This window comes from Mustela erminea, chromosome 13 (assembly GCF_009829155.1).
Source record: "Mustela erminea isolate mMusErm1 chromosome 13, mMusErm1.Pri, whole genome shotgun sequence".
Lineage (NCBI taxonomy): Eukaryota > Metazoa > Chordata > Mammalia > Carnivora > Mustelidae > Mustela > Mustela erminea.
In genome coordinates, this window is record NC_045626.1 from 75,325,027 (window position 1) to 75,465,744 (window position 140,718).

A 140,718-nucleotide genomic window follows, 5' to 3' on the forward strand; every position below is an offset into this window, starting at 1 on the left:
AAGGAGGTAACTACATATGTAGCTGACACATTGTCAGTGCCTAATTGTGGCCCATCTGGGGAGAGATGGTCCCTGGCTTTGGGGCAGGCCTGGACCACCTGAGCCACACCATGGAGGCCTCCCTGTCCCCCCTAAACCTCGAAGCCCCGCCCCTGTGGTCTGGGGAGCAAACCCCCGCCCTGCTGAGCTCTCTGTCGTTTGGCCTAAAATTAGCTCGCAAATTCCTTGGCTGCCTGGCCAGGGCTTCCAACCGACAATTCAAACCAGATGTTCCCAGCTGTTGGGGCCCATTCCCCCCACCCCCGCCAGCGCCCGCGTGTGTCCCTGCTCAGGGAGGTCTGACTTAACCCCCCCGCGAGAAGGCCCCACTCCTGCTCCCAGGAGCCCCGGCTGCGTGAGGTGGGTAGGAGTGTGGAGGGGAGTCTCGGGCCTGCATGCATACCCTTCCAAGGATGGGGGCACCCCTTACAGATTGGCCTAATGGTGGGTGGGGTAGGGGGGTGGGGCTAATTGCTCTGCCCCTTTCCATCTAGTAGCCTTATGGAGCGCCTGGGGTATGCCAGGCTTCTGTGTTCGCTGCTGTCCAGATGGTGTGATTCTCATTCTCCATCCTGTCACTTGGTTGCTGTTATTATTATTATTATTATTATTATTATTATTAGCATCTTTATTTAGTGCCAGGTGCCGAGGCTCACTGATTTCTATTAATAATCCCAGGGATGTGGGCTTTTTAAAAAAATTACTATAACTCCCATTTTACAGATGAGGAAACTGAGGCCCAGAGGAGTTGAGTAATCTACCCCAGGTTGCCCAGCTTCAAAGCCACAGAACCCAGAGGTCCCTGAAGGGCAGGTGGTCTTGGGTGTACCTCCTTGCTGTCACCCTCCGTGTGGCCCTTTCCCACATGGATGTTGGGGAAGGACCCTCTCGGTGAGGATGTCCCTGGGCCTGGCTGCAGAAGATGGACTTATGGCAGCTGCCAGGAGGGGGTGGCCCAGCAGGAGCCCTCACCAGCCAAGTTTCTGGCCCCAGTGGAGTCAGAAGCTGGTGGTCAGGGTGGAAGGAGCCACAGGGAGGGCTGGGGATCAGGGTGGCTTTCGTGGGGACCTCATATGGACCCCTTCTCCTTCCCAGAGATGAGACCTAGAACCACCTTTTAGAGTCCTTGAGTGTGGAGGAGAAGGGTTTGATGCAAGGAGAGAAGTGGTAGAGGGTTTTGTAGACATAGGAACCCATGGTTGGCCATCTGCATCTACGGTAAAATCCCAATCCCTTGCCGACACCCGCAGAGGCCCTGCGTGATCTGGCCCTGGTGCCCTCTGACCTCATTTCCTCCCACTGTCTCCTCACATTCTGTTCTGGCCACACCAGACACTTACACTTTCCCACTCTTTGAAAATGCCAGGTACCCCCTACCTCAGGACATTTGCACTCATTCTTCCTGCCACCTGTAATGACCTTCCTCTGATCATCTCTGGGTCAGTCTCTCTCACCCTCAGGGTTTTGCTGGAACATCACCCTCTCTCTGACTCTTCTCCTGGCCAGACCATATAAACATTACTAAGTTACCACTTTAATTGTCTTCCTTGTCCCACTAGAATGTCAGCTCCGTGAGGACAGGGATTTTTATCTGCATTGTTTTCTGCTGTAGCCCTAGGGCTTGGGAAGCATCTGGCATGTAGTATGTGCTCAGTATATATTGAGAGAGAGAGACAGAGAAAAAGAGAGAGAGAAGGAAGGGAAGTAGGGAGGAAAAAAAGGGAGAGAAGGAAGATGGGACAGAAGGTCCTAGTGTACAGTAAGGGGGGCAAAAAGAAAGCAGGAGAAATGTGGGTGATGAACTGATGTCTTTAGACCCCCTGAAGTTCAGCCCCAAGCCTCCCCAAGCCTCCCCACTTCTCCCTCTCAGCCAGCATCCTTCTGCTCAAAGTCGGGCAGGGGCCCCATTTCCAAAAGTGCTGCAAAGGAATTCAGAAGCATCTTCTTGATTCCTTCCTGTGATGTCATAGCAGGTGGGGCAGGGGCGGCGGGGACTCCTGGGGAGAGATCTGCTGGAGGGCACCCAGTGGGCAGTAGGTGGAAGAGGAGACAGCTGGTGGCCCGTGTTTACATTCCTGCCCTCAGATCTGGCTTCTTTGCGGGGACTAATGAGCCACGTAGGGAAATGTAAATGTTTACAAGGCAAACTGCAGCTGGCCGGCCACTGGCCATTTTGGCCCCAGGAAGCCAGAGATCCCACAGGCTCCCCCTGCACCCCTCAAAAAAATAGAGGGATGCAGAGGTCTTTTTTCTTTTTTTTTTTTTTTTTAAAGAAAACTTCTAATTGAGTCATAACCTACGTAAACCGCACGCAGCTGAAGCATGCACCTTGATTTTTCCATACGCACACACCCGCGTAACCACAACCTGGGTCTAGATATTGTACATTTCCAGCCCAGGAGGTCCCTTTGTGCCCCTCCCCAGCCAACAGCCCCCCAAGGATAACTGCTCCTCCGACTTCTGTTCTCATAGCTGAGTTTTGTGTTTGTTCCAGAAGGTCATGTAAATGGCATCACCCAGAGCGCGTTCTTTTGGGTCCAGGTCTTCTGCTTGCTGTGTTTACGGGACTTCTCTAAGCTGAGGTCTCCTGCCTCTTCCCTGCCTTGCAGAGAAGTGCTCCCCTGTATGGACATCCTACAATCTATGCATCCGTTTTTCTCTTGGTGGACGTTAGGGTTCTTCCAGATATTTTGCTCTTAGGGATCAAAGCAATTAAGGACATTTTTGTCTTTGTGTGGATGTGTGTTTTTATTTCTCTTGGGTAAATACCTACAAAAGAGATGGCTGGACCATCTGGAAAGTAGACAGCTAACTTCGTAGAAATTGCCAGATTGCTTTCCAAAGAGACTGTGCTATTCTTCTCTCCTATCCATAGTGGGTGAGCATCTGGTTGTTTGCTGGGGGTGGGCAAACAAGGGGAAATGAGTGGAAAATTTACTCAGTATCACTGAATGACAGAGCTTGGAAGAGCTTCCCCTGACCCTTCCTGATTCAGGAAGGGAAACTGAGACTTGGTCACACAGTGTGTGGGGTGCAGAGCTGGGAGCTAATGCAGGTCCCTCCATTTCCAAGCTCTAACTACCCCCTGGTCTTATCAGGTCAGCACCCAGTCTTGTTTTCTTGGAAGAGGCCTCATGTCAAGCCCTTTCCCACCACAGGATATTTGCACTTGCTGTTCCCTTGGCCCAGGGAGCTCTTCCTCCTGCTCCTCGAGTGCCCAGTTTCTCTTTACCCTGCAGGCCTCAGTTTAGAAATTTCTTTGGAGACGCTGACCATAGTTACTAAAATAGATCCCCAGGCACCTGCCCCCACCTGCTTCTAAGCTACTCCATATCCTTTCTATGTCCTTGGTAGCATTCTGCAGTGCTGAGCTATCTTCCTGATTTGCCAGTTGACCTCGGTCTCATCTATATCCTCTGCTAGGGGTTCCCTGAGGAAGGGGCCTGGTCTCTCTCGTCCCCCATGCAGGAGCTGGTGCAGAGCAAAATAATGTCAGTGTCTCCCCTCCCTGGGCCTTAGTTTCCCCATCTGTAAAACCATTTAGCCAGTGGATGGCATTTTTTGAGCACCTGCTGTGTCCAGGCACTGGGACTGGGGATAAGAGGCCCTGGTTCTGGATTTCAGAAGCTGACTGAATAGAGTCCTATGCCGATAGGGCCATGACGGCCCAGTGAGCTCAGTGCTCCAAGTGGGGAGCCTAGTGGTGCAGGAGCACTGAGTGGTGCAGGAGCAGGGAGGAGGTTGCTGATCTCCCTTTCCAGAGGATGGGGTCAGGGAGGGCTTCCTGGAGGTGGTGACGATTGAGCTACAAGATACACAGGGGTGTGGTCAGGCAAGGAGGCATGCAGGACAATGCATCATGGTTCTCTGTGCTTGGTACAGGTCCTGGCATGTGTAGGTGCTCAGTAAATAGCTGGGGAGTGAGTGAACCTCTCTAGGTTATGGGTGGGGAAACTGAGGCCCAGAGAGATTTCACGGCACACCTAGAGCTCTGGCCTGCCCAAATGATTCTGCCTCCTTGGAGCATCCCACTGGAGGCCACGCCATGGGTGTCCCTCTAAAGGCCCCGACTTTGCTGTGAAGGGGCCACAGCTTAGACCTCTCCAGCCACATGAAAGGCTTCAGATATTTTTGCCAGGAGGGCAGGCCCCAGTGGCCTGAGGGCGGGGTAATTAGAGGTGGCTCTGAACCCAGCAGAGGCTGGAGCTGGGGGCTGTGGTGGGCCAGGCCACCCCAGGCTCCACTGGGGAGGACCTTGGCAGAGATTCGAGGTGTGGGGGGTTTCCCTCCCCTTCTCTGCCTCCTCAGCCACGGCTGTTCAGCTGGGCGGGAGCAAGCTTTTAATTGCACAGCGGGCACAGGGTGGGGTCTCTGAGTTGCCTTGAGGCTGGATTATAGGTTGCAAACGAGTGGCCTGGCCTGTTTGGTGCCACAGGCCTGCCCGCGCCCCTTGGAGCCGTGGTGGTGTGGGGCACAGGGACCATGCCTGGGCCCCACAGCAGGTCCCAGGACTGGAGAGTGTAGAATGTGAGACCCTCGGAGAGACGGAGAGAGTGACAAGAACAAACTCTCAGAGCGTATGGTTGTCAAACCTGGGAATGCAAGTGGGGAGGTCAGAGTGGTCGAGCACATATCAATAAGCATTTATTGAGTACCTGCTGTATGCCAGGCACTGTCCTAGATGCTGGCATTATGGCCATGCACAAAACAGACCCCGCGGACCTGGCTCACCTACTCTATTTAAAAAATATATATATTTTTATTAAAATATAGTGTATTATTTGCCCCAGGGGTACAGGTCTGTGAATCATCAGGCTTTTTAAAAAAATTATTTTTATTAACATATAATGTATTATTATGGCTCATCTACTCTTAATCGATAATAACCTTCAGGAGCTGTTCTGAAGGTGCTGGGTACCATCTACCTCAGGGCCTTTGTATGTGCTATTCTCCCTGCTGGGAATCCTCTTGCACCCTTGACTTGCTAGATACCACCTCCTCCTCATCTTCATAAGCAGCTCTGCTGTTACCTCCTTATAGAGGATCCCATGAGTTCTGGAACCAGACTAACCCCCTACAGCACCAGAACTGCCCCATCCCAAACTCTTAGCGCAATGTGCAGTTAGATATTCTCTGTTTGTTTACTTGTTTACTGCAGGTCTCCTTTGACTCTGTAAGCTCTGTGCCTGTGTTTGCTTGTCACTGTCTCCCAGAGCCTGATCCTGGCTGGAGATAAAGCAAATGTCAAGAGAAATTTCTAGAACGGAGGAAGGGCAGAATGTTAGAACATAGGAACCTCAATGTTGGCAGGCTGGTGGCAGACATGGAGTCCAACCCCACGTTTAGCTGCATCCCAGAGAGGGGCAGGGATTTGCCCGGACCCCCACAGTTGACGCATGAGCTAGGGCTGGAGCACAGGGGTCTTTTTTTCTCCCAGGGACCGACATTCTTGCTGTGTTCACACTGAGGGTTGGGACATTTGGCTTCAGGAGAGCACGTGTGTCTCTGTGTGCGTGTGCATGTGTACTGACGCGTCTGATAGGTCTGAGAGCACAGGGGCCTTCCTGTGGGGAATGGGCCCCTTGGTGGTGGGAGGGTCCCTGGCCTGGCAGTTTCATTTCCAGGTAAGACATAGGGGCTGGTGAAGAAGAAAGGGGTCTAGGTCCCCACTTGCGTTGGGTCCCGATGAGGTCACGCTGCTGGGAACCTCAGTCTACACATCTGTCCAATGGGCTTTCCCACCTTTCCCCAAGCATTCATGGAGGGGAGGAAAACTGCGCGATGACTCCACCTGTGCAGGAAGCAAGTAATAACACTCAATCTCAGTGTGGAGACCGAGTGTGACCCTCCCCCAGAAATGGCCCCATCCCCATCCTTGGAACCTGTGGATAGGAATGTGTCACCCGGCATGGCCAAAGGGCTTTGCGGATGGGATTAAGTTAAGGAGAGTAGATGGGGAGCTCATCCTGGGCTACTTGGGTGGGCTAAATGTCATCCCAAGGGTTCTTGAAATTGGAAGAGAGGTTGGAAGAGAGCCAGAGAGACAGTAGCCTGAGGACTCACCCCCCCTCCAGAGGAAGAGCCTAGAAGCTGAGGACTGTAGGCGGCTTCTAGATTCCCTCCACCTCGAAGACTCCAGGATGCATGGCGCTCTGCCAATACTGTGCTTTCAGGTGAGCGAGACCCTCTTCTGATTTCCGACGGCCAGAACCGTAGGATAGTGAATGTGTGTTGATCTAAGGCATTGAGTTTGGTCATTTGTTACAGCAACTGTAGGAGACTCATACATTTGGCATGCAGGCAATTTCCTGCCCTCCCGCTCCTCTGACTTTTCCCAGCAGCCTTGTAAGCAAGAGACTCTCTATCCTCGGTTTACAGATGATGACAAAACAGAGCCTCTGTGGGAGGCAGGACTCGGTGGAGGCAGGATTTGGGCCCAGGTCTGTGTGCCTGCTACCAAAAGAGGAGCACAGAACAGGACCCTGACTCAGGCTGGGGCATCTGGGCTGTCCCAACTGGGGGCAGGCCCTGCCTGGGAGGGTTGCGTCCCCTGACTCTTGATTTCTTGGGGTCAGAGTCCCTGTGCCCCTCAGACTTAGCAGAGGGACTCCTCCCCTGGTGCCCTGGATATCCCCTGGCCACCTGGAAAGTGGGTACAGTGGGGGCAACATGCGGTCATGTGTGGGGGCGGCATCTCACACCTGGGGGTGCATGTGTCAGTGTGCGTCCCCTGGTGGGCAGTCATCTGTTTCCTTGAGGATGCAGGGTTTGGGGGTGATCCCGAGAAAAAATAGGAACTCCGGTTTTATTTTCCAAACAAACAGCTGTTGTCCCCCTTTCTGGAGGAGTAGGGCTTGCTGGGACCTCTGGAAGGAATGACAGTAATCTGGAGTCTTGGTTCCTGAAGGGTGGGCCAAAGCTGTGGATTCAGGCACTCTCCCTGCCCCTACTGCGGCTGTGGCTCCCTACTGCCTCATGGGGGAGTGATGTTCTGACGCCTTAGCCTGGCTCTCGCTGCCTTCAGCCCTACCTGCTCTCCCTTCTTGGCCACCTCGTGCTCCAACCCCAGGTAATCACAGTACGGCCTTCTGGTCTCCTGTCCAGACTCTGCTGGCTCACAGCCACATCCTCCGGGATAACTTTCTTGCCTCTTCCTCTCAGGGGACCTCTGCCTGCTCTGGGGTTCCCCAAGCTCTTGACCTGATGCCTCTCCTGCTATCGACCCTTTTCTGTTTTGTAAGAGAGTAATAATGTCTCTGCGTGAGAGCTCCTCGGGGGCTGGCATGTGTCTGATTTACCTCTGAAACCCCACTGGCGTGGTGCCTGGCACGCTATAGATGTTCATGGAGCATGTGCTGAGCGAACGAATGAAGGGGTGCGTGAATGAATGAATGCAAAGATCCGCTGACCCTCCGGAGTGCTCAGGTCAGCCAGAGGTCCCTGTGCCCGCGGCTACTACTGGCTTGCCTTCGTTTCCTGCTTGAGCCCCTGTACTACACCCTGCCTCACTGTGCCCACCTGTGAAATGGGGCCCCTGGCTCCTGCTGTGGCTTCTCCATCTGGGGTGGCTTCAGGCCACGGATGTGAGAGTGTCAGAGCCAGAGGGAGCCCAGACAGCTTCCTGCCCACCCTGGCAAATAAGTAAACTGAGGCCCGGATAAGGGAAGGGCCGGACCAGGGCCTGACAGTGGGTGGCTGGGCTCTGCTCCCTGCCCAGGCCCGTACCCTCCAGCTGGACGCTTGCTCTCACCCTGCACCCCAGCCTCTGGAAAACCTGAGTCACAGCTGGAACCAGGGCAGGGGGATTTTCCTGCTCACCCACAGGGGCCCCTGAACCTCCCTGACCTTGGCCCCCTCAGAAGGGAGGCAGGCCCCCAGCTTGCTGTTCTGGAGGGGCTGTGCTGCAGGACAGCCCTGTCTGTCCTGTCTGTCAGTCTGTCTGCCTGGGCCAGAGCTGGGGACCCTGGGTCGGGGAGGAAGTGCCCCATCTGGAGTTCCCCAGCAGTGGAGGGGCGCCGGCGGGAGTGGGAGCTGGGAGCAGGGAGCAGGGGGGGGATCGTGTGTGGCCGAGCTCAGCCCCGCCCCTCCCCTGTCCCCACCCCAAACCCTCTTAATGGAATCAAGCTGGCCCCGCAGCAGCCCCGGGACGGGAGGCGGGAGGAGGGAAGCGGGAGGCGGGGGCAGGAGGGGGGCGGCGGCGCCAGCCGGAGCAGCGGCAGCTGGCACTCTCTGTCGCTCCACCTGGTGGGAGCACCCAGGCCTGAGCGCGGAAGGACGGACTGGTGAGTCCCGGCTGCCCCTCTTCCCCGGGAGCCTGGGGGCGCTGGGGGTTTGGGGACTGGGAGCCGGTGCCCTCACTTTGCCGGCTTCTCTAAGTTCCAGTGCCTTCTGAGCGTGTGCTGGAGGCTGTGTGTGCATGCTTGGGCTCTGTGCTCAGGGTTTTGGTGGTGGAATGTGTCCGGTGTGTGGGGCAGCGCGCCCGTGTGTGTGTGTGTGTGTGTGTGTGTGTGTGTGTGTGTGTTCCCACGTGCATGGGGGCATGCGTGCAGTTGTGGCCTAAAGGGAGCAGCTGTGTTCTCGAAAAGTGGATACCAGGGTGGCTGTCCCAGGGTCAGCAGGAGGGTCGTGTGGCCCACGTTGTCCGCTGTCTGTGGTCTGTGGGGGCCCCAGTGTGTGTCAGGGGACTATGTCTGTGCTCTAGTAGCCAGAGAATCAGTCCGTTGTGGGTCTGCTGTGCCTCCTCTGTGTGTCTGTGCTGGTGGGCTCTGCGGACTTTCTGAGGTGTCTGGGCTTTGTGTGTCCCTGTTGCTGTGTGAGTGTGAGTATGAGTGTGAGTGTGTGTGTGTGTTGTGAGACAGGTTAGTGTGTCTGTGTTGTGTGTCTGTATATTGTGTGTCCCTGTTGCTGCTGCTTTGTGTGGGTGTATATTTTGAGCCTCAGGACTCCCCATCCCTCTCTAGGCCTCCCTTCCAGGGGCCTGAGTCCCTGTCCTTGGCTGCCCTGGGGCGGGGTGGGGGGTGGGTGGGGGAGGTGGGTAACGCTTCAGCCAGACCCTCCTCCCCTAAAAGCCACTAATTGAAGCCAGGTTTTCGTGGGCTGCCCCTCCCCCGCTGGCCCCCAGTCTCCGGGTGGGGGTGGGGCAGAGGCTCTGGCTCTTCAGCCTCAGGTTCCTAGGCCCTGGGGGTGGATTTGCATCATTGGCATATTTCCTGACCTCTGGGGGGGGGCTCATCATCTCCAAAACCCCAAACCCTGAGTGAGATGGGCTCTAGAGGGAGGTCCGGTTCCACCGTCATGTGGGGCCTAAGAGTTGATACCCCCTCCCATCCTGCACTGCTGTTTCCTGTCCTAACAACAGTTAAGGGAGGTGGCCCTTAGACCCATTGCACAGATGTGGAAGCTGAGGCTCACAGATGACATGCTGACCCCAGGACTCATAGCTCCAACCCACTCTCCTCTGGTTGTTAGACCCTGGACCGCCCATTCCCGGTCTCAGACCTGATTTTCCTCTTGGCTAAAATGAGAGGGTTGGCCTGACCCCAGCTCCCAGTGGCCTGTGAGTTTCTGGGCCCTGGAAAACATTAGGTCTCGGGAGGAGAGGCCAACTGTCTCCCAGAAGGAGGTGGAGACAGCTGATGGGCTCACTCATCACTTCGGGGCTGCCTGGGCCACTGTGCCCACTGTACAGAGGGGAAACTGAGGCCAAATAGGGCAGGGGCTCATCATGAAGGGCCACACAGCCATTGCCTTTGAGGTCTGGCCAGCACCCCACGCTCTGCCTACACCTTTCCCAGGAGCCGGGTTGAGGGGTGTGGGGGACTGAGAGTCCGGGTCTTGGCCTCTAAGAGCCAGTAATACCTTTGTGTGGCCTCTTTCCTGAGCCTCTGTCCTTCACCCCAAGGGTCCAGGGAGAAGGGGGCCCTTCTCTGTGTCCAGCTCATTGTCATGTGTGTGTGCGTGTGTGTCTGTGCGTTTATATGTCTGTGTGTGTGTCTATGTATGTCTCTGTGTGTATGTGTGTATATCTGTGTGTGTGTCTGTGTGTTTCTGTGAGTCTGTGTATATCTGTGTCTGTGTATGTCTCTATGTGTGTGTATGTGTGTATATATGTGTGTCTGTGTGTTTCTGTGAGTCTGTGTGTATCTGTGTCTGTGTATGTCTCTATGTGTGTGTCTGTGTGTTTCTGTGAGTCTGTGTGTGTTTGTGTCTGTGTGTGTGTCTGTGTATGTTTCTGTGTGTATGTGTGTATATCTTTGTGTGTGTCTGTGTCTCTGAGTTTCTGTGTGAGTCTATGTGTGTCTCTCTGTGTGTGTATCTGTGTGTCTGTCTGTGTGTCTGTGCACACACACAAACACACACATGCACCCTGCATTCTGGGGTGGCTGGAGCTGAGCCTTCACTCAGCAGGTGTAAAGGTTGTCACCGCCCGGGGCGGGGGGCGATGGGCCAGTCTATAGATAGAGTGAAGGTAACTGTCTGCCCACCTGGTGGGAAGATGGGGCTGGCGCTGGGCTCTGCTGGAGTCGAAAAGGGGCTGCTCTCGAGCTTGACCTTTCCTGCGGAGCACAGCTTCCCTGTGCCAGATGCTTTCTGCCTGTCATCTACCCCAGCCCGTGTGGCTCTGTGATCACTTCCCCACCGACCCCCCGATTTATGGGCAGGGGCAACAAGGCCCAGAGGGAGCTGGACCCAGGGGGAGCCCCCCAAGTCCGCCCATAGCTGTCATCGGTGGGGAGGAGCCTCGGCCCCCGCCACTGAAGATCTCTCTCAAGCTTGACTTGCAGGAGGCAGGGAGGTGACCCGTGGATCAAGACCCCAAAGGTCAAAGCCATCTGCAGGGACCTTTGCTAACACATTCAGTGTGGGGTGTGAGGAGGGACCCTTCCAACTGATGCATGGCGTCATCCAGGGGTTGCCAGCTCACTTGGGGGTCGCCCCAGGGCACATGACAGCACGTGTGGGGGTGTGTGTCTGTCTGTCTGTGTGCGGGTCTGTGTGTGTATGTGTGTAGGATGTATATGTGTGAATGTGGGTGTGTGCACATGTAGAAGGGGAGTGTGTGTGTCATAGGTGTGTGTGTATGCTCTGAGTGTGTGGATGTGTGTGTGGTGTGTATGTCTGTGCATGTGTATGAGTATGTTTGTGTGAGGTGTGTGTGTCCATAGGTATGTACATGTGTGTGATGCCGGTATGTGGACGCTCAGACTCACCCAGAGGAAGGTTCAAATCCCAGCTCTGACAGGCACCATCTGTGTGTCCTTGGACAAGTCACTGTCTGTCTGGGCACCCCCAGCTTCTCAACAGCACTGAACCCCAGGGTTGAGCTCTAGGGCTTCTCTAGGGCTGAGCCCCGGCAAAGAGGGTGGGGGCATCCCCCCACCACCGTCAGAGCCCAGGATTGTCAGCTCATTTAAAACAAACCTCTGAGTAGTTTTGCCTCTTTTTATGTCCTGGAATTACCTTTGGGTTTTCTTGGTCATCTGAGCCAGTGTATCCAAATTGACGTCAGTACAATTAATTTCCATTAGTGCTACTTAACTGGGGGGCCTCAGGTCAGTTGGAAGAAGCCACTCAGTGTCCTGACATCATAACTACCTCACTCCCCAAGTCCCCATGGTGACCTGTGTGGCCGGGACTGCCAGCAGGTTTAGGGAGCAGGCCTTGAGGACTGGGCCCCTGAAGGGACACATAGCGCAGGTGTCAGGAACCCGCCCTCCCCATCTAGCCCAGGACCTGGCTCTACTTCTGGCCCCTGTTCCCCCATCTCAGAGAGACTGTCAGACAGGGGATCCCCAGGCTTTTTTGTCTTGATGCTTCGAACCCCACCCAGGTCAGAAGGGGGTTCTCAGGGACAGACAGACCACCAGGGGGCACAGAGAAGGGCTGCTGGGCTTGTCTGAGGGCCCAGCCCCCCTCGGGCTGGTGGGGAGAGCCCGTGTTTTAGGAGCCAGCTTCCTCCGCAAACCTGGACCATGCGGAATGTATTAGTCAGCCGGGCTGTCTAGGCCAGATGGGGTCTGGGGGTTCATGGCGGGAGCAGCCTTCCAGCAGGGGGGAGGGGGGAGGGCGGGGTTCATCTGGTTCCCATTTAGTGGTGGACTCAGCTCCAGCTTCATCTCAGGCACGAGGGTCCCTCCACCCCCTCCCAGGCCTCCAGGCCCTGCTTTGTGCCTTGACGTAAGGGTTAGCCACGCTCCTGACATCCAAGCCCTCTGCTGAGCTCATGGAGTTTGGAAGCTTCAAAATGCACGAGTCTCCTGGAGAAGGGTACTGGGACCACAGAAGGGCCAGGGGCTGGTGGGGAGGGTCCCCCGAAGAGAAGGGGTCGGCTGCCTCCATTGCTCCATTTCTTACTTACTCCCAGCCCGACTGACAATTTCACCCTCCGTGCCTAGCCCCAAACCCCTGCTCTTGCCTGACAGTGACTTCCCTCCTCTGAGCCTCAGTTTCCATACCTGGAACCTGGGGATAATAATAGTACCTCCCCCCTTTGGGTGGTTCCCAGGATTCAGTGTAATTCTACTTAAGAAACTCAAAATAGTATTTGGCACTTGGTAAGCCATGAAAGGGTAAATTATTATTAATTCAGCCAAGGTGCATTTATGGAGCACTTAACGGTTTGCCAGATAGGGTCTGGAAACCCTGAGGGTGCCGAGGTAAATAAGAGTCAGTCCCCACCCTCCAGGACCTTAGGGCGAAGTGGGGTGCCTCACTGGGATGGTCTCAGGATGAAGTGGAGGGGCAGACAAGGACCCCATGTAGAGCAAACGGGGTCCAGGGAAGCAGCCCCGGCTAGGATCTGCTCTGTGTCCCCAGACGCCCAGAGTTCTACCCCGCACTCTCTCCTGCCTCGCTGCCCACAGGTCTCCGACAGGATGGTGTCGGCGGCAGTGCCCAGGCTGGTGGTCTCTCTGTTGCTGCTCCTCAGGGCGCTGCCCATGGTGGCCTACTCTGCAACCCTGCAGGCCGCCTATCTGGAGGACACAGGGGGCAGCGGGGAGGCCGAGGGCTCGTCGGCCTCGTCCCCGAGCCTCCCACCGCCCCGGACGCCGGCCCTCAGCCCCACGTCGCTGGGGCCCCCGCCCACGCCCCTGGAAGGCCCCAAGCCCCCCACCAACTTCCTGGACGGCATCGTGGACTTCTTCCGCCAGTATGTGATGCTCATCGCCGTGGTGGGCTCCCTGGTGTTCCTGCTCATGTTCATTGTCTGCGCCGCGCTCATCACCCGCCAGAAGCACAAGGCTTCGGCCTACTACCCCTCGTCTTTTCCCAAGAAGAAGTATGTGGACCAGAGTGACCGGGCCGGCGGCCCGCGGGCCTTCAGTGAGGTCCCCGACCGGGCTCCCGATGGCCGGCCCGAGGAGGCTCTGGATTCATCCCAGCAGCTCCAGGCTGACATCCTCGCTGCCACCCAGAACCTCAAGTCCCCCGCCAGAGCGGCGCTGGGGGGCGGAGACGGAGCCCGGATGGAGAGCGAGTCCGAGGGAGAGGAGAGCGGAGGCCGGGAGGCGGACCAGGAGGCCCAGGGACGTGGGAGCCCCGCAGCAGAGGAGAAACCAAAACCGGAGGGGCAGGAGGAGCCAAGCCCCGTGGTAGAGGAAGGAGTGTGGGAGGCTGGCCAAGGCCAAGGCCAAGGTGAGCCCGGAGAGGCTCCTTTGTTAGCGCAGGATGCCAGGGGTGCCGCTGATCGCCCTGAGAGCCCCTGTGCTTGCAGTGTTGTCCCCAGGGTCTAACAGGCCTCTGGGGCTGCCGGCCCTGACTATTGGACCCCTTGTGGTCACCTCTGTGGGTGTGGAAAGGCCCTTGTCCCTTACGGCTCCCTGACACCCCCTCCTTGGCTACCCCTGACAGCAGGCAGAGATGCTGGTCTCTGGTGTACCCCAAGAATCTCCCCAGGCTCCAGGACCGTTTGCTCCTGTGGCCCCAAAGGGCTGCATTCCAAACAGCGCCTCTGGGGAGGGGGAATGGGAAGGATCCCCATTATATCTGTGATGCTGCATCCCACACAATTGGCCCCATCACTCAGGCAAACATAGGCCGCAAGTCCCCTGTGACGGCGCCAACATTGTCGCTTTTCCATGGAGGTAGGGAAGACACGTCAGAGTAACTAGGAGTTTGGGACAAGGGTGAATGGGACCTGCTGAGGCCCCTAGGGTTGGGAGCAGTGACAGTGACCGCATTAATGGGCCTGGGGAGGCAGGAAGTTTCCAAGGGGCCTGTGCACACATCACGACAGGTCCCTAAGTGAGCCTGTCCAGGGCTGGGTTCCCCGAGCTACTCAGTGGAAAAAGGATTTGGGGGGCCAGTGAGTTGAGGAGACACTGCCTCTCTGCTCCCTGTACCCCCTCTTAGAGCACCCCAGGGCTCTGCAAATACTTCAGTAAACGCCCCTGTGGAATCTGGTTTTAACCACAGAGCACTTTTTTTTTTTTTTTTTACAGTTACAGAGTAAAGTCTCGCAGAGCACATTCTGGAAATTACTGCCCCAAATGTTCCTGAAGGTGCCCCCCAGTTTGCGGTCGCTCTGGAGTTAGGGGCGTGGGTCCGGGGGCTCAGACCCGCCCAAGCTCTGCCAAGCATCTCTGTCTGGGGACGAATTTCTCATCCCGTTACTGCTACGGGCATGGGATGAATGAATTGAACCTTTTCTGTCAGGCCTCCAAGGCTGCCCAGAAGCTAGGGGGCTGTGTGTGAGGGGGCCCCACTCTAGGGGGAGTGAGAGAGGGTAGGGAAGGGTTCCTAACGCCCAGCTTAGAGCAGGGGAGCCCTGGCCCCCAACCCTTTGCTCACGTGTGTTGTCTGGCAGCCTGTGCTCACAGCATTTTTAAACCTTTGACAAGGGAGCCTGCGCTCCGTCCTGATTTGGGGAGGCTCTGGGGGTGTTCCTCTTCCTCATCCCTCCATCTGGCACACCCCTGCCAACCTCTGCACAACTTTTTAGGTGCTGAGATGTAGCAAACCAGCACAATAAACCTTTATTCTGGCCTGAGTGTTGCTGGTTTTCTGAGGGAGGAATGAGTCTGCTCGTGGGGGTGGGGGCGGGGTATTTCTTCTGGGCTGTTCCATGGCGTGGGGTAGCTTTCTGGGGGAGACGCATTAGGCAGGCCCAAGAAGCTGAATGAGATGATTCGTGAAAGGAGGGCAGAACGGGATCCCCCCTGGGAATGTGGCAGGAGCTCTTGCCCCCAAGGCTGAGTCCAGCCCTGGGCTTGCGGCCATGCAGACCCGGCCTCCAAGAGCAGTTCTGTGATGCACCGTGGCTACAGGAGATCTACCCGCCTCCTTCTCCGGGGAACACGAGCCCAGTCTCCCGGTTCAGTCTCCCATCCTCTGGCAGAGTGGCAGAGGACTAGAACAGGGCTCACAGGCAATGCCACGCTCCTGGCACCCTTGGCCTGGGGTGGGAGGCGGCCTTGGCCTGTGTCTCCTCGCTCACCAGGCTCCTCCTTGCCTTTGAAGGCAAGTTCCTGAGGCCATGGCCCCCCGCCCCCTTCCCTGGAGTTGCCAGCTGGAATCCAGATGTGGCTGGGCTGGGAGCATGGGCTGGATCCCCCGGAGTGAGGGGGGCAGGGAGGCCACCCCCCAATCCCTCTCCTCCGCTGACCCCACATCCCTTCAGAGGGGGCCGGGGTTGAGTTTCATAACACACAATGGCCTCTGTCTCTCGCAGCGGGGAAGGGCCCTCCTTTTCTCAGCCCAGACCGGCTCCCGCCCAAGAATGTAGGGAAAATCCAATGTAAATCCCTGAATGCTGTGTGGCTCTGACCAAATCACTCAACCTCTCTGTGTGTGACCGCTCCTGCAGGGTCCTAGGTGATTGGAGGTGGCTGGGGTATGCAATGACCTTCTGCATAGCAGGTAAAACTCAGGTAAGACAGAAGCAGATGTTAGAGATTCCTGGGGAGCAGGCAGGGATGACTTTGCAATCAGCGGCTTCCAGGTCAGTGGCTCCCCAGTAATTGTCAACAGGGTCCGCCGGAGGACATGAAGTATGAGGCCTTAGTTACGGCCCGTGTCCCGTGGGACTGATGGGGGCGGGGACTCAGGAGGTAGTTCAAGCTCTGAACCGGCATCAACCTCTCCCTCACCTCTGAGCTTTAACAATTACTATTCCCTCTGCCTAGGACACCCTTCCACCCCACTCCTTGTCCAGCTAACTCCCCCTCTCCTTTACCTTCCAGCCTAGAAGTCCCCTGCTCTCCCCGACAGCACCCACCCAGACTCCCCTGCGCTCAACACTACTCCTAACTGCTCACAGCTCATGAACATCTGTGACGTCCCGGGCCCTGCTCTGAGCCCTGAATGTCATTTACTTGTTGAGACTCCCAACCGGGGAGAGGGACCCGCTGTTGTTCTCATGTCACAGAGGGGGCGTCCGTTGCCTAGGTCCCAGAGCCAGGATCCCAGCCCCACCGTCTGATTCTGGAGTGAGTCCTCCACGGCTTGGACAGCTGCTTGGATGAATGAATGAAGCCTTTGCGCAGGAGAGACCAAGGCCTCACTCCTGCTTACAGGCCCTCCAGGGTGCTCCCACATTTTTGACAGAGTTACCAGAGGGGCCTTCTGTGGGCACACATCTGGCGGGGCACCAGCGGAGGGCGAGCCTGGGGGGAGGTGGGCTGAGGGCCTGTATAGGCTGGGGCTGGGCAAGGGGGAGACCTGAACTGGAGGGTGGGTGTGGGGGGCTCCACTGTTCCCAGGGATCCGGGAATCTGCCAGGTCTGAACAGGCCCCCACTGTCCCAGGGCTTGTAAAACCACACAGCTGCCCTCAGCCTGGGGGTCTGTTCCCGGGCCAGGCCTGCTGCTTCTCTCCCTAGAAAACGAAGGGGAGGGGGAACAAAATCACCTAAAGACACAGCCTCTAGCTCAGCGTGGAAATGGGGCCTTCTGGGGAAGTGTGCTGGGGGTCTGTGGGGTGCTGGAGGGACTTCTTCCATGTGCTGTCACTTTCTCTGATCAGCCCGAGGGGCTGGGCATTCGCTGGCTGGGGGTGATGTCTAAGGCAGGAGCAGGAGGGGCAGAACTCAGGTCTCAGGGCACATCGTCTTGAACCCTCTTGGGGTGATTTATGTAGTTTGGGCCTGGGGTGCAGGGACTGAGGAGGGGGAGACTGCCAGTGTCCATGCCAGCTCTACCCCTTTTTAGCTGTGCGGCCTTGGGTGAATGGCCTCACCTCTCTGGGCTTTCATTTCCTTGAGCATAAAGAGATGATCCTACTCTACCTGGCAGGGGTCTCAGCCAGCAGGCTGGGGTTGTCCGAGAGCTTTGTAATGTCGTAACTCCCGGGCACCACCCAGACCATTTATTTATTTATTTGTTTTATTTATTCCTTCCTTCCTTATTCATTGATTCATTCAGGGCTTGAACTCATGCCCCCAAGTTCAAGAGTCATGGCCTCTACCGACAGAATTAGCAAGGCACCCCCCTCACCCAGACCGATGACATCAGAGTGTCCGAGGGTATGGCAGGGCAACTGTCATGGCCTGGGGGGCTGTCCACCACTGTCCCCCCAACACGGGGCCAGGTCCTGGCACGCAGTAGGTGCCCTGCGAGTGCGCATGTGTGCATGCGTCTGCGGCTGAGGGAAGCCCTCTGTGCCAGTGCACCCGTGTCCCCTCTTAACCCTCCCCACACTCCCTACAGAGACATGAGCAATCTCATGATCCCCTACTTTGCAGATGAGGAAACAGGGTGCAGAGGCTTGGCCCATGTCACACAGATGGGCATAACTGGGATTTGAACCCCAGGCCTGGCCAGCTCCTTAAGTGGGGCTTTTCGCCCTGAGCCTCCTGCTTCATGTTAAGAACCTGTTTGTGGGTGCAAAGGCTGAGCCTTGATACTGGTGTTGGGTGTCTGTTGCATTTCATCACAGGGCCCACCCTCCCCCTCGGGGTGTTGGCCGTGACTGCCCAGTGCTGGGGGGCCCTCCTGTCTCTGTGCTCATGCATAGAGCCTCGGGCCCCCCGAGTCTGTCCCAGCTGGTATTAATCAGCAACACAGGTTCCAAAGTGCCCAAAGAGCAGCTGCCAGGGTCAGAGACTCTGGTTCCCAGCCTCAGACTCTAGTGAGCACCTACTGTGTGCCAGGTACTGAGAACAAATCATTGGCTGTAAATGAGAGGAGGAGATGAATCAAAGAATCATCTAGATGCAGTCACGGTGATTGGTAACAGGAAGGGCTGCCATATATAAATGCACTCTGGTGCGCGTCTGGCGCTTTCCTGACGCCAGATTTTCCGCTCTATGGAGGCATAATTGACACGCAGTAACTGCACGTATTTAAAATGTGCAACTTGATAATTTGGATAGATGAGTAAATTCATGAAGCCATCGTCAGTCAAGATAACAGACATATCCATCTCCTCTGACCATCTCCTCCTACCTCTTTGCAATCTCTGTGGGCTGTTCCCCCCCAACCTCCGTCCCTAGACCACTATTGATCTGCCCTCTGTCCTTATGACTCATTTTTATTTTCTGAAATTCTATAAATGGAATCATATAGGGACGCCTGGGTGGTCAATGGGTTCTAGGGTCCTGGGTTTGAGTCCCGTATTGGGCTCCCTGCTAGGCAGGGAGCATGCTTCTCGCTCTGCCCCTCTCCCTGCTTGTGCTCTCTCTTAGACAAATAAGTGAATAAAAATATTTTTTAAAAAAATGGAACCACACAGCGTACTCCTTTTGTCTGGCTTTTTGCACACAGCACTGTTCTGAGATTTATTCATGTTATTGTGTATATTAATATTTCACTGCTTTTTACTGTGGAGTAGAGTTCCCTTGAATGGACATACCATAATTTGTTTATTCTTTCACCTGCTGATGGACGTTTTCATGGTTTTCCAGGTTGTGGCTGTTACAAATAAAACTGCTGGGAGCTACCAATGTCCATTTATTTTATCCTTCCAACCTTTTTAATGAGAAGGTTGTTATTTCTCTCCATTTTACAGATTAAACCAACAGACTCAGAGAGGTCAAGTAACTTGTCTAAGGTCACACAGCCAGGAGTGGGAGCACTGAACCTCGAAGTGGGAATATTTGAGATCACTTATTGTAGGGAACTTCTGAAGCTCAGAGGGTCTCAGAAATCCTGATCTAGACCAGCCTCCTGCATTTCATCTTAGACATCCGAGGACCAGACAGGGACTGGGACCCATTCAGAGCTGACCAGGAATCCAGGTCTCTGGTGGGCAGTCTTGTGCTGTGTCTAGCTCTTCTCTGTTTAGCTCTGGCTCTGCGTCTGGTGTTGGGGAAGAAGCAGGCTGATGTGGAGTGGGACAGGGATTTGTCCTTTTTTCAAGTGGTTTTAATTTCAGGATTCCTCCGGCTGCTCAGAAATAGCAGGAAGGATTTGGCATTGGCTCCAAGGCCCAGGGGTCCTCTGCAGCTGCTCTCCCCTCCCCAAACGGGTCCCGGGTTTACAGTGGCAGCTGCAAAGTATAAAATAGTGCTGCTCGTAAATCTGCTCTTGCCAGGGTCCCTGGTGTCAGAGGCTCTGCAGTGCCCAGCATGGGCATCCTGCCACTGGACGGGGCCCCACAGGGACACCCCGGGTGTGCCCTGGAAGGCTGGAGGGTCCAGGTCTGTGGGTGGCCACCTGCGACCTCTGCCTTAGGGTTTGGAGAACCGGACTCACTTAGGGGGTTTGGAGGGGGGAAAGGGACTGAGATGTGCAGGGGAGGAAGATTGGGGACAGCACGGGAGGGGGGAGAGATAGTGAGACACAGAGACAAGGAACCAGGAGACCCAGTTAGGCTCCTCCTAGCTGCATGACTTTGAGCAAGTCACTTTGAACTATAGGCTCTTCACATATAAAGTCCAGGGACCACAGCCCCTGCCCTGTTTCCACCCCCTCCCCCAGCTCCCCCCGACCCCATGCTGTGAATGTACTTTATGATGTGCAGGACGGCAGGGCGGGGTGGTGGTTAGGGGTACAGGCTTCACACGGCCTGGGTTGAAATCTCAACGCAGCCACCACCCGGCTGTGTGACCTTGGGCGAGTCACTTCACCTCTCTGGGCTTGAGTTTCCTCATCTGTGAAATGGGAATAATGGCTCCTAGGTCAAAGAGGCGATGGAAGTTGAGTTCATTCAATTCCAGTGCTTAGAACAGGCCTCCCAATGGTGCTCAATAAATGGAAGCTGCTGTTAGCTATAAACTGTGAAGTGTTATGTCCGGAGAAAAAGGGCAAAGGTCTGGTTTCAAGTGTCTCGCTGTTCTGAGTCACCTCTTCTTTCCAGATCTAAGTATAGTAGCTTCAGAATCAAAAGATCAGTGATGGGGCGCCTGCGTGGCTCAGTAAGTTAGGCCTCTGCCTTCGGCTCGGGTCATGGTCTCAGGATGCTGGGATCGAGTCCCACATCGGGCTCTCTGCTCAGCGGGGAGCCTGCTCCCCCCCCCCACGCCTGCCTCTCTGCCTACTTGTGATCTCTGTATGTCAAATAAATAAATAAAATCTTTTTTTAAAAAATTAGTTATTTCTTGGGGTGGGAGTAGGGCAGAGGGTCCTGGAAATGTTGGTAAAAGCAGAACAAGGCCAGCAGCCAGGGAAGTCCCGTGAACCCCAAGGAGGGCGTGAAGGATGAGGCTCGAGAGAAGAGACAGGCTCATGCTGTCCTTTGGGCAGAGATCACCCCCCCCCCAAGCCCATGTGCCCCTCTGCAGGGATTTGGCGCCTGATGGGGGCCAGGAGGTCACGGGGCAGCTGTTCCCTGCCTCCCTTCTGAGGTGTGGTGACCCCAGTGAGAGCTTAGACATTGTCTGGCTGAGTGTGGCTGGATACGTGGTTGGCAACGTGGTTCGGGGAGCTCAGGGACTTGGGCCCATCATGGGCAGGCACCAGGGCTATTTGTGGGGAGCAGGAAAGACTGGGGGTGGAGGTACCCAGCTGGATTAGTTTCCAGGTACCTGGACTATCTCCCCTCCCCTCTCTGTTGGGTTCCCATTTATAAAACAAGCAAAATACTTCTCAGCATTGACTCTGGGCAGAAGACTGCTTCAGGCGCAGGGGGGAGGACATAAGATGTCTGCATTCCAAGAGACCCAGAGTCAAATCCGAGTTCCAATTCCACTTCCAGGATGTGTGACCTTGGGCAGCTTCTGCCCTACCCCATCCCTCTCCTTTCGGAGCCTCAGCGCCTCACCTGTGAGAGCACAGGTCCTGTCCTGTTGTGAGACTCAGACAAGAAAATGCTCCTCGAGCTCAGGGCCTGGGGCCCAGGATAGAAAAATGTTTTCATTTCTGTTGACTCTTCTAAGGATCTCTGTCGTTCCTAATGCTGGCAAGCAGTGAGGAGGCTGCTACAGGCCATTCTGATCTCTGAAATTCTACGGCTTCTCTGCCCAGCACTGCGGGTCAGTGCCCAGAACAGAGCTGGGTACCCGGTAGGTACTCAATGATTGCTGAGCAAGGAGTGCTGAGTTTCCTTCCATTTGTCCTTGATTGAGGAGCAGAGAGGAAGGGTGACATTGGGAGGCAGGACATCTCTGCACCTGCCCTAGGGAGGGTTGAAATGAGGCTCTCTGAAAAACCTCCTTGGCCCCCAAACTCCTACCTCTGTCCTTGGTCGCTGTTTCAATCCCACTCTCAGGCCCAGTGTCCATCACATCTTGAGTATCCACTGTGTTCCCGGCACAGCACTAAGCGCTTTCTATACACTGGGTCCTCACAAAGTTGGGTGAGGCACAGATATCCGCCTTCTACAGAGGAAGAGTGGAAGCTCAGAGAGGTAAAGCAACTTGCCCAAGGTCACACAGCCAGAAAGGACCTGAGCTGGCTTTTGAACCTCCTGAGGCTTTTGGACCCCCAGGGCCAGTGCTCTAACCACTGCCTGCAATCCTGTTCCTGAGTGAGTGAGTGAATGAGTGAATGAATGAGTTCAGGCATGCAGGACAACAGTGTGGGAGCAGAGGCCTAAGGCCAAGGTGCCCACACTTGCACGTGGCCCTGTAGCTCAGCTAGGAGAGCAGGTGTTATCACAGTGGCAACCATGGTCTGGCTGCCGAAAGGAGGAAAAAGGGGTCTGACAACAGCCCCGGGCTCGCCCCCGACCCTCAGGGCTCATCAGGGCCATGCGCACACTTGCCTTGGGCTGGCAGAACATGCGTTGGAGCCCCAGGCAGCAGGACCTCGCAGGCGCTTTTGTTCCTACAGTCCTGAGAGCTCCAGGTCACACGGTGAGTGAAGAAGCAGACAGATGCCTCTTGGGACCCTGGGGCCCTTGGTCCTGCCCAGGATGCTGCATGTGTGGGGATTCCGAAGAGTCCACCGGGTCTGGAGGTCAAGCCCACAGCCCTGAGGCTCTCCAGAGACGTGGACTTGAAGATGGGAGGCCCTGGGGAGGTAGAAGCTCTGGGTCGTCCAGCTCTACTCCTTCCCTGTCTTTGCTGCCTGGGACAAGTCGGTTGCCCTCCCTGGTCCTCAGCTGTGTCTCTGGCAAAGGGAAAAAGGAGGTTTGCTTTGGATTTCAGCCAGCTGGTGAGCTCCAAACTCTGCGATCCTGTGGGAGGTATTATTGTCAGCACCTAGGGGAAAGCCTGCAGGAGGCCATTTTCCCCGAAGTACAAACAGCCACTCAGTTCTTGGAGGGGAAGGTCTTGGGAGATTTTTTTCTTCTTCCCCACCCTCCGCTTTAATGCTTCCCAGGGAGCTCAATGTACCCCTCTCTCCCCATTGTAAGAGTTCCCTGAAGGAATTTGTGGGGCACCTTTGGTTGTCTCCAGCATCTGAGACGCCTCCCTATTGGGAAGTCCTTTCTTCTGTCACACCTAAGTTGAACAGGGTGGGCCCGCGGGCCACTTTCCTCGCCACCTTGCCTACAGCAGAGCTCTGGCTGGAAGGACCGGGCGAGTTATTGGGGGAAACAGAAACACTGTGAATTTTTCATGATCTCTTATAAAATAAGAACATCTTATCTTTGTCCAGATTTGATCTTCGCATGATCTGGGTTTCAGCAGACTGGAGGGAAGATGAACAGCCCTCTTGGAGGGTCCGGTGGCCATGTCAACCAACGTTGTACGTGTCCTTGCCCTTCGCCCTGGAAGTGCTCTTGTGAAGCCGGCCTATGCTCGGACCCCATGGCAGCGTTGTTAGTAAGTGACAAAAGGGAGTCCGTGTAAGTGCCCATGGGGGAGTAGTGGTAGGGGGCGCTCCTGCCAAGTGAGAGGATATTCAGGGAGAATTTGCTTGTAGGGGGGCAAGGGCCTGGAACATGGAGATATCAATCCTGACAGAGTCAATATTTCCCAACTGGCTTTTCACGTAAATTATTTCATTTGAAAAATCGCTATGGAGTCGCTTTGATTAGCCTCATTCAGCCGATGAGGAAACCATTCCTGCTCGGCGAATTGTTGGTGGAGGTGAGCTGGGTCCAAGGTCACACTTGTGCTTTGTGGTCTACATGAAGAGGGCGAGCTCTGAGCTCCAGGGAGCAGCCCTGGTGAGATACACTTGCACAAGCAGGTCACTCTTTTGAGGTGTGAGCCCAGATTTCCTCTCACGGGCTCTGGGTGTCCCCAGGATGGAGCCACTTTGGGGTTCCTCTGGGTAGATGTGGGGGCCACAGCAGGCGGTCATAGGTCACAGAGCTGGGTGGCCCTGTGTTCTTACACATTTCTGAGGGGATCCTGCACGTGTCTGTCTTTGCAGATGAGTGGGGCTGTCCTGCCAGTTGGGCCTTCCAGTGGGATCGCTGGGTGGGAGGTACACGCCTCGCCTTTCACAGGTGCTGCCATATGCCTTGTCCAAAATGCGACACCGGTTTCCATTCCTATCTTGGTCTAGGAGAGCCCCCGCTTCCCTTCATCCTTGACAACATCACTGGTGTTGTGTTTTCCCTACCCGATGGGTGAGAAGTGGCATTCCATTGTTGGGTTAAGTACGGCTGTCTGATTGCTGGTGAGAAAGGAGCTCTCCTTACAGAGTGCTTCTAATTACCTGTTTCTATCCTTAGTCCCCACTTGTACTGATGTGTATCCACTGATTTTCAACTCTTTTCAGCCACAGAATCCTTTGTTCTAATAAACTCTTACCAAAGATCTTAACCAAAGTTGAATAAAAGAAAGAGCTGCATTTTGGAAGGGGGAATGGGTTAACTAGAGGGCACATGTTTGCCTCCCTGTGCCCCCTGTGCTCAGTGGAGCATAGTTTGTAAACAGTAGGTACAGTCCTACCACTTAAGCTATAAATGGGGAAACCGAGACCTAAAGTTACCCAGAAAAGTAGTGGCTGAGGCAGGTCTCCAGTCCAGGTTCCCTGGCTGTCATCAGTATTGACTGGTGGAGGTAGAGGTGGAGGGGATAGTGGCAGAGGTGGTCAGGATGGTAAAGGCAGGGGTGGTGATGGTGGCAGAGGTGGTGGTGATTGTAGAGGAAGAGATGGACGTGGAGGTGATAGTAGAGGTAGAGATGGTGGTAGAGGAAGTAGGGGTGGTGATGGAGGAGGTGATGGTTGAGGAGGTAAGGTGGTGATGATGGTGGAGGTGATGGAGGAGGTGATGGTGATAGAGGTGGTAATGATGGTGGAGGTGATGGTTGAGGAGGTGATGGTTGCAGAGGTGATGGTGGTGATGGTGGTGGAGGTGATGACAGAGGAGGTGACAGTGGAGGTGATGACAGTGGAGGGGATGATGGAGGTGACAGTGGAGGTGATGTTGCTGGAGGTGATGGTTGAGGAGGTGATGGTGGTGGTGATGATGGAGGAGGTGATGGTTGAGGAGGTGATGATGGAGGAGGTGATGGTGGAGGTGATGATGGTAGAGGTGATGGTGGAGGAGGTGATGACTGTGGAGGTGATGACAGTGGAGGTGACACTGGAAGTGATGATGGTGGATGTGATGGAGGTGGTGGTGATAAAGGTGTTAATGATGGTGGAGATGATGGTTGAGGAAGTGATGGTGGTGGAGGTAATGGTGGAGGTGATGGTTGAGAAGGTGATGGGGATGACGGTGGTGGAGGTGATGACAGTGGAGGAGGTGATGATGGAGGTGACAGTGGAGGTGATGTTGGTGGAGGTGATGATTGAGGAGGTGATGACAGTGGAGGTGACACTGGAAGTGATGATGGTGGAGGTGATGGTTGAGGAGGTGATGGTGGTGGTGATGACAGTGGAGATAATCGTGGTGGTAATGACAGTGGAGGTAATGAAGGTAGAGGTGATGACGGTGGAGGTGATGGTTGAGGAGGTGATGATTGAGGAGGTAATCATGGAGGTGATGCCAGTGGAGGTGATGGTGGTGGACATCCTTGCCTGGAGCCCGATCTTAATGGTAGTTCTTCCAAAGTTTTCCAGTGGGCAAAGCGTTTGCTTTTCATTTTCTGGTAAATATCCTTTTTCAAGTTAAGGAAAATTCCTTTTTATTCTTAGATTGCCAAGATTTTGTGTCGCAAACGGGTATTGAAGTTTATTAAATGCTTCCCGGTATCTGCTAAGATGAGACAAGTCCTTTTTCTCACTGTGGGGACCTGGAAGCAGGCACCCCTTAGGCATCTGAATGGGGCTGGGCTTGTCTCCGGCAGGGAGCCTTCCTCCACCCTGCTCACTTTCCTGGTCTCTCCTTTCTTCCTCCCTGAAATGCAGACAATTTTCAAGGCCTGAGGAGGGTGAGGCATCAGAATAGAAATGATCTCCCTGTGCTGGGTCAGCGCTTTCTGCCTGCCTGACTTCTGCTGCTGTTTCCTGTACTAATCCCTAGGGGCGGGGGGAACAACCCCCGCCCCAGCTTGTTCCAGACATAGCCCGAGACATTTTGAGGTTGCCTTAAAATGTTGGTGGCGGACAGACGGGGGATCTTGAAGCCTTGCATTCCTCTCCAGGATGCCAGAAGAGGGGTGGGGGGAGGCGGGGCGAGTATGTGGTGGGGGAGGAATTTTTCTTGGGGGGGTTAATTCGGGGTGTGGGGAGAAGGGCCGGTTGCTAGGCGAAATCGGCAGAGATGAATCATGTTCTGGCCTGAGTTGGTTATTGGCTAAAATGAGAAGTTGTCCAAGTTTGTGGAATCTTTTTGTTTGAGCTGGAAGGGAATAGGGAGTCATTGGGTCCAATCTCTTCCTTTTGCAAAAAAAAAAAACCCTGCGAATACAGAACAGGAGAAAGATTTGCCCAGGGAATGAGAATGGATCTCTTTTCCCTCCTATGTTTCTCAGGACCTGTGGCCAGAACTGGCCTAGGGGCGCACCTCTCATATTGTACACATTTAGTGTTCTAAGCTTTGGAGCTTGAATGGTGAATCCTGAGATATACCATCCCTGAGCAAGGTGAATCCAGAGTGCCATGCATGGTGGAGAAAGCGAGCAGGGTGATGAGCTAGTGAGTAGACATGGATGGGTTTCTACCTGAGCCAGAGTGGATGGGAGGAGGTAGGACCCGAATGGAGGACTCAGCCTGGGGAAGCTCTGGGGAAGGGGAACCTGGGCAGAGGGGGCCAGCAAGTGCAAAGTTCCTGAGGTAGGAATGAGCTTGGTGGGTCTGAGGGATGGCAGGGAGGCCACTGGGGCTGGAATGGGGTGAGTGAGGCAAAATGTAGACAGGTGGGGTCTCAGGGGCCAGAGAGAGAGGTTCAGTGGGAAGCTGTTGCTTGGCATGAATCCTGGCTTCTCCTTGCTCTGTGGTGCCTGCTAAGGGCCTGTCCTGTGGATGAAGGAGCATTTAGTAAGCACTTACTGTGTGCCTGGTTCTCCTGAGCACTTTAATCATGTGACCTCATTTTGCCTTTTGACAGGCCCCGATGGGTTTCTAAATGAGAGGGGCCCACACTTGCCCGTGGCCATGCAGTGTAGGCGGCCCTGACCCAGGCCCTCTCCCTGAGGCCCTCAGCTCCATCAGCTTGGCCAGAAAGGGACTTGCCTGCACAAGCAGATCATCCTTTGGTTCAGCTCCATAGAAAAAAGAGTGGGAAAGGTCAAGAGGAGACGGATTGCAACGGCCGCCCAAGAAATCTTGCCAGGAAGCGGGGCTGTGGTGTCCCCAGCATTTGGGGTTAGAATAGACGAGTACCCACTCGAAGGGAGATGGTCCCAGGGGCCCCGCTGTTGTGGGAAAGTGAGCAGGGTTCTGAGGCTGCAGGGCAAGTGGGACAGTGTGAGAAGCTCCCACAAAGCTCCTTTGCCCCCAGATAGTAAACCCAACAGAGGCTTGGAATTCCACCATTAATGAGTTACTCGTTGGTGGTAAGCACTTGGCTCCTCTTCTTGTAACATGCACATCTCCTTTGGAAGACGAATGGGAAGATGAAGACTTGAGCCCAATATGGTGATAAATTCTAGAGATTGTAAGTGACAGGGGCTCAGACGCAGGCCAACTCTGAGGGGCTGCCCAATTTAGAGCTCCCCCTAGGATCGGCAGGCACTTTTGTTGTGGGTACGTGACTACCCATCTCCTCCCTCTGCCCAATCCTGCTTTTTTACCACCCTTCCACAGGTATTGATACCAGGAACACTCCTGAAAAAATACTTTTCTTGCTAAATTCCGTCTCAGAGTCAGCTTCCTGGGGAATCTGACCTGTAACAATGACAGTGATGATGATGATGGTGGTGATGATGGTGATGATAATGGCGGCTGTATCAGTCGGCCTGCAGTGCCATAACAAAATACCCCAGACCACAGGGCTTAAGCAATACAAATTTATTTTCTCATAGTTCTGGAGGCCGGAAAGCCTAAGATCAAGGTTTGGACAGGGCTCAGGTTCTGGTGAGAGCTTTTTTCTTGGCCTGTCGATGGCCATGTCGTCCTCACATGGTCTTTCCTCCGAAAGCATGTAAAGGGACCTTTCTTGTAAGGCCCCACCCATGCTTATGACCTCATCTAACTCTGATTACCCCCTAAAGACCCTATCTTCAGATAGCCATATTGCAGGTTAGGGTTCCGATGTCTGAATTTTGGGGGAACACAATCTAGTTCATAGCAGTGATGATGGGAACAGTGATGATGGTGATGACCAGGATGGTGATGGCACTGTTGCTGCTGCTGTAATTGGTAATGATGATGATGGGGATGACAATGATAATGGTGATGATGATGGTGGTGATGATGATGGTGGTAGTGATGGTAGGGATGGTGGTGATGGTGATGGTGATGGTGGTGATGAGGATGGGGATGGTGGTGGTGATGATGATAATGGTGGTCATGATGGTAGTGATGATGATGATAGTGGTCATGATGGGGATGGTGGTGGTGATGATGGGGTTGGTGATGATGGTGGTAGTGATGATGCTTGTGATGATGATGGGGTTGGTGGTAGTGCTGATCGTGGGGATGATAATGATGGTGGTGATGATGTTGGGGTTGGTGGTGATGGTGGGGATGGGGATGGTGGTGGTGATGATGCTGATGATGATAGGGATGATGGTAATGGTGATAATGGTGGTGATCATAGAGATGACAATGATAGAAATGATGATGGAGATCATGGCGATAATGAGGGGGATGGTGGTGATGATGAAGGGGATGATGGTGATGCTGATGATGTCGATGGTGGTTGTGAGGTTGATGGTAAAGGGGATGGCAGTTAACATTTACTGAGTGCTTACTACATGCCCAGCTCTGTGTTTTTTTTAACTTGACCTGTGACAATCCATTCAATCCTCTCAACAATTCTATGACTTAGGACCTAGTTTTCTGCTGATTTTTCAGGAAGGGAAATCAAGGCTCAGCAAGGTTCAGTACCTGCTTACATTCACATGCAGTGATCATGGCAGAGCTGGGATCAGAATCCAAGTCCCTAGGTCCCCATCCAGGGCTGCTCCCTAAGGCCCTGTGGTCCTGCTCAAAGGAGCCAGCGACACAGGGTTGCATATGGTGTGGAAGCATTTGGGCAGAGGGGGGATCCGGCCCAGTTTCCCCACTGGGGCTTCCTGTGACGCATTGGCCCAAGGCACTGGGAGCAGGGCAGGAGGCTCCTGCCACTTCTCTGGCACCAGAAGCTCTAGGACAGTAATGGTTGTCCTCACCCTGGGGGCCTCTTGGAGTTATTCTGGGAGCTGGGTTTCTCTGGGCCGGGAGCTAGAGTTTTCCAAAGATAGCTGGGTGGGGAGGGTGGTGGTAGTATCTGAGGCTGGGCTCTGGGGAGAGCCATGCCCTGTGGTCGTCCGAGCACAGTGGAGGGAGCTTGACCAACAAGCTGTGTGGGACAGAAGTCCTCTCTGTGTGTGTCCTGCACCAGGGCAGCCCGACGAGGGCTCTGCGGTATTTGGAAGGTCAGACTCTGAGGGCTGGTCTGGTGATGAAGACACCATAGGGTAGAAGCTTGGAGGTTCCGGTATCTTTTTTTTTTTTTTTTTTTTTGAGTTCTGGTATCTTAAAAAGAGTAACAGTAGAAGTAGCAGCAACAGAAGCAAGAGTAACAGCAGTTACCATTTAGAATGGTCACGATACCTGTGCTAGCAGTACTCAGGGCAGGGGAGGGAATGGAGTAGAGAAGCAGTGAGTGGAGCCCCGGCAGTCTGGATCTTATGGCCTTGGGTTCAGATCCTGTCTCTTTCACTTCCTAACTTCCTAGTCTTGGACACATCACTTTACCTTTTAGTTTCTTCATCTGCCAAATGGGATAATAATAGCATTTGAGGCTTCCTGGGAGGAGTTCATGAGCTCCTCTGTATCAACACCGAGAAAGTGGACCTGGTCTGCGTCAGGGCTGAGCTGTTGTGTGTGATCATAACCGACACCATGACAACAAGCTCTATGGACCTCGTGCTTTCTTGCATTGTCTCATTTAATTGTCATGTCGACCTGACTGTGTAGGTGCTGTTTTCATTCCCATTTTGCAGATGGAAAAGCTGAGGCTTGAGCAGCTCAAACTGCTCTAAGTTTCTTGTTCAGGGTCACACAGGGGCAGCCGGCATTTGAACCCACTCTTGTCGGACTCCAGTGCTCCCAGCTCAATCTGCTTTGCTCTGCTGGTGTCTCCCTGATAAAGAATGTACTCCAGTCCATCTTCTGGTTGGGGCTGGAGCTTGTCTGCAGGGACCCCGTCACTCTGTCAAGACTCAGTGGGTCTAGAAGTATTCTGTCCTACCCGTGATGATGGACACAGAGCCTGCACTCCTGCCTCAAGTTCATGGCAGTTTCCTCTCATTTGTTTGGCATTCATTCATGAGAGAAAGAGAGCGAGAGAGAGAGCACCAAGCAAGGGGAAGGAGGAGAGGGAGCAGACTCCCCACTGAGCAGGGAGCCCTATGCGGGGCTCGATTCTAGGACCCTAAGATCATGACCTGAGCCGAAGGCAGACGCTTAACCGACTGAGCCACCCAGGCACCCCTCATTTGTTTTGCTTTTAAAGAAGACTCCAGGATAGGGACACCTAGTTTTAACAGGACATGCTTAATGTGAGGTTCTAAAACTGTACATTCTGATGTGGTCCTAAGTGGCCCAAATCCAGGAATAACATCTAGGAGAGGTTAAATTAGAGACATGGTCATAGTTGTGGTGTGGTCCTTTGAAAGGGGTGGGAGGGGGTTAGAGGACCTCAGCAGAGGACCTCAGCTAACCTACTGCTTCCAAGCTGTGTCATCTGGGGCAAGTCATTTCATTTCATTCTAGGCCTGTTTCTCCACCCACCATCCACCTGTGTGTCCGTTCACCCACTAACCCACCCATCCACCACATATCCACCCACTAACCCACCCACCCATCCATCCATTTACCCACCTACTCACTCCCACAGTCTCCATCCATCCACCCAGCCACTGACCCACCCGTCCACCCATCCATCCACTCAGTAGGCATTTAGGGAGCTCCCAGTGAGTTAAGAACTATACCAGATGCTGGGTCCCCTAATTAAGACATTGCCATGAGGGTAATCTACACAAACATCAACAGAAAACTAAATTATGGACCTTCATAATGCTATGCAGCCGTTAAGAATCTGGCAGGTCAATAGGAATGGATAGGGAATGGCCTTCAGAAGTACAGTCAAGAGGAAAATAAACATGGCAGAAGTATATGGTATGTCACCACATGTGTAAAAAAGAAGAAAACGGTCTATTTGAACACACGTGTATCTGGATTTGCCCAGAGAATTTCTGGAAGGACACCTGAGAAACGAATATCAGAGACTGCCTCTGGGGAAGGAGGCAGGGGATTAGGGATGATGGCAAGGACATCAGCTCTCTTCCATTTCGTGTTGTTTGGATTTTTTTTTTCTTGGAGCATGTTACCTATTTAAAAAAAAAAAAAAAAAAGACAGACTCAGTATCTGTGTAATGATATGGAAAGATAAGAGAATAGCAAATTACGATGTTGTCCATGACACATATGTGATTAAGAAGTATAGCGGACTGTGGGAGCAGAGAGTGACACCTAGCTCAGCCTGGGACAATCTAGGAGGCTTCCCAGAGGAGGTGATGCCTGAGATGAGGCTCCCAGCCTGAGCGGAGGTTAAGGGAAGACCCCTGGCGAGGGCATTCCTGGCAGAAGGAATAACAAGGGGAAGTCCTAAGGGGAAGGTTCGGCATCCTGGAGCAAATCCATCGATGTGGTAGGAAAAGTATGGACAATTGGGGAGCCAGGGACAGGGTCACTTTTGTTTAGGAAGACCCCTGCCGCAGTCACGTGCAATGTGGATCCCAGCAGTGAGGTTGGAGGCAGGGAGACCAGTGGGGAGGCCAGGAGAGAGGAGGAAGGTCTAGACTGAGGCAGATGCTAGGGCGGTGGGGGTGTAGGGGCGAGAGAGGAAGGGACTCAGGAGCTTTTTTGCAGAAACACCAGCGCCCAGATCCCACCACCAGGCCATGAGATTTAACGGGGTGTCGGGGTTAAACTGGGCTCCCTGGCAGTTCTGATGCACAGCCAGGTAAGGGCCCTGGTGCTTGGGGCCGAGATGGCCGAATGAATGGACTGGCGCTCGTCCTGTGTTGGTGCATCTTCTTCCTGTGAAGGCTCAGGGCCCAGGTGAACGTCTGATGTATGGTCGGTCGGAATCTTTGGTGTTTCTGCCAGAAGGAAACCAGGAAGGCAAAGCCTGGGCTTTGGCTTGAGTTGGTTTAAATAACGTCCACCTCAGAGGGTTGTCACGAGAGGGAACACAATACCAGTGTGAGGGCCTGGCCCAGGGCGTGTGCGCGGGAAGGAAGTTTGACTCCGACACACTCAGAGCTAGCTTCAAGCTCATTCAAGGGTATGCGACGCCCTCCTGTGGTTAAAACTAGATTTGTTTGGGCAAAGCGGGGTCGGGGGCGTGGGGGGTTAGTCTGGAATGTAAGTCACAGAAATTCTTTTAGCTGCACAACCGCATATTTTGAGGTTTGGGTTGTTCTGGCAATACTGCCCGAGCAGTTCGGGAGTGGCCTGTGACGTGCAGAATTCTGGTTCAACTCTCAGAGGATACTCACCCTGGCAGAGAGATTGCGTTTTTTTAAATTACAAAGAGAAGCGGTAGGGGAATTGCAGTGTTGCCACATATGAAGAAGTAGGGAAGGAGACCAGCTTATCCTAGAGGGGTGAAATGGCAGCATGTGCCACGCAGACCATCTGACATGTTTCCTGACATGTCCCCACCCGGCGGCCCTAATCGGAGAGTCTTAGGAAGGCCCTGGCCCTCTCCACAGGCCATGGAGGGAATGGCCTTTGAAGTTCTGTGCACTTCTCCAGGACTCAGAGGACGTTTTGTTTTGTTTTGTTTTCCTTTTCTTTTCTTTCTTTCTTTCTTTTCTTTCTTTTTTTTTTTTTTTTAAACAAAGAAAGTATATTTAAGAGAAGAGACAGCCAGCCCATGCCTGGACAAAAAAAACCTCACCATCAGAAAAAAGCACATCTCATTTTTGAAGAGTTGAAGGAGATCTGAGATGGTTAGCTGGTACTTTAGATCCCAGGGCCTCCTTTAGTGGGATTTTGGCTGATGCAGGACTGTGGGTACCTTGGAATAATATCCACAACCCTGGGGCGCAGACAGGGTTCAGGAGGGACAGTGTAGAATGTTAGGCATGCTGGGCCAGGGATGGCTTTAAAGCTTTAAAGCTCAGGTCACCGTACACGGACAGACCATTTGGAATGAACTACTCAAACAGCACACCTGTGTGGGGCAGGACAGAGCCTGGCCAAAACCAACTGCTCCCCTGTGGCTTGGCTCCCCTGCCCCCCAGAACTGCCAGAGGCCATCCGAAGTCACAGGCATTAGAATCACCTGCACAGGCCTAAAGCCAAATGCTGGGCCTAGAAATCTACATTTTCAAATGACCTCAGGTGGGTTTTTTGTTGTTGTTGTTGTTTTTTAAGGACTCCTACTGTTACAGCCTTTAATGTACAAAATCTGAATTCCATCAGGGATGTATACATACCTAGATCAACTTCTTGGGTCAAAGTTGTGGCTAAATTCATTTTTAATTTCAAGGTTCCAAGTGGCTGGGCCAGTTCTCTGAAAGCTCAGCAGCCTTTCTCCCAATGAGAGGAGCAACGGCCTGTACTAATTCCATCACAGTATTAATCACACTGGATTTTAATCACCAGCTTATCACTTTCCCACTACACTGGGGGCCCCTTGAGAAGGCAGACGGGCACATTCACTTTGCTGTGAAGTAGGTACCAAATTACTTGCTACATGAGTAATATCCGTGTTACTACTCAAATTGCATACAATTATTAAGTATGAATCTCCAAATAGTCTATAATCTGATTGAAGATCCTCACATACAAAGAAAGGGACACCAAGGCTTTTGATGCAGCCTGTGCTACATCATTTTTAACATTTGTAGCTGAGGCATTTTAGTGTAAGAGCTGGTACCTCTATACATAAACTTGTAAAAATTTTAAATTCATTATCTATTCATGTTTTTAGCCTTTGCCTTCTAGAAAATCGTTAGCTGTCCCTTCTGGCTGCTGTGTGCAGAGATCCTCCTGTCGGAGTGATTTTAAAAGCGTCATTTGTAGGTGAGCAGCTCCTTTGTCCTTCAGTGGCAGTAAGCCTTATGCCTGCGTTCGCGCTGCTTCCCATTTTGCCATCCGGGTCGACCCTCCCTGCAGTGGTGGTACCCTGAAAACAGATTCTGGTAGACTCTGAAGAGTTTGTTTTGCCTGAGGCTCCACGTGCTTCGTGGCTTGCAAGACCTAAGGGCCTGCCAATTCCACAGCGCCAGAGGGCGGTCCGGCTGCCACCGTGGCACCGGCCGTGGCTTGGTTTGGCATTGCTGCTTCCACTGAGTGCGCAGTTCATCCTAGCCTGATGGCCACCAACTCCACACCTCTACCACAAGGTGACAAGGCCACCAGTAGCAGGCAGGTGGGTGCCTCCCAGACACAGGCTCCACCCCCTCCCCCCCAGCTGCTCCGTGACTTTACAGAATTGTCAGGGCCAGGGTTTCTCAGGTTTTAGTGTTTCACAAACCAGTGAAATTATAGAGTATTCTGGACTCATGTTGATTTGTCAATCTACTATTTTGCAAAGAACAACAAAAAGAGATGGCTCTCTCCTTTCACCTTTGCCCCCATTCTGTAAAACGTGACACACATCTGGCCGGCTCTGCCCATGGGCCTTATTGTCTGGTTTTCTCAGAAAGATGCGCGTGTCATCACAGCCCAGCATCTGGGAGCCCCAAGGGGGCTCCAGACAGGGCCCTGGAGTGAGTGAGGGATCCAAGAGACAAGGCTTTTCAGAGAAAAACATGGTCTTATATCCTTTATTTTATATATATGTGTATATATATATGCACATCTGTTTTATGTACAATAATTGGTTCTATCAAATAATATCACAGCCTTCTATTGGTAATCTTCCCCAAGACAGTTTCAGGTGAAATTAGGTATTTGCGCACTTTGACTACCACACTTGAGAATTTGTGACTGATTTCCGTTAGAGGCCATGCGCACAATTCAAAATATATACAAATGGGGTTAAGGTGCTAAGAGCGGGCCGAAAGAAAGCACAGGACTTAGAACAAGTAAACGGTGTATTTTGCTGGCATGGGAGCTGCCACGTGACCAGCAAGCACCGCGCGTGACTCCGAGCTCTTTTACTGTAGTGGGGGTGGTGGCTTCTGAACATCTGTAGTGACAGCAGGTCTGACCGCTAGATGCTTCGCCGAGGGCTCATTTCTTCTCCTTCTCTGCCTCTCCTTTTGTGGATTCTTGTTTCAGTTTGTAATCTGCTAGGGCAGCCTTGATTGCGTCTTCAGCCAGCACTGTAAGGAGCACAAGGAAAGAGCCTCAGTCTGTAGACTGTACACAGAGGGTCTTGGGAATCACACCTTTAAGAGCTAGAGGGCAGCAGTGCTGGGAAGGGCTTATGACAGCGGCCCAGAACCTGCATACGCCTGCCCGTGGCTTCGGAGGCAGACTAGGGTTCAAATACCTGGGATTCCAGGCTAGTTCCTCAGCCTCCTGCAATCCTCTTTCTGTTCTATAAAACTGGGACATTCTCCTTTGCTGGGATAGGGTGAGGGCTTAATAAACTGACATGTCAGAGGGCCACAAGAGATGTCAGTTCTCATCTGCCCCCAGAGAAGTCCAGAGTAAATGTATCGGATGCGGGCTGAGCAAGCTGGCGGAACATGGTTGGCCATGTTGACAGGTGGCAACTGCCACATCGTCTGGAGGGATCCCAACTTTGAAAACTTTTACTTTGGAGTCAGAATTATAATGAATAGTAAGCAACAGGCAGAGAGGAACAGCTAAAGGTGGCAGTGCCCAAGAAGGCCAAATGAAGAGGCTGGGGGTTTTCTGAAAACGTCGACAAGCTATGCCCTTTATTCCTGCATACTGGGAATCCCAGCTCAGGTGGAAAGAACTCGGGTCATGGCAGACTTCCTGACGACTGTTAGCACACCCCTGCCCCTGATTTTCCCTGTGAGTCTTACTCTGGCAAGAGGCCTGGCTCTCTGCTGATTTTAAACTAATTTGGGCAGTAAGTTAAGGCTACTATTTCTCATTCCCTCCTTCCCCTAGAAGGTTGAGAGAAGATGGAAAACACTTTAGATTTAAGACAAGAGGCGGCCAAACTGGAAAGCCAAGTATAAGTCTTAAGGCATCTGGGCTTTCTCCTAGGACAGCATACAGGGGACTGTTACACAACTGGACTTAGTCAATCTGTATACACAGACGCAGACTATATACACAGTAACAGCACCTGGGAAGGAAGTGGTAACATATGCGACAGAATTATGGCAGAAGCAGAATTATCTCCTTTACTGTCCAAACTTGACTCCAATGGGTGGGACCAGCACAGATTCTAGAATCAAAGATTGGGGCTTAGGGCCTGGCTTTCCCACTTAGAAGCCATGTGACTGGGGTGCTTTAAGCTGAGCCCCGCTTTCCTGGTCTGTAAGAGGGAAAGATAATGATGCTGTGGACTAGAGGACATTTCTGAGGCTTAGAAATGATGCCATGACGTGCTCGCATGACGCCCAGCACACCCCACCTCCTGTTAAGACCCTCCCGGAGATGGGCAATGAGGCTTGGAGGCTTTTGCCATCTGAAGGTTACGGACGCCACAACCAAAACGGCTTCGCCATTACTCCGCACAAATGCCAGTTGATGCCATTACAGAAGTGCTCCCAGCTGTGCAAGCTCATGGGCATTATGGAGCGGAGACTCACTGGAGCAGTGCAGCTTCACGGGGGGCAGACAGAGCTCCTTGGCGATGTCCGTGTTCTTAATCGTCAAGGCTTCTTCCACCTGAGAGGCATGGAGGAGAGCAGGACAGTCTCAGTGAAGCTCTAACTCAAGGAACGGGCAATCAAAAAAGGAGGTCCAAGAGGCCCCCAGAATGGGGTGGTGGGGATGACTGCCATTAAGAACCCCAGAGGATGCACACTTGTGCGTCAAGGCTGCAGCTGGGGCTCTGTGGTATGGAGTACACACTCTGTCGTGCGGCGTGGCTGGGGTAAGCACTGCCGACAAAGACACTTCGACAAGCCAGCCCGTGAAACCTCTCTTAGGGGGTCTGCTTCAGGCCAGCAACAGCAATCTTGCTTTTTTTTTTTTTTAAATTTTTTATTTAAAGGCAGTGATTTCTCCTATTCTGGTTTTGTGAGGATCAGCTTCAGTGATGTCTTTATACCAAATGTTTAGAATAAACCCCTTCAACCAGAAGTGCTGAATGGTGTCAGGGCGGTCAGAGAGGTGGCAAATAGGCCAGTGGCACTCTAGCATTGGCAGTGGCACAGACTGGTCTTGGGATCATCCTCTGCCGGAAGAGAATCTATCTTGGCCAAATGACGGGAAAGGATGCCCTGAGTTTGCTCGAGTGTCCGAGGACACGTGAGGGAGGCCCACGTGGAAAGAGCCCTGCTGCCTTAAGAAGACCCAGAGTTCCCCATCTGTCCCCCAATTTCCCAATTCTGCTGACTTCAAGGATAATGCTTCACGTTCTGTTCTTAGAAACTCAGAGAGGACCACAAGGTCAAAGAAAGGCCCTCTTCCTCCTCTTTCTGATCACAGCTCAAAGGCCAGATCCTGGAGCACAGGTGCCTTGTCTTGCTTTCCCTTTCCCGGAGTACAGGTCTTAACAAATCGCTTCAGAGGCATCTCCTCCAGATCAGGTTAGGCCTGTGCTCGCCCAGGGAGCTAGCCAGAAGGCCCGGGGCCACAGGAAGCCCGGGGCACGTGGCCCTGCTCCCAGCATTGCTGTAGAGCTGCCCAGCTCCCCATGTACACTCCTCTGTGACTCAGCCCCTGAACCTGGTCCCTTAGGGCTACAAAGATAAGCAGCCCTATATTTTGGCTTTTCTGAGCGGTTTTATGACTGGATTTTAGAAACTCCAGTCCTTCACGGGGTTTGGGACCTTCTACCTCTGCAGCTTCTGGGAAAGAGGCTTTGTCAGAGAGAAGAACAGAAACGGTGTTCTAGCTTGTCTCATTTCCACTCTCAGAGGGCCTGCTGACCAGCCACCTGGATCACTGTTCTGATTTATTTGTTCCCTTGCCTCCATCTTTGGTGTTTCTGATCCTTTAATCCCTTTTCGCACCAGCTAGTTTATAAACCACCTGCAATCCTTCTTGAAAGATGATACAAAGAAACAAGAACACAAACCACAATATAGCCTTTCCCACCCTTAGACTAAAAAAAATTTCAATTTTATTATTTATATATTTTTATTTTTTATTTAATTTTAATTAAAAGAAATTTTAATCAGCAACCCTGCAGAAAGCCATAGAGTTCTTTGCCGTTCTTTTCTGTTAGTTGGGGAGGTGAGGATATTTTTCCCATTTAATTAAAAACAAAACTGAACGGATACCTGGGTGGTTCTGTTGGTTAAGCGTCCAATTCTTGATTTTGGCTCAGTCGTGACCTGGTTATGAGACTGAGTCCTACCTTGGGCACTGTGCTGGGCATGGGGCCTACTTATGACTCTCTCCCTCTGCCCTGCCACCCAACACAGAAAACAAAAAAAGCCCTAAACAAAACACCACCCAACCTCCAAACAAAGAAAAAGGATCGACAAAAAAAAAAAAAAAAAAAAAAAAAACCCCAAAATAAAAAGCTTAACAAAATTATCCATAATTCCCAATGTGAAGAATTTAATCAAAACCTGGGCAGGAGAAATTAAAGAAATTCTTAGAATATTTAAAAAAAAAATCAGCCCTCCCTCCTTTCCCCCCCAATAATTAGACCCTTCCCTTAACTCAGAGGCAGGTTTGTCAGAAATGTGATTTAATTCTGTCAATCTGCAAGCAAACTTACCGTCTTCCCTTTTACCCATTCAGTGGCTAATGAGCTAGAGGCAATAGCAGACCCACAGCCAAATGTTTTAAACCTGGCATCCACAATCTTCCCCTTTTCATCTACTTGAATCTAGAAAAGAGACAGGAGTTAAGCAGTGGTTCTTGGTGCCGCCCCGTAGAACCTGCATTTATAGGGGGTTCACTGAAGCTCTCCCCAAGGGCTTTGGTCTTGCTTTCCATACCCTAAGTTTTAACATTAATTACTGAATTTGCTTTGTCACAAAGGGCTTGGTGATGAAGAGTAAAATGTAGGAATGATCATCAGAATGAAACAGGCTATACTGGGTAAAGATAAGCTGAAAAATATACCTCCCACCCCCAATTTTTGGTTTTGTAGCCCTAGTGTGCTCTTTGGCTATGAAGTTCTCTTGGCTGCTCACTCTGCATTTTTAAACACTGGGAGAGTCTGTAATAAGATCCCTGGTTAGTGCTATTTAGTTTGGTATGAAATGACATCTAGTGGTTTCCTCCTGTCTTGTTTCTGTTTTCCAAGGTAGGCATGGAGACCTCTGGCAAGCTGCCCCTTCACCACGATGAAGCAGATGTAGACAAAGCTACCGTTTACTCAAAGTGCCAGTCACTACCTTTGTGTTGTTTCCAATCAGTCGGAGGCTTGATATGTGGCATTTCCTGTCTCACTGGGGATTGCTAACCGAGTGGTTGTGGTTTTCCTTTGCTCAGTAAAATTCACAAAACTTTCTACTTGGCTGAAGTTGGAATTTAAACTGATAGACTGAGTAGAAAACTGACACCAGAAAGGGTCAGCAGTATATGAGACAACTAAGATTCAGTCCCTACCTAATAACTGATAACTTTGAACCATCCCATCATCTCACAGGAATCCAGGTAGAGACCAAGGGGAAAGCTGTGCATGCAAATGCTTTGTAAACAAAGAAGCACAGGATGAGCAAAGGGATTACTGTCATTACCATTAAAGATGAAAACCAGCGGTACCTGCAGTTTCATTACATCACCACATGCTGGCGCCCCCACCAATCCAGTTCCGACATTTTTTGAAGTCTTGTCAAGGGATCCCACGTTTCTAGGATTTTCATAATGATCAACAACCTGAAATTAGAAGGTTAAGAGAAATCCAATGATTACTCTTTTTTGTCTCCCCAACTTGATGGTAAGCTCCTTCAAGTTTCTTGAAGTCAGCAAGTTGAACCTGGCAGGCAGTCAGTCGCTAAGCATCAGACATCACCTGGGGAGGAAGGCTTACACTTACACAGTGAGATTTTATGACCCAACTGTTTGGACCTCTTTTCCAACTACCCTCAGAAATTTGAGTTACTGGAGAAAAATCAGCAAAATCATGTCTTAAATCCATAGTTTTTTTTTTTTTTAAAGACTTTATTTGAGAGCAAGAGACAAAGGACAAACGGGGGAAGGGGCAGAAAGGGAGAAGCAAACTCCCCGCTGAACTGAGAGCCCAACCTGGGGCTCTATACTAGGACCCTGGGCTCATGACCTGAGCTGAAGGCAGTCGCTTAATTGACTGAGCCACCCAGGCATCCTCCATAGGGTTTTAAAATCACAAATAATGAGCTGATCTTTACCACCTAAGTCACCAGATTTGGGCTCAAACAGCATTTCTGGTATTTCCAAATAAATCCATCCTCAAAAGATTACTATTAAAATTTTTTCAAAAAACAAGTATGGCCCGGCAATTGAAGGATTTCCCAGAAGTCTCAAGGAGAATGTTATACGAGGAACAATGCTATGGAATGTGTCCATTTGCGTATGATAAAACAGTAACCGTCCCGTTACTGTATTTCAAGCCCGGAAATCACTCTGGTGGAGTAGCGCACCCTGGTGGCTGAAAGGCTGCTAGCCCACGTTCGTTGAGGGTGTTTTGTCAACAAAACACACCCCTAGGTAGGGGAGGAGCGAAGTCCCTGGCAGACGAGCTGAAGCCAGGACAGAACAGTATCTATTCAAACTGGCACACAGAAGACTTTAATGTAACCTTGAGGCGTGTCTACCAGTTAGCCTTAAGTCTAGCCTTAAGTCTCCCGATCTCCCAGTGTCTCTTCCCGACCGCGGATTTTGATTCCAAGTCCAAGGACTTACAAGATAATACCTCATCTGGACTTGTTGCCCCATGTTGATTCACTGCGTTCTTAGTCGTTTCCAGAGTGGGAAAGTTTCTGGTGTAGGGGACTTTACGCCCTCGGAAGGCAAGGGCTGCAAACTATGCACCTATTCCTATTCCCCGACGCTGTCTCCCCTACTCCCCACCAAAAATCAACAAAAAACAGGACAAAATTAAAACACCGTTGATTACGTGTCTGACTCCACTCGGAGACTGACTTCCTACAACAGTAACTGCACCGTAAATGATCTCCATGTGCTGGGCACCATGCCGAGGACTGCACAAACACTATCTATCTCGTGTAGGGGAAAGCTAAGAACTCACTTTACAAATGGGGAAAACAGGTTCATCGCAGCGCAGGGACTTGCCCAAGGTCATCTGGCTAGGGCAACGGCCTCCCTGAAGCCGGAGCCCGCGCCAGTGTGTCTGTCCCTGGAGTGAGGCTGGCAGGTCATAACCGGCCCTCCTTCCTGGGCTGCTGGGTTTTGAGGCACAAAAATCGCAGCCAGCGGCGGGGTCCACGGGCAGCGGTTAGTTTTACCCGCGCAGCAAAGGAAACATAGTCCAGTCAGTCAGAGTCGCGCGAGGGGCTGGCCCCTACCCTCGCCGCAGTGGGGGTTCCCAAGGCCGCGCACAACCCCGCAGCCACTCCTCCCCAGGTCCGGCCTCCGTCGAGCGCCGGCACACCTGGGTCCTCTCGCCGGTCCTCGCCATCCCGCTGCCTTACCAGTGCGGGTCCCGCGCATTCCCTCATCTGCCCCTACCTTCTTGTGATAGAGCCGGGCCGGAGCCGACAGCTCCCGGGCAGGCAGGCGCGGACTCCGCAGCAGCAGGGCTGACGCCGCCCGTCTCAGACGGCCTGCTCCAGCCGCCGCCATCTTCCCGGCTTGCGCCAGCTTAGGCCGAGCGCCAGACGGAGGGGAGCGACGCGCCCGCGCGTCGGTTCCTGGCTTGGAGCGCACACCCTTTTACGTCACCGCGACTTCGCGCCTGCGCCCTCTCTCTCCATGCACGTGTCTGCCTTTGGTCCCGTCTTGACCACGCCCCTCCGGGGTGGGCGGGAAGCCGAACTAAAAGACTGAAGTTGGAGGGTTTGTTCCGAGCGCGGGGTTTTGAATCTGAGGGGTCTCAGGCAGGAGTGGGAGCCCAAGTTCGCGTTCACCAAGCCTCCCCATCGCCGGAATGCGGCTTAGTGGATCAACCACTACTGTTCACAGCTCGATTTTGCAGCTTAGGAAGTTGAGGGTCAGAGAGGTTTAGTAACTTCTCCAAGATTGCCCAGTCTCATTTGAGATTCAAGCAAGGACAATTCTGGGTTAGAATCCGGAGTCTGCTCCTTCCCGGCTGTGTGGCCCTAGGCGAATGACATAATCTCTTTAAGCCTTGATCCTCGCTTTTATACTAATTCAAGAGCAACTCATTGAGCAAGTGTCATATGTCAAGGCGTTATACTAGGCTTTGGGGATCCAACATAGAAAAACACATTAATTCCTTACACAACTAACCTCGCTAATGAGGGAGAAAGGCAGCAAATAAACAATATTTTCCTACCTCAAAAATGGGAGCTTAATTGCGGAAAACGAACACGCCATACCCTGATTTTTTTTTAAAGTATGTATGTATATGTCTACATCTATTTCTCTTCATCAGCATGCTGACATATTTATATGACCAATGCCTGGAAATGAAAAGTTTCTAATAAACGCTTAGTAATGAAATTTATTAATACTGGCTTGCAGAACATGATTTCATACAAGAAAACCCACACGTGTATTTAACGCTTACTTAGGCACCAGGTATTACATAAAGGGGAGGAAGCTCTGTGAAATATGTTTTTTTCGTGAACGGTGCAGTACATCCTTCCCCGGGTACTTGGAGTTTCCTCTGCGTTTTCGGTTCAGTTGCTAGGGAGACTGAACCACGCGCCTGATCGGGTTAGGCAGTAAGGAAGGCTTTCATTCCCAGATCTCTTTTGACCTTCTCAAGATGGCGCCAAACCCTTCCCTTCAGTCATCACTCCATGACTTCCTCTACGGCCTCCACTTCCTGTTCAAAGACCCAACCTCTGTCCGAAGTTGCGACGGAACACATGCCGTATTGGGGAGTTCTTATTCTGAGAGAACTTCTATACCTATGTAAAAGCAATACGAAATTTCACGGGTTCCGAGATTTTCCCGTCGTTCGAGGCTCACAGTTTCCCTTTCCGTCGCAAGGAGAGCGGGGTTTAGGTCAGGCGCACGCCGCGGGCAACTCCTCCTTCGGCGGGTCTTCGGCGGCCACGAGAAGACCCGGGAGTCACTGGAAACGCAAGATGGCGACGGCGGCCGCAACATCGGCTTCAGAAGCGGAGGCTGAGCCCAAGGCCGGGCCCAGAGCGGAGGGCGAGGAGGATGACGTTAAGACGGCTAGGACGAGGAGGAAGGTGTTGTCGCGGGCTGTGGCCACTGCGACGTACAAGGCCGTGGGGCCGGGGTGGGACCAGCCGGAGGAAGGCGTGAGTGAGAGCGATGGGGACGAGGAGTACGCCATGGCTTCCTCGGCCGAGAGCTCCCCTGGGGAGTACGAATGGGAGTATGATGAAGAGGAGGAGAAGAACCAGCTGGAAATCGAGCGGCTGGAGGAGCAGGTGGGTCCGGGGCTGGGCGGCGGGCTCCTTCCCTCAGGTTCCCGGGTCGTGGCTCTTCTCCCAGGTCTCCGGCGGTAGTAAAGCCGCCAGGGCCGCAAAACCGCTATTAATCATCACAGGTCCCGTCATTTGAGCGTTTATTGCTTGCCGGGTGTTTTGCATGCGCTATCCCATTGAACGCTAACAGCGACCCAAGGAAGAAAGTAGTGTATTCCCCTTTTTAGGGGAGGAGATTGAGGCTTCTCGTGAAGGGAATTCTCTTGCTGACGATTACACTTCTGCAGGTGGCGAGCCAGGTCTCGAACTTTGGAACAACTACAGAGCTTCCGCTTTTAACCACACCGTTAAATTGTCAGCAATCGCAATGAAATTGTACTTAAAAGAGATTTTTTTTTCCCTTTTAAGTAGCAATGCCCACAAAGGTGAACTACGGTATGATAGACAAAGCAGTGATCGTGACTGTGATGATAGAAATGGGATGGTAGAAATCTCAGCGTCTGGAGGCTGAGACCCCAGTTGTAGCTAGTCCATGTTTGTGTGAGCTTAGGCACATTTCTTAACTTCTCTGAGCCTCGGCCTTCTCACCTGTAAATTGGGAGCAACAAGTTCTGCATCATGTAGTTGTTGTAACAGTAATTAAGAGCCCAGTCCTGGCACTTGATGGTACCATGATCTATAATTTGTATCTCCTGTGTAATCCAGGATCTCAGCAGGAGAAAGGTGGTCCACTCAGATTAGGATAATTTGAGAGAAGGTTCATAAAGGGACTGCTGTGTTTATTAAAGTGTGGTCAGAGAGATCAGGAGTGGATGTGCAGTACCTTAGGGCTAGTGACTGCGGGACCTTGTGTCTGCTTCTAGGCCTGAAGAGATCAGGGGAGAAAACAGACCAGTTTTCTGAATAGTTGTGTTGAGAGGGCACCTGAGAGCAGGGGCCTTCTGCTGGGCAAACCCTGCTTGAAGCGAGAGAGCCAGAGACTCCCTGGATGTGGTCCACACAGGAGGGCACAGGACAGAGATGAGAGGGGGAAGTAGAATTGGGAGGGCAGGGCACCTGGGTGACTCAGTTGGTAAAGTATCTATCTTTGGCTCAGGTCATGATCCCAGGGTTATGGGGTCAAGTCCTGCATTGGGCTCCCTGCTCAGCAGGGAGCCTGCTTCTCCCTCTGACCCTCCTCCCTGCACACATGCACTCTTTCTCTTGCAAAAATAAATAAAATCTTTGAAAAAGGAATTGGAAGGGCAAACAAATCGAGAACATTTTTGTTTTAGCAATGAGGAAACAGGCTTGGAACAGATGATGAAATGATTTGCCTAGAGTCATTCACAAGGGGAATTGAATTTATCAGGGTTGTCCATGGGCCAAAAGCCACACTGATAAGAAATCACTTAGCTATGTGAAGTTGTTAACCTACCTTACTCACTTAACCTTGCTGGGTGTGAGATTCCTTATAATGTCCCCTTTGGCAGTCATAGTTTTGTTGTGAAATAGTGACAAGGTATCACTTGTTTCATTCATCATCACATTTGAATGTCAAAGGAGCTCAGTAAGGGTAGGCAAGTAGTTATCTTTTCTGCTTTTTAGAAATTAGTACTCCAGTGTTTACTCGGTCTTTTATTCGTTCACAGTCTTCTATTCATTCACTACACAAAGGTGTACCATAGGGTACCAGGCTGACTCTGTCCCTGTCCTGATGGAAATCTATGCTTCTGACTTCTTTCGAGCCTTGGGCTTTTCCACAAGCCATTAGCTTACTCTTCTGTGAGTCAGGGGAAATAGAATTAGCTGTTTGAGCGGAAGGGGAAGCTTGGAAGCAGAGTAAGTCCTTGGTGAGAGTAACTAGTTAGCAAGAGAGCAGGATGGGTCAGAGCAGAGGTCTCCTGGCTACTGGTGTCCTCTAGTTGCCTGCCCTACGTCAGGTCACAGAAGGTGGTTTGGAGCTCACACGGTGACTACACTGTGATATGAATTGGAGAGCCTCTGGCTCTTATTGACCTGTTTGTCATGGGGTCTGGAGATTGATTTTTCCAATTTTTGCAAACCTCCCTCCCACCTCATCCCGATCCCATCGCCTCTAGTTCCTGCTGTAAGTGCTTTTATGGTGGAGTGTGACGATGGACAACATCAAGACAGGCCTGTGAAAACCTCACGCTTGTCATTTCTGCAAATTCCAGTTCTCTGATTGTATTGTATGGGAGCTCAACAGTAGTTGTGGTAGCCATCCCTGTAACAAAAGCAAAGATTTCCTTTTATCTGTGTTTGTGTCCTGAAACTAAAAGTGGCACCTCCTGGTGCCTTAGAAGTTATTCCAGCTCCCTGAGCCTTTGGTGTCCTCGGTGGTCGAAACAAGGGTCATAGGGCTGTAGTGGAGCTTAAGTGACCCACGCTTATAAAGCTCCTAGCAAATTTGACACACAGTAGGTACGGTGCCGCGGCCTGCTGTGTGCTTTCCCCGCTCTGCCTGGAATTGTGGTGGTTGTGTCTAGGGCCAGGCCTCGTTATTTCTCTGCCACTGCTCGGGGTCCAGGTTGTTAGGGGATCTGGAAAACAGCACATTGTTGTGTGCACTGGCTAAGCGGCCTCTTTCTTTAAGTCATCCTTTGTTGTTAATGATGTTCTGAGACCAGAATAGACCAGTATTATGTTCTTTCTTGTTGGTGCTGAGTGAACTCTGTGGAAAGTCTCATAAATGCATCTCAGTATGCATTTAAATACACATACTTTCGGAGCACCTCTTACTCAGTGTCTTTATTATTTGGACCTAGAAATCAGAAATTTAGACCAAAAGCCATCCTGGGAAGCAGTTTCTCTACTTCGTTGACTTTTATACCTTTTTTTCCTGACCTACAAATGGTGTTCGTGTAAGGGGAGCTGTATAGACGTTAGTCACTCTAACAGGACTGTCTCACCCCCCTTCCTGTTCCAAAACTACCTTCAGACCCAGGTGACTTGAGAGCATTGTGTGACAGGGAGAGCCTCTGCCTCTTGTTTAGCAAGGAAAGTACATTTTGGGCAAACCTCACTTCTTCAGTTAGTGTGACTTGGCTACACACTTGACAATCAGTTGTGAAACATGAGTGTGTCAGGACAAACCACTTGAGAAGCAGGGGTTTACTCCGGCTCCTTCCTGGTACAAATGAAGAAGCCAAGAACCAGGGGAGATTAGAACGCTTGTGTCCTGACCTAGTCCAGTCCTTTTTAAACTCATCATGTAATCATGGGATGGGCTTAGCTTGTTAAAATTTATATCTCATGAGCAGGAGAACATTGCTGAAAAGTCTTAAGATAAAAATTTTAGGTCAGACTCTTGCCTATTATTGAGTATTGTTTTTTTGCATGTAATTTGGTACATACAAAGCAGTTCAGGTCTTTAAATTGTGAAGTGCGGTGGTCAAGTGAACACTACTTACCTAACCACTTGGTCTAAGAGTTAGAACCTGATCAGTACAGTTGTACGTACCTAATCGGCTTTTCCCCTATTCCGTGGCCCTGTCTCCCCTCCTAAAGCCCAAGTAACTACTTTTTTGAACTGGTGTGCTTCCTTCTCTTTTAAAAAGTGTATATTTTTTTCAGCTACATATGTGTCCCTAGGTAATATATTGCCCACTTTTGCTAATTTCTGAGTGTTTGGAAAGTGTATCGTATCATGTGGCGTTTAATCTTTTGGGACTGCTTTCCACACAGCAGTGTGTTTTGGGATTCCTCCATGTTGCTTGTAGCTACAGTTCGTTCATTTTGCCTGCTGTATATTTAATAGGCCATTGGAGGGGTGTTATCAATTCTTCTGGCGTTAGGATTGCTTACAGTTTATTTTTGTTTTATTTTCTTTTATTTTGGTCCTGTTACCAACGAGCTACAAGGAACATTGTTACTGTTGAAATGTGCTGTTATTCAACATGTATAAGGATTTCTCTGAGTGTTTTTCAAACTGGGGTCATAGTCGTGAGTCATGAATTCATTTTGATAGAACCAGTGTTGTTCTGTCATATGTTTTCTGTCTGCATGGGTCTGTTTCTCAGCGTTCTCTTTTTGTTCTTTTGGTCAGTTTGTCAGTCCTGTGTCATTTCCATGCTCTGAATCATTGTTACTGAGTCTTGCTACATGGTGAGACAGATTCTCCTCTGTGTATTTTAATACAGTACCTCGTGTCTAGATTGTTGAGTACATTGTCAGAGTGTTAGTTGAATGAAGAAGAGGGAAATAACTTAGTGCTGAAATGTGGCAGATGTTGGAAGAGTAGACCCTGGTGTTCATATGTAGACTTAAGGGAACCCCATACCCCAACTCATACAAAAGCTTTTTGAAAAAATTAATCTTTTCATTTTGAGATAGTTGTAGATTCCCTGCAGGTTTAAGAAATTCTACAGGAATCCTGTGTACCCTTTACTGGTTTCTCCCAATGGTATCCTTTTGTAAAACTACAGTATAACACCACCACCCAGATGTCGACCTTGATCCAGTCAGCACAGATCAGTCTGTCACCACAGGGGTCCTTCCTGTTGTCCTTTTATAGTTACAGTTCCTGACCTCTGGCAACCACTAATCTGTTCTCTATTTCTATAATTTTGTCGTTTCAAGGATGTTATGTAAATGGAATCATATAGTATGTAATCTTTTTGGATTAGCTTTTCTTATTCAGCATAATTCCCTTAAGATTCATCTGACTTGTGGGGCCTCTGGGGGTCAGTCAGTTAAGCATCTGCCTTTGGCTCAGGTCAAGATGCCAGGGTCCTGGGATCCAGCCCCATGTCGGGCTCTCTGCTCAGTGGGGAGCCTGCTTCTTCTCCCTCTACCCCTGCTTGTTGGCCCCCCCCAACTCAGTCAAATAAATAAATAAAATCTTAAAAAAAAAAAAAGATTCATCTAAGTTGGGTACATGTTGTTCATTTCCTCATTCTGGCTAAGTAGTAGTCCACCTATGGGTGTCCCACGGTTACTGGAACCATTCACCATCGAAGGTCATCTGGGTTTCCAGGTTTGGCTACTAGGAATAAAGCTGTTAGGAACATTCACATACAGGTTTTGTGGGTTACATAGGTTTTATTTCTCTGGAAAAGTACCCAAGGGTGCACTTGCTGGGTGATGTGGTAATCGTGTGTGGAATTTATAAGAAATGGCCCAGCTGTTTTTCAGAGCTGCCATCCACATTTTACATTCCCATCAGCAGTATCAGCAATGTATGAGTGAGCCAGTTCATTTTTTTTTTCTCATCTTCTCCAGCATTTGGTATTGTCACTATTGTTTATTTTAGTCATTCTAGATGTATAATGATTTCTCATTGTGGTTTTAATTTGCATTTCTCTGATAGTTCATGATGTTGACTACTGTGTGCACTTAACTTGCTGTCTTGTGTCCTCTATGAACCTGTTGGTTCATGTCTTTTACCCATTTTCTAATTGGATTCTTGGTTTTTTAGTGCTGAGTTTGGAGTTGTATCTTTTAGATACTTGTCCTTTGCTGGGTATGTGGTTTGTACATATATTTTTTGAATTCTGTAGCTTGTTTTTGCATCCTCGGTAGAACCTTTCATAGAGCAAAAAGTTTAAATTTTAATAAGGGGGGCGCCTGGGTGGCTCAGCGGGTTAAAGCCTCTGCCTTCGGCTCAGGTCATGATCCCAGAGTTCTGGGATTGAGCCCCGCATCGGGCTCTCTGCTCAGCAGGGAGCCTGCTTCCTGCTCTCTCTCTCTCTCTCTGCCTGCCTCTCCGCCTGCTTGTGATTTCTGTCAAATAAATAAGCAAAATCTTTAAAAAAAAATAAATTTTAATAAGGGCCTAACTGGTATAGAATTTTTATCACAAATGGTTGTTAGATTTTGTCAGATGCATTTTCTGTATCAGTGATACCGTGATTTTGGTTTAGCCTGTTGAGCTAGTGGGTTACAGTGATTGATTTTCACAGACTGCAGTATGAGCTCACCTTATGTACCTGGAACAGATTCCACTTAGTCATGGTGTATGATTCTTTTTATACATTGAATTTAGTTCTGTAAGTTTTCCTCTCCATACTGCGGTGGCTGTATCCTTATTTTGACTTGCTGTGTCTTCATTTTCTTTTCTTTTTTTTTAAAGATTTTATTTATTTATTTGACAGATAGAATTCACAAGTAGGCAGAGAGGCAGGCAGAGAGGGAGGAAGGGAAGCAGGCTCCCTGCTGAGCAGACAGCCTGATGCGGGGCTCATCCCAGGACCCAGGAATCATGACCTGAGCTGAAGGCAGAGGCTTCTACCCACTGAGCCACCCAGGCGCCCCGTATCCTCATTTTCGTTCAGTTCTACATATTTTTAAGTTTTCCTTAAGACTTCCTCTTTGACCCGTGGGTTGTTTACAAGTATACCGCTTAATTTCCAAATGTTTAAGGATTTCCCTACCATTACAGTTTTTTTTTTTTTTTTTAAAGATTTTATTTCTGTATTTGACAGAGAGAGATCACAAGTAAGCAGAGAGGCAGGCAGAGAGAGAGAGAGAGGGAAGCAGGCTCCCTGCTGAGCAGAGAGCCTGATGCGGGACTGGATCTCAGGACCCTGAGATCATGACCTGAGCCGAAGGCAGTGGCTTAACCCACTGAGCCACCCAGGCACTCCTTTTTTTAATTTGCCATTACAGATTTCTAATTTAATTGTGTTATCAGAAAACATCTTCTATATGATTTCATTTTTAAAAATTTGTCAGTTTGTCTTACAGCCCATGGTTTGGTCTCACTAAACCCTCCATGGGCTCTCAAGGAAGAAAAAACTGTGTTCTGTCACTATCAGATGGAATGTTCTGTATATGTTAATTAGGTCCTGTTGGTTGATGCTGAGGCTCTTCGGTCTGCTTGCTGATTTTTCGTCTACTAGTTCTAGTTGCTGCAGTGGAGGATTTTGAAGTCCCCATTGTAAGTTTGTATGTCTCTTAACTTGAACAGTCTTGCTTAATCTATTTTGAGGGTCTGTTGTTTGTTTCATACACATTTAGGATTTCTTTGTCTTGCTGGTGGGTTGAGCCTTTCATCATTTTGTGATGCCCCCGTTTTATCCTTGGTAGTTATATTTTCTCTGAAGTCTGCTTTATGTGATATTAATATAGCCATTTCTTTTTTTGGACTAATGTTTATATGCTATCTGTTTTTTTATCTTTTTACTTTCAGCCTTCCTATGTCCTTGAATTTGAAGTGAGTTTCTTGTAATCAGCATATAGTTAGGTTGTGTTTTTATCTACTCTCCCATTCTGTGCCTTTTAACTAGTATATATATATTTTAAAAGATTTATTTGTTTATTTTTATTTATTTATTTTAAAGATTTTATTTATTTGACAGAGAGCTAGAGAGCACAAGTAGGCAGAGCAGCAGGCAGAGGGAGAGGGAGAAACGGGCTGTCCACTGTGCAGGGAGCCCAATGCGAGGCTCAATCCCAGGACCCTGGGATCATGATCTGAGCTGAAGGCAGCCGCTGAACTGACTGAGCCACGCAGGTAGCCCATATTTGTTTATTTTATGGAAAGAGTGAATGAGTGGAGGAGCAAAGGGAGAGGGAGAGAAGCAGACTCCCCCCTGAGCATAGAGCCCCATGTGGGGCTCAGTCCCATGACCCTGCTGAGATCATGACCTGAGCTGAAAATAAGAGTCAGATGCCTAACCAACTGAACCACCCAGGTGCCCCTTAATTACTATATTGAGACCATAAATATTTAAAAGATATATTTTATTTATTTGTCAGAAAGAAAGAGGGGGAGAGTTCGCTTGCACAAGCAGGGGGAGTGGCAGAGAGAGAAGCAGAGAGAAGGAGCCCAATGTGGGACCCTGGGATCAAGAACTGAGCTGAGGGCAGATGGTTAACCAACTGAGTCACCTAGGTGTCCCAAGAGCATAAACGTTTAAGATAATTATTGCTATGTTAGGTCTAAAGCCTGACATTTTATTATTTTCTATTTGTTTCCTGTGTTTCTTATTCTTCTGTTTTTCTTTTCTTGTCTTCCCGGGAAGGACATTTTTTAGGATTCTGTCTTGATTTATTTATAGTGATTTTTAGGGTATTCTTTGTATAGTTTCTTAGTGGTTGCCTTAGGGATAGTTGATTTGACTTACACGGTAGCTGTGTTCTACCACCTAGTGAAGTGTGGAAATGGTCCTTCCATTGAGGACGGCCTTGCATTTAGCATCCCCACTTTGAAGTGTCACTGTTTTGAGTATCAGGTGGTCTTAAAATTTTTGTGTCAGTTATCACATACAGCTTAGAAAACTCATGAGAAGGATCTTCCAGGATGCTTATCTGTATTTCTTGCTCTTTGAGCTCTTCCTTCCTTCCTGATGCTACAAGATTTCTTTGATCATTTCCTTTCTCTTCCTTTCACTGTCTTTAAGAGAAAGTCTGCTAGTGGCAGGTTCTTTTAGTTTTCTGTTGTCTCAGATGTCTGATAGCTTTTTAAGCAGTTATTTTCATTTGTGTTAGCTTTCAGTTTGAAAAGTTTCAAATAATAGAAATAAATCTCTAATGTACCTATTGCTCAGCTTCAGCAGGTGCTGCCATTCTCGCTCCTCCCATTAGGGGTTTCTTTTTTGTTGTTTTTGTTTGGTAAAAGAGCTCTTACCTACACAGCCGGCAGGTGCTAAAGCACATTATTAATCACGTTTTAAAATCCTCACGAGAACCTTATGGACTAGACCCTAGTAATATCCCCATTTTACAGATGAGAAAATAGAGGCTGAGCAAAGTTAATGACTTGCCTGAGGTCACACTTGGTGTTTCTTTCATCAGAATGTTTCCTGTATTTCAGAGAACAACCCAGCTGGGTTCTTACAGGGACTGGAACAGAGTGGAGGCTATGTGTGTTTATTAGAGAAAGGCTTGTTCATTGATTTTTCTTCCTCTTCCTGGGGGTAAATGTGGCCTTGCTGTTTCAGTGGCACTCCCAGATAGCACATCTCTTTTGTTTGTAGCATTGTCACCATTGTTGAAAAATGCTAAGTTCTTTTGATGGTGGCGTTTTAAATTTCACCTTGTGCTCTTTTCCTCTTAGCTGTCTATCAACATCTATGACTACAACTGCCATGTGGACCTGATCCGGCTGCTCCGGCTGGAAGGGGAGCTTACCAAAGTGAGGATGGCTCGCCAGAAGATGAGTGAGATCTTTCCTTTGACTGAAGGTAACATATCAGCAGTGGGCCTGCTTTTGTAAACACAGAGAACTGAAGAGTATACATTCTGTTTTCAGTGCTGAAACTCAGATGTGTTCCTTACAGAAATGTGGAACATAGAAATAACAGTGGAAAGAAGAAAACCCATTATCCAGTGTCAATGATTTCTAGTTTTTCTTCTTTTAGTTTTTTGCAAAACATAATTGTGATTGTGTAATACAGACTCGTGTTTTGGATCCTGATTTTGTTTTAATCCTCCATTATGATTAATCTTTCCCACATCTTTCTGTTTCCCATTCCAGTGTTTTCTTTAATCCATTTTCTCAGCACTAGTTAATTGTATTACAGTTAAATTTTATAAGTGATTTTTAGTGTAAACATTTCATGCCTTGTTTGTTACATGGTAGTTAGGATATAGATTACTTTTACTTATTTATTTTGAAACAGAATTACCCTGTGCATCTTGTAGATCAGTTCTTCGTGAGTTTGTAATTGATCTTTTAGGGAGGAGTTGGGAGAACACAGGTCCCAGATTCAGCCCTCTCCCCCTCTCCCTGCCCCAAAGCATAACTGCTGAGTGTAGGAGCTGGAATCAGATTGCCCAGATTTGTTCCTGACTGTACATCTTACTAGTTGTGAGACCTTCAGCGAATTATATAAACATTTTAAGACTCAGTTTTCCCAGCAGTAAGATGGGCTAGCAGTAGTTTCTACATTGCAGTACATGGATTGGATGAGGTATTCTGGGTATAACACATAATAAATGCCCTAGCATGTCATAAATGTTTAGATAGGTGCCATCGTTACTCATTATTATGACTATCATCTACAGGAGTTTAAAAAAGATTGAATGAGAAATATATATATGTAAGTACTTAGCAAAAACATAAAATGCCCAACAGGTGTACGGTATTATGATTTTAATTACTTGGTCTTATTTGGAAGCATAAACTCTATGTGTGCTTGGTACAAGTTTTAAGAATTGAATTTCTGTGACCGTGGTAGGCTGTATAAGATGGGCAAAACGTGGGTGTGCTCGTGACTTACAGTAAGGTCCCTGCTGTCATCTTGCCCTTTGGTGAAGGAGATGGTCATGCAGGAGGTGCTGTTGTCTTGCAGAGCTCTGGTTGGAGTGGCTGCATGACGAGATCAGCATGGCTCTGGACGGCCTGGACAGAGAGCACGTGTACGACCTCTTCGAGAAAGCCGTGAAGGATTACATTTGTAAGTTCCCTGTGCGCTTTTTTGAGGTGTCTGCAGATGCTTCTGTCTCTGCTACCCAGGGTTGCCTCATGAAGGTTCGCTCCTCAGAAAGGAGAGCGTTAGTCCAGCAGTTAGAAAGATTTGAGTTTACTTATTAGAAAGATTTGCTCATTTTGGCTTTCTTTTCTTTTGTCCTTCCTTTTTTTTTTTTTTTTTTTTTTGAAAGATTTTTATTTATTTATTTGACAGAGATCACAAGTAGGCAGAGAGGCAGGTAGAGAGGGGTGGGGAAGCAGGCTCCCCGCTGAGCAGAGAGCCTGATGTGGGGCTTGATCCCAGGACCCCTGGGATCATGACCTGAGCCGAAGGTGGAGGCTTAACCCACTGAGCCACCCAGGTGCTCCCTGCTTCCTTCCTTTCTTAAAGATTTCATTTATTTGTGTCTCCCGAGAGGGTTTCTCTAATATCTTCCATGCCTTTTTTGAGCCCGGCTAGAACCTTGAGAATCGTCATTCTGAACTCTAGATCTGACATATTACCAGTGTCTATGTTGATTAGATCCCTAGCCTTCGGTACTGCCTCTTGTTCTTTTTTTTGTGGTGAATTTTTCCGCCTTGTCATTTTGTCCAGATAAGAGTGTATGAAGGAGCAAGTAAAGTACTAAAAGGGAGGCAACAACCCCAGGAAACTTTCAAGTGGTTGATTTTCTGTTTCTAGAGTTACTGTTCTTCTCTTCGGTCTCCCGTTGGATTTGCAGGTGTTTGCAATCTTTAGATAAGCTATCTAGCTGATCTCCTGCTAGCTGAAGTAGTCTCAGCCTGCTACTTCTCCGCCATCTTGACTCCTCCGACTCAAAGATTTCATTTATTTGAAAGAGAGAGATTGAGAGAGAGCATGAGAGTGGGGTGAAGGGCAGAGGAAGAAACAGACTTGCTGGTGAAAAGAGAGCCCGATGTGGGACTTGATCCCGGGACTCCAGGATCATGATCTGAGCCGCAGGCAGCTGCTTAACCAACGGAGCCACCCAGCCACCCACGCCCGCTGTCTGTGGTTTTCATTTGAGGATATTTGGTTTTAAAATACAGTTAGGAGAAATGTTTGTCGTAAAGGAGTGAACATATTCACACCCAGCATTTTTTTGGTGGGGAGAACTTTCGTGGTATTTTCAGATGACTAAAGGTTGCCTTTTATTTGTTTTTTAATTTTTTTAAAAAGATTTTATTTATTTATTTGACACAGAGATCACAAGCAGGCAGAGTGGCAGGCAGAGAGAGAGGGAGAGCAGGCTGAGCAGAGAGCCTGATGTGGGGCTCAATCCCAGGACCCTGAGATCATGAACTGAGCCGAAGGCTGAGGCTTTAACCCACTGAGCCACCTAGGTGCCCCTAAAGGTTGCCTTTTGTACATAGTTTGGATTTTTAGAAGTTTTGGACAGAATGCTTTTTTTTTTTTTAATATTAAAAAGCTTTGAAAAACTTATTTTATTTTTTAAAATATTTTATTTATTTATTTGACAGACAGAGATCACAAGTAGGCAGAGAGGCAGGCAGAGAGAGAGAAAGAAGGAGGCTCCCTGCTGAGCAGGGAGCCTGATGCAGGGCTCGATCCCAGGACCCTGAGATCATGACCCGAGCCGAAGGCAGAGGCTTTAACCCACTGAGCCACCCAGGTGCCCCAAAAACTTCTTATTTTAAAATAAGTTTAGATTTACAGGATAGTAGTACAGAGAGTTCCTAAACTTCATCTTGCTTTCTTCAGTATCCTGTAACTACTATACAAAATCAAAACCAGAGAATTGATCTTAGTACAATGTTCGTGTCTGCTTCTGTGATGTTTTACCCCATGTGTAGATTCTGGTAACCACCACTGCAGTTGACTTACGGAACCTCCATCACCACACAGGTGTACGCTGTGCATTGTCTGCTTGTGTTGAATTTTTGCTAGCGCAAGTGGAGTAGACACCTTCTCTCGAAGTTTCTTTCCCCTCCCCTGTTGGCAGTATGATTCTCTAAATATGCTTTTTACCTATAGGACACATCAGAGAATGCTATGGACAACACGTTTTTTTTTTTTTAAGTTTTAAAAATTTATCCCTTTTTAAAAATTTTTTAATTTATTTTTTAAAGATTTTATGTATTTGAGGGCCGCCTGGGTGGCTCAGTGGGTTAAGCCTCTGCCTTCAGCTCGGGTCATGATCTCAGGGTCCTGGGATCGAGCTCCGTGTCAGGCTCTCTGCTCAGCGGGGAGCCTGCTTCCCCTTCTCTCTCTGCCTGCCTCTCTGCCTACTTGTGATCTCTGTCTGTCAAATAAATAAAATCTTTAAAATAAATAAATAAAAGCCCCATTTCTATTAAAAAAAAAAACAAAGATTTTATGTATTTGAGAGAGAGGGTGCACTTGCAAGTGTGGGCTGGGGAGCAGGGAGGAGCAGAGGAAGAGGAACAAGCAGGCTCTGTGCTCAGCCTGACCCAGAGATGATGACCTGAGCTGAAATCAAGAGTTGGATGCCCAACTGGCTGAGCCACCCAGGTGTCCCCACCACCCCCAAATTTCCCCAGATTTTCTCCTTTTAAATTAAACATCCTTCTTCCATATCTGGTTTTCCCCACTGTGGGCATTTCCCTTTTTGACAGGCACTGGAACTTGAAGGTAGACTGCCCCGAGGAAGAGCATTTTCCATGTGCCTTTATCAGCCAAGAGAATTGATCAGTTTTTAGTTTTTATAATCCAGATACTGAAAATTACAGGTGTTTTGTGAATATGAAATTCCCCTGTTATGTGCTTTTAGTGTTCTTGGGTCTCTGCTCCAATCTGTCCACGTGGCTTCTTAGAACCTTTTGACAGTTCCAAGGGCTTGACGCTCCCATGTTTTTTGATGATCCTGGAACCCCTCTGTGAATGTCTCAGAGTCATCATTAACAGTACCTCCCCAGTCTAATGTTTTCTGGTCCTTGATGGTTTACAGTCACCCTGCTGTGGGGCTGCCACCGTCAGTGCTGAGGTCAGTGTGCCTTTCATTCCCCAGTTGCTTCAGGGCTGCTGGGGGTCTGGAAGCCAGATAACCGTGCTTCTCAGATTAGGTCTCTTAAAGTAGTTTTGAATGGGGGCCCGTGGGGTTCTTATGTTAGTTTCAGGAGCCCTAGAGCATGGAAGTTATGTCCCTTGTTTTGTGAATGTTCGGAAGCCACTTTGGCCTGCTTTAAGAGTCGCATGCTCTACCAATTGAGTCGGCCAGGCACCCCCTCTTCCTTTGTTGTTTTGCATCCCATATGGCTGCTCTGTACTGGTGAGCTAAAACAGAGTAGCTAACAAAGTTTGGCTAAGTTCATTGAAATAAATCCTCGGGAAAACACAGTAATTGTCAAATCAGCTTTATTTTCTAAGTATTTTTATTTTACAAGGTTAATGGATAGGCCTGTGAAATATTTTCAGATCTCTGAAAGGTGACTTAATGTGCAAAACGTGTGCATTGGGAACCACTGCATTCCTAAAGAGTTTAATGTATGTGCTGCCCAAGCAAGCACTCCTAAAGAGTTTAATTCATTAGTCTGCTCTTAAAGCTGCAGGGGTGAGTGTATATAAAGTTTAAGAAGAAAGTGACAAAAAAAAGGGCGATTGGGTCTTTTCTGTTGTTGCTGTTTAAACATCATTATAAAGAAAGACTTAAAATACAGACATCTGGTTACAGAATTGGTGGTTTTAATTTGTTCTTTGATTTTGACCAGAAGGCTTAAAAAGATTCAAAAGTTAAAAAATTCTAAGCTTTGAAATCTTTCTGAAAGTACTCAGATTTGTAACTATTTGCATTGAATATTTTCATTGAATTGCTTCCATTTTAATAAATAGGCTTTTTAATCATGAGCATATTACATATTACCTGCTGGCATATTCTGTTTATGCAGTAAAATGGCAATAATTGTAACCTAGTAGAGACATTGTTTAAGATACACTTTCCTTTCTAGCTGCAGTATTAGTAATTTATGTACATTGGATGCTTGTTGGTGTGCTCTTGCCTTTTTGTGTGAATGAGTATTGTTTTGGTGGGCATATTTCTTTTGTGACTCAGCGGAACAAAAGTTTTGGTCTTTGGGTATTTCATATCCTGAATTAATAGAGCACTTCTCCTTCTTAGGTCCTAACATTTGGCTGGAGTATGGCCAGTACTCAGTTGGTGGAATTGGTCAGAAAGGTGGCCTTGAGAAAGTCCGTTCTGTGTTTGAAAGGGCGCTCTCGTCAGTCGGCTTACATATGACCAAAGGACTCGCCATCTGGGAGGCTTACAGGGAGTTCGAAAGTGCCATTGTGGAAGCTGCCCGGGTGAGTGGCCTGGTCTCTGTGACCAGTGCTTGCCTTCAGCTAGTTGGGGCTGTCTTTGTAAGTGGCCTCGGAAGAACACAGTTGACGAAATGGTCCTCGCCAGTCTCTTAGTGAGTGGGCAGTGAAGTAAAATCAGTAGTATTTGTGGAACAAGAAAGATTTCTTTGACTAAAAGCAGATGACCTTATAATTTTTCTGATATTTAAAAATACTACTTCAGTTATTGGTTCCAGGTGAATACACCAGAATAACTATATCTCTTAAAAGAAATGTATATATATTAGTCATGTCCAATAATAACTGGCAAGAGGTGTAAGAGATTTGACCTCATCATAATTGCATTTTTTTTGAACTCTGACTCAAGGGTTTACAGTCCCCTCCCAGTGTTCCCTCTCCCGCGTGTGTGTGTGTGCGCGCGCGCATGCACACCATCCGTAACTAGTGGAGCCCTCTAGTAGTTAGATGGTTATTATTAAAGTAGCCCAGTCCCTTGTTGATTACATCCCTGTTGAGAAAGTCTGTAGTGGTGCCTTCAGCTCACTCCGATGGAGGCATCGGGGCTAACTCCTTTGGCTGACATTTGTGGCCCTCCAGCAGCAGACATAACCCTGTGTGGGCTCTGCTCCCATGTGCCACTCCACAGTTGTGCACTTGTTGGCCACTGTACTTAACACGGTTCCTTCGACTGGGAGTCCGTTTCCTCCTCTTACTATGGCAGGAGAGCCTGTAGATGCATCCCAACTGCCTACTCCTCCCGGAGTCTGTGATGCTTTCCTCCCTTCATAAAAAACCTCAGCCTTAAACACCAGTCGAAAGCAAGCCTTGTGATACTTTCTTTCCTGATGTTTCATTGTAGTCATTTGTGCATATGTTGTCAGTATATACATTTCTAACATTCCTTTTTGCTTTTCACCCAGTCGGAAACACTTAGTAGCAAAGACATTTATTTTTGTGCCTCTCCCAGCATTTGACACAATACCTCATGTATCAGAGATCATATAAACGTATTTTTAGTTTGAACTAAAAAATTTGTTGCAATATTTTTTTTGAAGTAGGAAGGATTGCCAAGTTTGTCATTTACTACAAATTTGCTTCTTTAGCCCATAGCTGGCTTCCTTTCCCCTTTTGACCGGGAACAAACCTTTGATTCACAGCTGGAGAAAGTCCACAGTCTCTTCCGGCGACAGCTGGCGATCCCGCTCTATGGTAAGAGAAATGGACCTGTCGACAGCTGGCCCTCCGTGGTTTTTAAAATGCTTTGGGGCATGTCCTGTCGTTAGGTCTTGCCCAGCACCCTGTGAGACAGATGTTGCTGGTGTTCTTACTCTCACTGGACAGTGTCACTGTGGACGAGGCCTTTGGTTAAAAATGTACCTTGAATTGTTAATGGTCCAAGAGGATTGAGGGTCAGCAGGCAGACCTGGAAGCCAGACTTCCTGACTCGCAGTTTTCTCTATTAAGACACTGTTGGAGAGGTCGAGTTACTATAAAGAATAGGGAAACGAACCCCCCTGTGTTTTCTGGGGAAACTTTATTGAGTAAGAGCTCCATGGTGAGCATTTTCTCTTTAGCAGTAACCTCTTCCGTATCAGAGTGAGGATTTCCCACAGGCTTATAGCATTCTTCTGTGGGGGTGATTGGTTCCGTAGCCCTGTTGGTTGGAAGTGTTCATACCTGAATTTCTTGGGGGTTTGGTAAGGATTTTCTTGTTTGGGTGAATATATTTTGGTAAGCCAAGCCTTGAAACTCTGGAGCTAGAGCTAGAGCATGAGCAGCGTCTGGAGGATTTTTCTGGGCATGGGAAGAGTTTTGTGCTGCCATCTTGTTTGTTCTTCAGGCGTAGTTTCACATTGTACACCCTTGGCACCTCTGGACAACTGCTTGAGCCCAGATGTAATTGCTCTTTCTACTTCGTGGCTTATTTGGATTTGATTTAACAAATTATAAAGTGGCTTTCCAGTTGAATCCTTGGGTGACATGCAGAAAAGGCTAGAACTGAGCAGCCTGCAGGTTTCATCTCCCATAGCAATGTGACGTGGCATAGTACAGTGAGTAGAGCATGTACTTGAGCCAGACTGCCTGGTTCAAGGCCTTGATCTACTGTGACCTGCAAACAATTGATGTAACCCTTTACTTGCGTTTCCTCAACTGCAAAATGGAGATCATGGTAGAATCTACTCCCTAGAGCTGGGAGGATTGGATGAATTAGTGGATGGAAAGTTTAGAACATAGGAAGCACTAGGTAAGTGTTGCTATTATTTAATTAACTGATGGATTAATTGGTAGGGCTTCCGGGGAAATTGCTTTGAGACAGAATCTAAGGTCAAGTCTGGGCCCAGTAGAAGATTCGAGCATAAGAGTTGCTGTGGTCACTCGTGGGAGGGGCTGGCATCCTCCGAGTCTCATGGTTTCATCTCTGGGTTGATGAAACTCAGTGGCAAGACCTATGGGGCTGAATCCATCTCTCAATAGATATGGAGGCCACATTTGCAGAGTATGAAGAGTGGTCAGAAGACCCAATACCAGAGTCGGTAATTCAGAACTATAACAAAGCACTACAGCAGTTGGAGAGATACAAACCCTATGAAGAAGCACTGGTAAGTGTTGGCCTCTTTATAGTGAACTTCTCGCTGCAAATTTTTCCCTAATCAATAGTTGCATCTTTAAAATTTATTTTGTTGTGAAATCTATAGAGTGTATAAATGTGTGCATACAGTTTACATACTAATAATAAAGTAAACATCCATGTACCCACCACCCAGGTTAAGAAATAGAACATTGCCAGTACCTTAGAAGTCTCCTATGTGCCCCTCTCCGATTGCCTCCTCTTCCCTCTCCCGAGAGGTAATCACTTTCCTGACTTTTGTGATAATCGTTCCCTTGCTTTTCTTTATAGTTTTACAACCTATGACCATATCCTTGATTAATATATTGTTTAATTTTGCTTGTCTTTGAGCTTTTATGTAATGGAATCATGCTGTGTATTTCACTGAACGTTTTTGTGGGTTGTACTTGTACTGATCAGTATAGTCTGTTTTCACGGCCATGAAGTCGTATGTGTATGCCACACTTTACACATCCGTGTTCCTAGCCGGGTCGTTTTCCAGTTTGTTGCTAGGAGGAGCAGCATGTTTCTGGCCTTTCTTGCGCATGTCTCTCAGTGCACACAGGAATAGGCTTTCTCCAGAGGGCATCCCCAGGAGGACTTGCTGGATCAAAGGATTGTGCCGAACTGTTTTCTGTGTTCTCAGTTGGTACTCCTGCCCAGGAGTTCTCACTGAACCGAGGGTTTTCCTTGGTCTTCCCAGCCTTTGATACTGACCTAAATATGAGCCACTGAGATGGGTCTGAAGTTGTAGTTTTAATCTGCATTTCCCTGATTGCTAACAAAAGTTGAGCATTTGTTCCACATCTGTTGGCCATTCGGATGTCTTTTTTTATGAGGCGCCTGGTGAAGTCTGACTCATTTTTCTTTCATCTGTATTTTTTTCTAATTAATTCTTAGGAATCCTGGATCGTATTCCTTCTTTTGGTTGTATGTATTATAGAAGCTTCCCCCAGGTTTGTGGTTTGTCTTTTTAGTTTTTTAATGGCGTCTTTTGTTGAGCAGTTCTCAGTTGTACTCTAATTGGGTTTATCATTCTTTCTCTTAGGGTTTCTGCTTTTACGCTTAAGAAATCTCTTCAGGTTCCAAACTCATGAATATTCTTAGCTCTCTTTTCTTCCAGAAGTTCATAGCTGTGTATTTCATGTTTAGATCTTTATATGGAATTGATTTTTGTATATGGCGTGAGGCGAGGGCCAGTTTTGTTTTTCCATACAACCAGTTGTTCCGGCACTGATTTTGATAGTTCCATCCTCCCCGCATTGATGTGCTAGCCCACATCTGTCATAGATCAGCTGTCCATCTATTTCTGGGCTTTCTCTTCTGCCCCACTGGCTTAAATTACACTGTCCTAATAATGACAGTTTTGTAAGGTTTTTGTTTGTTTGTTTGTTTTTTAAATTCTTTTGAGAGAGAGAACACAAGGAGAGGTGAGAGGCAGAGGGGGAAAGCAGGCTGTCTGCTGAGCAGGGAACCCAATGTGGGGCTTGATCCCAGGACTCTAGGATCAGGACCTGAGCTGAAGGCAGACGCTTAACCATCTGAGCCACCCAGGTGCCCCAGTTTCCTAAGTTTTGCTTGTAGGTAACATGAATCCCATCCACGTTGTTCCTCTTCAAGAGTGTCTTCTCTTTCTTTCTTTAGTTCTTAATAACTTGGGTTTAGAATCAGCTTTTCAGATTTTATTTAAAAAACCTGTTGAATTTTGTATTGGAATTGCACTGATCAATTGGGAGAAGACTACATTTAGAAATATTGAATCTTCTAATCTATGAATGTGGTATAGGCCTTTGCTACTTAGGCCTTATCTTTCTCTAAAGTTTTATAAATTTATAATTTCATCTGGTCCCTTGAACACATTTTTTTAGACCTATTTCTAAGATATTTTTGATCGTATTGAAAATGCCACCTTTTTAAAAAGATTTGCTTTTCTAATTGTTCTTGCTATATAAATTATAATTTGGTTTTTATACTAATTTTTTTGTCTGTTGAACTTTCTAAATTTTTATTAATGATCAGTAGATTTTTTTTGATTTTGGATTTTCCGTGTTGACCATAATATTTGGTTTTTGACCGTAATACTGTTTGTAATAAGTGGTGTTTTTCTACCTGTCTTGGTCTTAGAATACTTTCAGCTACATTTACCATGCCTCAGACTTATCCTTGTGTTTTCTTGTCCTGTTTGGCAAGTCATCCTTGTTAGCAGTTAATCTTGAATTATACAGCCCCAGCTTCCTTACATTCACTACATGCCTTTCCCACTTCCTTTGCTCTTCTTCCCTTGTATCCCGGAGCTTTCATCTGGAATCATTTTTATTTTGCTCCAGGTACACCCTTTAAAGTCACCTGCCCTGGATATTTGCTGCTAACAGATTTTCTCAGTTTTAATTTGAAAAGGTCTTCACTTTGCTCTTCTTAAAAGTTCATTTCTCAGGATGTAGAATTCTAGATCGACAGTTACGTGTCCTGTCTTCCTGGCTCCTGTTGTTGCTGTTGAGACGTCGGCTTCTGTGATGGCAGTCCTTGTTTTTTCTCTGGCCCATTTTAAAGTCTCACAGGTTTTGTTTGATGTCCCACAGTTTCAGTACAGTAGGTCCAGGGTGGATATCTTTGTATTTATCTTGTTCGTGGTTGGTTGGGCTTGTTGGCTCTGTTTTTGGTTTCTTGTGGCATAGTAAGAACAGTGACTTTGAGAGCCAGGCCACCTCAAGTTCGAATGTTAGCTCTGCCAGTTGCTAGCTCTCTGACTTTGAGCTTGTCCTTACCCTCCGTGTGTTTCAGTCCCCTCGAATGTATTATGGGATGATAATGATCCCCACTGTGAAGATCAAATCCTTAATATATCTTACACCAGCAAAAGCTTAACCTTCATCTAGATATTTCTTGTGTCTTTGCCAGTTTGCTGATGATTTTCAAGATGTTTTTTATACCGAATCCAGCAGTTTTAGTAGTTTTCAGTGGCAGTCTCTCTGGGTAACCCGTTTGTCATTAAAACTAGAAACTGAGATGAGACATCCTCTTTCTCTACTCAGAGCATGTGTGCTCTCCTGCTGGCCAGCCTGTAAATGACTGGTAGGTAGTTGTATTTCTTAAAGCCTCTTTAATGAAATCTTCAGCTAGTTCATTTTGTTACGACCATTAGAAGAGTATAGCTGAAGAGGAAGGTTGTATAGGGATTTTGTCTGAAAAGAAGTTCGATTTTAGTTCTTTGGCTCAGTAAATATTCAGCCTAGCCTCTTTCATGTTCTGCATGTGCCTGCACGCTGGCAGGAGCTGATACTGGAATGAGAAGCCTTGGAATGAAGGCAGCAAATCGCTCCAGTGTGGATGTGTTCACTCCACTCAGTAGGCTGAGAAAGTGACTTCTGTTTCGGAGGGATGGCTGTCCATGGTCACTGGCAAAGGTGTTTCTCTTTCATTTAGTTGCTGATGGATGCTCCCATCAGAAGCCCCCTGTGGCCTGAGGGTGGGTTTGGAAAAGGGTTCGTGGAACCTTTCTAACTGTTGCCATGAAGAGGCGCTGTGGACTCTTAGTCTGCCCGTCGTGTTGTAGACCCGGCATGCCAGAGGTTCTGCGAGTGGGAATGGGGGATTTTTACTGACATAGCCAGTCTTGCCAGAATTTACTCTGAAGATATGTTGTTCTTCCTAACAGTGTCAGGTAGCTCATTTCAATCTCATTATGCTTCCCTTTTGCCTTAGTTGCAAGCAGAGGCACCCAGGCTGGCTGAATATCAAGCGTACATTGACTTTGAGATGAAAATTGGTGACCCTGCTCGCGTGCAGTTGATTTTCGAGCGTGCCCTCGTCGAGAACTGCCTTGTCCCAGACCTGTGGATCCGCTACAGTCAGTTCCTCGTAAGACCACTCGACTTCTGGTTTCTTTCCTTCTTACCGACTGAGAGCCTGTTCGAAGAAAACCAGCAGGAGTGTCGGGAGTTAGTTCTGTGCCACCCCTCTCTGCTTCCTCATTTTCCCCTCATCCTCCTTTCCCCTCTGCCACTCACTCAGGGAGTTCTTCTGGTGTTCCAAGTCATTTCAGACTGACACTGTAAAAAAAATTTGCACAGTCTTCTTACTGAGGACTTTAAGACAGATTACTTTTTTCTTGTAACTTTTCATTATGGGAAAAAATGTAAGCATTAGAACATAGATTAATAAGGTGAAACCTCGTGGGCCCATCACCCAGCTCTAATAGTTAACTCATGGCACTAGTCTAATTTTGTCTGTGTCCTTAATCTTCTTCCTCTTCCATGGGATTTTGAAGCAGATCCCAGAAGTCACATTTCATTGGTAAATATTTCAATACATGTATATAAAAGATTTGAATCAGGATCCAGGCAGGGTCCATCCATTAGGATTGGCTGATGTCTCTCAAGGTTGTTTTCCTCTATTGGTTCCCTCTCTACCTCTCTTCTTCTACCCTAACTCCTCATAATTTCTTTGTTGAAGAAACCAGTCACGAGAGGCGTTTCTAAAGAAATTTGTCAGCTGGTTATGCTGGGGATGTGTCATGGATGGTAAAGTCTGTAACGGTAGCACTTTCTCTCCTAACTCTGGACTTTTTAATCGTAGGATCGGCAGCTGAAAGTAAAGGATTTGGTTTTATCTGTACATAACCGTGCTGTTAGAAACTGCCCATGGACAGTTGCCCTATGGAGTCGTTACCTCTTGGCCATGGAAAGACATGGAGTTGACCATCAAGTGATTTCTGGTGCGAATGTTTTTGTGGGAAGACTCTAAAGCTTTCTGTCCCAGGCCAGAAACCTAGTGCTGTGACAGTCATTAAATCAGCCTTCCCCTGGGTGTTAGCTTTGGGACATAGGGTGTTAGTGACAGAAAAGACCCTAAGTGGGAGGTAAACTGATCATAAGCTTTTAACATGCTAACATTTCATTGTGATTTTCTGGGAATTTGGCATCTTTTTTCCAAACCTACTGACCCAGAATTCTTTTAGTGCGGGGCATCTGTGGAACATGCCCTTTCTAGAACAAAGTTCATGTAAATCCTGGAGGCTTTTTTTTTTTAAAAAAAAAAAAAGCATTTCTCTCTAGCTCATTTCGCTTTGTTTCCCCCTGTCATTATTATGAAGTCATATAGTATTGGATAGTAGAGGTTTTTATAACAATCTCAGTAATTCGTATTAACTTCTTTTTGAACTGGTAACAAATCCTGGCTTATTCTTCAATTCCAGTGACATTTGAGAAAGCTTTGAGCGCTGGCTTCATTCAGGCCACTGATTATGTGGAGATTTGGCAGGCGTACCTTGATTACCTGAGGAGAAGGGTTGATTTCAAACAAGGTATTTAAATTCAAGTGTCAGATTCAGTTCCGAATTCTTTCCTAACATGTCTTTCAGTGAGTTATCCCAGTTGCCCAGATACATCACGATGAGGCAGATGGTGTAGACCAGCCATTGACAACTGTTTCCCCCGGAATTTTCACTTTTAAATCCTTAAGTCCTCTTGTGAATTGTAAGGGAAGATATTTAGGGTCCTTATGTTCTATACTGAGCCCTGCCAGCACTGTCCATAATGTGCTATTTGTTCCAGTGTCTTTCTCCCCAACCACATGATGAGGGCAGGACTGGCAATTTTATTTCTGTGTCTCCAGCCTGATGCCAGGTGCACAGCAGGCTCCCAGGAGTTTCACTGTAGAATTAAAAAAAAAAAAAAAAAAAAAAAAAGACATGGTATGCAGTTTCTTGAAGCCAAACCTCTCTTGCAACTCCTGACAGATTCCAGTAAAGAGCTGGAAGAGCTGAGGTCTGCGTTCACTCGCGCCTTGGAGTATCTGAAGCAGGAGGTGGAGGAGCGTAAGTGTGGCTTCACCCGCTCCTCCCTGCGGTTGTCTTTCCCCTACTTGGTGGGCATGCCTTCTCCGGCAGAGGCTCTTGGTCTTTAGATTCTTCTCTAATTTTGGCTGCTTCTCTTCTTAAAGGTTTTAATGAGAGCGGAGATCCAAGCTGCATGATCATGCAGAACTGGGCTAGGATCGAGGTAAGTGTTTTTGACAGATGTGCCAGTGACATGCACCTTTGAGGGACATGTTTGTAACGATGTGGCTGCCGTTGCATCAGAATCCCCAGTGATAGTCTGGGGTCTGTAGAGATTTGTGCTCTGTATCTAGCTTGGTGCACGTTCATCTGTATCTTAGAGAAAACAATAGCACTCGGGTAAGAAGTACGCAGCAAACCTCGGAATGCCAGCAATTGACTCATGGACTTCTGCCCCCCTCCCCTTGGTGTCTGGTTCGTGAGAGGATCTCGGGTGTGTACCGTCTGCCAGGCATTTTACTGTGTGCTGGCGAGATGAGGGGAATCCTGCTCCGTGCTCCCAAGTCTTTGATCCCCTATGGGAGATAGAAATTTGACAGATAATTAAGGGATATAACGAATTCAATGTTGTTGTTGGGCCAAGGACCCCAAGTGAGTAAGGTATGGAATCTGCCCTTGATCAAGTCACAGAGTTGCGAATTCTCATCCTGTTTTATTTTCTGAGGGAGTCAGGTCAAAGAACCAGTGTCTGTCAGGTTCAGAGGGGTTCAGTTGCCCAAGTCACTTAATAAATGGCAGAGCTGGGACCTCCTCCTAGATCGGTCTTTCTTTTCTCCACATTGCACTCAGATTAAATGCTTGTCGTTAAGCTTGATAAAAATAAAAAGTGACTAGTCAGTTCTGTTTTAAGTACCTGTGGGCTCCTGCTCGTTGCTCTCAAATAGACAGGCAAATAGGCAGACAGCTTAAGGCTTGTCTCCTCTGAAAGCCTGAAGTGGTTGAGCTGGGTATGCTGCTGTGGTCAGTGGCTGGGAAATATCCAGGGAGTCATGGAACACCGATCGTCAGTGAGGGGTTTTAAGGCACGTCTGTTTGAGGCATGCTTTGTAATGGGTGCCAGTGTGCTAAGGTTTGCATCTTTTCCTAAAGGAGCCTGTTAATGCATTTTAGGCTCGACTGTGCAATAATATGCAGAAGGCTCGGGAACTCTGGGACAGCATCATGACCAAAGGGAATGCCAAATATGCCAACATGTGGCTCGAGTATTACAACCTGGAAAGGTAATTGGCTTGGGGGCGGGGTTGGTGGTGCCTGTCAGGGGTAAGCTGTGTTAAGTCCTGGCTGACTCCTGCTGGCCTTGGCTTGCCCCTCACCACAGGGCCCTGGCCTCTGGCAGCCTGTCCTTTGTTCGCGGCTCTGTGTGTACTGGGAGAGGCTAGGGAACTCAACCTGAAATTTTGTGTCTGGGCTTGTCATACAGCCATATGTTTCTTTCTGTTATTTTGGTTTTTGGATAGAAATGTTTTATTTAAGTTTTGGGGGAACTATTTTTTGTATTTGCTTTGTGTGTAAAAGTGGAAAATATTAAAAAGCAAGGAGAAAAACCCCAAAGTTAATCTACAGTGGCAGACCCAGAGACATAACCCATTAGCTAATGCTTTGGGTATATTCTTTGAGATTTTTCTATGCTTAACTTTTTTTTTCCTAAAGAAAATACAGTGACAGTGTACGTGTTAGAAATCTCTAAAACTACTTTAAATAAATGTAACCAGTAATATTTATATCATGGGGAAGATGTAAAGAATATGACCAGCCTTTCTGTTCATTGTATCTTGAATGTTGCATCTCAATAAATACATTTTCAGGGGTGCCTGGGTGGCTCAGTAGGTGAAGCCTCTGCCTTCAGCTCAGATCATGATGTCGGGGTCCTGGGATCGAGCCCCACATCAGGCTCTCTGCTCAGTGGGGAGCCTGCTTCTCCCTCTCTCTTTATCTGCCTCTCTGCCTACTTGTGATCTCTCTCTATTTATAAAATAAATAAATAAAATCTTTTAAAAAATATATATATATATTTATTTTCATATTTTTTTTCATTTTTGAGTGTTTTGGTTTTTTTCCCCAATTTAAAAAATAACACATGCTCAAATTTAAATGAAACATTTGCCAAACTATGTGGTGGAAAGTTTATTACCATCTCACCCCTAGAGATGACCACTATTAAAGCTTTTTGAGGGGGTGCCTGGGAGGCTCAGTTGGTTAAGCATCTGCCTTTGACTCAGGTCATGATCCCAGGGTCCTGGGCTCCCTGCTCTGTTCCTCTCCCTCTGCCTGCTGCTCCCCCTGCTTATGCTCTTTCTCTCTGTCAAATAAATAAATAAAGTCTTTAAAAAACAAAAAGCTTCTTGAATATTCCTCTGGGTCAGCAATTCTCAAATTTTTTGGTCTCAGGACCCCTTAAACTCTTAAAATTTGAGAATCCTGAGAAGCTTTTTTTCATACGAATCATATATGTTTAATATTACCATATTAGAAATGCTGACAAATATTATTAAATATCAATATCAGCATATTAGAAAACTGAGAAATGAAAAGTTATTTGTCGAAAAAATAAATTGATTACATTTAACATAAAGAATATATTTTTTATGAAAAATGTTTTCCAAACCCGAAAATAATTTAGGGAGAAAAGTGGCATGGTTTTGTTATCTTTGCAAGTGTCCTTAGTCTGGCTTGGAAGATAGCTGGATTCTGATGTCTGTTTCTGCATTCACTGTTGTGAATTCTCATTGAAAAATAAGAGGAAAATTTGGCTTCATACGTACGTGTAGGAGGTTAGAAGAAAGGGGTATTTCACCTTCCCAGATAATTGTGGATATTCTTTCATACTAGAGCAAAATTAGCAAGTGGTTGTTTCTTAAATAGTTGCAGTGTGGAATCTGAAACCATTTAACATTGAATTTCTTTGTACTTTCAATAGACCTTTTACCTACACACAATTCTGTGACAGCCATTGTTCCATTTGGAGAATACTCATTCACTAAGTCATGTAGCTCTTCCCAGTATGGACACATTTCATCATGCATTATTTAACAAATTACATTTGTTCATATCCTCAGTGATCTTAGAAAATTTTTTTTTTTTTTTTTAAGATTTATTTATGAGAGAATGTGCATATGCAAGCGTGAGGTGCAAAGGGAGAGTAAGAAAGAGAATCTCAGGCTGACTCCCCATGGAGCATGGAGCCTGACTGAGGAGGGGGTGGGGGGCTCGATCCCACGACTCCCAAGACCCTGATCTGAGCTGAAACCAAGAGTCAGACGCTCAACCCACTGAGCCACCCAGGTAGGTGCCCTAATAGAAAAGTCTTTTAAAGTAGGAAGCTGTCAAACTGAAAGTGGCAGATACAGATTTTCCAAAATAATGATTTTCACTTAAAAGCTGCCATTTTATCATGGCAACAAATATGGCCAGGGGTTTTCCTTGAAGTGACAGACTTCTTCATTAATTTTCAAAAATGTCTGCCAAATACTCAGGTCTACGTACCACTATTTTTGTCGCTGAGCTGTTTTCTCAAGTAAAAATGGTGTTCCATGAAAAAACCAACCAGTACAGTTTACACCCCAAACAGAAAGATAGGCTTTTCTTTGTCTTGACCGTTGTACTTTGGTGTGCAGAGAAAGTGCTTTAAATGTTCACATAAAGCACATCTACTTCTGTCGCACAAAATGTGAGAAATATGTGCTCCGCCTCGATTTGTGACAGGGGCCACCGTAGCTTTTGCACCATCAGTGCAGATGTCAACACAGTGAAAAAGTCAGTGTTCAATAATCAAGTAGTTTTGACTTTGCAGATTGCCTGAAAGGGTCTTAAGAGACCTTTAGTGGTACATGGATCCTACTTTGAAAACTGCTGGTGTAATTTTTTTCCCCAGTATTCTAATATATATTTATAATAAATATAAAATATACATACATTTATATAAATATAAAAATACACATAAAAGTGTATTTTTAAGTTTTTTAAAATAGAAATGGGAACGTAGTGTTTTCGTAACTGTTGAAAGAAAACATAGTTTTTAGTTACTGTGATGAGCAGTGTATCTTTCCATGTGTGAATCACATTGTGTAACTCTGGGCATGAAATCTGACTGTCCTCTGGATTGGTGATTCTCCCCTTGGATAGGATGGCCTTCTAGAATTTCTCCCAAGTTATCAAGTTAGTGTTGCATTCTTGGATTCCCCCACCTGTGTTGCAGGTGCCAGTGCTATAAAGGCTGGACTCCTGGTCTCAGACTACTGTCCCAGGTGCATTTTCTAGCAGCATCTCCTTGCTAATGGAAAGAATAACTTAGAAGAAAGCCTTAGTTTTGACTGGAGGAAAGAGGAGAAAACATTTTAAGTGGCGTAGTACAAAGAGCTGTGGATAATTTGGGAAGCCAGAGTTGCTGCAGAGCTTCTGGATCTTGTGACACTACCTGTGAGAAGATGGCGCCTCCCTTTGCGTGCCTTCTGCTTTGTGTCCTGGTGGCAGCAATGGTTTGTTTTCTGTCCTAGGGCACACGGTGACACCCAGCACTGTCGGAAGGCCCTGCACCGGGCAGTCCAGTGCACCAGTGACTACCCAGAGCACGTCTGTGAAGTGTTGCTCACCATGGAGAGGACAGAAGGTGGGGACCCTCAGCTCTCTGATGCTGGCTTGGCGTCTGTCCCATGCGTCCTCTTGTCTTAAGTCTATAGTCTGTGAGGACAGACTGCATATGGTATAGCCACTCAAGTGGTGCTTGGTGATTAGACTGTCATGGGAGCCCACGTCCCCTTGCCCTCTCCTCAGAGTCTCCGAATGCAGGAGGGCTCTCTGTGATGTTCCTGTGCAGGGTTCTCTTGGTTCTTTGTGGTGGATGCTGTTCTGTCTACTCGCTAGGTACCAGTAGCACCCTTCCCTTGCTCCCAGTCATGACAGAAATGTCTCCAGACTTGTTGCCTGGGGATCCAGATTGCTGTAGCTGAGAATCTGCTGTAGCACAGTGTCATGGACACCAAAGGCATGCTGAGAGGCAGAGGGCTAAATATGGGCTTTGGTCATGTTGTGTCCTTTATAAAGTTTAGAACCTCGGTATTAAGTTCTCAATAGGGAAATAGTGAATTTATCCATAGGCATTGATCTAGATTTGGGGTTTGAACTCCTCAGAACTGGAAGTAAAACAATCAAGTAACAATAGCAAATTAAAAAACACCCCAGGGGTACCTGGGTTGTTCGGTGGGTTAAAGCCTCTGCCTTCGGCTCAGATCATGATCCCAGGCTCCTGGGATCGAGCCCCACATCAGGCTCTCTGCTCAGCAGGGAGCCTGCCTCTCTGCCTACTTGTGATCTCTGTTTGTCAAATAAATAAAATCTTTAAAAAAAAAAACAAACCCAACATTTATCATTTGAGCAGCTTTTAAAACTCTTCAGTCTTCTTATACATGTCATGCTTGTACATTTTATATGAGAATGTCTTCATAATCTTAGCTAATGAGAATAACATCATATTCTGGTTTTCAGGTCATTTAAAAAAAAGGGATTTTTTTTTCCCTAAGATTAGAGGGAGAACATGAGCACACGGGGAACACGCTTGAGTGGAGAGTGTGGGGAGGGGCAGAGGGAGATACACAGGGCTCAATCCCAGAACCCTGAGATCATGACCTGAGGTGAAATTAAGAGTTGGCTTCTCCACTGACTGAGCCACCCAGGTGCCCCAGGAGAAGGGATGTTTTAAATACACCTAGAGAGGGGTGCTAGGGTGGCTTAGTTGGTTAGAAGTCTGCCGTCTGCCTTCAGCTCAGGGCACGATCCTGGAGTCCTGGGATCAAGCCCCACATTCCCCCTGCTCAGCAGGGAGTCTACTTTTCCCACTCACTCTGCCCCTTTCCCTCCCTCCGCTCATGCTTTGTCTCTTCTTTCTCTCTCAGATAAATAAAATGTTTTTTGAAAACACACACACACACACACACACACACACACACATCTGGAAGAGCTGTTCAAATTCTAAAAAGTTCAAGCCCACAGTAGGGAAATCTGGAAGTGGGGAGCGAGCTCTACAGTTCTTATTCCTCATGGGGGAGCTCTCTTGTGGTGGTGGGGAATTAATAAAATTTTCTATTCTATCCTTTAAAATTCTAAAACATGATGGTTTGCTTCTGTTTCTGTCAAGGTACCCTAGAAGATTGGGATATAGCTGTTCAGAAAACCGAAACTCGACTAGCTCGTGTTAATGAGCAGAGAATTAAGGTAACGATGCTATTCAGGTTTTGAAGCTCTGCTACCTACTTTGTGTGTGGTATGAATGTTTGTCAGAACCTCTGAGGTCTTCCTAAGAAGTATCTTTTCCTCAGGGAGTATTCGTGAAATACTTATATAGTTGGGGAGTTTGGGACCTAAAGTTCACTGGAATGTAGATGGAAAAGTTAAGAATGGAGCCTCACTCAGCCCTGTGAATGGAAGGTAAACACATCCAAATTAATCAGAGCCCCAGTTTTAAACTTTGTTTCCTTTCTTTTGGTGAGTAATTACTGGGGATGTTACAGAACATTCTGTAGATGTGAGATAGGGAATCCCAAGAAGCCTGAATAAGCCCTGGCAGGGAAAGTTGTGAACATGCTGTCCTCCTCTTCCTCTTCCTCATGACCTCTCCTTTCTCCGGGGTAGTGAATTTCCACTCCCTGCATCCCCTTTCCTCACTGCTCGTCATGGGCCCGTAGAGTTTCCGCAGTCACTGCGTCCTAGTGATGCGTCCAATGTTCCCATCTTCCCAGGCTGCAGAGAAGGAAGCAGCCTTCGCGCAGCAAGAGGAAGAAAAGGCCGAACAGCGGAAAAGGGCACGGGCCGAGAAGAAGGCATTGAAAAAGAAGAAAAAGACCAGAGGTGCAGACAAGCGCAAAGCAGAAGAAGATGATGAGAAGGAGTGGGGAGATGATGAAGAAGGTAGAGCTTTCTGGAAATGTTATTTGGGAACGTCTTTAACTTCCAGAGGAGTTACAGACACTGTACAGAAAACTTCTGTCTTGAACCAACTGAGAATGAGTTGCTCACACGGTGCCCCGTCTCCCTTCCTTTCTCTGCCTGTCATCCACGTGGGCGTCATCTTCCCCCTGCTCGGGTTCCCTGCCATCCTCCTGGCACTGCCCTGTAGCAGCTCCCGCCCATCCACCCAGGCTCCACTCCGTCCACAGTGCCATTGCCCCCTCCACCCGCCTCCTGTGTGGTGCCCCTTCACCCTGCTCAGGCTCCCACAGCCTGGCTGGCCCTGCCTTTCATCCACTCGGGTTCCAGCATCCCACACTGCAGCCTGCGCACACACCTGCCTTGCTCAGCACACCAGGTGGTTTTGACTTGGTGGAGTTTCCAGCTGGGGCTTCTCTTGCCTCTGCCATTTCAGGGGTGGGCAGGTGTGGGTCAGGAACATCCGGCAAGGGAAAGCATTATTTGTGGACATTCAAGGACTGCAGGTGTTTTCCTAGTACAGAGGTATCAGCCAGAGGGGCTGTTCTTGTGCACCTTGAAATGACCGTGGCTGGGTAGCTCGCTGGTCTTCAGGGCTGCAGGGGAAGGCAGATGTGGGTTTTTTTGGTTTGTTTTTTTTAAAATTTATTTATTTATTTGTTTGAGAGAGAGAGAGAGAGTAGGCAGGGATGCAGGCAGAGAGAGGGGGAAACAGGCTCCCTGCTGAGCAGAGAGCTCGATGTGGGGCTCGATCCCAGGACCCCGGGATCATGACCTGAGCTGAAGGCAGAGGCTTAACCCACTGAGCCACCCAGGCGCCCCATGGGCAAGGTAGATGTGACGTGTGACCGCAGTAGCATATGATCAGGGTCATGGGGGAGGACAGCCTGGATTACTGGTGGCGGCCAAAGGAGGCTCTGGTGGGTCAGCTCCCTGCAGGAAAGACTTCATGCACCTCAGCATCTGGAGCTGGGAGTGGGTGACTGTCAAGTGCAAAGGAAGGGAAGGGTAAGCCAGAACGCCACTGTCAGCAATGCATGAGGCACAGAACACCCTGGAATTTTCCCTGAGCAGCAAATGAGTTTGTTAGAGCCCTGGTGCATGCTGAGGGCTCTGTGCTGGGGTAGGTGGGGTGGTGTGCACTGGTTAGACTTCATTAGGAAAACAGTGGGGAATTGAGGGAAAGATCTGAAAGTGGGTCCAATGCAGCTGGCTTTCAGTACTGACCCTCTGCAGACCGTGGGGCAGATGGGTTGGTATAGAATGTTACTCCACTCTGCTGAAGGACATAAGACAACAGTGAATGTAGAGGAATTACAGGACTTTGCAGGGTGTGGCCTGTGGAGTGCATACGTCAGAGTTACCTAGGTGCCTGTTTAAATGCTGTCCCCAGGGGCTCCTGGGGGTTCAGTTGGTTAAGTGTCCAACTGTTGGTTTCAGCCCAGGTCATGATCTCAGGGTTGCAGGATTGAGCCCCATGTTGGGGTCCTTGCTTAGTGCGGAGTCTGCTTGAGGTGCTTTCCCTCTCCCTCTGCCTCTCCCCCGCTCTCAAATGCCTGCACATGCTTTCTCTGGCTCTCTCAAATAAATAATTAAAATCTTAAAACAACAACAACAAAAAAAAAACCCTTTAAGTCCCCAGGCTCCATCCCTCTCCTGCTACCCCAGGCTTTCTAGGAGAGCAGAACTAGAATTTGCCATCTGAACTTTGAGACCTGCTGACCTTTTATGCAATTGACCCTTGAACCTTGGGGCTTAGGGGTACTGACCCCCTACTCAGTCAAAAATCCATGTTTAGCCATGTTTACCTTTTGATTCTCCAGACACTTAACTGCTGATAGCCTACGTTGACTGGGAGCCTTAGCAGGATAATGTAAACAAACAGTTGACTAACATTTTATGTTTTTATGTGTTCTGTACCGTCTGCTTATAGTAAGGCTAGAGTCAAGGAAACGCTGTTGCAAAAATCACAAGGGAGAGAAAATACAGATTGTATTTATTCAAAACAGTCCGCATGTAAGTGCACCTGTGCAGTTCAAGCCCTGTTGTTCAGGAGTCCACTGTGCAATTAAGAGTGGATGGCTGGGACTTGTGTTACTACCTCCCTTGATTTAGTCCACTTACATCAGTGTACCTGGGGCCCAGAAAGTCAGAGGACGAGCTGAGTGGGTCAGGCAGGACTCATCAGAGGGTGTGGTCCGTGCTGGGCTCAGAGACCGGGGGTGGGGGGGCAGGCCTGCTCTCGCACTGTGGGGCGGGCGTGCATAGAGCCCCTCACCGAGGAGAATTAGCAGTTTATCCACATTGCTGCCTTTCTTCCTTCACCGTGTAGAGCAGCCTTCCAAACGCAGGAAGGTGGAGAACAGCACTCCTCCGGCCGGGGAAGCACAGGACCGAGAGGCAGAAACCGGCCTCTTTGGGACGAGTGTGCCTGTAGACGTCGACCCCCCCTCCAAGCAGAAGGAGAGGGCGGCCGCCCTGAAGAGGGACATGCCCAAGGTGCCCCATGACAGCAGCAAGGACAGCATCACCGTCTTCGTCAGCAACCTGCCCTACAGCCTGGGCGAGCCGGACGTGAAGCTCCGGCCGCTCTTTGAGGCCTGTGGGGAGGTGGCGGAGATCCGCCCAATCTTCAGCAACCGGGGCGATTTCCGAGGCTACTGCTATGTGGAGTTTAAAGAGGAGAAGTCCGCCCTGCAGGCGCTGCAATTGGACCGGAAGACTGTGGAAGGGAGGCCGATGTTTGTTTCCCCCTGTGTGGATAAGAGCAAAAATCCTGATTTCAAGGTGGGTCTGCAGAAAACACCTTCCATGTTGGGTTGCCGTGGATAGACTGAACGCTCTTTGCCTCCTGCAGCTAACATTTAGAATTTATGCGGGATGCCTATAGTCCGTTAAGAGCTAGACTTTAACCAGAGTCTCTTCTGAGCTGGGTAGGTGAGCCCTGACTCACAGCTTGGTCACTTCGAGCTCATGCTAGTTGACAAATGATGAGAAAATTAGAAATTGTAATGATGGCTACTTGCCACTGAATGTTGCAAAGTGGCAAGGGCCATGCAGAGTATTTACTATTTACCTTGTCGGATCGTCACCCCAACTCAGAATAGCGGCTTTCATTCCTGCCACGTGTCCGGGGAGGGAGTGGGGGCTTTGAGAGGTTAAGTTACCTGCCCAGGGTGACCCCATTAACAGTTCACAGCATCCAGAGTCAGCTCTGGTCTCCGATTGGGGCGAAGCCTGTGGCCACGTCTGGTACCGGCTACAGTATGGTGTACTGGGTTGGGCTGTGGGAGTTTGACTCTTTCCTTCCCTTCTTCCTGTAGGTGTTCAGGTATAGCACCGCCCTGGAGAAACACAAGCTGTTTGTCTCGGGCCTGCCTTTTTCCTGCACCAAAGAGGAACTAGAAGAAATCTGTAAGGCTCATGGCACTGTGAAGGACATCAGGCTGGTTACAAACCGGGCAGGGAAACCGAAGGTCAGTGTCTGCGCAGACAGTGTTAGCTTCCCGAGGCTTGGGCAAACCTAGTTGTCCATCTGTTCGGGTTACTAGGTTCTGAGTGGGTTCCTCTTTTGCTGAGAAACAGACAGGTTAACAATAGGGACACTTGGCTCTACTTGCATTTGGAGTCAGATTAGCTTGTTTCTAGCTAGTTATACTGAAAAGAGCAGGGCATTGGGGGAAAGAAAACTTCCCATGAGTAACAGGGGTCACAGTGCAGACCCCTGGCTGGGTGCGCCCTTCTGCCCAGACTTGCCTCTTCACCAGGCCTGCAGGCACCTCCTCCAGGCCAAGACCCCATCCTGTCTGCCCCTAGCTCCCCTCGGCGTCCTGTGAGATCGTCTCATGCCACATTCTGACTAGTTGTTTAGGCACGAGTTTGGGTTACCTGTCTTCCCCCCAGCCCCCAGAGGGCTGCTGGAGAGCTGAGGAGGATGAAGTAAGGAGTGGCCAAGGCCCAGACATGAGAACTCACCCTGTGTCCAGCCGCCTCATTCATTTGCTCTTGCTGGATTTATACTGGTCTGTCTCTCCCTCCCTCCCTCCCTATTGTTCCTTTTTAATTTTTTGTATATTTTCCCTTTTTTTTTTTTTTTTTTTTTTTTTCTGGGGCAAGCACAAGGTATGCTGACCTCACAAAGGTTATCTGAAGTTACAGTCAGTTGCAGAAACGGAGGAAGAGTAGGGCCAGTGCATAAACCTATAGACAAAGGATGGTGGTGGAGAAGGGAACCTGATGTCGGGGTGCCTGGCCAGTACTGGCTTCTGGACTGAGGCAGGAAGTTGGGTCCTGGCTCACCCGTACCTGATCTGATTCTGGATCTTGCCTCTTTCAGGGCCTGGCCTATGTGGAGTATGAAAATGAGTCCCAGGCATCACAGGCTGTACTGAAGATGGACGGCATGACTATCAAAGAGAATGTCATCAAAGTGGCCATCAGCAATCCCCCTCAGAGGAAGGTTCCAGAGAAGCCAGAGGCAAGGAAAGCTCCAGGTGGTGCCATGGTGCCGCGGCAGATTTACGGAGCGTAAGTGTGTGCATGTTCCCTGCATGCGCTCGGCCCTGGCCAGCACCACGGTGGATTCGTTTCCTGCCAGTACAGCGAGCTGGGGCGGGAAGCCAGGGCCTGCTGCTCTGCGGATGCTTACTGCCATTCCCCAGAGCGGGTCCACGCAGAGTGCAAGCCCGGAAGTGGAACCTTTCCTAGTGTTTGCCGGTTTACAGGTGTGGTTTATCTGAGGTCATTTGGTTTCTAGGCAGTGATTATTTTAGTCTCCTTTGGCGGCAGAATCCGTATGTGTGGATTCTGAACCTGACGGCTGTGTGCTTGCTGCGGTAATCTGCACTCTGGCTGTGACCACAGACCTGGCTTTTCACCTGGTTGGAAGGAGACAGCAAAATCGTGAGGTGGTTTGGTGAGGTCTGAAAGAGGATAGTGTTTTTATCTAGCCTACATGTGACTGTTGCACAGGGTTGGTCTTTCCCCAAATTGTGAAAAAGGCAGTTTATTAAACTGGGTTTTGCCTGTTAGTCAAAGTTACAGAGGACAGGAATCATCTTCCCTCTCTGGTTTTCACCCTTCACCTATTAACTTTATACTTTACGTGCTCTGAGAAATTTCTCTACTACTAATAAACTATAGAAGTGAGCCCAGAACGTATGGTCTTCACTTTGTAACTTTGGGTGATTGAAGACCATCCTCGCTTATTTTTGCAAATGAAGCAGGGACCACGAGTGGTTGCTTTGCGAGGATACATCCAGTGTTTGTTCTTCCAGGCGGGGGAAGGGGAGAACCCAGCTCTCCCTGCTGCCTCGTGCCCTGCAGCGCCCAAGTGTGACAGTTGCCCAGGCCGAGAACGGCCCTGCTCCACAGCCAGCGGTCACCACCTCAGCAGCCACTGAGGCACCCAAGATGTCCAATGCCGATTTTGCCAAGTTGCTTCTGAGAAAGTGAATGGGACTCTGGAGAAGGGAAATGCCTTACTGCACGCTGGCCAGGAAGAGCAGCCGGCACCCAGCTGTACTCTGGGTATGGAAGGGCCCGGGGCAGCACCCCTCCTGTGTATTTTCCTCGGGGTTAGACAGAAAGGGATGAGGGTGTCCAAGGAAAGAGGCTTGAAGTGCTCCCTCATATTGAGGGCAAGGGGAGGAAAGTGGTCACTCCATGGGTTGAGCCCAGTGTGTAGTTTCTTAAGCTATTTTTGTGTCTTACAGAGTGAGAAACAGAAGTGAAACTCAGACACACCATTTTGAGACCTACTTGTCCAAACATTTTTGGTCAGCTCTGGCCCCTTTTATAAGACACTTCTCTTAACAGTCTGCACAGCTCATGTGCCCGTCACTCTTTTAATTTTAAAAGACAAAATGGCAGATGCTAGTAATTCACCAGAATGGCCTATTTTAGTAAAGGGGTGGTGGGGATTGGGGAAGTCACATAAAAAACATTTGATGGATTTTTGTTGGGGGGGGGTTGTGCGTTTTTATATTATGTATTTGTAAATGACACATCAGCCCACTGTTTTATGTTTCCTAAAAGCAAAATACTTGTGAACTTTGTTTTATATGGGAGCTCTGTGTGCCACCTGCTCTGGACCATTTTCTTTGCCTAGTGATTAGTGAATCGTGTTCTTTGTCTAAATACTGAGTTCAGCCCTTTGGTTTTGTTTAAATACCACGTCAAGTGCAAACTTAAATTCTCCCCACTTAGCTTTGTTTATTAAACTGAAGTTCTCTTCAAAGCTTCTTGCTGAATGGTACTCAGATGTGCATTCAAACATGGGTCGATTTTGAAATGGGTGCACTGTGTTACCTAACAGATGTGGAAATAGAACTTTTGTGCATCAGATCCCATTGTCCCTTTGATTTAAATCATTTCAGTTGTTCTGGGTCTTCAGTTTTATAAACTTGATTTTCCTGCATTTTGGCCCTTCAGTTTTTCTTAGGGTTTTCTTTCTTTCTTTCTTTACTTTTTATCTTTCATCTCTTATCAAATATTTATTGCTTTAAAAGCCATGTTGCCAGTTCAGTAGGGAAACACAACTTTTTTATAAAGACATTCTGGGAGAAGAAATCAGGAAATGCTTTCATGCGTGCTAGAAATCAACCCACTTTATCTGTTTCTTAAGTTTTTGTACATCAGCCTTTACTACATTTTTAATGGGAAATTGGAAGTGTCATCCAAAAGTGTTGACAAAAGAGCAAAAGGAACTCTAGTGCCTGTCCTTGAGCTTCAGCGTCTGTCTAGCACAGGGTCCTTCATCTCCGCTGCACCCGCCCTCCCTGTTACATTGAAGGCTGTGTCAGACATCACAGTACCCCACCCCCTGCCCGCCAGCCCTCCCAACCAGGGACTACAGCGAGTGCCTCCAAGAGATAAGGCCCTACAGGCCATGGTTTTGTTATTACTCCTAGAAACATGAGCAGTAATGCCTTAAGGTCCTCAACTATCCAAATTCCTAGTTTCCTGTTTTTTAAGTGCATCCCCCCACCTACCCTGGGAAGTTAGGGTAGGTTGATAAACATCTGAAGTCTTTTAATCTGACAGGTCCCCTCCATCTTGTCTCTCCTTTTCACAAAACATTTTTTGTTAGGTGTTAGTTGTGAATTAAATTCATAGTGGCCAGAAGAACGCATGCTGTGTCCCTGGTCCCTCCTGTGTTCCTTGGAATGGGCACCAATCCCTCCCAACCCCCCACCCCCACCCCATGGAAGCTTGTTGGTGAGGTGAGTGGATGGGGGACATGCAGGGCCTGCAACCAAGGAGCCCTGAGTATCTCCTCCCTAGTCCAGGCTGACGTGGATTCACTCCTGCCGCTGCCTATTTCACTGTTCCGCTCTCTTGCTGTTGGCCCGTCTTCGGCCCTCACTTCATGCTCTCTTGTGTCAGCACAGGCTCATTACAGAATTGAACCCACTCAGACTTGGGCTCAGGGTGTGGATGGTCCACGAAACAGACTGTCAGGAACATGTGAGTGGGTTTATGTGTTTTCCCCAGGAAATCAAGAACTGATGGTAAAGAGAAGCATGAAACACCATTTACGTTACTGGCATGTTAGCAGAAGACCAGTGCTTCAGGCCTGCCAGCGCAGGTAGGTCGCGTCACCCCACAGTTCTGTCTCATCTGCCGGTCGAGATGGGCGCCTCGTACCACAGTACAAATGGGGCTTGTGTTCCGAGAGGATTCCTCCTTCATACTTGTGACAGACGGGAACACTGCCTGAATAAGATGGCAGGGTCTCAGGCCTTTATATAATAAAATACTTTATTAGAGTCAGTAATCTGTTAAAATAACCTCCTTTACAACAGAGTTAAAGTGCACGATTCTCTCTATGACAAAGCATGTACTTCAGTCAGGCTTTCTCGGCGTGCTTATAAAACCAAGACGATAGGAGAGTTCAGGTTGCCGAGAGACTTTATGACAGCATTCGAGTATGAAAATACTTTTTATAAAGGTTTGAATATCCCTTGGGGCCACTTCACACAGCTTTTTCTTAATCGTTCAGAAAGCTACTCTGCATCTATTACACAAATAACTATAGAAACACCTGCCACCTCAGAAGAGTGACCTCCTTGCTGTCAGGATGTGACTTTGCATGTGTTCACCACATTCTGATGCCAACCCAGGGCACGACAGCATGCTTTGCCGCTGGGAAAGGAGCCTGTGGCCATTTGGAGTCTGAGCAGCACAGCAGCGGCCATTTCAGCACGTGGGCCAACGTGCTACTGGTAGAGAGGAGGCTTCTTCCATAGAATGAAGACTTGGAAACTTGGCCACGTTACATGGGACATTTTATCATTTTACAAGTTGCTAGAAAAATAAGGTTACTCCAAGGCAATCTCTTCAGCTTCCCCTAGGGGACGCGGGACAGTACCAGGGCTGGGGGAGGTGGGTGTGGAGTCAGTAAGTGGGGAAGACTGCGTATCAAAAGGGAACCTCCTGGCTGGGTGAAAGGTTTTTCTTGGTTTGCTAGCAGCTCCCTCTAATTCATTATTGAAAAGGCTTATTTGGTGTTGACGTGGCAGCTGTTTTCTCAGATGTTGTTCTCGAATATCTACCTACACAAGGTGTTCCACCAAAGGGTCGGTGAGGGCAGACTTGGCTACTCGTACAATACCTGGTCTGTGCTAGGATTCAGTTGCATGACAAGAGCAGAGGACTTGTAGACTAAAATGTCTGGTCTGAGTTGCTGCAAACAAAGTGCAAGAAACATTTTATACACAGAGAAAACCTAACTGGCCACTCCCCTATTCTTAATTAGAAAAACAGTCTTGATGAGGGAATGTTAACAGCCTCTGGTACTAGAGTCTGCGAACTAACTAGGTAGGACTCAAGGACCTCCTTGAAATGAGCAAGGTATCTAACTAGAAATGTTGTCAACATTAATTTTATTTCATTTCTCCAAAGTTTGTTCTACCAGTGAGAATTGGACACAAAGCCCATCTCTTTGTAGAAGCAAGCTTTCAGTCATTTCTCAAAACCGGGACCAGGTTCTCCCCAAGAGTGCTGACCTCTCAGGTCAAGTCATAGGGCACTTGGAGGAGTTTCTCCTATGGCTTCTGGACCTCCTTCCATACTTCTGGCCTCTCCCCACAAGAGTGCAAATTCTGCTCCAGAACCTGTGTTCTGGTCACACACACACAGCACTGATGCCCCCAAAGCCTCCTTTGGGCCACCAATGCAGACAGCGGACACCACACAACATTTACTAGCCCCACAGAAGAAAATAAATAATAACTTGGGCTGAATTATAAATTACCTTAGAGAGAAGGCTTAATAATTTAGGTTTCTTTTTCTGAACTGAAACATCTGGAGGTAAAGAATGTTTAAGTTCTTTTTCTGTCTCCTTTTGCTTTAGGAGACAATTGGGTTTCTAGAAGTGCTAAGGTTTCCCCTGCCTCGGGACATCCCTTGTCACCCAGGGAGGATTTCCAGGGTTAGGGCTTCACAGGCAGGGTCTCCTTAAACCCAGAGTGGTTGGGTTTGGCTTCAGGCAGTGCCACCGGGTACTCTGTTGTGGCAAAGAGCAGGGTGTCCAGAGTGGTCTCCGTACACTTGGCAATGAAGCGGATGAATGGCCTCACGTCCCCTTCATTGGCAACCTCCAGTACATGGTAGTACTCAGACCTCTGCTCCTTGCGGATGGTGATGGGTGGGTAGCCTGCCTGCATCAGTATGAGGTTCATCAGCAGGCGCGAGGTCCTTCCGTTGCCGTCGATGAAAGGGTGGATGTAAACCAGTTTATAATGGGCCAAGGCTGCAAACTCCACCGGGTGCAGATTCATGGCGTCCTCGGAGTTGAGCCATTGGATGAACTCCTGCATCTGCTTTTCCACATCTTGAGGATGGGGAGGGATGTGGTGTCCCACAAGGACCTGTGTCGTCCGAAACCTGCCAGCTTCCACTGGATCCACATAACCCAGCACCCGCCTATGGATCTCCAGCACGTCGCTGATGGTGACAGACCCGATGCGGGAGACTAGTGTTGTGTTGATGTATGTCATGGCTGCATGCATGCCAATGACTTCGTTCTGCTCCTCCAGGCTTTTCCCTGGCACAGCATAGCGGGTCTCTAGGATGTGCCTGATTTCTGAGAGGGTGAGGGTGTTGCCCTCGATCGCCACCGTATGGTAGATGTGATGGTAGTAAGTTTCCTCCATGACCCGGCGCAGCGCGGAGTTGCCCTTGGGGATGGACATGACCTTCTTCACTTTGCTGTCAATGATGCTAAAATACCTCTGGTCGATCTCCTCGACCAGCGGCAGCGTCCGGTCCCGGTTGACCAGTGCTTTTTCATGGTAGGGCGATATGGTCAACGCTCTGGTGTATAAGTAATCCGCCTGGATGATGTCCTTATCCTCTTCTGAAAAGATGCCAAACTCGTTGAGCGCATCCACGAAGTCCGGGTCCATTTTCAGGGCGTGCAGGAAGAGCTTGTGGGCCTTTTCTCGCTTGCCTTGGCGTTTCATCTCCAGGGCTTGGTTCAGAGCTGCTTTGGCTTCCAACTTAGCAGCTAGAAAAGAGCCAGAGAAGCATTGGCAGAGAGGGTTGCGGGGTGGGCAAAGAATGTTCAGGGGAGCTGTCCCCTGTGCTGGGCCTTCAGTGTGCTCGTTCCAGCCCTTCTGCTCACCGTTCCATGCTACACATCTCGATGCATTTGTGCCCCACAGCTGGTCTTTGTGTGCCCCAAAGCCATTCTCTGCCCTGGGAGATACCGCCTGGATTCCCTGGACCCCTGCCTCTGAGTGCCACAGTGAGTGGCTGTGGCTACAGCTCCTGTTAAGTGTTTCTCCCGTATTCTCCGCTCTCTGCTGTCCTGTGTCAGTCCTGGTGATCCTGGCCCTGACCCCTGGCCCCTCAGGCCTAGGCTGTTAATAGCTCCCCCCTGATGCTAGGCTCTGGAGGTTTCCCCATCTCTGGGCTGTTCTTCAAATCTTTTAACCCAGTGGTTCTCAACCAGAGGTGATTCCCTCCCCCGCCAGGGGACAGCTGGCAGTGTCTGAAGACTTGTGGGGTTGTCACAGTTGGTGGGTGTGTGTGCTACTGCCATCCAGTGGGTAGAGCCCAGAGATCATGCTCAGTATCTTGCATTGCACCCCAGAGGAGAGTGTGGAGGGAGAGAAACTGCTCTAGATCTAGCCCTCCCATCACCAGCCCTCCACCCACTGTGTGTCCGCCACACACGGGGCTGCTTTTCCTCACATCCTCAGTCTCTCTCACCCTCTGGTCGCCGCCTGGTTGTACTTGCCCTCCATGCCTTTTCCTTTGGGTCATTTTCCTGTTTACAATAGGGTCTCAGCTCAGGCATCCCCTCCAGGGAGCCCACCTGGTATGCTCCCTTATCTCCCCATCACTGCTAGTGACGCTTATTATCTTAGCCGACTGTCTGTTTGTCTAGGCTGGGAGCTCGGGGCAGTCTTGTACGCTGAGTACCCTGCACCCTGCACGTGGGACACTGCAGGCACTCCACACAGCTAACCAATTAAGAAGTGAGGAGCGGTGTCTGGTCTGCCTTACCTGGAGAGGCCTTGGTCTTGACCGCCAGCAGTGCCGGGTCCCTGGAGGTGACACTGAGCTCTGTGGATGGTCTGCTGCACTTGGTGACGGCATGCTGCACCCTGTCCAGCTTGCTCCTGAGCAGGTAGAAGCCCTTGAGCACGGTTAGACACTGCTCTTCTAAGGCTCCCAGTGGCAGCAGCAGTGCCAGCAGGGACCCCAGCACCATGCTCAGCAGCATAACCCACAGGAAGCGGCCCCAGACGGAGACCCATTTTGGTTCAGTCACTGCCATCACTGAAGCCATCGGCATGAGTGTCATCTGGACTCAGGGGTGGGCCCCCTGCACATATTCAGTGCCAAAGAACACGATCTGCAGGGAACCAAGAGTTGTAGATGAGGCAGGGGAAGTGGGTACACTCCAGATAAGTTTCTGAATTCAGTGGGGGCTTGGAGACTCCTGCACCTCCTATTTCACTATGACCAGGGGGTTGGGGCAAGGCAGGAAGTGGATATAAATGGGAAGGGGCCAGCCTGGAGGACAAGTGCCACTTTCAGGGCCCCGTGACTCTGAAAAATAATGCCATGGCACTCAACATTTACTGAGCATTTACTGTATGCCAGGCCCTGGGCCAAGCACTAAGGACCTCACACTATCTCTTGCAATCTTCAACAGGAGCTGATGGCTTTAGTCATCCCATTTCTCCACATGAGGAAACAGGCTCAGAGAGATGAAGCCCCTTGCCCAAAGTCACCCAGTGAGTAAGTGACAGCCTTAGGACTTGAATTCAGGAACCCATGGCTCTGAAGTCCCCTCCCTTCACAGGTCTCTGACCGCACACATACCCAGATTGGCCAAAGCGGTTCTGAGGTCTAGTCTTTGATACACACAGCTGTTTGGTGGCCTGATTTGCTGCCTCATGGTGGCTGTCAGTTCATGCCCACATCCTGGTATTAGCTGCAATGCTGCTCCCTTCTCTAGCCTGCCTTCCCTGACCTGTCCAGAAAGGATCTCACCGAAAGCTTGGGCAGTGCCTGCCCAAGCAGTCCAAGCACCACTCACCCCCAACATGACAGTGGGTATGTGCTTTGGGCTGGCAGTGGCAGTGGAGGGGTCAGGTTTGCAAGCACCATTATGCTAACAATAAGCATTTATTGGGCAACTATGGTATACTGAGCACTAAGCTGAGTGCTAGCCATGCATTATCTCAAACATCAATACCTTATGAAGGAAAGCTACCCCCAACTCCACTTTACAGACAAGAGAAACTAAAGCAGAGTAAGTCAATCTGTAGAAGGCCACGGGAGTAAACAGAAGCGCCATGAATGAATGGCATGCCCAGTACATCTGGGAAGAGCACCCAGGTCTTAGCCTCTATTTCCAACCAGGACCCATGCACCCCTGCTCCAGCCTGCTCCGGGCCTCCAAGACCCAAAAATGACTGATGAAGTTTGATCGCCCAGAGCTTGGAGTCTAATGAGGGAGCCTGGCTCGTTGATACACCTGAAATGGCCCGGTCTGCGCTCTAACCGGGGTACGCTGGGCATGCTGTCGGGTTTTAGAAGAGGGTATGGGTCACTGCTTCGTCCAGGTGCTCTGAGAGGCTCCCGGAGGGACGGGATCCGCGGCAGGGCTGGAGTTCTCCAGGGACCCAGGTCTGCGCGGGGGAGGCTGGAGATAAGAACGTCTCACCCCTCACTACTCTAGGAAGGGGGAAACTGAGGCCCAGACGGGCGAAGTGGCTGGACTTAGGTCCCTCTGAATTCCGCCCAGGCCTCACTTCCCCGCTGCCCCCTGCCCAGCTTGCCCCTTCCGAGCCCCTTGGGCTCGCCCCCTCCTACCGCGCGCTGCTGCCCGACCCCTGCGGCCGCCTTCCAGGCGCTCGGAGGCTCCGCAGCCACCGGCTCCCAGGCCCCGCTCCGCCGCCAGCCCTCTGGCCCCGCCCCCTGCGACTCGCAATTGGTCGGCTCGCCATCCTCGTCGCGGCGGATTGGTTTACCCGACTTGTCTCTGCTCCGCACTTCCGGGTTCTAGCCCCTGTGTCTGCTTCCCCGGGAAAGACGCGCCGTGGGTCACTCCCATTGGCTGGCTCCTGTGTTGGTCTCGTGCACTCAGCAGCCAATAGGTAGCCGTAGGGCCGGGGCTCGGCCACAGGCGGGAGTAGCGGGCGGAAAACCCGCGGGGCGGCTGTATGGGGGTTCGATAGGTTCCGCGACCGGAAACTCGCAATTTCACCTGCCGTGAAGTGCTGTTCTTCTGCTCATTGTGCGGGACCAATTTCCTGGGCCTCCGTTTCCTTAGGTGGAAAATATGGATGATCCGCACCCTTTTTGTCTGACTTCAGAGCTCCTGTTCTTAGTCTTCACCCTGTGATACCACGCTTGCCCCCTTCCCGCTCTTTCTCACCTCTCTTTCCCTTTTTCTCCCAAACGTTTTAATTTGTATCCACTCGAGAAGGACCTGGCTGGTTTATTTAGCTTCTCAGAGAGACTGGTATTTTCCCTTGAAGCAGAGAGCTGAAACCTGCATCCTTGTTCACAAATACTGGAATTCAACATCCAGGACATGCCCAGAAATGCTGAGCAGTTAGATGGTAGCCTATAGTTTCGGGAGGCAGAGAGACCCTGGCTTCAATCTAGACTTTGTCACCTAAACTCTGTGTGATCTTGGGTGTTGCTCCAAGCCTCAGTTTTTCCATTTGTAAAATGGGGACAAACAGCCAATCCCTCCTTTGGCCCCAAGTTCAAGATCTGCAGAAGGCCTGGCCTTCAAGATCTGACCTCCTCCACGACACACTTTCCCCTTGGGAACCCCTATCAGGCAGTGGTTGTAGGTGTCACACTGAAGCCACACAGCCCTGGGTTCTAATACCAGCTCTGCCACTTGGAAACAGAGTTACATTCAACAAGTGACTTGATTTCACTGGTCCCGTCTGCTTTTCTGTAAAAGGGGGACAGAGTGATGACACTCCCTCCTCATAAAGTTTAGTGTGACAGGGAAGTGATATCCTACATGTCTGGCACAAAGCAAACATTTGATAAGTATCTGCTGTTGCAGTTATTCCTAAGAAGACATAAAGTCATTGCTGTTTTGTTATTCACAGAAGAAACTGTCAGAGCTGCAGGTGGCTCCAGTCCCTGGGGAGTGACTCCGTGTCCTCTCATAGGTCTCAATCTGTTTCCAGTTTAGGCAAGTGTGCTGTGGTAAAAGACATCATGGGGGTGGGGGTGGGGGTCATTGCAAAGTGAAGGACCAAACAACTTTGGCCCTTGCTGGTTGTGCTTCCTGTTTATATCTTGTAACCATTCCCCATTCCCCCAGCTCCCAGCCCTTGGCATGGAAATTGGCATCTAGTAAATGCTCGAGAAATTTTGTTGACAAATAAGAAATACCCAAAGCAGGACAAACCATGTTGTTTTTAAGAAACAAAATCAGGATAGTGGTTATTTCTATTTCTATTTCTTCTTGTTTCTATTTTTTAAACAAAGAATCCAATATTGTTCTCTTGAAGTCTTGTGAATTTTGCTTCTGATGGCCCAAGCAATAGTGTTGTAAAAACTTTCTCCGGAAGATAGGCCTACTATGCAACCAGCTAGTTATGGAGGATGGTTGGTGGAGTAGAAAGAATTGAAGCTCAGGGGTCCAGCCGGTAGGTGTTCAGTTGCAGGGTGTATCTCTTATTAGCTGTGTGTCCTGGAGCAGGTCACTTACCCACTGAACTGGGTATCCTGGACTTGTGGAACTCTACCCCTCCCAGGCATAAGGTGATGTCATCATCTGCTTATAAAGGCACTGTCTGGGGCACTTGGGTGGCTCAGTCAGTTAAGCATCTACTTTCCGCTCGGGTCTTGATCCCAGGGTCCTGGGATCAAGCCCTGTGGCAGGCTCCCTGCTCTCCCACTCCCTCTGCCCCTCACCCCTGCTTGTGCTCGCTTGCTGTCTCTGTCTCTCAAATAAGTAAAATCTTTAAAAAAAAAAAAAAAGGTAAAGAAAAATAAAAAATTAAAAAACATAAAGGCACCATCCACCTGCCAGCGTCGCCAGCGTCGCCTCTTCAATGAGCTTAGAAAGATGGGTAGCAAACCCAGAAGCTACACAAGAACCATGGATGAGTAAAATTGCCTGGGCGTGAGACAACAGGGGGAGGTGGGGAATGTGGAGAAGGTGAGAGTACCTGCCTCATCCAAAGGGAGCAGCATCTTCTCAGCTCTAGCCTACATTTATTGTGTCCAAAAGTTGACAGATTTTCTAAATTTTCAAGATAGATGTCAGGCCTAGATTTTTAAGCAAACTCTCCAGATTTTCAAACAGTTGGTATGTCTGCCCACTGGCTACAGAGGGCTGCCAGACCGTAATCCCCGTTTTAGGCTTTTAAAATGGGCCGGAGATGGTGGCTGGTGGAACACAGGAAGGAACGTCACAGATGCCTCTTGGCAGATGATCGCACCACTGCCTGTGACCACTAGGGGGTAGTAATTTCACGGGCATCACTTCCCCCATCCAGTCTCTTTGTCAGGAGACCTCAATTTTCTTGACTGCCTTCAGCTGCATTGAATGCACAAAATACGGCCCCTGAAGCGATATTCAAAAGTTGGCTTGCTCCACCTTAAGCATTCCATGTTGGGTGGAAATGGCCTCCTCGAGGCCTACGGAGGAGTTCTCTAAAAGCTTACCTTGACACTTGACAAATGCAAAACAAAACAAAACAAAACAAACCCTTATGCATCTTTAAGAAACAGCAGTCAAGCACTTCTTGGAGGCAGAGTCGGATTCTATTGCTTAGGAAGCACAAAACTCCCCAAATGGAGGCTATATTGCCTTGAAATGGCTCCAGAATGACTCAACTTCATTTCAAAGAGAATGCACAATACTGGTCCCCCCCTTCCCCCGACACCCCCTCTTCCTCTCATCTCCCAGCCTGCTTGAATTTTTTTTTTCTCTCCTAATTTAGAGCTGCTGCCGAAGAGCAACACCCCCACCCCAGCAGCCCTTCTCCCTGACTACTGACATCTTCAGTTTGCCTACCCAGTGCGTCAGGCCCAGTGCCTGGGGCATCCCCAAGAGGCAGGGTTTGGGGGAACACCCCGTAGGTGTCCTTGGGCCCATGGCTCCTGCTCTGGATTCAGGATGATCTCAGATATGGCAAGTGTTGCTTTCAGAGCCAATCACTTGGGGAAGTGATGTTTCTTACTTTCAATAAATTAAACATAACTCTTTTCTTGTTACATAGCCAAAATAACCAACTACTTTATTTCCCTTTTTTAAAAAAATTGAAGTGTAGTTGACATACAATATCATATTAGTTTTGGGTATATGACATAGTGATGCGACAATTCTGTACCTCGCTCAGTGCTCACCACGAAGAGTGCAGTTACTGTCCATTACCTTACAAGGTTTTTACAACCACTTTATTTCCTAAAAGCAAAATGGGATCACAGATAGAGTAGAAGCAAAATGGAGTCACAAACAATAATAAGAAAAAAATTCTCATGGGCAGTTGTACTAGATATTTTTTATGCATGTCTACTTTTAAATTATGAAGTATTTCAGACATCCAGAAGGCATAAATAATAAAATGGGTACCTGTGTGCCAAGTCTCCAGTTTAAGAAATACCATGTTGGGGCACCTGGGTGGCTCAGATGGTTAAGCCACTGCCTTCGGCTCAGGTCATGATCCCAGGGTCCTGGGATCAAGTCCCTCACTGGGCTCCCTGCTCAGTGGGGAGCTTGCTTCTCCCTCTCCCTCTCTCTCTCCCCCTGCTTGTGCTCTCTCTGCCTCTCTCTCTGTCTCAAATGAATAAATAAATCTTTAAAAAGGAAAAAAAGGACTAGAAGTTATCCAAATACCTATCAACAGGTAATGGGAAATCGTAAGTGGAGTACAACACAACAATTGACAATTGCTGAGCTCAAACTAACTGTATCAACATTAATATAAATCTCTACAATATAATGCTAAACCAAAAAAAATGCAGGAGTATACACAATGTATATATAACATGTAAAAGCATGCAGAATATTGCTATATATTAGTTAAGAGTATATACATATGGTTAAAAACAAGAGGCCATATATGGATATAATGAGCAACAAATTCAAGACGGTGATTGTCTCTGGGAGGGAAGGAAGGGGAAGTGACACGGGAGAGGATGCCCAGGGCTTCAGAGCATTGGTAATATGATCTATTTCTTTCTTTCTTTCTTTTTTTTTTTTTTAAGACTTACTTATTTACTTATTTTAGAGACAGAGAGAGAGCACGAGTGGGAGGGGCAGAGGGAGAAGGAGAGAGAATCTCAAGCAGACTCCGTGGTAACTGTGGAGCTCCATCCCACGACCCCAAGATCCTAACCTAAGCCAAATCAGGTCCTTTTCTGTTATAAACACATGGCAGTGAAATTCTTGTTTGATTTTTTGGGCATGTGTGTGGAAGTTTTTCTAAGGCAGAGTTTCTCAAAGAATGAATCACCTAGGGAGATTTAAAAAAAAATCCATACCTGGGCCTGCTCTAGACCAATAAAGTCCTCCAACCTTTGTGACCCTCCTATATCTTGACTGTAAGTGGAAATAATTGTACCTGTCCCTCTATCTCATTATTGGTAGTGGTAACAACCACTTATTAGGCACTTACTGTGTACTAAGTAATTGATGTGCATTGTTTTACTGGATTTTTGTAACAATACCATGAAGTAGAGATCATTAAACCCACTTTACAGAAGGGGAAACCAAGGCTCAGTGAAGTTCAGTAATTACCCTGAGACACAGCAAGCAAGTGGCAGAGCCAGGGTTCACAACCAGTATTCCTAACTCGAAACTTACAGTTTTAACCAGTATCAGACCCTATGATTTCAGGGCTGGTGGGCTAGCTCTTCAATTTTACATATGGAGAAACTGAAGTGGTTAGAGGGCAAGGGCAGAGCCTGGACACAAATCCAAGTCTGCAGACTCACAGTTCACCAACACATCACTTTCTTTTGTCAAAGGGTGGGGAAGGGTATGAGGAGCAAGGCCGGGAAAATCTTTTTTTTTTTTTTTCTTAATTTATTTGTCAGAGAGAGAGAGCACAAGCAGGGGGAGCGGCAGCCAGAGGGAGAAGCAGACTCCCCCTGAGCAAGGATCCTGATGTGGGGCTTGATCCCAGGAACCTGGGATCATGGGCCAAGCTGAACTGAACCACCCAGGTGTCCCAAGGAGGGAAAATCTTTTCTTCTCAAGACCATCTTCTCAACCATCTTTTCTTCTCAAGACAATTTCTGGCCATCCTAGGGGCCGCTGGACCTACTCTGAATCAGTTATCCACTGCTGTGTCACAAATGGTGCCCCAAATTAGCAGCCTAACACAACAACACAAGTGTATTTTAGTTTATGTACTTTGTGTGTGACAAGAGTCCAGGAGCAGCTTAGTTGGACGGTTTGGGCTCAGGATCCATCTTAAGACTGTATCACCATTTTGGCTGGGGCTGCAGTCACCTGAAGGTTTGACTGGGCTGATGAGCCCTTTCCAAGGTGCCTTGCTTAGGCAGCTGGTAGGTTGGTGCTGGCTGCTGGGCAGGGGCTTCAGTTTTTCTCCACGTGGGTAACTCCATTAGGGCTGTCTGGGTGCCCTCTGAACATGGCGGCTTCCCCCTGAGTGAGTGATCTGAGAGCATGATGTCCTCTACGACATAGCTTTGGAAGTCACATAGTGTCTGAACTGTCTGGTCATGACACACAGCAACCTAGGTACACTGTGGAAGGGGACTGCCTCCTGTTCAGCCAGGTGAAGGTGAGGATCATTAGGGGCCATCTTGGAGGCCACCTCTCCAGTGCCCACTGTGCCTGCCCCTCATCAATCCCAGTGGTTCCATCTGACAGCCCAACAGCCTGGACTTCAGGCCCCTTTGGCCCAGTCTTGGTGGGGTGGGGGGGAACGGGAAGCTTCTGCATCTGTGAGACTCGCCTGCCACAACGCTGGGTTCCCGGTTGACAAATGCCTTTCCCCCAGATGTTTCCATGAGAGCTTTCCAGCTACGTTTCTCTCATTGGCCGGAGAAGCTGCCTCCTCCTACCTAAAAATATGGCCGGGCCGACAATTGAAGACTGGCTCAGGTGCTCAGGATGCCATTTTAGTCACAGCCTCTGTAAGATGTGCCTAATACCCTCTCCTCTTCCTGCATGGTGATAGTGACTCAGGGTGGCCACTAGGCCAGCCTGGAGTGTGGACCCACAGGACCCCCTGTCTGCCTCCCTCCTGATTTCCCTACTTAATGGGATTACGGGCTGTCCCACCCATCAGCAGGGCAGCCAGCGCCTGGGAGCTACTGGACAGATGGGCGGCAGCCACCCTGGGTCCAGATTACAGTCCCTTTGGACACGCCCCAGAAGCTCTCTGGTGGAAGCTTTCTGTTGCCATAGTAACACGGAGACAAAGAAATTAGCAAGGGTGTCTGGCTAGGCAAGGAAGCCAACCCTTTACTATGCATTCCCCTCCTCTAACTAGATAAGAATTCCGAGTGGGCTCCGCAGGGACATCAAAGAGTCTTCCTGGCATCGGGGAAATGCTCTTTAATGAATTGTGAAAAGAGCGTTGCCCTGATGGTGCTGGCTTTGGCATTCCTAGAGGAACCAGAGGAGGAAGTTTAGAGCCAATGCAGTAGGCAGAGAGGCAGGCAGAGAGAGAGAGGAGGAAGCAGGCTCCCCGCTGAGCAGAGAGCCTGATGTGGGACTCAATCCCAGGACCCTGAGATCATGACCCGAGCGGCTTAACCCACTGAGCCTTGCTCCTCCTTAAGGTCCTCCACAGTCTTTCTGACAAAGGCCAAGGCCACCAGCGCTTGCCCTTTCTGTTCCATCTGGAGCCTTCCCTGCTACTCCGAGACTGTAGTGGGGCAAGAGGCCCCTTCGGAGCACGGCTGGCCAGGTGTCCTGCCTGCACTGAGTTGGACATGCTTCCCCACGACTCCCTTTTACAGAGGCCGGGGTGGGACAGTTCTCATCACAATTGGCAAGTGCTTCCTAGGTGCCCGGCACTGTCCTGCCAGTGTCACACGTGTTAGGACTAGACAGGGACTAGTCTGTCATTGTGACAGACCTTTCTTTCCCCTCCTTTTCTTTTTGTGGGATTCACTTAAAAACCACCTCTTTGTGCACCTGCTTTGCCGAAGCTACATTGTTTTCTGTCTTGCGGCCCTAACAATGCAGGTAGAAATCATCTCACTTTTTGCCTTGTGCTGGTCTCGGTATTTGACTTGTTTATTTCATCAGCATTATTATTGCATTAAAATGCACATACCGTAAGATTTACCATCTTAACTATTTTGAATTGTGCAACTCAGTGGTATTAAACACATTCACATTGTTGTCTAACCAACGCCACCATCCATTTCCAGGACTCTGTTCATCAGCCCAAACTGAAACTCCAGCGTCCCAGTCCTCCTCCCCCAGCGGGGGGCTCCCTTTTCCTTTCCGACTCTCAGATTCGGACTACTCCAGGTGGAACCCTATGGTGTTTGTCTCTTTGAGAAGGCTTAGCCTAGTGTCCTTAGGGGTCATCCCCATGATAGCACGGGTCAGAGTTTCCTACCTTTTTGAGGCCAAATACCATTTCCTAGGGTCCACTTTGAACATGTCCTTGGGTACAGCTGAGATGCTAGTCTGCTATTATTTCTTTTTTAATTTAAAAATTATATTTCTTTGTTTTTTAGAGCAGCTTGAAGTTCACAGCAAAATTGAGAGGAACCTACAGAGATTTCCCTTCTATGCCCTGTTCCCCCCCCCCCCCCCCAGGCACAACCTCCCCCTTTACCAGCACCCCCACCAGAGTAGAAGTCTTGTTGTAATTGATGGACCTAAACGGACACATCATCACCACCCAGAGTCCATAGTTTCCATCTGGGTTCTCTCTCCGTGTTGTGCGTTCTGTGGGTCTGGACAGATGCTTAAGGACAGGCGTCCAGCATCATGCAGAGTATTTTCACTGCCTTAAATATCCTCTGCGCTCTGCCTGTTCATCCGTCCCATGCCTCCCACCCCTCCCCCACCCCCACTTCCCCATCCACCAACCCAGGACAACCTGATCTCTTTATTGTCTTAGAAGTTTTTTCTTTTTGAATGTCATATGTTGGGACCCTACAGTATGTTGCCTTTTCAGATCTGCTTCTTTTACTCCATCCTATGCACTGATGGTTCTTCCATGTCTTTTGTGGCTTGATAGCTCATTGCTTTTTAGCCCTGAATATTTCCATGTGTGGATGCACCCCCATTTATTTATCTTGGTTGCTTCCAGGTTTGGGCAGTTATGAATAAACCTGCTGTAAACATCTGTGCGCCGGTATTTGTGTGGACAGAAGTGTTCAACTCCTGCAGGTAAATACCAGGGACAGCGATTGCCGATTCCTATGTTGAAAGGATGTTTTATGTTCTAAGAAACCGCCAAACCGCCTCCCAAAGCGGCTGTCCCATTTTGCACTCCCAGCACCACTGAGCAAGAGCCCCTGTTGCCTCACTTCCTTGGCAGCATTTGGTGTTGTCTGTGTTCTGGATTTTGGCCGTTCTCCTAGATCTGTGGTGGTGTCTTGTTTTAATTTGCATTTCCCTGATGACCTGTGACACGGAGCACGATATGATTTTCCCATTGACTAGTGTCTGGGGAGATTAATTGGAAAATATTGTGAAAGCAGAAAAACAGAAGGTTTTATATCCTAGAATACTTTCTCTTTTATATTAGTGTCCCGGCACAGGTGTTCTGTGTGTTCATTTGTATTCTGTACATTAATTTTCTAATATTAATATTGGGTTAATTAATATTAGGTCAATTGAGTAACCTAAGTAATTAATTAATATTGGGTTAATTAATCAATGAGGGTTTAATTGATTCAAGTCTCCTCTCATCTTTCCTGTACAGATCAGATGATTGTCTCTTTTGGCTTACTTCAGTGTAATGAGAATTTAAAGACACTTGTGGAGCAGATTATAGGACCCTTCCTGATTTTAATGGTGGCACCCACCTGATGTTTTATAGTGCCTACCTCGATAACTAATTCTTTATCAGTTCCTATTTAGAGATTTTATTTATTTGACAGAGAGAGAATGAGCCCAAGCAAGGAAAGCAGCAGAGGCAGACGGAGAAGCAGACTCCCGGCTGAGCAGGGAGCCGGACACAGGGCTCAGTCCCAGGACCTGAGCTGAAGGCAGATGCTCAACCGACTGAGCCACCCAGACGCCCTATCAGTTCCTATTGAGGAAGTTGATTTTCTCAGGGCTTTCCCAAGCACTTCATGTTTCATAGACACAACTTTTTTTCCCCTCCTATTCTATCCTATCCACTTTGTACCTAAGATATGTAATTATAATGGCGTCTACAACAGACATAAACAGGTTTGGGAGTAAATGGCTACTTTTGGTAAGTGCGCCGTTCACTGGTGGCTTCTGGCGGCATACTGTTCTCCGGTGGTGGGTGTGTCGTGGACAATCTAATTGAATGATCTGACTGGACAGATGGAAACTGAGCAAAATCCTGCCAACTCTCTGGCCAGTACTTGTCAAAAGTGTCCTGATCTCAAGAGCCAAAGAAAGACCGAGGAACTATGACAGACTGGAAGACACTGAGGAAATGTTGGGATACCTAAATAGTTCCTGATTCTGAATTGTTTCCTTTTATGATAAAGGACTTTATTGGAATAACTGGTGAAATTTAATTGGGGTCTGAGGATTAATTGATGATGATACATCGATGTTTATTGCTTGATTTTTTTAAGATTTTATTTATTTATTTGAGAAAGAGCAAGAGAGAGCATGAGCAGGGTGAAGGGTAGAGGGAGAAGCAGATGCCCTGCTGAGCAGGGAGCCCGATGCGGAACTCGATTCCAGGACTCTGGGATCATGACCTGAGCCAAAGACGGACGCTTAACCAATTGAGCTACCCAGGTGCCCCCATTGCTTGATTTTGTTGGTTGTCTTACGATTCTGTAGAATTACATGCTGCAGGCCCCTGCTTCCCAGCTCAGAGTGTCTCCCTGAATCAGGGAGGAGCAAAAGGAGCACGCCTGGACCATCCATTTCACTTCAAGAAAGATCTTTTGAACCCCAGTGATGTGCAGGGTGATGCAAGTAGTAAAAAAATCCATGAGGGAGTTCAGGGACTCCCCAGAACACACCGAGAGCCATCCAGCCAGAGACTGCTTCACTTTCTTTTCACCTGGAAGGTTCTTTCCCATATCTGTGCTTCCCGTAGCAAAGTCCTGCTCACCTCAGAGCATCTCCTTTCTTGGGGGAACTTACTCAAGTCCTGACCCCATTTGTGGTCTCTCCTTGGGTGTCAGTCCCTCTTGTACTGAATTATTTGTCTGCTGTAGCCCTGGCAGCCTGTGGACTCATGAGGGCAGCCCTTGTCTGCAGCGGTGACAACACACAGCTCGAGCCCCCAAATAGTTCCAGCACGAATGGAACGTTCTTGTAAGCATCAAGAGCTCACCTTGTTTCAGGGCTGATTAGATTTTACTGAACCTTGCTGCTTCCATTTATAAACGTCTTCCCGTGGCTCCCCCTCACTGTGCTAAGTGTGTCTCTCGGGCTGTGGACCTCTGCTCACCCCATCCTGGAGTTCTGAAAATGGGGAGTTAACAGGGGACAAATGAGTGGTTTCAGGGCTCCAGGAGAGAACAAAAGTATGGTTTATGGACAGGGTCGCTGGTTCTGTTGCCATATCACCTCCAGGTGCCACACAGAAGTTAATTGTTCAACATTTCACTTTGTATGGCTGAGTCTAATTACTCGGGGAATGGAGTGTTAAATCTCACATGTTGGTCCTTATGGCTTTCAAACAGGGAGGGAGTTAAGAGGCTCAGTCACAATGGAAATGGAGGACAAATGAGTTTCCAGTGCGATGGGAAGGCATGGAGGGGCCCTTAGAAGTAGTAGAGAGAGCCTCTTGACAATGATGCCTAATATTTTCTGTGCCTCCTGAAGAAGTAGCTGGAGGCCCCAATTATAGCATAACAATAATTGCATTTGGACAGGGATGATCTTATAAACTGTCGGCATGCACTTCTTCCCTGGATTGTCCTAGTAAGCCTGCAGAGTGTGTGTGTGCATGTGTGTGCGTGCGTGTGTGCATTTTCTGTGTGTGCCATGCAGGTGTTGTTTTCATTTTTACAGTAGAGGAAACAGGACCAGGAGGTTACACGGTCTTCTCAGGGTCCCACAGGATTCGCCTCCTGATTTCGAGACCAACTGATCATTCATTTGCTTTTTCTGTGATGGGTGGGTGGCTCAGGGTACATCCTTTGGAAGTGACAAAAGGCAGTGTCATGCAGTGGTTTAAAGTAGGGGTTGGCAGACTATGGCTTGTGCGCCCAATGTGGCCCGCTGCCTGTTTTTTGTAAATAAAATTTTATTGGAACACAGCTGTACCCACTCATTTATGTATCATCATGGCTGTTTTAGTCTACACTGGCAGATTTGGGTGGCTGCAGCAGCAGCTTTATGGCCCACAAAGTCTAAAATATTTACTCCTGGGCCCTTCATAGCACAAGGTTTCTGACTCCTGAGCAGATGTGCGACCTTGGGCAAGTTACTTAGTTCTCCTTGGCTCTGGCTTTCCATCTGCAAAATGGGAATGATCACAATGGTTGTCACATGGTTTTTGGAGGAGTGAATGAGCTCTTGGCCGGTGACACCTGTGAGATGTTCTTGCTCCTTGGGCTTGCGGTTGGAGATGAAGATGTTCTGAGTTGCTTTCCTGGTGGTGGGGGAGGCTGGGAGGTTTGCATGTTGGTCACAGACACTATCGCACTTGAGATCAGCCCTGTTGGGGCTGAGCAAGTAGCTGTGGGTTGTCAGAGGGTCTTCCCTCCCTGTAGTGGGTCCCTGGTTGTTTCCACAGGCCCCTGAGCTAGGCTATTGTGTGAATGGGGGCGGTCCTGGCTCCCAAATGAAGGAAGGGTATAAAATAGGCTGCCCTGGATCCTCCTTAACCCTAAACGATGGGCAAGAGCCATGGCATAACCCCTTGGCGGGATTTCTGTAGAGGGGATATAAGTCATGTGCACAGTGATTTGGGGAGCTGGTGGTAGGGAGCCAAGTGGTGGGATGAAATGGGCCACCTGGTGTATCTCCTTAGCTCCGAGTAGTGGTTAAAACACAGGCTCTGAAGATGGACCTGGGTTCAAATCTGAACTCCACTGTGTCCCATGTGACCTTGGGCAAATGACTCCACCTCCCTGAGCCTCAGTTTCCCTGGCTATAAAATGAGACTAACGATAAAACCTGTATCACGGTCCTATAGGAGAAGGAACCCCATCATGCTTTTAGCCCACCTGTGAAACTACCTGTTTTATGATTTATTTAATGCTTTTCTTAGAAAATCTTTTTTGTTTCTTAAAGATTTTATTTACTTGAGAGAGAGAGGGAAAGAGAGAGAGCATGCACCTGAGCAGGGGAAGGGACAGAGGTCGAGGGAGAAGCAGACTCCCCACTGAGTAGAGAACCTGGCATGGAGCTCGATCCCAGGACCCTGGGATCATGCCCTGAGCTGAAGGCAGACGCTAACTGATGGGAGCCACCCAGGCACCCCATTTAATGCCTTTCTTCGAATCAACTTTTAAACCTAGAACTTCATCCTAAGGCAGTAACGTTGGTGACCTCATAGAGTGCGAAGTGTCTATTTCCTAACACACATCCCTGCTGTATTTTAAAGATGTGCCCCACCAGAAACCAAACTTCACACGGCCAGGCATTTGTATGTGTCTCGTTTGCTGATCCATTTCCCGCACAGTGCCCGACACATAATAGGTGCTTAATAAATTCTTGTTGAAGGAATGACTAGATGAACTTCAGTCATTCTCCACACTTTGGGAAACACTGAGATAAAGCACAGAAGGCGGTTTGTTTGGCTCCTGGCCCAAGGCAAGCGTTTAATAAATGTTTGCTGTTAGGATTGTTAGCTCGAGCAGTCAGGGTAACGTGGAGCTCCCCAGGTTGGAAGACCACCCATCGTCAGCTGCTGGCAGCAGGCATCTTCCCCCTTTTCTGGTTCCACGGCAGGGGGGACCCAAACCCCGTGAGCCTGGACTGTCTTTTGGCTCCTTGTAAGCTCTCAGACCAGATTGCAGCCAGGCCCAGGTGAACCTTGACAAGTGTGGAGAGGCTGTAGGGTCTAGAGAGAGACGTTCACGGTACATGGGGGTTCAGGGTGTGCAATGCCCACATCGGTCCTTAGCCATTATTTATTATTGCCACAGCATTTTCATGAAGGAGATGGCAGGCATCAGGGCCCATAGCTGCTTCCAGATGTCCACCATAAACACTCCCCTCTTGCTGAGTTCCCAGGAACATAAAACCCGCTGTCAATGGACTTGCCCAGAGCCTGTCTTTGCTGCGTTTTTGTTCTTGTTTAGTTATTACATTAAGTCTCCTGTGATTACAGAGCTGACAGCTGGTAAGGATTTGCATATGGCATGAAATTAAGTTAGTTCATTTTAATGTCTAAACTGAGCAGGGCACGAATTTGTCTGGTGAAAACCCTGCCTTCCTTATCTTTGTTTGCACATCTGCTTTTGGCACTAGTACTGTCCTGAAGTTTGATTTCTCCCCACTCCAGCCAGAGAAGGCTGGGGGATTGGCTCCCCCTTCCAGAACTGCAGCAGCGATTATGCACTCGGGGTTTAGAATGTTCTCTTTTAGATTTAGGCACAAATTAGGACTCAAGGGCAGCTGAGGAGAGACCAGTGTTCTAGCCTCTGGCTTTATGGACTTTTTTTGTTTTTGTTTTTGTTTTTTGGGTTTTTTTTTTTTTTTTTTTTTTTGCTGTTTCACCTTGGACAAGTCGCTTTCCCTCTCTGAGCCTCAATTTCCCCACGTGCCAAATGAGGGACTAGAGAAGTGTTCATCTCTGGGGATGCTTTTGATATTTGGAGTGGGACTGTTTTTCATTATGTGGGACTGGGCAAGGCATGGTTTAGCCTCCATTGTCCCACACCTGCCAGTCACTGGAGCTGGTAGAGACCTCCACACATGTCTGAATCTATCTGTAGTGAACACAGTCAGTGCCCTGCCCCTGGGCCCGGACCCCTTTACTGTGCTCACATGCACTGTTTCCCCCACAACCCACACCTGCATCTCTGCGCTGGAGCTTCGTTCTCAGACTGCCAGAATCCATTCTGCTGGGACCTGGCAATGACCGAGAGGCGAGGAGGGGGGACACACCCCTACACACGCCGAGCTGAACAGAGCCCCAAACCATTATTTGGATAAACAGAACACATCTGCAGGCTGGATCTTGCCAGAAGCTGCTGGTTTGAGACCTGCAGTTGTAACACTACTGATGGCGAGGCTAGCCAATGTTCTCATAATGCTTTGCATATGTGAGGGACTGTTGTTAAGTGTTTTATGTGCACTAACTCATTGAATCCTCAAGATCACCCTCTAAGGGTGACCCTAACCTCTCTACTTTGAAGCTGGGGAAATAGAGGCACAGAGAAGTGACTTATTTGCCTCAGGTCCCACAGCTAGTGGGTGTGGAGTCAAGATCCACATCCTGGTAATCTGGCTCCAGAACCCGCACTCTGACGCCTCCTCTATGCTGTACTTATTCTGTATATGGGATGGCCCTATTTTTGTTTAAATACATGCATACAGTCTGGCTGGAGATATGTTGACTGCTTATTTTATCTTTGGGTAATCTTTAAAAAAAATCTGCCTTGAGGACACCTGGGTGGCTCAGTCTTTAAGTGCCTACCTTCAGCTCAGGTCATGATCCCAGGGTCCTGGGTCAAGCTCCTCATTGGGGGGGGGGGGGTCCCTGCTCAGTGGGGAGCTTGCTTCTCCCTGTCCCACTCTCCCTGCTTGTGTTTCCTCTCTCACTGTGTCTCTTTCTGCCAAATAAATAAATAAATAAAATCTTTTAAAAAATCTGTCTCAAAACATTTTTTTCACTGTACACTGAGGGAAAAAAAAATATATGTGTGTGTGTGTGTGTGTGTGTGTGTGTGTAGAAGTTGTGTAACAATAAAATAGTAAAGGCCAAAGAAAGCCAGAGGGCCTCATTCTCTTCCCTCTCCTGCTGTCACACCCACCTCCACTGACAGCTGTCCCCAGAGCTGCCCAGCTGTTCCCTTCAGGGTCTCCTTGGAGGTGTGAGTCTCTGTTTGAGCTCTGGGCTCTGCCTGGCTCCGACCACATCAGGACCCAAGACCCAGAGGAGAGGAACAGCCTTGATGTTAGGGCCTGTGTCTTCAAGGGAACCTGGTCGTGGGTTGGGTTTCCTTGAAGAAGACCTTCTGAGAGAAGGACTTACATGTCCCAAGGGAGATGAATAAGGGGAAGGGGGAGACAGGACAGGGAAAGGGAGGAAACCAAACAAGGCATGATTTTGGCAAAGTCCTGTGGAGGGAATTCTCAGCCTGTTCCTGCAGAGGGGTGCCCTGGAGAGTGAGTCACATCCCAGAACTAGCCCATGCCTGGGGAAGGAGTGGGGCTTTTGGACATAGGCAACTGATGGCCATCAGGCAAGGGCTGCCTGGGAGAAAAGCTCAGGAGCTTCTGGTCCCCTACAAGTGCCAGCAGAGAGCCCCTAGCAGCCAGGGGCGGTGCTCCAAGAAGAGTCTCCAGGACTGGCTGGTCGAGGTGAATGCACCCAGAGGCTAGAGTGGATGGTGGGGCTCCCAGAAAAGGAGTAAAGGGATCTGAGTGGATTTGGCCCAAGCACCATATTGTCTAGGCTAGACAGGATGCTGCGATCTGTCTGGAAGAGTGATTGACTTGGTGTTCTCCTCTCACTGTTGACCTTGGGCAATTCCCTCAACCTCTCTGAGTCCCAGGCTTCTCATCTGAAAAATGGAGGCAGTCGTCTGTCCCCCGTCACTCTCCCCATCGCCAGGGCTTCGTAAATAAAATACCGCACAAAGGTAAAGTGTTCACTGTTCTCTTGGTTGGGGATTTATTTATGTCATACCTTTGTTCTGAATTTTAAATGGAATGGGATGATGTATTGTATTAGTCAGGTAGGCTGTCGTAACAAAATACCAAAGACTGAGTGACTTAAACAACAAAAATGTATTTGTCACAGTTTCAGAGATTTCAAGTCCAAGATCAAGGTGTCAACAGGGTTGTTTCTGGTGAAGTCTCTCTGCTTGGTTTGCAGATGGCTCATTCCTCAGTGCTTGTGTGTATGGGGGAGGGGGTGGAGAGAGAGAGGAAGAGAAGGAGAGAGGGAGAAGAAAAGAAGGGAGAGAGAGAGAGGGAGGGGCGAGGGAAGGAGGAGAGAGAGGACAAGCAAGAGATCTCTGGTGTTTCTTCTTCCTCTTATAAGGACACCAGCCCTGTTGGATCAGGGCTCCCATGCCATGACCTCATTTAACCTTAATTACTGCCTTAAAGGCTCCATTTCCAAATGCAGTCACTTTGGGGGTTAAGGCTTTGATATACCAATTTGCGGGGTCCATGGGATGACACATTCAGTCCATACCATACGAGCGGAAAGCTTGCATGGTGTGGAAGCAGATGCTGTAAATGTCCATGTCTCTCCCCCCTCCCCATTGTCCTTCCTTCTAACCAGTGCTACATTCCCGGTAGTGTCCTGGGCTGGGGAACAGAGTGGTAAACAAGACAGACACAGTTCCTGCCTTCATGTCCTCTGAAAATACCTGGCCTCTCACCTATGGTGAAGCAAAATCAGTAGTTCAGGGTTGGGCCCAGGATCCTTAGAAGGCACTGTTTGCAATCAAAGCCGACACACCCTGGCTTACCAGTCGGGAGTGCCTCATGGCTATTGGTCGGGGGAGTGCCCATAATATGTTTAAAATTAAAAAAAAAAAAAAAAAAGTAGTTAACTTTGAAAATATGATTTTGCTTAAAAATGGCTATTTCCAGCTTCTCTTAAAATAATTAGCAGCTGGAAGCCCTGGGCCAGCATTCTTATGAGGCCTTGGTTGGCTTGAGCCGCAGGCCTGCAGCCCTTGGGGAAGCACTGGGGAGTGGTTTCCGGTTCACTCCATTCCCCTGCCTGGTCTGGCTCAGTAATTATCCTGCCTGTCCTATAGGTATTAAGATTTGCAATGGCTGGTTTAAATAAATATGACTAACTGAAGAGCCTGACTTTGGGCCTTACTTTTCCCGTATGGAGAATGGGATCAGTTGAATTGTGTTTTCTGCTCTTTCTTCCTTGGGCTCAAGATCACAGAATGTGGGGTGCAGTTTGGGTGGAGAGTGTTTGGGAATTGGGTATCATTACTGTGGTAGGCTTGGTTGCCCCTTTCCCCCTCACCACCCTCTCTCCCTCTTCAATTTGAATTTATTGAGCATCTGCTATGTGCTAGGGTACATTGGTGACCAAAACTAGATGCAGTCCTTATCCTTGGGATGTTTATAATCCTGTTCCTATTTCAATCATCTGCCTTGCAAGCCTGAACTTCAGTATGGAGGTGACTTTTTTCATGGTTAGGACAACCCCCGCTGCTCTAGGCTGATCTGGGATGTTTGTTCCCTGCCAAACGCTTTGTTACAACTTCCATCATTCCGATTTTAATTGTTCCCTCGGCCACGGCAAAGATCGCCACTGGTAGAATCAGCTCTTTCCAGTAATGGAAATCCTTTCAAAATGATGTGTACAGCTAGGATGTCTTTAAGTAATTTATATAAAGAGTGAACAAACCCTTGTATGTTTTTATAAGGTAGGGAGAGGTTTATGTTCTGTTAAGTTTGATGTATTGTGATAAATTATGCTTTGGTCTGAAGTCTATGTAGAAAAGCACAGCATTTCTCTGAGTTCTGGGAAATATACTGTAAATAAAGTTGTGGTTTATTTCTTGGCTGGGCATTTTCTCTAATAATGTAAAGAGACGTCAACACCCATTTCTTAAGGGCAAAATATGAGATTCTCTCTTCTTCTACAGTGATAGAGTGACTAGAGCTTGCTGTGTTCTTTTTTTTTTTTTAAGATTTTTATTTATTTATTTGACAGAGAGGGAGAGAGAGAGAGAGAGAGAACAGAAGCAGGGGGAATGACAGACAGAGGGAGAAGCAGGTTCCCCACTGAGCAAGGGAACCTGACATGGGGCTCGATCCCAGGGCCCTGGTATCATGACCTGAGCCGAAGGCAGACAGTTAACCAATTGAGCCACCCAGGTGCCCACTTGCTGTGTTCTTTAGACTCTTAAAGGAAGGGGGGCTTGAGCTAGAGCCTGTTTCCCACTCCGGTTGCAGTCCTCATGTTTCCAGCTGGCCCAGGTCAGTTCGGGCGAATTAGGGGAGTCCGTGCCATCTAACCCTGGGCTCTTCCCACTTCTTCCCCTTGGGTGTCATTCCATTCCCAAAGATGTGTCTGCTCTGCATTCAGCCTGCTGTAGGCAGATCTTTCTGTGGAAGTGGAGAGGCCAGTCATGGTCCTGTTCCTGGCCTCAGTTTCCCCATCTATAGTAACCCAGTGATAATCCACAACCGGTTTACTTGTATCATTCCACCAGCCAGCCTAGCTAGAATTCCTTCCCTGGGTTTATTTATTTGTTAGATTCATCTTGGAGACAGAAAACAAGGGGAGAATGGGTCCCTAATGTTGGCACTGGGAGTAGGAAGTCATTCTGATCAGGTGATTTAATTGATTTGATCATTTGTGTTTGGTAGATGCTCTTTCGTACTCCTCGAGTGATGCCTTCCTTGCCTGTTGGTAAAGGAAGAAACTCTGAACCGTATATGAGTCCTGCTTTGGTCCCTGTATTGTGTGGCTTTGGGAGAGTCAAGTCCACTCTCTTGGCCTCTGTTTCCTCCTCTGCACAGTGAATTGACTTTTCCAGCTCTGACATTCTGGAATTTATTGATGCAATAACATCCCTTGCCAACATGTGTACAGCTAGACATCCTTAAATAATTTATGTAAAGAGTAAGGGAGGTTTTCCTCCAATTCCCTGCTTTCCTCTTGGAGACAGAAACCAGAGTGTCTGAATCAGTGTTCTTCTGTTTGAACACCTTTGAAGCTCAGTTCACCTTGGTTGAATTAAGGTAATATGCCGGCTCAATATCCTGAACAATCCAGAGCTCTGGTTCAGGTGCGGCTGGATCTGGGTGTCCTTTAGAAGGCCTTTGCAATTAGTTGGTTATGTGCTATAGAATGCTCTTGGTCGGGAAGGTCCTCCTCAAACCTGATCTCTCTCCTTCTAGCCGCTGTTTAGGTAGATTCTGTCCTTCCCACCATCACCCCTGGTTGTCTATGAGGGGACCAGGTGTCCTGAGAGCTGGGTTCAATTCCCGGGGCTTTGATGAGTGACATGACCTGAAAATTTCCTTTCCGGGCTTCACTTTTCTCTTCTATTAAAGAGAATTAGGAATTCTTTTTTTATTTGACAGACAGAGATCACAAGCAGGCAGAGAGGCAGGCAGAGAGAGAAAGGAAGAAGCAGGCTCCCCGCAGAGCAGAGAGCCTGATGCGGGGCTCGATCCCAGGACCCTGGAATCATGACCTGAGCTAAAGGCAGAGACTTTAACCCACTGAGCCACCCAGGCTCCCTGAGAATTAGCAATTCTTGCTTTGTTCTTCTCATAGACTCAAATGCAAGGGTCAAGTGAGATCAAGGACATGGCTGTTTGATGAAAAGCCCAAAGCCTTCTGTAAGTCCATAGCCATGTTCCTCTACCCTGTAACATGTGTGAAGTTGCTTCTGAGGTTCTTTCTTCTTTCTCTTTTCCTCTCTGGACTGGACTCGACAGCAGACTGGCTGGTTGACTGTCATTGTTATTGATATGGCCGCAAAGAGCCCAGGCCATTAAGAAGAGCTCTCCCAAACATTAATTACAATGCCCACATCACGTCTAGCGCAGGCTCAATGTGGCTTCTTTCCTGGGCCCAGGGACCATTTCTGGGAAGCAGAACCAGCATGGTATTTTATCAGACATTTATGGCTTTTGGTTTGGGGGGGGTGAGTTTACAAGGCTGGGTACTGGGAAATTAAATTTCTTGCATTTTGACTCAGTCCTTAATCATGCCACCAGCCGGGGAATTTATGAGGCTGTAAAGGCTTAAGTACATTGTAGGCTGGAGGCCTTGCTTATGGCTTCCGGTCCGTGTCCTTGACAAGAAGCATCCTCTGGGAGCTCGGGGCTCAGCAGTCCATTCGGTCAACACACACACACCAGGCACCCACTGTCCGCTAGGTGCTGGGGGTGAGCAGTAGAGACATGGGACCTGCCTTCCTTTTGCCTGCAGCTTCCTAAGAAGATAGGCATTGCCAAATGATGTCACAAGTAATTATAGAATTTCCACCTATGGTTAATGGCATGAGGGGAAGTTTAAGATGACAGGCAGAGGTTGAGTGGGTTGAATGTTGGTCTCTAAAAAGATAAGTCTGTGCCCTAACCTCTGGAACCTAGGAATGGGGCTACATTTGGGAAAAAAGGATCTTTGTGGATATAATTAAATGACAGATGTCAAGATGAGATGGTCTTGGATTTTCCAGCTGGGTCCTAAATCCAGTGACAGGTCCTTATAAGAGAAAAGAGGAGAGGACCATGTGAGGATAGAGTGCAGTGTTGCAGCCACAAGCCAAAGGACATTTGGAGCCACCAGAAGCTGGAGGACTCAAGGAAGGATTCTTTCCTACTGACACCCTGATTTGGGACTTCTGGCCTCTAGAACTGTGAGAAAGCGGATTTCTGTCGTTTGAAGCCATCACATTTGTGCAAGTTTGATACAGCAGCCCTGGGAAATGAGTTCAGAGGTTGTAACAGATTTTGACCTCATCTGGGAAGTCACAGGAATCTGTGAGGAGGTGACTTTTGAACTGGCAGAGAGATGTAGGCTAGGTAGCAGTTCATGCTGGCAAAAGGGGCTGGGCTGGAGGTGAGGGGGGAACAGGAAGGGGAGAAGTGTTTCATGAAGAAAGAGCATATGCAAAGTCCCTGAGGTGGGAGGAACTGACCTTGCTCCATCCACAGCCCCTTCCCATTTTTCAGAAGCATCAAGTTCTGTCCTACCTTTGGCCCTTTGCACTTGTTCCCTCAGTCTGAGATGCCCCTTCCTCCAGCTCTTCCACATGCCTGTCTCCTCATCATTCAAGTCTCAGCTGGAATGAGAGTTTTGGCACAGCTTTTTATGGCCACCGTAACTAAATCTATTCCTCTCTCATTCTTTTTCCCTTCACCCATTTGTTCCCTTCATAACGTTGAGAATAATAATGACAGTAACCACGACTGAGCCCTCAGTATGTCCTAGGCACTGGGCTGATTGCTTGACATGTATCCATCTTATTTAATCCTCACAACAATCCCATGGGACAAATGCTATGTTCTTGTTGTTAAATTCCCATTTTACAGATGGAAACACTGAGGCATAGAGACATTAGGTCACATGGTAGCAAGGGATGGAGCTGGGATTTGAACCCAAGCAGTTTGGCACACATTCAGCAAATACTCAGTGGCTGCCTCCTGCCTTCTGGACCCTGACAGAGCTTTGGGCCCTCCTGAGAGCAGTATCGCCCAAACAGCCCATAGTGCTGGGTCCTGGCCCCGCAGCAGGAAAGCATCGGTTCTTCGTTCTAGTTCCCGCCTGACCTAGAGTCCTCAAGAGAAGGGGCCCTGAGAGCCCCTCTCAGCCTCTGTCCACTCCTTCCCTTGCAGGTGGAGGGGAGGATCCCCCCCTGCAGTGTTGCTGAGACACACAGCGGGTCACTGCTGCCTGAGAAAACTCCTCCCACCGTCGCCGGGAGGCCCAGGGTCTGAGGGGCTGCAGGATTGGAGCCCAGAGACAGTGCCCGCTGCTCCATCTCCTGGGAGCTGAGACCAGTTTGGATGTCCAGACTGAAGGGCCCTGTCTCTCAGGAAGCCAGGGTGTGCCACCATAGGGGCCTAGAAGCCCTAGTCAGCGATACTGACAACAGCGCGTGAGCAGCCATCCCAAAGTACAGCGGCTTACCACCGGAACGCACATCTCACTCCTGCAGCATCTCTGTGTTTCAGCTGCAGCTGGCCTCAGACGGCTGGGCTCCAGCCTGCAGAGTAGGCTCCGGACTCCTCCACGCCTTCACTTTTGGCCTTTTTGGACCAGTAGGCTACCCAGGCGTTCTCTTCCCGGGCCACCGGCTGGAGCACAAGACACCAGTCGACTGCAAAATCGTATTTAGGATTTTGCACTTACCATGTCCACTAGCACAGCATTGGTGCAAGTCCACATCCCGTGACCCAAGCTCAGCCCCAGTGGAGCAGACACACTACCTCTAGTGGGAGGGACGTGACAGAGGATGTGGGCGCAGGAGTGAGTGGAGGAGGGGGCCCAATCTGCCATCTTCCTCTTGTGCTGTCTGTCTACAGCTGGGGGTCTTAGGCCGGGATTTTCCCAGCCAATCCCTTCTGGATGGGGGCTTGGAGCAGCCTGGGAGAGTATCTGGGACAAGGTGCCAGAGTGTCATTCTGTCCCTTGCTCCTAGCTGTGTGGCCGTGATTGGCTGCTCTGTGAGTGATAATATGGGGGTTAAAGCTGAGGATGGTATATTCACCATGAAAGTGTTAACAGTACAGAGCTGATGGGGAAGCAGGAAGAGGAGATCGCCTTAAGCTCTCTGGTCCTTTCCTTTTTATTTTATTTTATTCTTTTATTTAAAGGAGTATGCTTCAGGTTTAGAAGGAAAATCCTCTGATATTATTGCAGGGGAAGGAACATGTTCACCAAAGCATAAGGATCTCAACACCATCAACTGTAGGCAAAGAGCTGGTGTGACTCAAAAAAACCCAACCTATCCATCTATCTATCTATCATCTTTTTTTATTGAGCTATAATCCACATGTCATTAAATTTGCCCTTTTTAAGGTGTAAAATTCAGTGGTTTTAGTGTACTCACTAGGTTGTACAACCTTCGCCACTATTTAATTCCAGAACATGCTTACCAGCTCTAAAAGAAGCCCACTTTCCATTAGCAACCCCCCATCTCTCCCCAGCCTGTTCCCCCAGCCCCTGGAAGCTGCTAATCTGTTTTCCATCTTACAGATTTGCCTATTCTTGGCAGCTCATGTGTTTGAAATTGTACACTATTTGGCCTTTTGTGTCTGGCTTCTTTTACTTAGCAGAGCATTTCTGAGGCCCATTCGCCTTGTAGCATGGGTCTGTGCCTGATTTCTTCTCCATCACCTCCATTTCTGGGGTGAGTGTCCATAAGGGTGTCTCCTGGTCTGCCACACCTCTTCCTGTCAGCCATGTTTGATTTGTAATTCCCATTCCTTAGATACCACGGAGGTAGAGGCCCACTTATGCACTCACTTATTCCCTTGCTAGGAATTGAGTGCCTGTTGGGCCAGGTGCTGTCCTAGGCTCCCGGGGCATGGCAAGGAGGGAGGCAGGCAAGACCCCTGCTCGCAAGGAGGTAAGGATTGAGAGAAACGGACAGTCGTGGGCCAAGGGACGGAGAAGAGGATTGGTGTTCTGATAGCAGAGAGCAGCTTGTGGGATGGAGTCTGGAAAATGCACAAGGGCAGAGAGCTCAGCCTGGCTGGAGGCATGGATGAGAGGGTGGGGACAGCAGGAGAGGGGTGGCAGAGGTGGAGGGCATGGCCGCAAGTGCTGATGATCTTATTCATTATCTCCTGGAATGCAGGGGTCCCTGAAAAGTTTTAACCAGGGCATGGACAGGGCCTAATTTGTACTGAAAATCTCCCTCAAAGGGTGCGCAGAAGACTGATCAAGGAGGAGAGGGAACACTGGGATTGGTACTGAGCTATACGTCCAACCCTTGCTGGATTCAGCAGACACATGAAGAAATCAAGGCTCTGTTTCTAGCTTATGGTCGAGGCAGGGAGATGAGAATTATCCAGAGGTCACGGTTGAGACCTAAATAGCATGCAGATTCTGAGGTGACCAAGACCTTCATTAGCCAAGGAAATCCAATCAAGGAGGACTTCCCAGCAGAGGTAGCCCTGAAGGAAGGGCAGTGGTCAGTTTGTAGAGACTGGGGAAGACACATCAGGAGCCCAAGCAACCCCAAAATGTAAAAATTCTTCATAATATCGAACGCCTACTACATGCAAGGCACTTTGCTTTCACTCTACCATTTAATCCTCAAACAACCTTATTTGTATCCCCATTTTATAGGTGGGGAGACCGAGGCTAAGTCACACACAGATGTTAATTGGTGAGACTGGGATTACTGCCCACAGGAGTCACCCTGGCTCCCTGGCTTGCCCCCACTGTCCTCCTCTTTCCTCGCCAGAGAGGAGCTCAGGAACTTAGGTCTGGGCTTCGGCTCAGGCTGCTTTAAGCGGGGGAGGGTGGAGAGAAGAACCACCTTTTTAATCTCATTCTTCCTGGCCAGGAAATTGCCCATGACGGTGGGGTGGAGGGGGTGGGCGGGGTAGGGGGGTGCTGGAGAGGGGTGAAAGAGGCACTGGCCCGGTCAGGAAAAGAGTCCTCCTCCCTGTTTATCAGATGATTCTGCTACTGGTGTGAAATCTTCATTTCAACAATAAAGATCAGGGTGGCCTATCCACAAACATCTCCTTTCCATAATCCTAACAATTAAAAAGTAAAACCTCAGTCAGGGCTGGGCACTCCCTGATCTGCTGTTCTTGGTGTGGCTGCCCCAGGGACGGAGGAATAGACCCGGTGCTAAATCCGGGAGGGTGTCCTGTGTGTGCGCATGAGCTTTTCTTCCTGACATAAACTGTTTAAATGCAATCAACACAAGTGGTGATCTGTCCCCTTAGAGATTCTGCAGCCCCCTGACCTCTGCCCCAGCCTGGCCTAGGAGATGAGGCCAGAGGAGCAGACATGACAACAGATGGCCCTGTGCAAGGAGCCTGGGGAGTGAGGGGCAGCCATTGCATTTTCTGTCAGAAGCCACCAACCCGTGTTAGTTGAGGTGGTGGCATCCTGCATGTGGGGACATGGAGCCGATGTCCTAGCTGAATGGTTCCTGAGCAAGAACTGAACCCTGATTGTTCTGAGTAACTGGCTTTCGGGGATCAGTTGTTACCGCCCCATCACCTGTCCTGCCCTCTGGGAGTTAATCTGGGTGCAAAGGGTCACTTCATTCCTCCAGCTGAGAGGTGATGCCGCAGGTGGGGCTGGGGTCTGGGCTGTGGAGGTGGGGAGAAAGGGATGGAGTCTGTGACCTGTGGGGGCTAACGAGACCAGGGCTGGAGAACGAAGGGAGAAGGAAAAGCATCACCTCTGCTCAGCTTTCCTGAAGAGCTTTCAGACCACCAGTGTACCTCTCACAATCTCCTATTAGAGAATAAATTCCACCCAACTTCTCTCCAGAAACGGGTCTCTGTGTTCACCCCCGCTAAAGGGCAAGAGAAAGTTCACTCCAGAGAAGTGAGGGCCCCACCCGCCTGTCCCAGGGCCAAGGTGAGGTCTGTTTGCAACATTGTCAATTGCAGGCTGCGTGGCAGGTGCGGGTCAGCTGGCCTCACAGCGGGTGTTGGGGAAATTGTCCTTGGCTTGATTGTATCACCTGGCTGTCCCCAAAGAGGTGAGAAAATAGACCTGAATTCCTCCGGCTTTCTGACCACCCCCCTCCCCACTCCGCCCACCTTCCCTTGCGTAAGTCTTGGCTCAATCAGAAGATGGCTTTTCAGCACAGCGGATGTGAAAATGGGCTAGCAGGGGAAATCTTGTTAGAGAATTGTGTCAGGAGGAGAGAGAGAGAGAGATGCAGTTTAGCACTATATGTTCTTATGAAAATTCGTGTGCTTCTCTGTAAGGGAACCAGCACCGTTTAGACGGGACAAAGGAGGTGATCCTGGGGACCCAAGGGCAGGGGTCACATGGCTTTGGATGTGCAGTTTGGTGCTCCCACCGGCTGCCTTTCTCCAGAGCTCGGAAGCTGGGTGCGCATGCCCATTCCAGCGGATGTACCCTACCATTTGCCCCACCGTGTAGAGCTGTGCCTCCCAGTATGGAAGCTACTAGCCACGTGTGGCTATTTGCATTCAAATTAATGAAGATGAAAAGTTCAGTCCTTGAAACAAAACAAAAAACGTCAGTCCCTCAGCTGCATTACTGAGATTTTAAGTACTCCATAGCTGCGTGTGACTAGTGGCTACCATATTGGATAGGACAGATAAAGAACACCCCCTGTCGCATAATATTCTTTGGCCATTGCTGGTTGGTGTCCCTGTTAGGAAGACCTAAAACAGAGGATACTCCAGCAGCGAAAAGGAGGGGAATCTCCACTGGCTCTAACTTAAGGAGCCCATACACCTCTCGCTTCCATCTCCCAGTAAGCGGCAGAACTGGGGCGAGAACCCAGATCTCATTTAATTCCAGCGCTCCCCACCTCTATCTTTAATCTCTATGTAACATGGACTGCCCCAGGTCGCTATGAAGTGGCTAATTTGGCTTAATTCTTCCTGAGCCAGGCAGCTGTGGGATTTATCCACATCAGTCGAGGGATGTCCTCCCTGTGTTATAGACAGCATTGATTCCAGGTGCTGCTCACCTGCCCTGGGCAGCCAGAGAAAGCTGGAGAAAGTCCAAGGCAAGGAGTTGGACCTGGCATGGCAGCCAGAAGTTGGGCCATGGTATCCAGATGTGGTAAGTGTGGAAGAATAGGGAAGGGCACCCAGAGGGCCTGCTTTAAGTGGCAAGAGAGTGAGTCAGACAGATCTTGGTGGGGGCTGGGGGACATAGGCTTTGCCACTTGTAAGCTCTCTGGCCCCTACATTTTCTCTTCTTGCTCCGTCTAATATCTCTCCACAATCAGGGAGTTCCTTTAAAATATGAATCAGATCCTGTCACTCCCCTCCATAAATCATGTCCATGAATTTACCATTGATTTAGAATCCGATCCAAATTCTATAAAGGCCCACATACCCTGGCTCATCATTCTTTCCTCTCCAACATTATCTTCCTTCTTGCCTCTTATTGCTACCTTCATGGTCCTCGTCAGCCCCTGGAACTGTTTCCTTGTTTGCTTTCCCAGTTATTGCCCATAGCCTTCCTAGACTGGAGGTTTCATGAAGGTAGGGCATGCTTATTTTATTCCTCACTGTACGTACCGGTGCCTGGCACAACCCCAGAGATGCAGTGAATGCCTGTAGAATGAAAGAAGTAACAGTCTTGGGCATGATGCTTAACCTCCGTGAGCTTCCATTTCCTTACCTATAAAATGGGAAGGAAACTAGAACTGTCTTGTAAGAGTGTGTGTACGGTAGAAATGGAGTGATGAAAAGTGCACAGCAAGGGCGCCTGGGTGACTCAGTCTGCTGGGCGTCCAACTCTTGATTTTGGCTCTTTGATTTGATCCTGGGATCGAGCCCCACATCTTGCTCTATTCTCAGCACAGAGTCAGTTCGTCCCTCTCCCTCTGCTCCTCCCCCAACTTGTGCTCACTCTCTCAAATAAATAAATAAATAAAATATTTTTTTTTAAAAAGAGAAAAGTGCACAGCATACAGTTGGCACTCAAATTGGTAGTTATTATTATTATAGAAAAACTGCAAGTTCAATAAAAAGAACTTTCTCCCCTCAGAGCCATTTGAAAGAAAGCCGCTGCCAACCTGATAACCTGTCGTCTCTGAACTGAGTAGAATTTATTTCCCTAAAATGCGAAGGCTCCCGGATAATCAGAATCAAACTCTTAGGATCAGGATATCAGCCCTGATGCATTACTAACCTCTAATCCTCAGATCCCGTTCCGGTTTGCTATTTGTCCCAGTAATGTTCTTTGTAGTAGAAGAGTGCCCATAGGTGTCCCGTCTCTCGAGTCTCCTTCGATCCGAGCATTCTTCAGTCTTTTGAAGTGACAGGTCTATCATTTCATAGGATGTCCCTCAGTTTGGATTTATCTGACATCCCCTCAAAATTAGCTTTTGGCTGTGGGGCACCTGGGTGGCTCAGTCCATCAGGCATCTGTCCACCTTTTGGTTTCAGCTCAGGTTGTGATCTCATGGGTCATGAGATCGAGCCCCGCATCGGGCTCTGCGCTCAGTGGGGAGTCCGCTTAAGATCCTCTTGCTCTGCCCAGCTCCCTCCTGTGCTCTCTCTTTGTTTTTCAAATGAATAAATAAATCTTTAAAAAAAAAAAGATGAGCTCAGGTTGTACATCTTTGGCAGGACTAGCACAGGACTGACGCTGTGTCCTCCTTGAATCCTGCCAGATGGTTTCCATCTATCCCCTTACTCTGTGTTCCCTTTGGTCAGTGACAAAGGTGGTTTCTGCTGAGCTTCTTTGCTGTGAAGTTACCCTTTCCCCGTTTGTGTTTTTGTGGATGGGTTCTTTGAAACTATGTACATGTCACAAATCATTCATTCATTCATGTCAGTAAGAACTAATTCTTTGCTATTTTACTTAGTGCATTTAATCCATTACTATCGTCATTTATTGTAGGGCTTCAATTGCCTCATTTTTGGCTGGCAGAAGTCCCTTTTGGAAGCTGCCTTCTGCGTCCCTTGATACGACCTCCATTTTGCTCTGTGCACTGCTTTGCTTTCTGGTGCAGCAAGACGCTCTGGGCTCTTCCTGTACTCTCCCTGAGTGGCCCTGGAATCAGCCACTCCTCAAGGGGGCCCTGCTTCAGTTTAGTGCAGAATATCTAGAAGTAAAGATTTTGGTGTTGGTGTGTGTATTGCTGTTGGGGCATCATGGTGCCGAGAGCCCCTCCGGGAACAAAGCTAGGGGACAGGTGTATGTGTGCATGCATGTGTGTGCACATGTGTAAACACACATATATAAATGTTTACACCTGTATTTGTTTCTAGATTTTTTTTTTTCCTGTGTATTGAAAACCATAAAGTCGGGGCACCTGGGTGGCTCAGTGGGTTAAAGCCTCTGCCTTCAGCTCAGGTCATGATCTCAGGGTCCTGGAATCGGGCCCCACATTGGGCTCTCTGCTCAGCGGGGAGCCTGCTTCCCACCCGCCCCCCCCCCACCTGCCTCTATGCCTACTTGTGATCTCTCTCTCTATGTCAAATAAATAAATAAAATCTTAAAAAAAAAAGAAAACCATAAAGTCACATTGATACCTCTGAATCTATCACCATAGACTTCATCCTGATTTTTTCTCCCTTTTTCACTCCCTTCTGATGATGAGAAATTTGGCTGCCATTATCCTCAGTGTATTTCATTGTCTGACTGATGAAACAGTTGTCCTGTTAAGGCTGCCACCTGCCATGCATGGACACCCTTGTCGCCCTGCCTGTTCTCTCCTAGCCCATCTTGGCTGTACCGTCAGGCGGATGCCGTCCTCATCCCGCTTGGGCTCTGATGGCGACCGTTAGTGTTACTGTTGTCGTTGCTGTTGTCACTATCAGCCGTGGCAGGTGAGCGGAGCTGAGAAACGGATAGGATTCTCATTTAGATAGTCTGCTTTCCTCTAGCCAGAGGAGCCACTTCTGGAGGCTCATGGATGTGTGTGTTTTTTATATTCATAAGATGCTTCTCCCTAGCCCCCTTTAAGAGGTCAAAGCAATTAAAAATCCTTAATAATTACCCCACATTCAGAAATTGATGGCTGATTTCAAGAGCCATGCCTTTTATTCTTTCACCTCCCCCACGGAAATCTAAGGGAGGAAAAGTAAGTAGCAGCTGAAATGATCCCCCACTCACTTTCTATAAAGAGGAAAATTAGCTGCTCTAATAATCATGAATATTAATGTATAGCCAATTGCACTCAATTAAAATGATGATCTATAATTTTGCCTTGGAGCTTTATGAGGCCATCTCAATGACTACTGAGTGGAGTTGGGTGCTTTTCAGAGTTTGTGGGTTTGGCTTAACTCTCTCATCCCCATCACTGGCTTCCATGAAGGATGGACCCCAAGTTCTTCTCTGGTCACATTGCTCAGCCCTTGGAATATGCATGTTCTGGGATGTATCTGGGATGTGTCTGGGATGTATCATTGTCACAGCAAGTTTATGAGATTCTGCAGAGCTCACACTGATTTCCTTATTCCTGGAAATAACTCCTCCATTGCTCCTTTGATTCACAGGTTCCCCATAATTGTTCAATGAAGCATTCCTCTTCCTGTCCAGAGTTGACTGGCCCAAGTTGGAAGCTCTTAGCCCCAGATGGGCCAATTCTAGCCTCTTGCCTTTGAGACTGGGACTAAGAAGGTTTAGTGTCAAAAGGATGCTTTTGAACAAAACAATGAAAGTTGGGAGCTATAAGCAGCTATCCTGTCACTTGTCACGTAAACTGGACAGCCCACGTGCAGGCAGAGAAAGAGGCCGAGGGGCAGAGGTGGAGAGGAAGCAGGCATCCTGAGGGCTTCCTGCTGCTCCTTCAGGTCTCTCTCCTCAGTCCTGGCCTGTCCCCACCCTGGGTTCTTTGAAACACTCCACACCCTTACGTGTCCCCTTTTATTTCTAATGTTAGATTTGGAAAGCTTCTCTTACCTGTCTCCAGAGAGTCTCAGCTGACATAGTTGTCCACGGACAGGCCTCTGTTCTTCTTTCTTAGCCCTGAGCAGGCATTCCCGCCAGCACTCACTGTTCACAGCAGCGCTGTCTTCTCCAGAAGAAAGGCCCAGGCCAGGCCCGGGAATGGAGGGTCGGCCACAGTCTCCAGCTCTCAGGTTCGAGTTCTATCGATACAGCAACGATTCTGTTAAAAGAGAAAAAAAAGAAGACAACGTAAGAGTAAGATCGGTTCAGTGGAGAGAAATCCCTGAGAAGGTCAGGTGGTTCTGATCTGAACAGTGGGCTGCCTGACCCGTTCTTTTTCAGCTCGTTGTTTGGGGTTATTGCAGATACTACTGCTGCTGCTGGTCAGCAGCTCTCTTCACTGTTTCTCTGCGTTGCCCGGGCACTCTCCATCCCTCTGCCCCTCTCTGTTCTCCTTGGCCCTCATCACTGCCTGATATCTCGGGACCTGTTAGTTCTTTGTGTGCTGTTTCCCTCAACTACTCAGAGACCTTGTCTATCTTATTCACTACTATACCCCAGTCTCTGAATAGGGCTTGGCACATAGTAGATGGCCAAAAAACATTTGCAGAATGAAGAAATGGATGGATGCATGGATGGATTTAACCTCTCTTTGGTAAGCCCCAAGCAGAGGCTGTAGCTAGTGACCAAGCATATTACAGGGACCTGGACAGCCTTTTGTTTAACCTTCTTCCCAGGGCAGAGAGGCCATTCATTAGGACAAGTGCCTTTTCCTGGTGTGTCCAGAAAATGTGGCTTGGAGCTCTGTCTTTGGATTCAGTACACCTGGGTTTGAATCCCAGCTCTACCACAGCCATGTGCCCCTTGGGTAAAATACTAACCTTCTCTAAGCTGTATTTCTTCGTCTTTATATTGAGGACGATAATAGTGCCTATCTCATTAGGTTGTTCTGCAAACTCAACGGGCCTATGAATGTTGATTTCTTAGCCCTGTAACAGGCATATAATGCTTGCTCAGTAAATGTGAATTTTTATCATAGATGCACTAAAGAGACATCCCACCCCATCGCTGAGCAGTTCATTCATCCACTAGTATACGAATCGACTAGTTGGTGCAGCCAACACGTACTGAGCATCTGTGTGTGCTTTAGGTTCCGGGGATATGGATATGATGATAGACAATTTGCGTTTCCCAGGGAGAATTTGTATCATAGAAGAGAACCCTCAGAGAGATGACCTCAGGCATGAGTATCTCATGCGCTCCCCAGAGCCATCAGCACTTAGTGTAGGGTTTTGAGGTGGGACCCAGAGCAGTGCTGGATGGTTTGGAGAACTCTTGATAATTGGGACACAAGCATTCTGGTTTCAACTTGCTGTTTGAATGGGGGCAATGTACTTCACTTTGACTAGCCCACTTTCCCACCTGAAAAATATGAGTGTGGCACTAGATCACTTGGCCTCAAGTCTTGAGGTGTGTTAGAATTATTTGAGGCAATGTGTTAAAATGCACAATCCAGAGCTCCGCCCAGCAGAGAATGATTCAGATGGCAGAAGGAACAGTGTTCCAGGGAATTCTGATGCCTGGGCCCTCAGAGCACACTTTGAGGAACTGGGAACTAAATGATACTTCACATTTCCTCTCTGTGGTTCTGGCACCCTTAAACATAGCACAGTCCTCATCTTGAATACGCTGCTTTCTGTAGAAGTCAGGATATGGTGTAGCCTCCTCACTCAACCTGGAAGTCTTAGGGAGCTCTCCATGGTTCTGAGAACAGTTCCAGGGCTCCGTGGGTGAGCAGCTCTAGGTGATACCTTCTTTCTGTTAGCATCTTCTGGGTGGCTATTCCTTCACAAAGGGAGATCAAATCAACTGTAAGGTCTCCTCCTCCTGTGCTGAAGTTGTCTCAGCCTTTCCTCTGCTCGATGAAAGAAGAAAGCCGCGTTCTTGTTTCCATGCCAAGTTGCCAGTGCCCCGGTTTCCATGACAGCAGAGAGGGAATGGAAGCCAGGCTTTCACCTACAAAGGAATTAAAGCCCACCCTCTTGGAGAACAAACAATAATTACAGGAGAGCCCTGGAAATTGGAGAGTGTTGGTTTTGATTCATCTAGCCACATAGTATGGGGGGCTCCAGGAAGGAGAAGGTGTGAGGAGCACTAAGGGAGAGATGGTTTTAGAAGGGCATTTGTGGGTAGAGTGGATCGCAGTGGTTATGGCAATATGCTTAACTAGAGAGCAATAATGAGTCAAAGGGCTGCTTTCTCAGGTCAAGTTTATTTATGGAGGCCATATACTAATGCAAACAGGTGACTGTAATGGCAAAAGAACTGACACTTTGCCAGGTCAGGGAAGAAAGGATTTTTGAATACAGCATATTTCCCCAATCTGCTTACATGAAGGACTACTCTGATTCATTTACACTTGGAGAACTAGTTTCATGTTCTCTAGTTCCTAGGGCAACCGTATGGCAGGTACTTGTATGGTCCACATTTGACAGATGAGGGACTTGAGGCCCAGAAGGCTAAGAAACTTATCAGAGTTGACACTGCTGGGACATGCCAGTGGGGATATGAACCTAGGTCACTGACACTTCAGTTAGATATGAGTGGCCAGTTTACTGGACAAGAGCCAGGATAAAGCCCTCCAGGCACCCAGCTTGCTTGAAGCCAAGGGGCACTTCTGGTGATTCTTCTGTGGTTAATCTCAAAGCAATTTCCTTAATTGGGAGGGTCTTGACTATAGAAAGGCATCTGGAGAGAAGGGGTTTGGGTTAGGTTGAGAACAGTTGCCCAGGGCAGGGTAACAAGCAGTTGGCTGAGTTCTGAGGTAGGTAGTAAATATAGAAGCTTCACGATCACAGCAAAAAGCCAAAAACAAACAAAACAAAACAGAAAAAAAAACCCCTCAGTTTTATGCTTTGCCATTCTGGGAAGGCCTGACAGTGTCTTTAGACTTATTTCCTAACCCTCTGGAGGGTTGCATGGCAACATCAGGATGAGATTTCATCTTTGTAGAGTCCAGTGGTATAACTGGGGAAATAATTAGGTCCATCCAATCATAAGAGGTTAGGATTTTTTTTAAAGATTTAATTTATTTATTTGAGAGAGAAAGAGAGCACAAGCAGGGGAAGTCACAGAGGGAGAGGGAGAAGCAGGTCCTCCCAATGTGCAGGGAACCTGATATGGGGCTTGATCTCAGGACCCCAGGATAATGACTTGAGCCAAAGGCAGATGCTTAACCCACTGAGCCACCCAGGAGCCCCAAGAGTTTAGGATCTTGAAAACAGGTCCAGCACATTGCAAAGTATTTTTGTGTTTCTCACCAGGGATATATTAGTCAGAATAAGCCCACTAATGCTGCAGTAACAAGCAAACCTAGGAATCTCTGTGGCTTCACACAACAAAGCCTTGTTTTTCCTATGAGAATGCTGGTGAAGGTCAGTCGACCCTCTGGGTGGTGGTTCTTTATGCAGTGATTTAGGGATTCAGGCTGCTTTGAGTTTTCTGATGCTGCCATCTCATTATGTATTGTCTAGATCATGAGGCAGAGGAAGAGAGAATTGAAGGGCTGCACATTGAAAGAAAAAATAAAGACTACAGACACAGGATTTTAAAAGTTTTGCTGTAAATCAGAATTGACTCACAGGAAGGAAGAAGGAAGGTGTTCGCCAGCTAGGGGCTTGAGACCACCCATCTTGTTTTGTTGGCATATCGCAATCACAGATTTTCATTTATTCCCGATATAACCCAGGACCACCTCCAAGATCTGCCCTGGGGTCAGCATGGGAGAAGGTGCCTTGACATTCAGGAAGAGAGGATGAGGCTTCATGATGTCCAGTAGAGGAGAGGAACATGCACCTTGTAGTAAATTCCCAAAAGGTTATTTGAAAGGGATACTGATAACATATATTTGAAAGGCATGGCCAAAAAGAAACACAAATGCATACATGCATAGAATACACTGATGCACTGAGGCCAACACACAAGGACACACAATGCACACACATACCCAAGCACACACAGGTACACCCACAGTGATACACCCAACACTTGACTCCTCTTTGTGTGATTAATGTCCCCAAGGCTAGGAGGAGAGGCCAAAAGTTCCCTGAGGTCCCATGGGTATAGTGAACGAGGCCTGGAGCACATAAATCTGGGCTTGGCAGAAGAATGGGCTCAACCACCCACATTTCTCTCCTGCTGGTGCCCTGTAAATCTCTCCCGGCCCCTACCTCCCCTCCCCGCAGCAATCCCGGCTGCCACGTCTCCCCGGTTTACTAGATTTAGGTGCCGGAGTGGTTTGTTTTCTCCCCAGTCTGCAGAGCCTGCCTGACATGGGCAAATTTACCAGCCCCAGAGCTTACAGAATTGATATTACTTTCTTCTTGCTGGAGGGAGAACTTGGGATTTGGGGGGAATCATCCATGGTTGGTTTGACCTGGGCCCCTACTCCTTGCAGAGTAAGGGGAAGGGATTTCCAACACTGGCTGGGATGGCTCCTCTCCCCAGCTCAGTGTGGACCCCTAATCCTGTGATATGGCCACCTGTGTACCCCAGGGCCCACGGTCAGGGCCGGACGCTGGGGGACAGAATTCTATAGGTGTTGGCTATTTTTCGCAGACATATTATTACACCTTAGAATGTTAATAATAAAGGTAAGGACCATAAACCTAGCTCAGAGAGAAGCATTCTCAGTGATGTTAGAGCTTTGGAGAAAACGGTTGCTGAGTCCCTGCTCACTTCCTTCGCAGAGGCCCCGGCTTTTCTGAATAGCCATGACTGGACTCATGGGGGCTCATGCCTGGTGACACACAGTGCCCGCTGTGGTGGTGTTGATGGAGGGTGGAGGTGGCTCTGGGCCTGCCGCCCTGGTTGGCTGATGCTTACTTGAGTGCTTGGAGCTGCAGCAAGGGTGTGGGCTTGAGGTGTCCAGACAGGTCTCCCGTTCTCTCTTCTCCCTTCTCGCCTTCCCCAAATAGATGAACAAGGTAATTTCAGATGGTGAGAAATTCTTTGAAGGAAGGGCCCCATTGAGATGGGAAGGACAAGGGGAAGGAGATTTCACACAGACTCCAGGAGGGCCTCCTGGAGGAGGTGACATCTGAGTTGATACCCAAAGGGGAAGAAAGAGCCAGCCGTGCAGATACCTAGGGGCTGGGAATTCCAGGGAAAAGGACCAGCAAGTGTGAAGGCCAGGGTGTGGGGATGGAGGGAGGTCTGGGGGCTTTCCAGGAATAGGAAGGACAGGGTTCATGGGGGCAATGCTGCTGGAGATAAGATCGGACAAGCAGACAGATCATGTCCTGCCTCATAGACCGGTTGAGAGATGGAGGTTTTATTTTAAGTGCCATCAGAAGTCATTTGCTGGCAGCTCCAGGCTGGAAAGAGACACACGATCCCATTGATATTTTCAAGAGAGAACTCTGGCTGCTGTGTGTGAATGGCCTGCAGAAGCTGTGAGCGGTGAGGCGGCTCCCCCCATCGGCTAGCTCCCTCCTTCCCACTTGGCCACCCACTCCTGGTGCTTTGGCCTCGGGTGGCCTCCGTTGAAAGGAGGAGCTGGAACCCCAATATATTTTGAAGGAAGAGCCAATGAGACTTGCTGACATGAGAGGTGGATAGGACTGCGGTAAGGGCAATAGATTTGAACTCATCTGTCTTAATTTAGGTGCAATGCTGTTGTCTGATTAGGCTTCCCTTGATGATTAGGATTGCCACACCTCAGATTCCCAGGGGGCGGTGGAGGGGGAATGGGCTGTAAGGGAGACTGAGCGAGGTGATGTCAGAGATCTGGGCTATCACCCTCTTCCGCTACCAACTCGTTCAGTGATGTTGGCCGAATCACGCCCCTGGCCTGCATCCCCCGCCCCTAGATGGGTGCGATCACAGTGTCCCAGCGAGGGAGGCTTTGAGGGGCACGTGGGTGCAGCACCATGACCATCCAGAGTGCAAGAAGCAGTCTTTGCTGGCCGGCCTTCCCGTCCCTCTGCTCTCCTGCTGGTTCTGAGGGATCCCTTTCTCCTCTGTCGCATGGCACCAAACAGGACATGGATGAAAACATACAGTGAGAGAGAGAGAGAGAATGAGATGGGAGAGTGAGTCCTTTAGGTGCTGCTCTGACATTCAGCTCTGGCAGCTGTGACAAGGGACAGTGACATCACCCCAGCTGGAGCTTCTGAAACTGGGGCCAAGTCATTCACTCCTGAGAAAACCTCTCCCCAATAGGTGTCCTTCTCCTTGCAACAAACAGGTGGTTCATTCATTAGTCTGCTAATTCATGCTGACCTCGCTTCCAGAATAACTCTTGGGTGTTGGGGAGGAAGGGGCGGGTGGAGGGGTGTGGACAGGAGTCCTTTCTCCACTCCATCCTGCCTTAGGCTAGCTGCCTCCTTCCCATTCAGCCATTGGTTTCCCACTCTGTCCGAAGCTCGCCCAGCCAGGGGGCACCTCCCTGCTCCCCAAAGCAACAACTCTCCATCCCCTTGTTCACATTTTCACCTCGCAGTGTGAGCCCTCACAGAGAGTGGCACGCTGTTCCTCTTCCGTGTTTTAACAGGAGCCTCCATGAAGACAGTGTTTAATCATAGGAGTGACTCTAATGGAGAACATTCTGGCATTCTGATAGACCGATGGATAGAATAGCTTAGGGCTAGGCTGCTATTCCGGGTGTTCAATAACATTTCTCCCCCATTCATAAGAGCTGTGTGTGCACAATGTATGACTCTTGAAAAACACGTGTACAAAGAAAATGAAATAACAGATTCTTTGATAATTCCTCCAGTCACAAATCACTACTAGCGACGCACACACACACACACACACACACACACACGCCATACTACCAAAAACAACACTTGGCATATTCTTCTATAGTCAGTGATTTTCATGCAGTACTATATTGTGGTTCCATGCCCACAATGATATTCTTCTAAACCATGATTTTTTCCAAACAGAAAAGTTTCAAACAATGCAAAACATTAAAAAAAAAAGGGGGGGTCTGCTATCTTCACAGACCTCAGGATAACTATTATCATTTAAAAATATTTTGTAGGCTTTTTTCCCCTATGTGTATGAGCCCTGGAATGCAATCCCCAAGGAGTGTTGGCTTGTTTTTCCCACTCCTGGGTCCTCAGCACAGACTGATGTTTGGCATGTAGTGTGCTCAGGAAATATGGTGGAAGGAATGAAAACTATAAATGCATATTGAACAGAGTTCCTGGAGTAGAGTCAACTCGCACATTTTGGGGGAACACTTGGAAAACCCTAATTTAAAGCATTACATTTCCTGCAGTCTGGGCAGGAGACTGGAATTTACCTTTGAGAAGGAACATCCCTTGATTCTGTGTGTGAGAGCTTGGTGAGCAGAAAATAAGAAAAATATCTCTCTGCAGTTCTTGGGGAGACCCTGAATGCCAAATGCTAAAGCCAGGGACAGGGCTGTTAAGTATTCTCAGGAGAACCTAATGCAAACTGCGTGTGTGTTAGCAGAATGTGTCCCTGGAGCACTGGAGAAAAATCTGTTTCCAAACTCGAAGGTGAGCTGCCCCAGGCCTGAACATGCCTGGTTGCTCTTGGCAGTTGGGCTGTGTATTCTCATCTAAGCATTTGTTTACTGGTGTTGAGGCTTGAGGGCCAGACAGTGGTGGGAGGAGGGATGTGCAAGTTTGACCTTTCCCTCTCCTGAGGCTGGAGGTGAAAGGGAGGGTTTGGGGAGCAGGACCCAGGTCTCCAATGTTGGTCTCCCTCCTAGTGTGATATATAACACTCAATAGACTGACTTGGAAATGTCCTGCCAGGGAGTGTGGTTGTCTGCTTTGGGCCATGAGGCTCACTGCATCCTAAGTAGGACTTCTCTGTGGGGCAGATATTCCTCAGGTCCATGGGAAGGTGTTGTTGGTCTACTAGCAGGAAGTCTTCTTTCCTATCTTTCTTGGCCCAGAAGGAGCTGGGCAGAAACTTGGAGGAGTGGAGGCCACCCCTTCTCCCCAGGACATCTTTAGTGCTAAGTGAGCAACCTCCTTGCCATGGAGCTTAGATGTGGTGTTCTTTTTAGGATGGAGAGAGAGAAAACTAACTAACTTCCTTCCTTCCTTCTAAAGATTTAATTAATTTACTTATTTGAGAGGGAGAGAGAGAGAGCATGAGCAGGGGGGACAAGCAGAGGGAGAAGCAGACTCCCTGCTGAGCGGGAAGCCCAATGCAGGGCTGGATCCCAGGACCCTGAGATCATGATCTGAGCCACAGGCAGATGGCCAACCGACTGAGCCAACCAGGTACCCCAAGAGAGGAAACTTTCTTAACAATGGTTCAGAATTAATCTCCATGTTACTATGCCTCTCCTCTTTTTCAAAATTAATTAATTAATTAATTTTCAGCATAACAGTGTTCATTATTTTTTCATCACACCCAGTGCTCCATGCAATCTGTGCCCTCTATAATACCCACCACCTGGTACCCCAACCTCCCACACCCCCCCCCGCCACTTCAAACCCCTCAGATTGTTTTTCAGAGTCCATAGTCTCTCATGATTTACCTCCCCTTCCAATTTACCCCAACTCCCTTCTCCTCTCTAACTCCCCATGTCCTCCATGCTATTTGTTATGCTCCACAAATAAGTGAAACCATATGATAATTGACTCTCTCTGCTTGACTTATTTCACTCAGCATAATCTCTTCCGGTCCCGTCCATGTTGCTACAAAAGTTGGGTATTCATCCTTTCTGATGGAGGCATAATACTCCATAGTGTATATGGACCACATTTTCCTTATCCATTCGTCTGTTGAAGGGCATCTTGGTTCTTTCCATAGTTTGGCGACCGTGGCCATAGCTGCTATAAACATTGGGGTACAGATGGCCCTTCTTTTCACTACATCTGTATCTTTGGGGTAAATACCCAGGAATGCAATTGCAGGGTCATAGGGAAGTTCTATTTTTAATTTCTTGAGGAATCTCCACACTATTCCCCAAAGAGGCTGCACCAACTTGCATTCCCACCAATAGTGTAAGAGGGTTCCCCTTTCTCCACAACCCCTCCAACACATGTTGTTTCCTGTCTTGTTAATTTTGGCCATTCTAACTGGTATAAGGTGATATCTCAATGTGGTTTTAATTTGAATTTCCCTGAGGGCTAGTGATGATGAACATTTTTTCATGTGTCTCATAGCCATTTGTATGTCTTCATTAAAGAAGTGTCTGTTCATACCTTCTGCCCATTTTTTGATATGATTGTCTGTTTTGTGTGTGTTGAGTTTGAGGAGTTCATTATAGATCCTGGATATCAACCCTTTGTCTGTACTGTCATTTGCAAATATCTTCTCCCATTCCGTGGGTTGCCTCTTTGTTTTTTTTTTTGACTGTTTCCTTTGCTGTGCAGAAGCTTTTGATTTTGATGAACTCCCAAAAGTTTATTTTCACTTTTGTTTCCTTTGCCTTTGGAGACATATCTTGAAAGAAGTTGCTGTGGCTGATATTGAAGAGGTTACTGCCTATGTTCTCCTCTAGGATTGTGATGGATTCCTGTCTCACGTTGAGGTCTTTTATCCATTTTGAGTTTAACTTTGTGTACGGTGTAAGAGAATGGCCGAGTTTCATTCTTCTACATATAGCTGCCCAGTTTTCCCAGCACCATTTATTGAAGAGACTGTCTTTTTTCCACTATATATTTTTTCCTGTTTTGTCGAAGATTAATTGACCATAGAGTTGAGGGTGCATATCTGGGCTTTCTACTCTGTTCCACTGGTCTATGTGTCTGTTTTTATGCCAGTACCATGCTGTCTTGGTGATCACAGCTTTGTAATAAAGCTTGAAATCAGGTAACATGATACCCCCAGTTTTATTTTTGTTTTTCAACATTTCCTTAGCGATTCGGGGTCTCTTATAATTCCATACAAATTGTTGGATTATTTGCTCCAGCTCTTTGAAGAATACCGGTGGAATTTTGATCGGAATGGCATTAAAAGTATAGATTGCTCTAGGCAGTATAGATATTTTAACAATGTTTATTCTTCCGATCCAAGAGCATGGAATGGTCTTCCATCTTTTTGTGTCTTTTTCAATTTCTTTCATGAGTGTTCTGTAGTTCCTCAAGTACAGATCCTTTACCTCTTTGGTTAGGTTTATTCCCAGGTATCTTATGGTTCTTGGTGCTATTGTAAATGGAATGGATGCTAAGATTCTCAACAAGATCCTAGCAAACAGGATCCAACAGCACATTAAAAAGATTATCTACCATGACCAGATGGGATTCATCCCTGGGCTACAAGGATGGTTCAACATTCGCAAATCAATCAATGTGATACAACAAATTAATATGAGAAGAGAGAAGAACCACATGGTCCTCTCAATTGATGCAGAAAAAGCATTTGACAAAATCCAGCATCCGTTCCTGATTAAAACGCTAGGGATAGAGGGAACATTCCTGAACTTCATCAAATCTATCTATGAAAGACCCACAGCAAATATCATCCTCAATGGGAAAAAGCTTGCAGCCTTCCTGTTGAGATCAGGAACAAGACAAGGATGCCCACTTTCACCACTCTTGTTTAACATAGTATTAGAAGTCCTAGCAACAGCAATCAGACAACAAAGAGAAATAAAAAGTATCCAAATTGGCAATGAAGAAGTCAAACTCTCTCTGTTCGCAGATGACATGATTCTTTATATGGAAAACCCAAAAGACTCCACCCCCAAACTACTAGAACTCATACAGCAATTCAGCAACGTGGCAGAATACAAAGTCAATGTGCAGAAATCAGTGGCTTTCTTATGCCTCTCCTCTTATCTTGCCATCTGTAGTAGTTTCACAGTCTGAGGAACCATCAAGATTTGAAATGCAAATCCCCTTTGGCCCACAAATGCAGTTTCAAGGAATCTCTTGACTAATTCTAGAGGATGGACAAAGAGGCATGTGTCGGCATTCTTTGGAGCATTGAACCACAGGGCTTGTTTGTAATAGCATAAAACCAAGAATAAGCTAGGTGCCCATCTCCTGGGGACTATTAGACAAATCACGGTATGTCTGTACTGGAGTGAGACAGGTCCATACGTGTGGACGTGGATGTTTCTCTGACGCACTGTGCTGGGGAGCGATCCAGAGAACAACCCCACTCATTCTGGACACAGAAACCTATTGTAAGAGCATGTTTCTGTATGTACGTACTACACAGAAAACTCTGCAAGTGTGTCTACTTACACAATAAGCAGGGTGACATCAGAGGAGGGCAGTGGAATTCTGTGTGTGGAGCCTACGTGGACACGGAGGACAGCAACTAAAATATTGGTAATGCATGCCAAGTGCTGGCTCTGGGCCACACGCTGTTGAAGGACTTCATTTGAATGAGTTAACCTGTTCCATTCTAATAATGACCCTATAATTATGATTATGATCCTTTATTTTACATGCAGAAACAAGGGAACACCTACAGGGGGCGCTATGTACATATAAAACAATAGGCGCCTTGGCCCTGGAATTGTACAGGGCAGGGGGACAGCAAGGAAAAGAGTCAATGGTGCCGATTTAAGAGGTGGAGTGAGGATTTGAACCACTCAGCACTACTGCCTCCACGACCTGCCCCGTCCCCGCTTAAAACTAATTTTTATGGTGGAATTTTCATGTATTACACATGTGTCAGAATAAACCAACCCTGAAGCCTGCTTTACTTGGATATATTTGAGGACTGTGTGGGGAATTGGGGTTGGGGAACAGCATCTTCCCTCCTGGGTTAGGGATGAGTGTCATCCCAGCAGAACACAGAGATGGGACAGCAGGAGGCCAAGGTCAAAGGGAAGTGTGGGCTCATTCCTGAAGTTGGGTGAATAGATTCTTGGGGAACCCTTAGAAACAGTGGGGACTAACTCTAAGCAATTAGGCTGCTGTGGGCTTGTGCCTTGATAATTTAGGAGTAACTGGAACTCTTTGAGGAATAAAAGACTTGATTACATATTTACAGGTTGGTGACTCCTGGGGCATGAGGGATTACATAATAATACTACCTATAAAACAAAAATAGGATGGCATAGTATATGCTAAGTGCTTTTTCATTCAATGTGTCATGAAATAATACCGGGCCTCCTCTGAAAAAAGACAAGGTAGCTGTGTACTCTGCATCCCTGTCTATAATTTGGGGGGTGGACTGTAATTTGCTTCCTGATTCCCTGGAGAGCCCCGATGCCACTGTCGGTGCAATGCTGCAGGGACATCCTGGGGCTGCAGTGGCTTTGACAAATGTGCATCTAACTTACCCAGGAAGCTTATGAAAAATGCAGACTTCTGGGCTCACTCTGTACAGTAACTGTCTACTGCTACCTAACAAATTACCCTGAAACCTAACGGCTTAAGACAACATGAATTCTTGCCTCACATAGCTTTTGAGGGTCAAGAATCAGGTAGCATCTTAGCTTAGATGTTTTGGCATCTGGTCTCTCAGGAGATTGCAGTCAGGGTGTGGGCCAGATCTTGGCTGGGGCTGGGGGACCCATTTCCAAGGTGGCTCTCTTACATGGCTATCACACAACACAGGTCCTTGGCATATGGAAGCTTCTGGAAGGCTGATTGAGTCTCTTCATGACATGGTGGCTGACATCCCCCAGAACAAGTGATTTGGGAGAGAGCAAAATAGATGATGTCAGAAGTCAGTTTCCTCAATATCCTACTGGTTACATGGGTGCTGTGGACTGAGTGTTTGTCTGTATGTTGAAATCCTAATCCCCAATGAGATGGGTTAGGAAGTGGGGCCTTTGGGAGGTGAGTAGGTCAGGAAGGCCTTCATGAAGAATGGCCCCTTTCTGCCAGGTGAAGACCACAGAAAAAAGAAGGTGATCTTTGAACCAGTAGGTGAGCTCTGCCACCTTGATCTTGGATTTCCCAGTTACTCGAACTTGTGAAATAGTTTATTGTTTACATCAACCCCCTCATACGGCATTTTTGTTATAGCGGCCTGAGCTAACTAAGACAAGAGATCAGGCCTAGTCAAGGATGAGGGGACTGTGTGCAAGATGCAAATACCAGGGATTCACTGGGAGGCGGGAATCACTGGAGACCGTCCTGGAGGCTGGATGCCACAGTCTGGGAGAGTCTGATTTCACAGGTGAATGGGGTAGAGCTTAGGGATCCACTGTTTTTAACAAGAGCCCCAAAGACTGCTGCATTAGCCCAACACACAGTTACTGGCTCAGTGATCACTTCCCCTTCCAGGTGGCTGCAGATGGTCTCTTGAAATTTGCTTTTCCTGTGTTGTGAGAGTGAGGGGTGAGGCATGCTCTTTGGTCCTTTGGTTCATGCATACAGTCGAAGAGTTTGGACAATCCTGAAAATGACGCTTGGGCCTGTAAATGGACCTTGGAAGAAAAGAAAAAGGAAGAGAAAAGAAAAGACAGTGGGCAGTGTAAAGACCCCGATTTCAGAGGCAGAGTGAGAATTTGCGTGTTACTTGACTCTTTCTTCACCTATAAAAGTAATTATTACAGTGAGTGTGTATGACTTTGAGATTAAAAAAGAGTAAAAAACCCAGATGATCATTTTGGGGATCACAGGCCCCCTTGAAAATTACATAGTACCTGTGGATCTGGCAGGGTCATCACTTATGCCTGCCTGCTTGGCATAGCTTTCTCCTCTTCTGGGAGCATCACTCTGATTTATAGTGAGGAGCCATCTTTGTTTGAATCAGTGGGGTTTGGATTAGTGCCGTTCTAGCCTCCCTGCCTAGGCGACATGGGGACTGGCCAATCAGAGAACACATATCGCATCCCATGGCACAATGATTGGCTCAGGTAGGACACGTGACTTCAGAGCTGGCCCAATCAGAATGCATTCCAGGACTAAGGCGAGAGGTCCTGATACAGAGGTCTTCTTTCTCTGCTGCGCACTCTAGCTGGTGGGGTGGAAGCAGGGAGTTGCTGTCAGTCAATTTGTTACGGGTTGGGCGGGGCCAAGGAGGGCCAGGGAGAGGCAGGACACCAGCCTGAGAGGGAAACCAACACAGATACAAAATAGAAAAGAACCAGGTATTGCTGCTGGTTTGTGGGTACCTGGATCAAGCCACACTTGAACTTCCAGGTTATACCAGGCAGTAAATTCCCCTTTAGGCTTAATTACTGTGAGTGGGATTTCTGACACTTGCGAAGTCTTGCATAATATAGCAACTGAGGTGAGACCATTTTGAAATGCTAAAAGCCCCAAATAGATGCAAATTTTCTGTATTACATTTTCATGCCTTTGATACCTTTGATGGTGAGGTGGCAAGGTCATATTTTCCTGGATCGCTCTTCCATCCCCCTGGAAAAAGTCATTATTTTGTTTGGTTTGGGAAGCCGACATTTGGCCACTCCCAGAGAAATAACGCAAATCTGTTACTCAAAGTGTGAACATGCCTTCAGAGTGGTACATCTGCTGTGCTGGACTGAACACGTATTGAGTACTTAATGTATACTAGGCATTCTCCTTTATCGAAATGAACTTGTTTCAGACACAGAAAAACAAAACCAAACTAAGCTAAACCAAAAAAAACCAAGCCCCAAATGAATAGAATTTATAGTTTTGGCTTTTTCTTTCCCCACTAGATCATTGGCACTTGCTACTGGCTTATATTAGAATTTGGTATGAGATGATAGTTGATTTAGCACAAAGTTTTATAAGGCAGGATAATTCATTGAGATATTAATTTGTGTTTTGTTTTGCTGCAGGAAAAGAATCAGAATGCCGAGGTGGGGGTTATTTGTCAGTTCTCCTCTGTACTGCCAGGAAAGGGGAAAAGAGGATGGTAGACAGATGTGCGATGTCTGCCACTATTGGTACTCAATAAATGTTTGTTTCCTTCTCTCTTTCCTTTTCTGTCTTGTTACACATTGTGACAAACTGGTCAAGTAGTCGTCTGCAGGCACAACCATCCCAGGGGGAGTCAAAAGCCACTCTAGAGCCAATGACCTACATACAAAGCCTGTAAATTCACATCAGACAGAGGACTGGGTTAATGAGAGCTTTCAGAGATTGTGTAGGAGAGCAAGGGACTCTGATTCCCCTGCTTGTCACGGAACGTCTCCATTCATAGCTCAATGATGATGTGCAGCTCAGGTGATGCCAAGGTCTCGAAGCCAAAGACAGGGAGATAAGCACCTTTGAGGAGCAGGGGAACAGCAGAAGCAGTGAGAATGGAGGGAGGGAGATTCCTCAAGACCAGAAGGGGGTTGGTTGGCGCTCTGCAGATGCTGGGATGCTTTGCAGGATCCTGAGGGGATGGCTGGAACCCCACTGGTGGTTGGGATGGAGTGGTTTGGGAAGACTGGGGTACCTTGAAGGAAGGTGGGCCCTGGCTATTGGGGCTTTCGGTCTGCACAAAGATTTCTGCAGCCAAACTTAAACCATTCTATAGAGCTGGGTGATTTTCCATCAACCACGAATAGGGAACTGAAGACCGGCCTCTCCTTTGTTTCCTGAGCCCCACCTTAAGCCTTTCCGACTCCAGTGCCACCTGAGAAAGGTGGAAGGACCACTCCAAAATGTGGAAGTTTAATTTCTCAACAACCCGTTAGAATGTGTATCTGTGTGGTTGGGGGGGGGGTTGTCAGAAGATTAAGAAAATGAGCATGACAGTCATTGCTTATTTGATTTTGCAACCTGGGTCTTGTAAAGAGAGCGGCCATATATGGGTGCTTGCACCAGCCACTGTGCTGACTCTTGTAACTTGTGGTATTGCCTTTACCCCTTGAAACAAGCCCATGATATTAGGTATTATTACATTTTACAGATAATGAAAGAAGGCATTTAGATTGCTCATTGTAGTGTATGCTGTTGATGTCCCTCTGCACTTACTTCCTGGGGTCTTAGAACCACTTCAGGGTTCATGGCTGGACTTCCAACCAATGCCCAGCATCTACAGCTTTTTGCCAGAGGGATCTCACTGATCACCAGGGTCCCCATGTATAGCAGGGCAGAAGTGGTGGGGAGTTACTGCCCCCAGGGGCAGCCCTTGAATAATATTTTATAGGAGGAGTTGGTGTATAAATACCCCAGCTCCCTTGCTCCTTGTGTGAGTTAGCACTGAGGCAGTGTTCAGCGCTGGCTCCCAGGGTTCTTCACCAGAATTCAATTCCAGTTCCCCACTTTGATTAGCTTCCTTAATATACACACTGCATGGCTCCATCTCTTCCACAGTCCCCTGCTGGTACTAGAAGAGGTCACCCTCTAAATCAACTATTTGCACTTGAACCCTCATCCCAGAGGAAGTTTCTAAGCCATCCCAAATTGAGACACTTGCCCATGATAAACAGTGAATTGAGGAGCGGGGATTTGAACCCTGTTCTGAATCTCTCCGATGCATGTGCACTTAGCCACTGCTTGAGAGCTTTCTTTTAAGCTCGATATACCAGCATTTCAAGTGTCTGCAAGGACACCGTGATGTGTAAGTTCTCTGACACTCAACAAGCTTGTAAGCAGTGATCTCGCTGGACATGTGCATGTAGGGTGAGTATTCTTCGCAGATGCCTGGTCTTTTTTTCACAAAAAGTAGCGGGAGAGTGGTTTCCAGAGGCCAGTTGCAGGGTGGAGTTCTGTGCTTTGTTGGGAAGGAGGAGGGAGGAGTCTGGTGCTCCAAGATAGGACCCCTGTGCTGATGTTGACTCTAGTTAGCATGCTGCCTGAGTACCTCTTCCAAGCTGGCCATCTCTCAGCTGGGCGATAAAGTAATTTAACTAGGGCTGTCTTTCAGGCTAGAGCTCCTGGAGATTGCTCCTCATTTATCACAGAGGAAAAATTGGGATCTGCAGCCTGTGGGCTGCCAGCATCATCTAGGCTGCGTCATTGATCTTTGAGTGGTGAAGTTCTGCAGTGGGTAATGGAGTCAGTACCTATACGCTCCAGCAGCCATGAAAGCTCTTCTCAACCCAGCCCTCTGCCTGAAATGAATTCTCTGGCTTTGTGTTTAGTCATTGCCAAAGGGGTGGGAGTTGATGGACCCTAGTAAGATTCTTCTGCCTACACATGCCTGCTCTGCTGGTTTGTTATGATGTCTCTCGAAAGAAAATGGAGAGGGGAGTGAATTTTTTTTTTTTTTTTTTTTTTTAGTACTATTGCAATGGAAATTGTATGCTTTCCCACATGGAGGGGTCTGCAAACTTTTTCAGTAAAGGGCTGAGAGTAAATATTTTAGGCTCTGTGGGCTACACAGTCTCCCGGCAGTTGCTCAGTGCCGCTGTTGTAACACAAAAGCAGCCATATACGATGTAGAACAGTGTATGTGATTATGTTCCAATAAAACTTTATTAAGAAAACAAAACAAAACAAAACAGGCAGTGGGCTTGATTTGGCCAGCCAGCCAACCCTGGCCTACAGAATCTGTTCTCTCTTACCCTCTTTTCTAATAGTACCTGGTTTTTATTCCACCTCTCCCCAACTGTCGCTTGTGCTCCTGGAGGACTGAGTTTACCTCCAGCCATCAGGGTGAACTTTAATTGGCCTAAGCCAATCAGCACAGTCCATTTTCATGGACACTGATTGGTTCAGAGGTGGGCATGTAACCCAAGTCAGACCAATCAGAGTGAACGTTAGGAGTCTTGCTTGTGATATTGGGAGGAAGACATTCTTTGGTGTGTGTGTGTGTGTGTGTGTGGTGTGGATGGTGTGGGTTTCAAACCTGAGGCCTGGAGCTGCTGCAGCTATTTTGCTTTTGTGAGGAAAGCCTGCTAATGGAGGAAGTCAACCACAGTGAAGAAGTAAGAACCAAGAGAATCAGAAATGCAGAGTTGGGGGGCGCCTGGGTGGCTCAGTGGTTTAAGCCTCTGCCTTTAGCTCAGGTCATGGTCTCAGGGTCTTGGGATCGAGCCCCGCATTGGGCTTTCTGTCAGCGGGGAGCCAGCTTCCCTCTCACTTTCTGCCTGCCTCTCTGCCTACTTGTGATCTCTCTTTGTCAAATAAATAAATAAAATCTTAAAAAAAAAAAAAAAAGAAATGCAGAGTGGGCCCTGAGACTTTCCAATTATATATTACTTTTTAAAAATGCCAGTTTAAGTTTTATAGACTTGAAGCCATAAGGAACTTAATAGACTTTCATGTGGCTAAATGTTGTGCTTTACAGATATCACCCAATTGAATAGTTGTCGCAACTCTATACAGAAAGCCTTCTTATCCCTAGTTAAGAGATGTTGAAGCTAAGACATAAAAAGCCTGAGGGGCTCACCTAAAGTTCCACAGTACAGACACTATCATACATGACCATTTTGGACCCCTCCTCCATTCCCTCATTGTGGCACTAGGTTCTGCCCCCTGACCACTGTGATGGGTGACTCTTGAGAGGGGCATGTGATGCAAGCTGAGAGAATAAGAACCTTCTCTGGGATTTTTCTCTCTGGAGCTGGAGGAAAAGAGCTCTTTCTTCTTTGGTTGTGCAGCTCCTTTTTCTAGAAATTTCTTTTCCATCCATAACCACACAATTGTAGAGGGAAAAGCCATATTCCAACATGACCTTGCCTCTGGACACAGTTGATTAGTTCAAGGGGGAAAGCTTGACCCAAGAAAGACTAGTGAGCTCTGTAGTGGTTTCAGTATATATCCACAAGTTCTCTGATATTCTTTCTTCCAAACGGTGAAGCCTAATTTCCTTCCTCTTGAATATGGGCTGAACTTAGTGCCTTGTTCTTAATGAATAGAATGATGGTATGTGACTTCTGAGGCTGTTCATAAAGAGGACAGATGTTCTCTGTCCTGGATGGCTCACCTTGGGGGGAAGCCAGCTGCTATTGATTGAGGACACTCCAGCAGCCTATAGATAGGCCCACGTAGTGAAGAGCTGTGACAACCAGAACTAGCTCCCCAGCCATGTGCATGAACTATTTTGGAAATGGATTCTGTTGCCTCAGTCTATCCTTCAGATGGTTTCTGGCATCTGAGAGACCCTGAGCTATGACCACACCGCTACGCTGCCCTTGGATTCCTGACCCACGGAAACTACATGAGATAATAAATGTCGTTGCTTTTTTAAGCCACTCAGTTTTAGGATAGTTTGTTAGGCAGCAGCAGATAACTGGTATAAGACTGTCACTGAGATTTTTTTGGGCTTGGGATGGAGAGAGTCAGGCCAAGTGGATTTAGGTGTCGGCAGCTGTATCTCCTACCATAAAGATCGGTGTCTGAAGAAACTAGTTTTCAGAGACAAGAGACAGAGAAGGGAATGTGGGAAGAGATGAGCTATGATGGATGTGTGTTGTTTCTGCCTACCTGACATCTCTTCTACCATTTTGGTGACAATACCCTGATTTGCCATGGCATGAACCACCCTTTCCTCACTGTTAGCTCATGTGGGTTGGATAGGACTGATTCCACACTCTCTTCCAGGATAAGCATATAATTGACATAGTTTTAGCACCTAAAGGTGTTGAACTGAAGGAGTTCCTGAAGACACAGTTGTATGAGCCAGTAAGTGCTCCTCCTCCCAATTTTTTTTTTCCTAAAGCTGATTTGACTTGGATTTCACTTATGAGACAAAGAGACCAGTCTGAAATGGGACCAGAGATGAGCAATAGGGGGGAGATGAAATTTCTGATGGCGTACCAGTTCCTGTATCCAGCTGTTCCTGAAACCCAGCCAAGTCCTCTCTTTAATAATAGCAAGGGCAGCAGCAAACAAAACAAAACAAAACAAACCCCCCCAAACCCCCAAACATTTACTGAATGCTTATAATAAATTCCACCTTTTGCTAATTTAGTTTCTCTTACTTGCAACCCAGAAGGTCTTAAAGAGCACAGTATCAATTGCAAAAATATCTGGAAGAGGAGAGAATGTGCTAAGGGAATGTGCTAAGGGAACGAAATTTAAATCAAGGTTTACAAAAAGACACAAGTGGGAAATCACGCAAGACTGTAACTGCATCATATGTATATTTTGCCTAGACCTTCTCTGTGCTTAGGGCCCCTTGTACGGGGAGCACAGCCCCGCAGGGAGGCCTTCATGGATTGGATGCCAAGCAGATTCAGGCAAGGGAAGCAGGCAGAGAAGACAAAGCAAGGCATATGTCTGAAAGCCTTCTGAATATATAAAATCAGGACCTACATCTATCTTCTTACTAAGAATGGCAGGAATGAGAGATGGCATTGTAAGGCAGAGGTTTTTCAGCTGATAAACCATCACCTCCCTTATTTGTGTATTTTTAAAGATTTTTTTTTTTTTTTTGTATAGAATGGAAAACACAAGTCCTCTCTCCTCTCTCCGGAGTTACCCACTTTTAAAAAATGTTTTCGCATTTATTTTATTTTTTAAATAAACTTTGTTTTTTAGAGCAGTTTTAGGTTCATGGTAAAATTGAGAAGAAGGTACAGAGATTTGCCATGTATGCCATGCGCTCCCACCCACCGCCCCCATGCACAGGCTCCCCAAGTACCAACATCTTGCATCAGAGTGAGACATTTGTTACAACTGATGACCCCACAGGGACACATCATTATCACCCAGGGTCCATAGTTTTATATTCAGGCTTGCTATTGGCGGTGTACCTTCTGTGGGTTTGGACAAATTTATAATGATGTGTACCCACCATTCTAGTATCCTACAGAATAGGTTCCTATCCGAAAATTCCTCTGTGCTCCACCTCCTCATCCCTCGGTACCCACTTTTTACCGGTGTGGAGGGCTCTCTGGCGGGATTTCTCCCATGCATTTGCATACCTTGTTACCCAAAATTGGATTCCCCTTTTGGTGAGTTGTCAAGCCAAAGGGCACAGCCTAGCGAAAGAATAGGAAAAGAAAGGGTTTTACTTGTACCGAGTCAAGGAGAACAGCAGGATTATTTCCCAAAGCAGTGTCTCTTTGAAACTGGGGAAGTTTTAAGCTAAAAGCGTGCATATTCTTGAAGGAGCTTCAGCAGGGAATTGGGGCAAAAGTCATCTTAAGGTGACAGAGTCCGGGTAAAAGTCTTCATCAGCAATTCTCCGACTTTAGTTGGTCTGGCATCTGAGTGCTCAGAGGGGTTTAGATCCTGCTGAGATAACTCAAGAATGTGCCTTAGATCAGTCTTTACGTTTGAACCAGCGCTGGTAGTTTTCTGTCTGATTTATTGTCTTGATCTGATGAGGCTATCTTCTGGCCCGTAGGTGGCTGTTAGTTCTTTACATTCTTATCTCCCCACCCCCGCGGGCCCTTCTAACCACCATCCCCCCAAAACATTATCTATGGGATCTGTTCTGCAGTTTCAACATACCCCAGGAAATTCTGCAAGAAATGCTCTTTGGGCAAGTAGATGATAAGATGGTGGGGACCTAAAATGACTTTTCTTATGTCAAGAAAGCTAGCTCTCATCTTTCTTTTTCCAGGGAACACAAACTTGTTCTGCATACAACCTGTTTCCATGCATGGGCCCAAATGTAGTTTTAGGTTTCTTTTCTTTCTAATGATACTTATCTAATTCTAATGATACATAGCATTTGTAATTGAGGAATAGGTCTGGTGTGTGCATGATCTACTTCTCTCTCTCTCTCTCTTTTTTTTTTTTTTTTTTTTTGAGAGAGAGCACGGGGAAGGGGCAGATGGAGTGGAGAGGCAGAGAATCCCAAACAGTCTCTGCACCGAGCATAGCCCTATGTGGGGCTTGATCCCATGACCCCAAGATCATGTCCTGAGCTGTAACTGAGTGTCAGACACTTAATCGACTAAGCCATCCAGGCACCCCCAAGATCTACTTCATTTTTAAAAGAGATGCTTAATACTCCAATGGAATATTCCAATAGTATATAATCCATGTCCCTGTTGATGGCCTTTTAATTATTTCTAGTTTTTGTGTGTGTTTCTTGCACACTCTTGTCCATACATATCTGTGCATGTGTTTTGTAGAAAGCATTCATCTGAGAGCTGGGAGGGTGAAGGTTATGCAAGTTTGGGATTTTGATGGGAGTGGGCTGTTGCCCCAGGATAGGGTTGCTCATTTACGTGTTCCTCACTGTGATTTCCAACTCTACCCCATCAATGTCAGTGGAGGGCAATTTCTAGCACTTTGTTTTTGCTGATCTGATTAGCAAAAAGGATATCCTTTTGCTGTTTGAATTGGAATTTCCTTTATTTTTTCAACTCCCAAACAACTTCCTCTTTCTGGACTCCACCCACCGTCCTATTCCGTCCCAGTGTCCCATACCATGGTTCTTTTTTTATGGTAGAGCCTGGTTGACTGCAGTTCCTTTCCTGCTCTGAGTCTTCAGGCCAAAGGTGCAGTTAGCAGAATCTGTGCTGTGGCTTTGAGCTCCTCGCTGGGTTCCTTTCTGAGCTGTATTTGAGGCAAGAAGGAAGACGGCTCTCGGGAGGGTAGGTGGTGTTCTTTGGCCTTTCACCATCATGATTTCCCCAGGGGCTTGGCTGTCCTTGGGTTTGGCAGAGCAAATGGGTAAGAGCTTTGAGGGCCCCAGGGACATCCTGAGTTGATGGTGGTTTTGCTGTCAAAAGCAAAAGAAAGGTGTTTAGGTCAGGATTATGTGTGTGAGTTCCTCTGCCTTGGAATGGGTGAGAGTGAATGGGGGCGGAAACACGGTGGAATAAATAAAAAATAATCATTGTAACACAAAATGCACACGTTTCAGGCACAGCACTGAGGACCTGAGATATGTGACTTCACTTAATCCCCACCATAACCCTATGAAGTTGGTACTAGCATCATACCATTTATAAATTCGAAAACCAAGGCTCAAGGGATGGACTGCTTCAATGATGACCACACACCTGGCAGGTGGCTGGGCTTGGCCTCCACTTGTTGTCATCTTGCCCCTTCTTAACCATTACAAACACTGCCTCCTACCTCAAGGTTAACATCTGACTAGCCCTCTATAGCCGAACCCTGAACTTGGACCTCTAATACTTCATTTTATGCAGAATTCAGCCAAAATTCAACCAGATTTTTAAATCTCATTGGCTTTATTAACTGATTTATGAATGAGGCGGCACCCTGTCTAGCAAGTGGAGGGAAAATCGCAGAAGTTGTACAGACTGGAAGGTTTTTATAGAAAGAAGGTGCGTGAGGATGTTATTAGCAAAAGGTAAGAAAGGATGGGTCCAGGCAAGGTCACCTACCCTTAGGGAGAAGGGCAGCGGGTCTTCTCGGGTGGATCACCTCATCTTCCTTTGAGGAATGGTGAGGGCCCATGTGACAGATGATCTCATTAGTGTGGATCAGAAAATTCCTGACTGACCAGTTAGAACTACGTTTCTGGGGGAGGTTAGAAGTGCAGCTGTGTTAGATTTATCGAGTCCCTGTTTGGTGGCTTGGTCTCAGTGACTCCACTTTGGGCCTGTGGCTTTCTTTTTAACAACATACTTACCTACGACAAAGTTAAATTTCTAAATTATGCACAGTAAGAGATTAACAACAACGACTAGTAAAAAAATAAGACACTTATAACAAGATACTGTAATAAAAGTTCTAGAAATGAGTGTGGTCTTTCTCAAAATATTTTGTTGTCCTGAACTTACCTTTTTTGTGATGACATGAGATGATAACGTGCCTGTGTGATAGGATGAAGTTAAGTGAGTGATATAGGCACGGTGACCAAGCATTAGCTTACCCTAGATCAGAAGGAGGATCATCTATTTCTGGACTACA

General features: G+C 48.2%; 4 protein-coding genes across 10 annotated transcripts; 2 read left to right on the forward strand and 2 right to left on the reverse strand.

Annotated features, from left to right (window-relative positions):
• The first annotated feature begins 299 nt into the window (after positions 1-299).
• TMEM119 (transmembrane protein 119) lies at positions 300-18,560 on the forward strand. Of its 4 annotated transcripts, none has more exons than XM_032310139.1 (3): positions 8,166-8,321; positions 12,903-13,668; positions 16,221-18,560. In XM_032310139.1, the coding sequence occupies exons 2-3, from the start codon at positions 12,915-12,917 to the stop codon at positions 16,223-16,225; spliced, it is 759 nt and encodes a 252-aa protein (XP_032166030.1). In that variant the 5' UTR covers positions 8,166-8,321; positions 12,903-12,914; the 3' UTR covers positions 16,226-18,560. The 4 variants fall into 4 exon arrangements, with proteins under 4 accessions (XP_032166028.1, XP_032166030.1, XP_032166029.1 ...); XM_032310138.1 differs by lacking the exon at positions 16,221-18,560 and adding an exon at positions 14,481-15,028 and having other exon boundaries at positions 8,168-8,321; XM_032310137.1 differs by lacking the exons at positions 8,166-8,321; positions 16,221-18,560 and adding an exon at positions 300-399 and having other exon boundaries at positions 12,903-15,028.
• Positions 18,561-34,606: 16,046 nt separating this feature from the next.
• ISCU (iron-sulfur cluster assembly enzyme) lies at positions 34,607-41,747 on the reverse strand. Its single transcript, XM_032310707.1, has 5 exons — positions 41,538-41,747; positions 39,633-39,746; positions 38,638-38,748; positions 36,551-36,629; positions 34,607-35,137 (listed from the first exon to the last, which is right to left on the reverse strand). Exons 1-5 carry the CDS (start codon positions 41,649-41,651, stop codon positions 35,046-35,048), a joined length of 510 nt encoding a protein of 169 aa, XP_032166598.1. The 5' UTR covers positions 41,652-41,747; the 3' UTR covers positions 34,607-35,045.
• Positions 41,748-42,848: 1,101 nt separating this feature from the next.
• SART3 (spliceosome associated factor 3, U4/U6 recycling protein) lies at positions 42,849-81,171 on the forward strand. 3 transcript variants are annotated; one of them, XR_004277946.1, is made up of 20 exons: positions 42,849-43,399; positions 52,398-52,524; positions 53,635-53,739; positions 57,851-58,035; positions 59,136-59,241; positions 60,508-60,632; positions 64,343-64,498; positions 65,216-65,354; positions 65,835-65,942; positions 66,378-66,455; positions 66,581-66,639; positions 67,587-67,696; positions 70,970-71,082; positions 72,607-72,683; positions 73,208-73,376; positions 75,727-76,181; positions 76,718-76,870; positions 77,731-77,921; positions 78,671-78,923; positions 80,889-81,171. XR_004277946.1 is itself a non-coding variant. In XM_032309839.1 (19 exons), the coding sequence occupies exons 1-19, from the start codon at positions 42,863-42,865 to the stop codon at positions 78,846-78,848; spliced, it is 3,171 nt and encodes a 1,056-aa protein (XP_032165730.1). In that variant the 5' UTR covers positions 42,849-42,862; the 3' UTR covers positions 78,849-79,739. The 3 variants fall into 3 exon arrangements, 2 of the variants coding, with proteins under 2 accessions (XP_032165730.1, XP_032165731.1); XM_032309839.1 differs by lacking the exon at positions 80,889-81,171 and having other exon boundaries at positions 78,671-79,739; XM_032309840.1 differs by lacking the exon at positions 80,889-81,171 and having other exon boundaries at positions 42,850-43,399; positions 59,190-59,241; positions 78,671-79,739.
• Positions 81,138-86,844, reverse strand: FICD (FIC domain protein adenylyltransferase). 2 transcript variants are annotated; one of them, XM_032309841.1, is made up of 3 exons: positions 86,730-86,844; positions 84,909-85,260; positions 81,138-83,904 (listed from the first exon to the last, which is right to left on the reverse strand). In XM_032309841.1, exons 2-3 carry the CDS (start codon positions 85,207-85,209, stop codon positions 82,829-82,831), a joined length of 1,377 nt encoding a protein of 458 aa, XP_032165732.1. In that variant the 5' UTR covers positions 85,210-85,260; positions 86,730-86,844; the 3' UTR covers positions 81,138-82,828. The 2 variants fall into 2 exon arrangements, with proteins under 2 accessions (XP_032165732.1, XP_032165733.1); XM_032309842.1 differs by lacking the exon at positions 86,730-86,844 and adding an exon at positions 85,734-86,716.
• Positions 86,845-140,718: the final 53,874 nt, after the last annotated feature.

Bases quoted from the DNA above. Each gene is read 5' to 3' on its own strand.
- TMEM119 (XM_032310137.1), top strand. From the start codon at position 12,915: ATGGTGTCGGCGGCAGTGCCCAGGCTGGTGGTCTCTCTGTTGCTGCTC.
- FICD (XM_032309841.1), bottom strand. From the start codon at position 85,209: ATGACACTCATGCCGATGGCTTCAGTGATGGCAGTGACTGAACCAAAA. The intron at 83,905-84,908 runs GTAAGGCAGACC...GCTCTTTTCTAG, and splicing joins CAAGACCAAGGCCTCTCCAG to CTGCTAAGTTGGAAGCCAAA.
- ISCU (XM_032310707.1), bottom strand. From the start codon at position 41,651: ATGGCGGCGGCTGGAGCAGGCCGTCTGAGACGGGCGGCGTCAGCCCTG. The intron at 39,747-41,537 runs GTAGGGGCAGAT...TTCTAATTTCAG, and splicing joins CCCGGCTCTATCACAAGAAG to GTTGTTGATCATTATGAAAA. The intron at 36,630-38,637 runs GTAAGTTTGCTT...CATGCCTCTCAG, and splicing joins AATGGGTAAAAGGGAAGACG to GTGGAAGAAGCCTTGACGAT.
- SART3 (XM_032309839.1), top strand. From the start codon at position 42,863: ATGCCGTATTGGGGAGTTCTTATTCTGAGAGAACTTCTATACCTATGT. The intron at 64,499-65,215 runs GTAAGACCACTC...TTTTAATCGTAG, and splicing joins TCCGCTACAGTCAGTTCCTC to GATCGGCAGCTGAAAGTAAA. The intron at 73,377-75,726 runs GTAGAGCTTTCT...TTCACCGTGTAG, and splicing joins GTGGGGAGATGATGAAGAAG to AGCAGCCTTCCAAACGCAGG.